The 125,871-nt window shown below is 38.9% G+C and overlaps 3 protein-coding genes across 4 annotated transcripts; 1 reads left to right on the forward strand and 2 right to left on the reverse strand.

Moving 5' to 3' along the window:
- Nucleotides 1-1,686: 1,686 nt before the first annotated feature.
- Nucleotides 1,687-44,829, forward strand: dennd1a (DENN/MADD domain containing 1A). Of its 2 annotated transcripts, XM_040048644.1 has the most exons (23): nucleotides 1,687-1,846; nucleotides 4,643-4,707; nucleotides 8,486-8,529; nucleotides 8,767-8,816; nucleotides 9,741-9,860; nucleotides 13,630-13,699; nucleotides 14,039-14,119; nucleotides 14,397-14,450; nucleotides 15,450-15,560; nucleotides 17,982-18,082; nucleotides 18,477-18,522; nucleotides 18,682-18,783; nucleotides 18,890-19,015; nucleotides 21,201-21,302; nucleotides 21,505-21,592; nucleotides 21,708-21,748; nucleotides 25,841-25,912; nucleotides 26,263-26,319; nucleotides 26,519-26,671; nucleotides 32,863-32,927; nucleotides 34,275-34,412; nucleotides 37,411-37,660; nucleotides 41,578-44,829. In XM_040048644.1, exons 1-23 carry the CDS (start codon nucleotides 1,830-1,832, stop codon nucleotides 42,607-42,609), a joined length of 2,985 nt encoding a protein of 994 aa, XP_039904578.1. In that variant the 5' UTR covers nucleotides 1,687-1,829; the 3' UTR covers nucleotides 42,610-44,829. The 2 variants fall into 2 exon arrangements, with proteins under 2 accessions (XP_039904578.1, XP_039904579.1); XM_040048645.1 differs by lacking the exon at nucleotides 34,275-34,412 and having other exon boundaries at nucleotides 1,688-1,846.
- Nucleotides 44,830-52,780: 7,951 nt separating this feature from the next.
- On the reverse strand, nucleotides 52,781-92,140 carry crb2a (crumbs cell polarity complex component 2a). The gene is made up of 13 exons (XM_040048711.1): nucleotides 91,792-92,140; nucleotides 79,016-79,708; nucleotides 76,831-77,026; nucleotides 72,111-72,250; nucleotides 71,660-71,830; nucleotides 71,404-71,517; nucleotides 69,784-70,737; nucleotides 63,740-64,302; nucleotides 58,469-58,634; nucleotides 54,745-55,615; nucleotides 53,873-53,989; nucleotides 53,549-53,675; nucleotides 52,781-53,300 (listed from the first exon to the last, which is right to left on the reverse strand). Exons 1-13 carry the CDS (start codon nucleotides 91,856-91,858, stop codon nucleotides 53,079-53,081), a joined length of 4,401 nt encoding a protein of 1,466 aa, XP_039904645.1. The 5' UTR covers nucleotides 91,859-92,140; the 3' UTR covers nucleotides 52,781-53,078.
- A 9,409-nt stretch (nucleotides 92,141-101,549) lies between these two features.
- On the reverse strand, nucleotides 101,550-117,738 carry fbxw2 (F-box and WD repeat domain containing 2). The gene is made up of 8 exons (XM_040048682.1): nucleotides 117,395-117,738; nucleotides 116,416-116,708; nucleotides 115,140-115,362; nucleotides 112,315-112,509; nucleotides 108,855-108,988; nucleotides 108,622-108,708; nucleotides 108,336-108,505; nucleotides 101,550-103,646 (listed from the first exon to the last, which is right to left on the reverse strand). The coding sequence occupies exons 2-8, from the start codon at nucleotides 116,680-116,682 to the stop codon at nucleotides 103,358-103,360; spliced, it is 1,365 nt and encodes a 454-aa protein (XP_039904616.1). The 5' UTR covers nucleotides 116,683-116,708; nucleotides 117,395-117,738; the 3' UTR covers nucleotides 101,550-103,357.
- Nucleotides 117,739-125,871: the final 8,133 nt, after the last annotated feature.

A 125,871-nucleotide genomic window follows, 5' to 3' on the forward strand; every position in this document is an offset into this window, starting at 1 on the left:
ATCAATCAAACGTCAATATGCGATTGAAGTGCAGCCTTTAATTACAGGGTTTTAACAAAAGAATTCAAGGAGGTGTTGTTGCAAATCTTATGGTCCAGGCTTGCAGGCTGATACAGAACTAAGAATAGGGACAGAGCCAGACTAGTTCAAGCTTCAACTTTTTTGTCTCTGCAGTGTGAACCACACCCAAAACATAATTAAACTAAAACAACCTGACCAACATTTATAACAAAAGTGCTGTAAACTGAGAAAATAAATATATATTTAAAGTATATATATATATGTGTGTGTGTGTGTGTGTGTGTGTGTGTGTGTGTGTGTGTGTGTGTATACGCACGAGTGCCCGATGCCATCTAGTAGGCTCTGTGCTTATTGTCCAGCTCCATGGAGCCCACTTGCCATAGAATTGGCAGGCCAACCACTGGCACCCTTTGCTTTTCACAGATGAGAGCAGATTCACCAAGAGCACATGTGACAGAAGTGAAAGGGTCTGGAGAAGCTGTGGAGAATGTCATGCTGCCTGTAAAAGCTTTGGTGTTTGGTGGTGTGTCAGTGATAGTCTGGTGAGGCATATCCATGGAGGGACGCACAGACCTCTACAGGTTAGGCTACGGCACCCTGACTGCCATTCAACATTGGGATGAAATCCTTGGAGCCATTGTCACAGCCAAAGCTTGTGCACTAGGTTCCTCCTGCCCCCAAACTCGCCTGAGCTATTTCTAATAGAAAGCCTCTTGGACATTATATTTTGGTTCAGTTTGTGGGGCAGTGATGACCTGGTCCAGATCTGGGAGGACATCCCCCATGATACTGTCTGTTATCATAGTAGGAGGATGCCCCAATGTTGTCAGTCATGCATACAAGCATGTAGAGGCTATATAAACTGCTGAATACCACTTTGAATTGCAGCAATGAAATTTCAGCAAAAACAGATTAGTCTGTTGCATCAGTTTTTTCCTCTTTGATTTTTGGACTGTCTTTGAATTTAGCCCTGTGTAGGTTGATAATTTTCATTTCCATCAAACAATGTGGCATCCTAACAGATTATCCAGTCCACATCAGCATAGACATCCAGTGTAATTTTTTTTTCCTATTGAGGTCTGATGTGTTTTCAGAAGGTTCATTTAAATATTTTTGAACAGTTTAGAGAATAGTAGAACAAAGATGTAAACTTTGTGGGAATTTTTGTTTTATCATTTTTCTATTTTGCTCTAGTGTTTTGGAAAAAACAGCTTCACTGTAAGAAAAAACACAGGACACACAAATCTGCTGTTTTTTGGAGCATCCGCCCCAATGTTTCCTCTTGTTAATCCACGTAGCTGTCATTTTCATTTATTTTCTTTTTACATTACATTACATTTAAAAACAAAATGTTTGTGACATAAATAATATAATTTATATTTTAGATTATTTCAAAATTAATATTGGTAGAAAATATTACTACTTTATATTAAACTATAAATTATCTCCAAAACTGTTTTTAATTATTAGCTATAAAACCTCAAAATGATGTAATAAACTGCACTGAAGCTACCGTTACAGTAAATGCTGAGTAACAGAAACTTTATCGGCTACAGCACCACGCGACCCAATCGTCTTGTACGTATTGTGGAAGCTGTAGTTTCTAATACTAGGTAGCTGTATGTTATTGACATTCACGTCTTCTATTTAGAAGACTACAAATCCCAGGAGCGGCACAAAGTGGAGCGTGACTTACGCATGGCGATTCACCATGGCGGTGTACTGTTGTGTGTGACGGGCAGGTTAGCTTGAGAAAAATACGGAGTGACGCGTCTGCTGCCAGCCACGGCGGGGAGACTAAATACAGGATGGGGTCTCGAATCAAGTAAGTATATTTCTCGGTGCGTTAGTTAAAACTGTTGTGTTAGCAGTGTTCCACAGAGTCATGGAGAAGATATCGTAGAGTATGAGGCCCTGGCTTGTTGTGACACAGGCTAAAAACACTGACGGGACCTGGAAAAAAAAACAAAAAAATAAGAACCTTTTATTTATATATTTTTAATGACACTGAGGTGTACTAGTAACTCAAAGCTTTCCGCGCGGTTAGTGGTGACTGACAGTGAGTGGATATGTAGCCACTTTAAGCATGGTAACTGCATTAGATGTTTTTTTCCCCCCAAAACCGGATGCTACTTTTCAGGACTGAGAAGTGCAGCAGAGACGATGACTGCAGGCTACTCTCGTGGCATGATAGAAAAGGACAACTGATCTATAGATTGGCTTTGGTATACAGATATGGTGTATTTATGAGATTTATATCACTATAAGGACAGATTTAGTAAGAAAAGTCCCGCACTGTGTTGAGACACTATGTTAGTAGGGTTATGTGGAGGCCCTACTTTGCCTGCTTTTTAAGAACAATCCTTACAGTTTGGGCTGGATATCATCACTGATTACTATAACTAATTCAATTTCAAGATTTCAATTCGATTCAATTTAACTCAGACAGTCAGACATATTATAATTATGATCATTTATCAGTATATATCCATATACTTTAAATTTTTTATGTCTATGTATAAAACCAAAGCTGACAGTTGTGAGACTGTATCAGAGGTGTAAGCATCATAACAGATGCCTTTGTGTCAAAGTAGCTGAGGATAAAACACAGAAAAACATAAAGGAGATTTTCCTGGCCTGGCTTTTTATAGCAGATAACCAGCTTAAAAATATTCTGCAGAATGTCAAAAACAGAAGAAATCCATGAATCAACAGATAAACATTACCTGATGCTGCTGAAGTGAAGCAGAGCTAAGTTACAGAGGTTTTATTAAAGACATAGCTCAGTGTTTTGCAATTTGGCATATTTTGTAAAAGTTTACACTTATTTGGTATTGAACAGCAGAAATTAGGCTTTCTGGTCGGAGGTCATTTAAAGAAAAAAAAAAAAAAGTCGACAGCACCACACACAACGGTAGTCTGGTGCCTAGTAAGCAAGTGAATAATGCAGAAACACAAATTTTTGGTGGTAAACTGGAAGTACCCTGTGGGAATTTATGACAATATTTTTCAAATGCGAAGCGTAGTTTGATCTTCATTTGCTGCTTTTTCAGTGAATTTTGGTCGGAGGGTGACAAACCCGCAGCTTCAGAATCTGCGAGATGTCGACTTTTAGCACCCGATGAGTTGTCTGTGTTCGTGCCGCCGGGTTGCGCTTTGCATTTACATCTTTCTGTGGAATGTGTTTACCTGCTCTTTAATCATTTGGTGTTATAACTCTTTGGTGGTTTTTTGAAATAGTTTTGTGAGCTTTAAGCTGAGATTCTGGTGTTTCTGGCTAAATAAATATATTTAAAAATCAATTCAGGATTTAATGAATCGATATTGCATTATTCAAACTAAAACTGATTTGAATAGGAAAATCAATTTTTTAAACCCACCCCTTGGAATCCCTGAACTTTGGGGCGATGTGTAAAATAAAAAGACAAAAAAAAACAAGACATAATGCATGGTCTACAACTAATTTCAACTCTATTTCATTGGATAAATAATGTCATCTGATAGAAAGATTTCCACTGCTTTGCCTTGTTGACCGTGTCTGGCGATATGGATGATGAGGAACTGTAGATCTTAGACATAATTCTCAAATGCGCCAAACCCCTGTGCCTGCCCACAGTCTGTTTCACAGCGGATGTTTGTCGACTAAAGGATTAAATAAACGATTGAAATCTCTTCCTGTCAAGACCTTTGTTGAGGATAGTTCTACAAATTTTGGAAATGTTTTGAGTATGAACTCTGAAGAATAATTTAGTGAACAGTAAATGTTCATAATGGTAATTTCCTCACCATGTAAGACTCCCTGAAAAATCAAAACCTGTCACATATTTATCTCTAGCTCACTTTACCAACCTTTACCATTTATGTATTAATACAGCTACACCTATGCTACTACTTGTTGTGAAAGAAGAAAAACATACTTGACCCACCCAACTAGGTTTTTAGCCTAAGATATTCACTGTCTTCTAGGTGAGTTTCTTGTAAAAAGGTATATATGCTGCGAGACCTGCTCTACCTCCTGGCTGTAGCTCAGCAGTCACTTAACCAAAGCAATCATTAGGCTGTTTTTGGTGGAGCACCTTCTTTGCAACCATTTTCTCCCAAAGCCAGTAACCTCCAGGAACCACTGCCAGTCAGTCTGGGAATATTTCTCCCTGTGGTATCACACCCAATATGGTGGACAGATCTCGACATGTGTGCACAGACACCATGAGAAACATTAATAGTACAGTACTTACCAGAAATTCCTGCAGCTCCTTCAATTTTCGTGTAGGCCACTTTGCAGTGTCCTTTACCAGTTTTCTTCCTTCATCTTTTTGATGGATGTCTAATTCTTGGTTATATGTTTCTTGTGTTATATTTTCTTTCATTTTTGTCTGCAACATAAGTAAACATAAAGCTTTTTTACAAATATATTTTTTGGCCTTTGTTTTTGGGTTTATTAGTTGGATGCAGTGAGAACTGACGGGAAAGAGAGAGGGGAGACATGCGGCAAAGGGCCGTGGGTCAGACTCAAACCTGGGGCCAGCCGCTCTCAGCCATGCTGCATATGGTCGCATGCTCATCCAACTGAACTAAACTGGCGCCCATAAAGCTATTTTTTTTTTTTTTTTATTTGTTGCAGGGAGAACCCTGAGTCTACCTTTGAGGTGTATATGGAGGTGGCCAACCCAGGCATCCACAGTTCTGGTAAGTCCTTAAAAATTACATTTTCTTTTACATATTGATCATGGAACTAGGTGTACATTAAACAAGTAATAATGAATGTAAAATCCAATATGTTTCAATACATAGAACCCCTTAGAATTACCAGAATTTTCGAAGGCATTAATCACAAAATGTTCTCTGGTTATAGTTATAAAAATACCCTGACCAAACCAGACGTACTTAAGTAACATGGAAAATAAATCGATTTATCATCTTTATCATATCTTTATAGTTCTTGTCATCATAGTATCCACTAGAAATGTTCTAACCAACTAATTTCTTAGCTGACTTAGCAAGGAAACAAAGTTTGACTAGCTGACTAGTCTAAGACTAAGAAACACTCAGATATCTTGTTACATTTGAGAACCATTTAGTGGACAATTCCAAAAGTTGTCCAAATAAAGGCATTTGAAACCAGTAATCACATTCTTCTTGAGTCGTCCTGGTGGATGATATTGTTTGTATTGATATTGTTTTGTTGTTTGTTTTATTCACTGAATTATGGTCTATCTGGTGGAAGACAGCTGTATAACACTTAGAACATAACAGTTTGCCGGGTTTGGGCGTCAATTAAAATGTGAACAATTAGATTAAATGACTATTACATCTGGTACTGCCTAGTCACATTATTAACAGTTAGTAGTCTAGTTGACTCTTTGCACACATCCTTAGTATCCACATCCACATCTGCTCATAATACAATTTTCACTGCTGGTTATCTACCTTCCATTCCCTAACACTAGAAAAAAAAACCTCAGTTGGAATCGAGTATTTTTCTTGGGACATTTTTTTTTACCCAACCTAATGCACTTTCCCCTCCAATGTTTTATGCAGTCTGATCCCCTGGGGAACCAAAGACCTCCTCAGTTTCTCTGTACACAACTGACTTTAAACTACACAGCATTCTCTGTTCTAACACTGCCACCACAGGGTCGAACAAACAAGCCTGCCTTCTTGATTATTTTATTCAGCCAGTGATTGTTCTTCTTCTTGGTACAGCTCTCCCAGCAGACCACAGCATAGGGAATTGCATTAGCAACTACCGACTGATACAACATCTGTAGCAGCTTTCAGAGGATGTTCAGCCTCCGCAGGAAAAATAAAGTCGAGCCTACCCTTTCCAAAAGAGAAGGTGGAATAAAGCTAGCTATTTAGGCCTCCTGTCTCTTTGTGCAATCTCATACTTATTCCAAAACGTTGAGAGAAGAGCCACACCATTTGTTGCATATTACTGTGGATAGTTCTCTGGTACACTTTTTACACGTTTTGCAGCAGACAACAAACTACACTGCTTTATCATGTCAATATCTCTGTCACTACCACTTCCCTTACACTACTTTTAATAGATTTCTGGTAATGTGGAAATGTGAAATTGCTCTTTTTTTTTCTTCTTCTGTCCTATCTGTTGATGAAGTGTGCCCACACATGGAGTGGAATGGCCCAAACTTTGGGGTGTTGGTTATAGTAATTATGAAATCTTGACAACAAGTCACGGATTAGTACATAAAGGGTCCTGCGCCAGTGTACTGTTTTGTAAACTAGAGCAGGGCGATATGACCAAAAATATTTATAGCGATATACATTTGAAAATTTGCGATAACGATATAACTGACAATATAATTGACACTAGACAAAATACTTTACAACTCCACAACTTTATAGTGCAAAGAAAACTCCATCAATGTATTTTCACTTAAACAAGCAGCTGTTTTTTATGTGCATTAAAGTAATATAAAAATTTAACAGTGCAAATCCAAATTCCTTGCTGACAGTTTAACCGAAAGGCATTTCCAGTGGAAATTGGCCGACATATCCTCAGCATAACCATGTATAATATCCACAAAACTTAAAAAGAGGTTATACACACACAATACAGTAATATTATGTTGAAGCATAGTACGTATCACTCCGCGAGGCTCCTGTCTACGATAGCCGTAATGCTCCGACAATTCATCAAGCGGTGCGGGTTCGTAGCTTAGCAAAGTCGTGCTGAAACATTTGACAGATTTTGACAGATGTGTACCACATAAAATAATTTAGAGGTCAGTAAACACAACCAGAATTCATACATAAGGCACACGGGATTATAAGGGGCATTGTCGATTTTCAGAAAAATCAAAGGATTGATTTTAAGTGTGCCGTATTTTCCAAAAAACACGGTAATAAAGACGGCCTGCTAGCATGCTCTACCAAAAATAGTACTTTGTTGTGTATCTGACGGACAAAAGCTAAACCAGTTCCACACTGAAGTTGCAGCATTTTTACAAACCAATTCTGGTTCATCTGTTTCATTCAACGATCCGCTTTCGCCCTTCTCATTCTCCGTCGCTGCCATGCTTTTTCCGCCATGTGTGTATGAAAACAAAGACACTGTGCATGCACGTTTTACCCATATTCTATCACGATATTTCATTTTCTTATCGTTGCCCAACATTATACCGGTATTACTGTGAACGGTATGATATGGCTCAGCCCTATTGTAAACTTTAATTTTATTTTGTGATTATTTCATAATTTTTGGCTAGCAAGAAAAAAGTTACGTCAGTAGGAACATTTCAAGAGGTTAAGATGATGGCACCAGCTGAGTTATGGTGATATATCTCAACTCTGTCTCTAAAGCTTTTTTATCTGCAGCAAGTGACTAATTTCCTGGATACCGAGGAGAGGTTGTTGGCTGTATTTCTAAGAATTTTATCCTGTTTGCAGAGGAAATGATGAAACTGCAGTCTTCAAGATGCAATATCCATTTGTTTTTTATTTACTGTTTTAAGCAGAATGCTTATATTAGAAGTGTCATTTGTAAGGGGGATTTATACCCTTGCTTACATTGTTTCTCCCTTGTCATATGAGGGAACAGTGCAACACTCAACATGTTGCAGTAAAGCTCAAGCTCACCTCCTGGGCAGAACATACAGTGATGATCAAACCTGCTGATGAGTGCAGACATGATTTTGGTGTAGCAACAAAATAAAAAATTCCTTTTCCAACATGACTGTGCACCAATGCACAAAGCAAGGTCCGTAAGACATGAATGGGGGGAATTTGGTATGGAACACCTTGACTGGTCTTCACAGAATCCTGACCTCAACTCGACAGAACACCTTTGGGATGAATTAGAGGGCAGACTGTGAGCCAGGCCTTCTTGTCCAACATCAGTGTTTGACCTCACAAATGCCCTTCTGGAAGATTGGTCAAAAATTCCCATAAACACCTAACCTAAAAATCGTGTAAAGCTTTGCCAAAAGAGCTGAAGCTGTTATCATAGTAAACCCATTAAGAATGGAATGTCACTCAAGTTCATGCATGTGAACTGCAAATTTTTGGGTCACTTGGATTTGTTCAATTTTTTTATTTTTTATTTGTACTTTTTCTGCTTTTTTTATGTTATGAGAATAACTGTTTAAATTCAAAGTCAGTCAGGTTTCTCTTTTACAAAAGGGATGAGTGATAACTCTCAGATAATTAATTTGCATATTTTGTCTAAACATAAAAAAAGATGATGAAAGAAGTTTTTTCATAGTTTTTTTTTTTTTTCTCTTAAGGTTTAATGTCACAGCACTGTGAGTTAAGGGTGCAGAAATTAACTAAGAGAACATGTGCGTACAAGACTGAATGTGTCTGCCAGCGACTCCTCATACATATACTGAAAGTGGGGAAACCCCTAAGCCTCATGGATTGGGTCATAGTCTTTAGGGTTGTCTTGTTGAAAGGAAGCTGGTGATTTCAGTGAAGTCATTTTCTGTCTGTATGCTTCTAACAGGGCCAGAGGTTCGTCGGCAGTTTCCAGACGACTACAGAGATCAGGTCTTTTTCTTTTTTATAGTATTGTACTTTTCCACAGTTGTACATACCATGCTTTCACTTTTTCTCTTTGACAAGCATTATTTTTATGTAATTTTAATTATTATGTAGTGTCAATAATGTAAATGCCTCTATGCACACTGTTCTCTATGGATAGCTTCACATTACATGTTCCATTTGAGCCCCTCTAAATTTGTTCATGGATTAATGTACTTTATAATCCCTTTCTTTGTAATACAGGAAACTCTTAAAACTGTGTCCAAGTTCTGCTTCCCTTTCAGCATGGACAGGTATACACACATACACATCTGCACCTACATAGGGTTGATTAAATCTAAGAGAATTGAATTAAAATCATTGCTGTGGGTATTCAATGAAGTTTTTGGTGCTGGTACACTATTATTTATGTTAATGACACTATTAAATGCTATAGTATTTTGGCTCGTTTGGGCTATTAGCAAAACTATATACAGTATTTAGCCACACTAAGAACAAGAGGGGAAAAAAAGTAATGTTAGATGTTGTTGTTATAAGCTAAAGATGGGTCATTTTGAGATGTTGGTTTGGGGAAATTAAAATAATACAATGCTTTTGTTAGGTGCTGTAGTATAAATGCTAAAACAGTCCATTTTTGCCTGTTTGATTTAAATAGGTGACGATGCTTGATTGCCTTTTTCAGTAAAACATGGATGTCATATCTTGACTTGGACATAAAAGTCTCAAAATGTCTCACTCGAAACATCAAGATGAAAGTCACCTAGGATTTTGAAATTGATACCATATGTTCATCTACTAAGAATCTTAGATGAGTTTCTCAGTGACCTTGACGTCAAGCTTAGTGGTCAAGGTTTCTGAAAATCTTGTGAATGCGATAACTTGAGAACAAGGCGAAGTAGGATTTCGAAATTTTATTCCATAGGTGTATCTCTAGGAGGCTGAGGAATACCACCAGTTGCCGCCAATATCTTTTTAAAACTATTCAGACCTGATGGGAGTTCAGGAGCTGGCCTAAAGACTGTCCACTAAACTAAGCTCAAATAAAACAGCATTCATTCATTGATTGTTCTGCTTTTATTAAGTTGTATTTGGCACCATTAACAGATGTCCGTTTTATTCTATATGAAGTCGGTTTGTCTATATATTCTGTTTATTTGTGTATCTGTATCTTATGGAAAGGACTTAGTCTTGTCTTCTCCTCCTCTCTCAACCAACAGTCTTTCTGTCAACCAAGTTGGCCAGAACTTTACGTTTGTGTTGACTGACATTGAGAGCAAACAGAGGTTTGGCTTTTGCCGCCTCTCGTCAGGTGCACACACTTGCTACTGTATTCTTAGGTAAGTATGTGTATAGGTGAGTGTGGGGTGTGCGTTCATTGTATTGTGGATTTTTTGTGAAAAGCTGATATAAAACTGTTTTATTGCCAAATAAAAGAAGGTCTAGAAAAACAAATAAGCCTGACTTTTGATGAGATGTTAAATTTGGCAGTAAGATACTGTACATATTTTGTTATCTCCACTAGTGATAACAAATTGACATCAGACTGAGAATCTCGCCCGTGCATCTTCTTTAGCTTTTGAATTTTCTGTGATTATACTTTATTTGCAGTCTTTAAAAATTAGTCATCCTAGTAAGTTCAATTCAATTCAAATCAGTTTAATTTATATAGTGAAAAACCAACAGCCGTCACATCAGGGACCTTTATATTCTAAGGTAAAGACCCTATAATCATAATGAAAAAAATCAGATGACACCTCATGAGCAAGCACTTGGTGACAGTAAGAAGGAAGAATCCCTTTTAACAGGAAGAAATCCCTGACAGAAACGGAGAGGGCCATTTAGGGCAACCAGTTGGGATTGTCTGTTAAATCTAAAAAAAAATATTGTTTAGATTTAACAGCGAGCCAAGGAAGAGCAGCCAGTACAGGAGTGAAACGTCAAGTCGAATGGACCTCAGACTTGACTAAAAGCAGCTGGAAATGGGTACGTCTATAGCTGATTTAAAAGTGTTCGTTTTTTCCAGTATGGGGTGTCCGACTATTCCAGAGTCTAGCAGCTGTAACTGCAAAGCCCTAGTTGCCTTTAGTTTTTGGGTGAGGCACTGACAGAAAACTAACAGGATGTTGATCTCAGTGACCTGGAGGCAAAAGACAGAATTAAAAGTTCTGTAATATATTGTGGCACTAATCTATGAAGACGTTAAAAAACAAGTACTAAACTTTTTTTCATGTATTTAAACCTTCATAGGTAGCCAGTGCAGCTGAGCTAAAACAGGAGTAATATACTGTCTTTCCTTTGAATCAGTTAAAATTAAAGCAGCTGTATTTTGAACCATTTGCAAATTAAAGGGTGTGGAAGTGCCTAATCCTGTGTACAGGGAATTGCAGTAGTTTTTTTATATTGCCATTAACCTTGTATAATGAGCCAGAGGTATGTAGGTTCAAAACTAATTCAGATTATCCTATCCTTCAGATCCTTCAGTTTCAGATATCAAATCCTGCAGTGATTGCTATAAATGTGTGTTGTTGTTGTTGTTGTTGTTGTTTTTTTTTTTTTTTTTTTTTTTAGCTAATGCTTTAGCTACCTAATTTCTGCAACTTGATCAAAGACTTTGCTATGTCTATGATAAGCTGGGCAATCACAGCTGTTGCCAGTTACAGATAACACTTTACTCAAATACTAGCTAGTTATAACAATCACTGAAAAGAAACATAAGCATGTACTTACAGTAAGTACATGCTAAATCCATTGTGATATGTCCATCTGAGCCTACCTAGCATGGGCCCAATCGCCACTACCAGGCAATTAATGTCACATTAGTTGGCTGGGAGTAGTGGTTGAGCTCTGTCTCCTGAACAAGAGCTTCTTTTGAGTGTGAGAGAAAGCTTGAACTGCTGAGCCTGAGTACGAGGTTAATGAACCCCTGATCTACAGAGAACTGTCCATTTGACCATTTTACTGGAACTAATATTCAAATGTATGATGATGAAACTGTAATAATGAAATTGAAGCTGATGCCAAAGATACAAATGTTCTCTTGAATGTTACCACATGGTTGAATCCATGTTGTCTTCACGTGTATTAAAACAATTTTAACTTTCCATTGTCTCTAAGTGCTTGCTCATAGGGGATGATCTGATTGTTGAGGTTTTCTCTGTATTATTGTAAGGTCTTTAGCTTAGAATATAAAGCATATTGAGGAACTGTTGTTGTGATTTGTTGCTATAAAATTTTTTTTTAAATTAATTACATTTAGCTAATACAGCTAACATGTATGTACACTACCAGTCAAAAGTTTGGACACACCTTCTCATTTAATGGTTTTTCTTTATTTTTTTTTTTTACTACTTTCTACATTGTAGATACATACTGAAGACATCAAATATATGAAGCAAGTTGTATGAAATTATACAGCAAAGAAAAAATTGATAAATAACTAAATATGTATTTTCTTTTAGATTGCTCAAAGTACCCACCCTTTGTTTTGTTGATGGCGCTGCAAACCGTTGGCCTTCTCTCATTGAGCTTCATAATGACAGGTGTGTCTTGTCAGAGTTTATTTGTGGAATTACTAGCTTTCTTAATAGGGTTGCGACCATTAGTTGTGTTGTGCAGAAGTCAGGTTGCTACACGGCTGACAGCCCTATTTGACAACTGTTGGAAATCATATTATAGCAAGAACCAAGCAGCTAAGTAAAGAGAAATGACACTCCATCACTACTTTAAGAACTGAAGGTCATTCAATACGGAAAATTGCTAAAACTTTGAATATGCCCCCAAGTGCAGTCACGAAAACCATCGAGTGATTTGAAAAAAAAAAAAAAACTGGCTCACATGAGCACTCCCCCAGGAAAGGAAGACCAAGAGTCACCTCTTCTGCTGATGATAAATTCAGTGGAGTCACCAGCCTCAGAAATTGCAAGTTAAAAGCATCTCAGATTAGAGCCCATATAAATGCCACACAGAGTTCCAGTAGCAGACACATCTCTACATCAACTGTTCAGAGGAGACTGGGGAATCAGGCCTTTATGGTCAAATAGCTGCTAAGAAACCACTACTAAGAAAAGCAACAAGTAGAAGAGATTTGTTTGGGCCATATTTGAGATCTTTGGTTCCACACTTTGTGTAAGATAGAAAAGGTGAGCAAATAGTCTCTATATGCATGGTTCCCACCATGAAGCATGGAGGAGGAGGTGTGATGGTGTGGGGCATGCTCTGCTGGTGACACTGTTGGGGATTTAATTTTTATGTACAAAACTGAAGGCACGCTGAACAAGCATGGCTACCACAGGATCCTGCAGCAACATGCCATCCCATCCGGTTTTGCGTTTAGTTGGACCACCATTTACTTTTCAACAGGGCAATGACCCCAAACACACCTCCAGACTGTATAAGGGCTATTTGACCAAGAAGAAGAGTGATGGAGTGCTGTGCCAGATGACTAAACCCAATCAAGATGGTTTAGGATGGACTGCAGAGTGAAGGGAAAAGGCCCAGCAAGCAAAGGGTGGCTATTTTGAAGAGTCTAAAATATATGTTTTGAGTTGTTTCACACTTTGTTTATTACATAATTCCATGTGTTTAATTCATAGTGTTGATGCCTTCAGTGAGAATCTACAATGTAAAGAGTCCTGAAAATAAAGAAAAACCATTAAATGAAAAAGTGTGTCGAAATGTTTGACTGGTAGCATATATTACTTGGTCTCTTCTCATATTCATTATTGTTTGATTACATGGTCTCAATGCTTTAAAACCATTGCAGGCTCTATATAACTATGAAAACCTTTGAATAAAACGCTTTTGTTGTAACATTATCACCATTGTTAATTTTTTTCAAAGGCACCTTATACTTCTTCTTTTTTTTTTTTTTGAGTACATGAATTACCACATTGTTTGGAATATTTTACCCAATATACCTTCTTTGGCACTTAGTCATTACTATTGTTTTTTTGTTTTATTTTTGGTCAGTCTACATTTTTGTGGTTTCCTGTGTTTCACTTTATTTCTGCCATTGCTGAATGAACTCCACTCTACCTTTTTTAAAAATAGATGATTTCCATCTTGTTTGAATTGTGCTAATTAAAAACTGGTTTTGTGACTTTGTAGCTACCTTCCCTGGTTCGAAGTCTTCTACAAGCTGCTTAATATCCTTGCAGATTACACTGTCAAAGGACAGGTGAGAAATGACACACAATTCATCTTGAAATTGGATTTCTTCACCTCAGTTAGGAATTCATTGGCCAGTCTCTTCATTAGCCAATGCATGCATGTCAGATCTTCTGTCCATTTTACTTTTAGCATCAGATATGATCATTGTTTATTGGCCCTGGCTTGCTGGGGCTTTCAAATGTAGCTGCAGTTTTGGGACTTTTTCTGAGACTCTAGCTACACCATAACAGGTTATCGGTTCAGGCTGTGCTATTTGTATTTATTCGCATGAGGACATGCTATCCATGCATTTAGCGTGTTCTGATTAATTTTTTTATTAATTATTTTCATTTATTTATTTTTTTAGGAAAGCCAGTGGCAAGAGCTCCTGTTGTTACTGTATACGCTGCCCATCCCTGAACCTTGTGTCCCCATTCACCTTGGTGTGGTGAGTCTGACTCAACACATCACATCTAACTAAACTCGTAATTACACTGGAAAACACATATTACCTTTCCTTCATACAGAGGAAGTAATGGAATAATGGAATCACCCATACAAAATCCTGAAACAAGTTTAATTTTTAGCTTTAAAGTGTGACGCTCTCCTGGATTACTACACTAGGTGTTATTATGAATCATCATGCAGGGAATGCTGCTTAGATTTTCTACATTCTTTATTCACACTGTGAAGCACTCAGACACTTGTTGTCTGTCTCTCTCTAGCATTCCTATTTCATTGTGCCTGACACAAAGGAACTTCCCAGCATACCTGAGAATGTGAGTGTTTACTTTTCCTTTATGCTGAAAACATTAAGTCAAATCTCAAAGCTGCTTTACATTTTGTCAAACAGAAGCCCACCGTTTTGACAGCTGACTCGTATCTCAACTATGACTTTGAAATGAGAGACTTTAGACAGGTTTTTGAGTGCACATGAATATGTGCTTATGTATTTTTTCTTATGGACATGAAAATCTTTTGACTTTTGAGGTCATCCCATGCTATGTGTGTAGATAGACCTACTGAATGGTAAAGTTCCACCCATAGACACAGTAATATCTGCTGTACATTAACAGGGTTACTGCAAATAAATAGTTGACGTACTCTTCTGTAAGAGCAGAAATATAGAAGTGCTCTAGGCTGTCAGGATCAAAAATTATAATGAATAAAAATAGCTTCAGATATTTGATCTCACCTCTTGACAGCTTATGTCAAAATAACTACCCAACATGAAAGAATTTGAATTTCATTGATCACTGGGACATAAAACTAAATGTATAGACTCAAAATGTTTTTGGGTTTTTTTGGGGTTTTTTTGAAGGCTGCTGACTTTGCACTAGATTAAGTTATTACTTGGCAGTTAACTGTTACACATTATTACTGTTACAAATTTCTCCCATAGGTCCTGAGTGTTGTGTTTCTGGGAAAGACAAGTTTTTGGTCACATCGAAGCAGTACCTTCTGTCTTCAAGCCAATTTAAAAAGTCATCAACTATGTCCCACTTGTAATGAAAATGACAAAAAAAAATCACTGGATTAGATTGTTTCTAGTCCAGATCAGCTACTGTAACTTCGATTGGGAGTGCTATAGGGAGTGCATAAATAATGTGCCAAAACATATGTACATTGTGCAGTTAACATGACTGCCATATTGCACTGCATTTATCAAATGAAATGCACAATATGGAGTTTCACAGGTTGACATTATGTGATTCTCACTGGTCTTTACTGTCACAACTAACTCTTGTTTTTTCTCTTATTTTGTTTGATCCTTGCAGAGAAACCTAACAGAGTACTTTGTAGCAGTAGATGTCAATAACATGCTTCATCTGTATGCTAGTATGCTTTATGAACGTCGAATCCTCATCTGCTGTAGCAAACTTAGCACTGTAAGTAGAGTCCACTTCCTCTTTCTTCTCTCTGTTAATGCTCTGCCAGTTTGATAAGATAAGATAACCTTTATTAGTCCCACACGTGGGAAATTTGAAATTTGTTGGGCCTTGAATATTTCAGTAATTTGTTAATGACCATGAAGAGATTTTCTTTAAACTGTCATTTTGAAACAATTCCCTTAAAGTGGCCACAGATATCATTTCACCCCATATTTAGAACACTGGTAGTAAACAGGCAAGTGTTGTTACTGAACGATGGAAAATAATGTGCTATATGATCAAATGCAAAAGCCAATGAAGATCTCTTTGGTTTTATTTTGTTTATTTCACTTTCAGTTTTGCTTTTTTGTTTCCCTTTGACATCCAGCCACCTTTAATGTAGCTGTAATATAGATTTTGACATTTTTCCATTTGTTTTCCTATTTTTAATTTTCAACCACATCCCTGTTGTTCCAACTACCTGAATGAAAGATATAGGTAGCTATCAAGGAAAACAAAATCACTGTTCTCCTTTGCTCCACCTCCGAAAATGTTTCCACCCAACCCAGTTCTTTGTTTGTTTTAAATTCTTTGTACAATAAATTGAACATATTTAAAGACCCTATACCAAATTTTAATCTCGTAGTTTTACAGTCCCTCAAAGTAGAGAGTGGTGGGTCACGTTTAAGTGAGTATTTGAGCATTTTTTTAATCCCTCAAATAGACAGAACAAGAACTTAATCTTTCTTGACTGTTTTTACAATTCAGAGATATCCTATTTGTCACTGGATAAAAAGTGTAGTAAACAGTGGACAGGTTGTGAATTCATCTTTATAAAAATAAACCTAATTGTCCATTGAGGACATATGAAACCACATTGACCAAAACAATTAACTTGGAGATTACAGCCTGAGTCATTAATATGTCTCTATATTATAGGTCTGAAAATTTCAAGGCTTCAGTCTGAAGTTCTGAAGACTTGAACTGTATTTTCACAGTTGCTGTCTGAATGTAAAACGGATTGATACTGTACCCTAGGGCAGTGGTTCCCAAACTTTTTTTTGCTAGGTCCCCCTTTGTTTTACAAGAAAAATGTTGCCCCCCCCCCCCCCCCTGCGCGCGCGCACATGCATGCACGCACGCACGCACGCACGCACACACGCGCACACACACACACACACCCATATTTTGCTCCATTGCGGTTTATTTTACACTTCAAACATTTAGTAAACAATTAAGCAAATACAAGTAATCTGCAATAAATTACAGGTAGTAAGAAAATAAACTACTAACTTTTTTACGCTGCGTCAGCACCTACACGGGTATTTTTGAAAACGCAGCTGTTTCGTCCACACGTAAACGGCGTTTCGAATCACCGAAAACTGAGATTTTTTTAAAACTCCTTTTTTGCGTTTACGTGTGGACGAGGAATACAGAGTTGGTCACGCAACGTCAAAGGTTTGTGCCTTTTTTCATGTCAGCTGTGCGCCACGTTATTGTTTACATGAGATGAATTGCAGAATGGCAGATAGAGACAAAATACTGTTAATCTGACTATCTGCAGGTTTTACACGCTTACATACACACACAGTTACTGTCCCTCCATTTAGAAAGGCAGAGGCATCACAATGTGCTTATTTTACGTGTAGTTGTTTTTTCCTGTGTAATAATATTCAACATTGCTGTCAACACATTTTTCAAAAAATGCCTCTCTGTGCAAAATGGGTTTAAAAACATCAAAAAATGTGGGATACTGTTTGTCCGTGATTTAGACAGGGGGAACAAATCGTGGCAGGATCAGCCTGATATTATTTGTATCCCGCTGTAACTTTTCTGTATAAAGAGCTAACCTCTCCAAAATGTCAGGAGTAGTTAGTCATTGCAAGAAGTGTTTGTGAACTAAAAATCAAGAATGTGGGATACTGTTTGTCTGTGATTTGGAGAGCCCAGCTCCCGACGCAGGGGAAACCAATTCTGCAGGGGAGACCTACCTCGGCACTTGTGCAGGTGAAACCAAAGAGAAGATATGCTTCACCATATTTTCTAGTCTTTGGGTCGGAAGGAAGTTGGTTTGCTTCACCTCCCGCTTTGCGTTTGTGTGGGAGCCCCGTGCTAGCAGTGTCCAAGCATTGTTTATTTTTTTTTGTTTATTTTTTTCCCTTTTCATACCCCCCCCCCCCCCCCCCCCCCCCCCCTGCAATGGCTCTGGGAAGGCCCCACACTTTGGGAAGGTCTGCCCTAGGGTATCGTCTTCACAGCGCACTCATCCTAGACCCTATTCTATCTTTCTGGAAGTTAATGGGACCATAGTTTAATTTTGTGTTGGTTACTTCCCATCTAGACCAGCACTTTGGTCTATATGGTCACTTTGGAACCAGTTTTTCTGGTGCAGTTTGCATATTGTCTAAAAAACAAAACATCTCTTTGGGTGTTTCACAGTTAACAGCTTGTGTCCATGGGTCTGCAGCCATGTTATTTCCAATGCACTGGCAACATGTTTACATCCCTGTCTTGCCTCAGCATCTGTTAGACTACTGTTGGTGAGTGTACTGGGCATCATCTACACTCCAGATTCTCTACATGGTAAAACACATGGTGCCAAGGCACACTCAAATGCGATCTGCAGAATATAATTTATATGTAAAGTATAGTTCATATTTCAATAAGACACCTTCATGTTTTTGGGCTGACTCCTTTTTTTAATCGATTAATTAATTTCCTCAATGTTTACCTTTTGTCTTGATAAATTTGAATGATCTTGCAATCAGCAAAATAATTGCAGCATCTCTTGCACATTGTTTCTGGAGTTGAATGAGAAAAAATATCTTAATAGGTTGTGGAAGTGCCTGCCAACTAGACTGAAAAGCAGTGTTAAGATTACACAACCAAGCTATTAGCTCATTTATAGCTATGTGTGGCTTTTTTCCCCCCCAGTGCCCCGATGCCTTACCTCATTGGAGTCCACTCCAGCCTAATGGAGGTAGGTGTGTTCAACTGGCATTTAGTAGAAAAAGTTAATTGTTTTCAGTCATTCTTTCTCTGGTACGGACTAGTTGTTTGAACGTTTGGCGTCTATACAGAAATCTTTGTGTATTTTGACACTTGATATTATGCCATGTCTTCTCTCTACTGCATGTAGAAAGTTCGAGGGATGGCTCTGGATGATGTGGTGGTCCTTAATGTAGATACAAACATGCTTGAAAGCCCCTATGATGACCTCCAAAGCCTTCCCAATGATGTGGTAAGGAACTATAGGACTGCTATCCTGTTGAGAAACAGTTTTATAAAAATTGAGCAACCATTCCAGGTTGAAAGTGTTTTCTAATAACTAAATTTTATACCTTAAGGTTTCTGCTTTGAAAAGTCGACTGAAGAAGGTTTCAGCAACAACAGGAGACTGTGTGGCTCGAGCCTTCCTCAAGAGTCAGGCAGCTCTGTTCGGCAGCTACAGGAGTGCGCTGCAGATTGAGTCGGTCAGTGCACGAACTAGATCACACCCATGAATGGAGCAAAGATATAATATGTGAAGCACTCAAACTGCTGCAATCTAAACTGTTAGTTTAAGTAACAGGACCATTCAAGTAAGGTCAACGTTCAAGGTATTTCTTGCACATATTAAATCAAATGAAAGCTGTTGCTTACCAAACTGGACGGTGCACTGCAAATTGCAGTCAGCATGTCTGCTTTGGTTGTGAGGCAGGAAGTGCTGATCTGTTGAAGCCATCATCTATTGTGCTCTATTACCACAATTCACTGTGGCTACAAGTAGATAAAGTGCAGTCTCCATTTTAACCCAGTGGACTGAGGAATATGAACATGTGGTACTCATGATAATTATTTAAAAAAAAAAAAATGAGGCGGAAGAACGAAAGTCCTCATCATCATAGACAGTATAGAAGTTTGATATAAAATATAATTGTTTTATAGTGTCTATGGTCATCATTTACCTAACTTTAACTTCAGATTTTATTTTTTTTCTTTTATTTTTTGTCAAGATGTTATACAAGCTTGTACACATTATATACATCTTATATGTGATTAGATTTCTCCAAGCATATTAAAATATGCAAAACGTCATACGAACACAAGAACAGAAAGCAAAAAAAAAAAGGGAGGGGTGCTGTGACTAAATCAAATAATAATAAATATCAAATCTTTTCAACTTAGTCACAGCATCTAGCAAGAAGGGAAAAGAAAACCAAGATCTCAGTTTGCTGGGGGATAGGTTAAGAGGTGTCATTGGAACTCCAAATATGGCAATTAGAGGGTCTCTTCTGATCTGGATTTCAAAAAGTCCTGAAAGTACAGAAAAGAAATCACTCCAGAATCTGTGCAAACTTGGATAGAAGAAAATCATATGACTTAGGTTACAATGTGAGGTTTGACATCTGTCACACTGATCTAGAACTGAAGGAAAGATTTTAGATAAATGGGAATTTGAAAAATTGGCTGTTTAAAACTTCAAACTGTACAAGCCATAACATAGCACATGGTGTACTTGAAAGTATGGCGAGAATCATGTTATCCCACCACGATTCAAACACTTCAGCACCTAATTGACGCTCCCACGCAGTTCGGATTTTACTTGATGAGTCAGATTCAGTCGCCATAAGTGTATGATATATATTAGATAGAGTTAATTTCTGATTAGGCCTAAGAACCAGAAGGTCAACACATGGTGGGTCAGCAGGGAGAATTTGGAAAATTTGGAAACAGTGATGAAATACAGTGTCTAATTTAAAAGCAGAGAAACAAGTGAGAAGGAGGCAGGTTAAATTTTGGGGACAGCTCTGAAAAGCTAAGAAAGACATTCTCTTTGTGAAGGGCTTGCATGGTTTTTATGCCTCTTTTATGCCAGATCAAATAAGCGGCATAGGTGGTGGCAAGGGGGAAATGATGATTTCTTAACAACAGTATTCTGCTAGAGGAAGATATGAATTTATAATGAGATCTAAACTGAGACCAAATCTTAAGTGTAGAGAGCACTATGGGATTTAAAGTAACAGAAGATTTAGAAGAAGTTTAATAATAGATAAGAGAGGTGGGTGAAAAAGGTGGAAAAATTGAATTTCAAGTTTACACCAAATCAGATCCGGTGAATTTAGGCAGTAAGTGAATTTACGTTTAAGTATGTGAAGACCAGTAATACATAAAAAATTTTGGTAGGGAAAGATCCCCATTAGAGGTGAACTTTTGCAATAGAGAGAGCCCTTCCACAGAAAAGAAGAAACCATCTGGTCTAAGGACTTAAAAAACTGTTTGGACAGAAATAGGGGAATATTATTTCCCCTGACATAAAAAGAGAAACCTGGGTAGCACATTCATTTTGATAACATTAGTCCTGCCTATTGGTGACAAAGGGATAGCAGGGGGCTCTAATTTTCAGAAAACTGTGAAGGCAAAGTACGTGTAATATTAATTCCAAGCACTTAAACCCTGAGGGGCTGAGCTCGAAAGGAATGTCAGATGTCAGTCACCATAGGATGGACTAAATTTGGTTTCTTTGCTCCTTTATGTAAGACACTACTTTATAAATGCAGTGATGTGAAAAAGAAAACAATGTGATTATGGCATGATGTGAAACTTTTTTTTCCACATCCCTGAGTTATGCACTATTATAAAGTACTGTGACAGTTGGTATTTTTTTCTGCATTTTAGGAAGAACGTATAACATTTAATGAAGAAACCTTTCTAAACCATCGGTCGAGTGCCATGAGACAGTTCCTTCAGAATGCCATTCAGCTGCAGTTCTTCAAACAGGTATTTATATGCTTACACCCCTCACTGTGTCTCTGTGCCTAACACTAAACATTAGCCTACTAACCTTTACCTGTACTGGCACAATGTCTTCACTGTGAAAGTGTAAAGATAAAATAAGAATAAATACATTTTACTATAAAAGGCCACACGCACACACACAAGCTTCCTTTTGCTGGCTCATGTGTTTTGGTTTGACCTGCAGTTCATTGACGGCCGCTTAGACCTGCTGAACTCAGGCGAAGGTTTTAGTGACATCTTTGAGGAGGAGATCAACATGAGTGAATATGCAGGTCAGTATTCACACTGGAATACTATTTATGCTCTGTAATAGGATATGAAATTTCCTCATCTAGTATCCAGTATTCCACCTGCTTGATGCTGTGTATTTTTGTTTCTCCCCCACAGGCAGTGACAAAACCTACCACCAGTGGTTGTTCACTGTAAAGGTAAGCACATCTGAATACTAAGATTAGTTTCTTAACCAAGTTGTATCCATAAAATCAAAGGGGTTAAGAGGGTAATCCCTCAACCTGCACTGCACTCTACAGCTGTAGATATTATTGAAACATGTAAACATATGTCATCTCAATTATCTTGTTTTGTTAGAAGGAAAAAGAAGCATTCAAGAAGTTTTTAAATTATATATTTTACTTATAGTCAAAAGCATATAAATCAAGAGTAAAATTTTACCCATCTGTTGACAACAGCTGTTTGCTAAGATAGAAATCATGGAAATTTTGAAAATTCAGCATCTAATGGAATTAATTTTAAAAAATAAATGGCTCTAGAGGGTTGAACATGTAGGTTTTTTGGCAATTGTATCAATTTTTGAAATATTGTTTCAGTTATCTGCTATGCTGTTAGGTCATGGTCTCACACACCAGCACAAATCTCTGTCGAAACGTGTGAAAAACACTGCATCAGGGGTGTCAAACTCAAATACACAGTGGGCCAAAATTCAAAACTGGAACAAAGTTGTGGGCTAACATTAACATTTATTGAAAAAAAAATCTTCCTCCAGATATAAGAATGAATCTTTTCTTATGGACTCAAATAAGTTTTGCTTGAAAACTGAATATGGAACAAGCAAAGCTTAATACTAAACAATATATATATATATTAGCTGTATAATACCAGTAGGCCAGCTCTAATAGTAATTTGGTATGGCTTCGCGGGCCAAATGTAATTAGGCTGCGGGCCAAATTTGGCCCGCGGGCCAGAGTTTGACACCTATGCACTACATATATCCCATGAGTCAATAACTTGCATAGCCACTTTTAGCAGTAACTTGAAATAATTGTTTTCTGTATAAAATTTTCAGCCTCTCTCTTTTGGAATTTGTGCCCATTTTTTTGTGCAACATTCCAGGTTTTATTTACACAGAGTGCTTTAGTCAGGTTGAGGCCTGGACTTTGACTAGTGCAGCAACTTCATTCTTTCCTTTTACAGTCATGCCGTTGTAGATTTGGTGGTGTACTTGGGATCATTGTCATATTGGATAACCAAGTCAGTTCACTTTTATTTATATAGCATCAATTCACGACACCAGTGGCATCAAGGTGTTTTATATTATAAGGCAAAGACCCTGCAATAATACAGAGAAAACTGAGAGAAACTCAACAATTAGAACCCTCCCCCTCGAGCAAGCACTTTGGTGACAGTGGGAAAGAAAAACTCCCCTTTAACAGGAAGAGATCTTCAGCAGAACCAGGCTCAGGGAGGGGTGGCCATCTGCCAAGACCACTTGGGGGTGAGATGATGAAGACAGGACAGAGACATGCTGTGGAAGAGAGCCGGAGATTAATAATATTTAATGATTAAATGCGGATGTGTATAAACACATCGTGTTGTCTGATTCTGCAAATAGACAATGTTATGTTGCATTCACTCCTTTATTCAACTCACTTTGTTCTATGTGTTTCAGTGCTTTATATAATTGTAGGTGCTAATATATAAAAATAAAAATACAACAGGTATAATAAGTATTGAACACATCACCAATTTTCTTTTCTTTTTTTTTTTTTTGCCTGTCCCGTTTGGCTCTTTTGCCATCAGAATTGTTGTCTAAAGGCAAAGAAAGATGCCCAACGGATTTACTTTACCAAATTGACCATCCCAGCCTTGCCGTAATGGTCCATTTGATTCACCTTTTATTGTTTATTTTATTTTCACTTACTGAATACGGGACAGACTTGACTGGGGGAAAGAAGGGGAGAAAGAAAGAGGGAAAGAGAAACAGCTGAGAAGAGGGACGGGGGAGAAGGGCAAAAGACAAAAACCAACAGAATGAGCAGAAAAAAAAAAAAAAAAAAGAAAAAAAAAATGCATATATCAATCACCTGGATCACCTGCTGAGAAAGAAAAAAGAAAACAAGCAGAAGAGAACAAGAGTAATAGAATAAACAACATCACAATGATATATGGGAATATGACAGTAAATACTAAATATTAAACATTATTGTGCAGCACATAAGATCAACATAACACAGTGTGCTTTGAGGTAGAAGCCAAAAAGGGTGTAGTTTGTGGGTGTGATCACCCGTGTGTACACCTGTGAGCATGGACGCGCTTGTTTTTTCAAAAGGTTCCTTCATGTAATGATCTGCTAGAGGGTGTGGGGGGGCCGCAGCCCCGTCCTCCAGGGCATGAAGCAGGTATGGAGGAGATCAAAACTCCAGACATCCAGAGGCCCCCAGAACACAAGAGACCAAGGAAGACCAACAGAGGGGCAGCCGCGCCACTGTCCCAGTAAGAGCTGAGGAGAGTCCCAGATGAGGGCTCACTCAGCAGCCGCGGAGCAGAAGCCAGGGGGAGTTGTAGTGACGCGCCCGTGAGCTCCGCCGGCAGCCAGCCGTGCCTGAGTGACCGAGCCCCAGGCCGAGAGGCTGGGGGCACCCCACCTCCGAAGTGGCCCGAGCGAGCCCCAGGCTCCAGGCCCCGATAAGCGGCCGCCAAGGAGTGAGCCGGTGTGTACCTGGACGCCCACCCCCGGACACAAAGAACCACCAACGCACCGATGTCTGAGGGAGTCCGCCACTGGCAGGGGAAGTGGTGGTAGGGGGAGATAGGCCTCCAAACCTTGGAGGGCCTAAGATGTCCCCAGAGAGGACATCACCAATTTTCTAAATAAATATATTTCTAAAGATGCTGTTGGCATAAAATTCTCACCAGATGTTGGTAGCTATTCATTCAATCCACACATGCAAAGAAATCAAATCATAGATTATTACACAATGTCCATAAATTGTGTAATAATATGAAATAACACAGGGAAAAAGGACCAAGCAGGTGACGAAAGGGAGGTGAAAACAAAATCATGACACCAGCTGAAATTCATCAGTAGTTAAAAAGCTGCCACTTAGTGCAAAATAATATCAGCTGTTTTTGTCCTAACTGATGGGTTATAAAAAAAGATGTCTCATTACCAAGGTGTCACACAAGAAACATCTCATATGAGAACAAAATTGAATGTTTTTGCCATAATACACACCATATTTTGAAGTCAAAAGGTTGATGATGGATGTGGGAACATCATGGCATGGGACTGTTTTTCATTATGGCACACTTCATATAATTTAAGGAAGGATAAATGAAACAAATGACTGGTTCATTCTTGATTAAAAATCAGCTGCATATACCAAGATAACCAAATACCAATATACCAATACCATATACCAAGATGAAATGAAGGTGGACGTTTCAGCAAGACAATGGTCCCAAACACAGCCAAGGAAATTCTCAGTTGGTTTCAGAGAAAGAAAACAAGGCTGCTAGAATGGCCCAACCAATTACCTGACCAATTGAAAATCTATGGAAAGAACTAAACCTCAGTTTCCTTATTAAATAAATTTCACTGACGAATTTCTTGTCAATTGCACTGTTAAAAGTATATTTACTTAGAAAATTGGTGATGTCTCAATAGTTATTTCATATCACCAGTTATTTCCATGAGTAACATTTTTAACAGGCTTTAACAGGTTTCTTGTATGTGAGGTATCACATAATGCAGAATGACACTGATAACACTCTGAATAAAAGATTAAAAATTGTTGCAAACTGGGAAAGACACCATTTCCCTTGTTTTTTCCATGTTGGTTAAATCACTGCTAACAAAATGGTAAATGGATTAGTACCTATATAGCACTTTTCTACTCTATTTGAGGAGTCAAAGTGCTTTCTTACCATAAGACTCATTCACCCGTACTTTCATATAAGCAAATTATTTTCTGTTCCTAAGTACTTTTAACCTAACATTCATACACTCAAGTGTGCATCAGAGGAGTCTGATTTTTTGGTATCTTGCCCAAGGATACTTCAACATGCAGACCACAGGTGCCTGGGATTGAACCATTGACCTTCAGATTAGTAGACACCCGCCTCTCCTTTTTGAGACAGAAACTTTGATGGGCTAATGTTAATTTAATGTTTCAACTGGTTTTAAGGATTTTGATTGGAGTTTGAGAACTTTGATGATACTGGTTCAACTAAAAATTAATCGTAATATATATAAATATATAACAATTTTGTTTGTTTTGCAGAAAGGTGGTGGAGCCATCTTCAACACAGTGAAGACCAAAGCAAACCCAGCCATGAAGACAGTTTATAAATTTGTGAGCACTTTAGTGACTTTTGAAATTTCTTCCATGTATCAGCTGTTAATATTAATCCCCTGTGTTACAATATGAGCTAACATGGTGATCAACCATATCAGCAACAAACCTTGTGTGTTACAAAGCTATATTGTTTCAAGGTTTAATTAACAGAGCTCCTCTGAAAAGTATAAAGGATCTGTGAGCATGAGGTGTTGACGTGGGTGATACTCTGCACCTTTATTCTTATTTACGTAGTTTCACTGTGTAGATGAGACTTGCCTCAACTTTCCTTTGAAATGTAAGAATCTTAAGAAGATGTAAATACATTCACAATGGCAATGACCTATGTGTGCTTATGTGCTCAACAGGCCAAGGACCATGCAAAAATGAGGATCAGAGAAGTCAAGAGTCGGTTGAAGCAAAAGGTATTGATTTGTTTTCCTGCTCTGAATCATTTGGGAGTTTTAATCATGAATTATAATGATGGCTTCCCTAATCTGTCATTTTTGACCCTATGGCCTTCCAGCCACAGCATGCAGCCTCTGTCCTTCTTTTCCTTCTCTGCCATCACTACTTTCACCTTTGTTAACTTTTCTTCTTCCTGTGTCCCCCCCACCATTGCAGGAGCAAGCAGAGAATGGACTCTCCACTGAGGGGTCAGCAGTGACTGATGATGACAGCACAGCAGGATTTGCCACCTCCACTGGTGCAGCTAGAAGCAACAGGTCACTGCAAAACTGGGAAGACAGTCGGCCAGTCACTATGCACTTGGGACAGGTGGGCAAAAAGGATGTGACAATGTAAAAACACTAAAAACGTTTCATATGAAACACTTATGTCATAGCACACCTGAAATGATATGTCAAAGGGGGATTTAAATGTGGTGTGTTAAAATAGCATTATTCTGTTTGTAGCATTATGTTTGATTGCATCTCCCAGTACAAAAATATGAGACTGATATTGTATATTGTAATTATTTAAATTTGGAAAAAAAAGATTAAAATGTGCTCGCAAAGCACTATCTATATATTTACGTTCCAGAGTAGATAAGCTGACGTGTGTAATTATTTTTTTTAAACTATATACAATCATGGGCTGTATTATTAGGTACACCTGTACAGCTATTCATTGCAAATATCTAAGAAACAGCTTATGGGTGGCAAAGTGGTTCATTTACAAATTGGAAGGTTGTTTGAATGATGGAATCAGGGATCTACTAAGGATTGCCTCTGATGGATCCATTAGTCTGAGTATGTGAATGTTTGAAAGCACTTGGGCACAGGAAAAAAAAGTCCTGTGAAGTATGGAGTTGTATAGAAGAGAGGGCAATGGACTAACCAGATTGATTAACTCAAAGTGAAAGGAAGTCTGAAGAGCAGAGAAGAAGTGTACTGGTCCCAGTTTTCAAGAATTCAGTTCAGTTTCAGTTTTATTTATATAGGGCAAAATCACAACAGCAGTTGCCTTAAGGTGCTTTACATTGTACCCTACAATAATACAGAGAAAAAACAGAAAATCCCAATAATCAGATGACCCCCCTGTGAGCAAGAACTTTGGTCAGTGAGGAAAAAATGTAAAGGGAGAAAGGTAGGACAAGGACACATTGTGGAAGATAGCCAGAGATTAATAGCAACTAATATTAAATACAGAGTGGTATATAAATACACAGTGACTGGAAAACATGACATAAAACAGAACAAAGGTAATGGGCAGAGCTGTAGTAACTATAGAGTGGAAAAGATAATGAGCTATGAGCTAAAGCTATTGGAAAGAGTTGTTCCGCGAAACAGCGAGGCTGCGAAAGGTGAACCGCGTTATAGCGAGGGACCACTGCATATATGCACACACATACATACATATATATTAGGGGTGCAACGATATTCGTATCGATATTGAACCGTTCGATACAGTGCTTTCGGTTCGGTACGCATATGTATCGAACAATACAACATTTGTAATTTATTTTATCAACTTTCCTTCTGACGATGCTGTCTGTGTTGAGGGCTCAGTGAATCTGCGTTCGACTACTCCGCCTAGGCTGCACTGTTGAGCGCAGATCCACTGAGCGCTCAACACAGACAGCATAGTCAGAAGGAAGAGCGCAGGGCAAGCTAGCAAGACAGAAGTTAAGCTCTCTTTGCAACATGGACCTCCCCCACCCTCATTCAGATCTGGCGTTTGGAATTATTTTGGTTTTCATGTGACGTATGACCCTGAAGGTAAGCGCGTCATGGACTAAAGTAAAACAGTATGTTGGATGTGCCATGCAATGCTCAATTACATGGGTGGGAACTAGTGTGTTAGCGCAGTTAGCTCGTTAACGTGTTGGCCGTCTAGCCCCACACACGGGGCGATCAGCGGTAGCTCGTTAACGGAGATTTGCCGTGTTGTGGCGTTAAGGTCATTTCAACGAGATTAACCTGAAAGCACTAGTGGGAACACAACGAATATGACTGCACATTTACGCCGACATCATCCTAGTGCAAAGACAAAAACAACAAGCATGCTACTAACTTTAGCCGAGTCATTTAGACAGCTGTTAGCACATGATTCTCCTTATGCTGCTGAGAATATAGCCCAGAAGAAGCAGATAGTATAGCTTTTATTTTGGAAAGAGACATTTCTCTGTAATAAACTCTCTTTTCCAAAGATGAGTGATTCCTCAATCAGATACAGGGCTTGCAATATCGCTAGCCCGACGTCCTGGGGCTAGCGATTTTTTTTCAGTCGGGCTACCAAAAATCTATCTCTTCCCTGCCCGTCGGGCTATTGTAGGAAGGAAAAATATATGTCAATGCTTTTGCATTCTTTCAGAAATGTAGCTGGGTAATTATGTCATTGGCATTGGTGAGCCACTGTCAATATGTGACATATTGAAGTCGCGTTTGAATTTGCGCTTGTTTTTTGCTTTCACTTTGCAATCGCGCAAACTGTGTATAGAGAGTGACAGCACTGATCTGTGAGTGATGATAATTTGCGCACCAATTCCTCTGACATCGTCTTATTAATCGTTAGCTTACTATGCAAACATGACAAGTGAAATCTCCCGCAGCAAGCTTAAACATGTGAGAGGTTGATCGCGCAGAGAATCGCTGAGCTTATGTGAGTGCGTGTGTAAAAGCAGCAGGATTTATACTTTAGTTCTGCTGAGCCAAATAAGACAGGTCAGGGTGAAGAAGTGACAGCCAAAGAAAAGCTTACCACAAAACGGAGAAGTTATGACAAATCAGACTATAAGGCAAAAAGAAAGTGCAGCTTTATGGTTTCATGGACAAAAGAATTTCTGTGGCTGCAATATGACGAGCTAAATAACCAGGGCTGCACATAAGTGGTCCGCAGGTGCGCATTCGCTGTCAAAATAAAAAACACGCACAAGGGTTAGGGTTAAATTTAAAAACTGTACTTTTGAGTTAAAATATATATTTATAATTTTAATAAATGACAAATTAAAAAGGCATGAACATTTTTTTTGTATCGAAAAAATATCGAACCGTGACACCAAAGTATCGAACCGAACCGAACCGTGAATTTTGTGTATCGTTGCACCCCTAATATATATATATATATATATATATATATATATATATATATATATATATATACACATACAGTGGGGCAAAAAAGTATTTGGTCAGCCACCGATTGTGCAAGTTCCCCCACCTAAAATGATGACAGAGGTCAGTAATTTGCACCAGAGGTACACTTCAACTGTGAGAGACAGAATGTGAAAAAAAAATCCATGAATTCACATGGTAGGATTTGTAAAGAATTTATTTGTAAATTAGGGTGGAAAATAAGTATTTGGTCACCTCAAACAAGGAAAATCTCTGGCTCTCACAGACCTGTAACGTCTCCTGTAAGAAGCTTTTCTGTCCCCCACTCGTGACCTGTATGAATGGCACCTGTTTGAACTCATCATCTGTATAAAAGACACCTGTCCACAGCCTCAAACAGTCAGACTCCAAACTCCGCCATGGCCAAGACCAAAGAGCTTTCGAAGGACACCAGGAAAAGTACTGTAGACCTGCACCAGACTGGGAAGAGTGAATCTACAATAGGCAAGCAGCTTGGTGTGAAAAAATCAACTGTGGGAGCAATCATCAGAAAATGGAAGACATACAAGACCATTGATAATCTCCCTCGATCTGGGGCTCCACGCAAGATCTCATCCCGTGGGGTCAAAATGATCATGAGAACGGTGAGCAAAGATCCCAGAACCACACGGGGGGACCTGGTGAATGACCTGCAGAGAGCTGGGACCAAAGTAACAAAGGTCACCATCAGTAACACAGGGAATCAAATCCCGCAGTGCCAGACGTGTTCCGCTGCTGAAGCCAGTGCATGTCCAGGCCCGTCTGAAGTTTGCCAGAGAGCACATGGATGATACAGCAGAGGATTGGGAGAATGTCATGTGGTCAGATGAAACCAAAGTAGAACTTTTTGGTATAAACTCAACTCGACGTGTTTGGAGGAAGAAGAATACTGAGTTGCATCCCAAGAACACCATACCTACTGTGAAGCATGGGGGTGGAAACATCATGCTATGGGGCTGTTTTTCTGCCAAGGGGACAGGACAACTGATCCGTGTTAAGGACAGAATGAATGGGGCCATGTATCGTGAGATTTTGAGCCAAAACCTCCTTCCATCAGTGAGAACTTTGAAGATGAAACGAGGCTGGGTCTTCCAACATGACAATGATCCAAAACACACCGCCCGGGCAACAAAGGAGTGGCTCCGTAAGAAGCATTTGAAAGTCCTGGAGTGGCCTAGCCAGTCTCCAGACCTCAACCCCATAGAAAATCTGTGGCGGGAGTTGAAAGTCCGTGTTGCTCAGCGACAGCCCCAAAACATCACTGCTCTCGAGAAGATCTGCATGGAGGAATGGGCCAAAATACCAGCTACTGTGTGTGCAAACCTGGTAAAGACCTATAGTAAACGTTTGACCTCTGTTATTGCCAACAAAGGTTATGTTACAAAGTATTGAGTTGTATTTTTGTTATTGACCAAATACTTATTTTCCACCCTGATTTACGTATAAATTCTTTACAAATCCTACCATGTGGATTCATGGATTTTTTTTTCACATTCTGTCTCTCACAGTTGAAGTGTACCTCTGGTGCAAATTACTGACCTCTGTCATCATTTTAAGTGGGGGAACTTGCACAATCGGTGGCTGACTAAATACTTTTTTGCCCCACTGTATATATATACATATACACAGTGGCTTGCAAAGTATTCGGCCCCCTTGAACTTTTCCACATTTTGTCACATTACAGCCACAAACATGAATCAATTTTATTGGAATTCCACGTTAAAGACCAACACAAAGTGGTGTACATGTGAGAAGTGGAACGAAAATCATACATGATTCCAAACATTTTTTACAAATAAATAACTGAAAAGTGGGGTGTGCGTATTTACTCAGCCCCCTGAGTCAATACTTTGTAGAACCACCTTTTGCTGCAATTACAGCTGCCAGTCTTTTAGGGTATGTCTCTACCAGCTTTGCACATCTAGCGACTGAAATTCTTGCCCATTTTTCTTTGCAAATCAGCTCCAGCTCAGTCAGATTAGATGGACATTGTTTGTGAACAGCAGTTTTCAGATCTTGCCACAGATTCTCGATTGGATTTAGACACCAGACAGGTCAGGGATAAAGTTATTGAGAAATTTAAAGCAGGCTTAGGCTACAAAAAGATTTCCCAAGCCTTGAACATCCCACGGAGCACTGTTCAAGCGATCATTCAGAAATGGAAGGAGTATGGCACAACTGTAAACCTACCAAGACAAGGCCGTCCACTTAAACTTACAGGCCGAACAAGGAGAGCGCTGATCAGAAATGCAGCCAAGAGGCCCATGGTGACTCTGGACGAGCTGCAGAGATCTACAGCTCAGGTGGGGGAATCTGTCCATAGGACAGCTATTAGTCGTGCACTGCACAAAGTTGGCCTTTATGGAAGAGTGGCAAGAAGAAAGCCATTGTTAACAGAAAACCATAAGAAGTCCCATTTGCAGTTCGCCACAAGCCATGTGGGGGACACAGCAAACATGTAGAAGAAGGTGCTCTGGTCAGATGAGACCAAAATGGAACTTTTTGGCCAAAATGCAAAACGCTATGTGTGGCGGAAAACTAACACTGCACATCACTCTGAACACACCATCCCCACTGTCAAATATGGTGGTGGCAGCATCATGCTCTGGGGGTGCTTCTCTTCAGCAGGGACAGGGAAGCTGGTCAGAGTTGATGGGAAGATGGATGGAGCCAAATACAGGGCAATCTTGGAAGAAAACCTCTTGGAGTCTGCAAAAGACTTGAGACTGTGGCGGAGGTTCACCTTCCAGCAGGACAACGACCCTAAACATAAAGCCAGGGCAACAATGGAATGGTTTAAAACAAAACACATCCATGTGTTAGAATGGCCCAGTCAGATCTAAATCCAATCGAGAATCTGTGGCAAGATCTGAAAACTGCTGTTCACAAACGCTGTCCATCTAATCTGACTGAGCTGGAGCTGTTTTGCAAAGAAGAATGGGCAAGGATTTCAGTCTCTAGATGTGCAAAGCTGGTAGAGACAGACCCTAAAAGACTGGCAGCTGTAACTGCAGCAAAAGGTGGTTCTACAAAGTATTTACTCAGGGGGCTGAGTAATTACGCACACCCCACTTTTCAGTTATTTATTTGTAAAAAAAATGTTTGGAATCATGTTTGATTTTCGTTCCACTTCTCACATGTTCACCACTTTGTGTTGGTCTTTCACGTGGAATTCCAATAAAATTGATTCATGTTTGTGGCTGTAATGTGACAAAATGTGGAAAAGTTCAAGGGGGCCGAATACTTTTGCAAGCCACTGTATATACACAATATATGTATAACAATCTATATCTATCTTTCTTTAGATAGTGGTACATTATTTGTATTTCTGACATTAAAATTTCTCCTTTCTCTCCTATTTCGTCATGTCCACAGGCTCGGCCACCAGTGCTGTTGAAAAGACCAAGCAGCAATCTGAGTCTGGAAAGCAGCATTGACCAGTAAGCATACTTTATTTATAAACAGCAAATTCCACTGTTTTTGAGTTTGTTCAGTCAAGAGATAATGTTAATAATGTTGTTGGAAAAGGCAGTGGATAAATTGTGGGCCTAAAGGATTCAAAAAACATGGGGGTTTCTTTAACCTTGTTAATATCTACAATCAACATACCTGGACACTTCTAAGTTCATCATATTAAAATGGGTCTCCATATATAATCCACATATAAACTGATAATATAATCTCAGCATCCACCTGCCATGACCGGTGGGGCTAAATGGAGATAGACGAGACAAAAGACATGCTGTGAAAGAGAGCCAGACATTAATAATAACTCATAACTAAGGGTGGGTTCAAGGCCTCCTGATCCAACCCTAACTATAAGCTTTGTCAAAACAGAAAAGTCTTAAATCTAATGTTAAAAGTAGAGAGTGTCTGTGTCCCTAATCCAAGCTGGGAGCTGGTTCCACAGAAGAAGGACCTGCAACCGGAAGGCTCTCCCTCCCATTCTACTTTTAAATATCCTAAGAACCACAGGTAAACCTTCAGCCTGAGAACGAAGCGCTCTATTGGGATAATAGGGTACCATGAGGTCTTTAAGTTAACAGGATATTTCTAATTTTAGAGAGATTACACAAATTGAAGAAAGCAGTCCTACATATTTGTCTAACATGGCGCATTGAACAACATATCCTGGTCAAAAGTGACTCGACTAAGAGTATAATTGGAATGTTTGTTTGGTACCACTGAAAGATATTGATGATGGTGAAACAGTTGTTCTGTACTGCTGTACTGAGTTAGACACAAATCAGACTCCCTTCAATTACCTCTTGGTGCATCACTCACAATTCAGAAAAATCAATACATTTTGTGATGGGCGTTGGTGCAGCCCTTTAGCCCCTATGTCTGAAATAAACTGTTTTAAACCACCTTTCTTCTGATTGGCTACACTGTGTAAACAGATATTTTGAACATTAGGTGGAAGGGACTTCTGTGATGCCTATATAAGTACATCCCCCCTTTTTGACATCATAAAGATGGAGCAATAGGACAGAAGCTGTGTGTACCATTACAGGAACAAGATTTGCATCATTGGAAATGAGAAAAAATTAAGGATTTACTTGAAGGAGTGCCAAAAATTTGGATTATTTTCTTTTTCAACAAAATCTTTGCCCATTCAAATCAATAATTGAATACTCTTATATAACTTAAATTGAGCAACAAAATAATAAGAAACTAGAAAACTTCTAATTCTAATTCTTCTAATCTCTTCTTAATGTGCCTCTTGCTTTCTGCCCCCTGTGTAATGAACTGTGTATTTTCTGTTGTCTTTCCTCTTGTCACCGTAGCCCTGTCCGTCCTACTCGTCACTACACAGTCTTTCTGTCTGAGGATTCATCTGGAGATGAGCTCCAATACGACAATGAGTCCATCTCTGGGTTTCCTGACAGCTTTTTCTTCTCGGTCCCTTTTGAGTGGTCGCCTCTGTATGCATTTCCCTGATTGACTTTGCACTGTTTGATTCATTAACAAGCCTTTCTTATTCCTTTTCTCTTTCAGTAATTGTGGGCATGTCTGTGCATAGCTACTTTTAAAGCTGTACATTTGGATAGGTTCTTGGATAGGGACATTTGTAGATTGGTTTACAATTAGTACGATTAGGGAAACAAAACGATGTTATGTTGTTGGTACGGGCTTATGAAACCTGGGATCTAAAGTAAGTTCAACATACCCAGGATATCTTTCAATTATTGGGGTGGAAAATTGGTGACAAGGATAAGTGGTCATATGTTGTTGAGGGTTGTTATCAACTCAAGGGTGAAAGGGGTGGTGTGGGAAGCATCTGACCAATCACAAATGGGTGTTCCACAGATCATATGACTTCTCTTCCATAGGAAATTATCCCTGTGAGTGCAACCTACTCCAGAGATGTTATCTAATGGTGGTTAAATATCTCTAAAGAAATTAAATGTATACCAGTAAAATGCATTACAGTTGTAAAAAACAAACAAACAAAAAAAAACCTGTAAGTATACAGATCTTCAGACTTGGGAGAAAGTCAGGGTAACAATATGGAAACTTCACAAACAAATTTCCCAACCAACTAGGAAAATAAATCCAAGAGCCTTCTTAATCTAAGGTGACGATGCTTATCACTGTACAGTGATAAGCACAGCTCTTCTTTTACTTCGATGTTAACATGTCTTTTTAGTACTGTAGATGCTTTTTTTAGTACTATTATACTCCATTGATCCATCTATCCATCCATCCATTTTGTAATGATTACCTGGATCAGCTGTTTAACCAGAGATGGCCTGACCTTCCTCTCCCCAATCCTCTACTCCAGGCTTTTTAGAGACAGTGAAGTGTTCAAAGCCATGCAAGTTTAAGCATCCAGGGACCAAAACAGGTTAAAATGAAAAAGCAGAAACGAAAAAAACAGCAGACCCCTATGGTTCCAGCCACAGATCAGTTGGTGGGCCTATGGTAGGACTGGCCTATGTGACTCATTCAGGCTGAGCCTGGGCAGGCTCCATAGGTTAAGGCATGACCACCAGGTGCTCTCAAGTGAGCCCCTCCCCTATGCCTGACTCTAGGGTGGGGTCCCCATAATTATGGTCTGGGTCAGGGGTCTGCAACCTTTAACACCCAAAGAGCCATTTGGACCCGGTTTCCACGCAAAAGAAAACACTGGGAGCCGCAAATACTTTTTGACATCTAAAATGAAGATAACACTGTATATATTGTTTTTTACCTTTATGCTTTGTGTGAACAACTAAGGTGTGTTGCTTATGAAATCCATGAAGTGCTACAGAGAAAATTACATTTTATTTATGTAATTAACACATTTTGAACTCTTAAAGCAATATAACAAAAGGAAAGACACCCAGCTGAACTAAAAGGATCCAGCAAACAAAAACTGTTGTGAGCCGCCACCCTTATATCGCCTTTGGGATTTTGGAGCCTTGACCTGACTTTAAAAAAATAATTGGAAAAAAGCACTATGCTGCTGAAGGATGAAAAATAGATATTTGCAAAATTCTGCCTAAATATGTATTTTACCTGGTTAATGTGTGTGGAGGGCGTGGTCTGCAGCGCCGCTGCAGGGGAGGCGGACGCACCTGAGCGGGACCCGCAATCACGCCACGCCGCCTTTACGTCTGTGCTATCTATGCTGTTGTTGGTATGTGTCGGGCTGTGAGCTGCAAAGCTACAGCCGGCTGTATGCGTACAGCAACCATGTGTGAAAAGTGGTCAATAAAGAGATGCTGAAAAGCGTGTTCATACAAACATCGTCGGGTCTGCCGTGGTATGTTTACAATGGAACTTCTGCTCCTGAACCTCTGCGCACAGCGTCTGCAGATCGGGGCTCTACGAAGTCACTTTCATCTTTACGCAGGACTGTAAGCTGTCGTCTGTGAGGCGTGAGCGGTGTTTGTTTTTAACATAGTTCACGGTGGCGAATAGCTGCTGACATAATGTGGATCCGAAGATCCATAACTGGCCTACCTGGGGTTGAAAGTCTCGATAAATGCACGGCGTTTCGGCGAGCATACCGGCTTCCACCAGTGTGACGCTTATTTTGAGCGATGAAAAAATAATAGAATACAATTTTATTTTTATATTTCAATATCACAATAATCTTCCAATTTAGAACTACAAGTTAAAAATGAACTAACATAAAGAAAATACACTTCAGCTAAATACTTCTAATTTATTTCCCCAAACCACGCGGAGCCGCACTAAAAGGACTAAAGAGCCGCATGCGGCTCCGGAGCCGCAGGTTGCCGACCCCTGGTCTGAGTAATATTTATGGATTTCATTGTTATAGGGGTTTATTATAGGGTTTGTTTGTTTGTTTGTTTTTTAAATCACACTTAGTCTGGCCCCTTACCCAGTGCTAATTTGCCTTGGGAGCCTTTACTAGGGGCAAATTGCCCCTGACAACATGGCTCCTGGGATCCCTCCAAAACAATGAGGTGGCCATTCATGGAGGGGCAATTTAAGAGTGGTGGCTGTGATAGAGGTAGAGCAGTTCATCTACTGAAATAAACAAAAAAAATATCTATATGATTAATTTCTATTAATATCTGACTTGTACCATGATTCTTTGAACCAGTATGATGAAGTTCTCCAACTCTGCCTGTCTAAGTCAAAAACATTGAAGGGCAAATGTTCCAAACTTAAATTATTTTAAAGTCATTGGCTGAAAAGGTAGAGCAGGTCATCTACTGATTTGAAGGTCTGTTGTTTTATCCCAGACTCCTGCTTGTATGCATGTCGAAGTATCCTTTGACAAGATATGTGTTCATCGGCATGTGAATAGAAAGCACTTAGATATAGAAAAAATGCTTGTATGAATGTGTATGTGAATGGTGAATGAGAAATGCTGTCATAAGCGCTAGAAAAATAGAGTAGAAAAGTGCATATAACATCCATTGTGAGGAAGAATTTATAATAACAGGTTTATCTCTTTTCCTGCAGGCCACAGCCGTACCACACACTAAAAGAGGTTGAGTTGATAGAAAGTCATGATACTGGTTTTGGGCCACCAGAAAGTCATACTGCCCCCCCTAGCCCAGTCAATGAGAAGTTCTCCAATCTCAACTTGCTTGGTGACTTTTTTGGGTGCCTGGACGAACCTGAGAGCCAACCAGTTGCCTTGGCTAAGAGTCTCGAGGATCTGAGGACTTCTAAAGACTCAGATGAGTTGCAGCCCAAGTTTACCTACCAGGTGAGATTTCTGTTCCAGACACTACCTGAATAGTTTGTATTATAATTAATTTTATTATATAAGATTAGTTTTTTTCTAAATTAAATCCAGATATTCCAGACTGTTTGTAAATTCCGCAATCTGTACATGGGGATTAATGGTCCTCAGATGATGATCTAAAAGCTTTTAGAAGACATGTAGTTGTGGATCACATATTTTGTTGTCTACCTATTGAACACTATGAAAACACTATTTAAAATTGTATTGGGGAGAAAAAAAAAAAAAAAATATATATATATATATATGTATATGTATATATGTATATATATATATATATATTTGTGTATATATGTTATATATATATGTAGTATCTATATTAATATGTCTATGTATATCTATATATATATCTAGTATATTTATATAATATTATATATATATTATATATATATCATACTATTATATGATATTATGTAGAGCATATTCTAGCTTATATGCTGTATATTATTGTCTACTATCTCATATAACTTATATCTATATTCTGTAGATATGTATGCTCAATCTGTCATGTTATACGGGGTGCAACGCATTCGTATCGTTTTGCCCGTTCGATCACAGTGCTTTCGGTTCGTACGCCTTGTATCGAACATACACATTTGGAATTTCTTTTATCACTTTCCTTCTGACGATGCTGTCTGTGTTGAGCGCTCAGTGCTCTGCGTTCGACTACTCCGCCTAGGCTTGCACTGTCGAGCGCAGATCCACTGAGCGCTCAACACAGACAGCATAGTCAGAAGGAAGAGCGCAGGGCAAGCTAGCAAGACAGAAGTTAAGCTCTCTTTGCACCATGGACCTCATTCAGATCTGGCGTTTGGAATTATTTTGGTTTTCATGTGACGTATGACCCTGAAGGTAAGCGAGTCATGGACTAAAGTAAAACAGTATGTTGGATGTGCCATGCAATGCTCAATTACATGGGTGGGAACTAGTGTGTTAGCGCAGTTAGCTCGTTAACATGTTGGCCGTCTAGCCCCATGCACGGGGCGATCGGCGGTAGCTCGTTAACGGAGATTTGCCGTGTTGTGGCATTAAGGTCATTTCAACGAGATCAACCTGAAAGCACTAGTGGGAACACAACAAATATGACTGCACATTTACGCCGACATCATCCTAGTGCAAAGACAAAAATAACAAGCATGCTACTAACTTTAGCCGAGTCATTTAGACAGCTGTTAGCACATGATTCTCCTTATGCTGCTGAGAATATAGCCCAGAAGAAGCGGATAGTATAGCTTTTATTTTGGAAAGAGACATTTCTCTGTAATAAACTCTCTTTTCCAAAGATGAGTGATTCCTCAATCAGATACAGGGCTTGCAATATCGCTAGCCCGACGTCCTGGAGCTAGCGATTTTTTCAGTCGGGCTACCAAAATCTATCTCTTCCCTGCCCGTCAGGCTATTGTAGGAATATATGTCAATGCTTTTGCATTCTTTCAGAAATGTAGCTGGGTAATTATGTCATTGGCATCGGTGAGCCACTGTCAATATGTGACATATTGAAATCGCGTTTGAATTTGCGCTTGTTTTTTGCTTTCACTTTGCAATCGTGTGAACTGTGTATAGAGAGCGACAGCACTGATCTGTGAGTGATGATAATTTGTGCACCAATTCCTCTGACATCGTCTTATTAATCGTTAGCTTACTATGCAAACATGACAAGTGAAATCTCCTGCAGCAAGCTTAAACATGTGAGAGGTTGATCGCGCAGAGAATTGCTGAGCTTATGTGAGTGCGTGTGTAAAACCAGCAGCATATATATTTTAGTTCTGCTGAGCCAAATAAGACAGGTCAGGGTGAAGAAGTGACAGCCAAAGAAAAGCTTACCACAAAACGGAGAAGTTATGACAAATCAGACTATAAGGCAAAAGAAAGTGCAGCTTTATGGTTTCATGGACAAAAGAATTTCTGTGGCTGCAATATGACGAGCTAAATAACCAGGGCTGCACATAAGTGGTCCGCAGGTGCGCATTCGCTGTCAAAATAAAAAACACGCACAAGGGTTAGGGTTAAATTTAAAAACTGTACCTTTGAGTTAAAATATATATTTATAATTTTAATAAATGACAAATTAAAAGGCATGAACATTTTTTTTTTGTATCGAAAAAATATCGAACCGTGACACCAAAGTATCGAACCGAACCGAACCGTGAATTTTGTGTATCGTAGCACCCCTAGTATATATGTATATATATGTATGTATATATATGTATGTATATATGTATATATATATGTATATGTGTATAATAGTTGTATATATGATGTATTGTAGTATATATATGTATGTTATTATGTAGTATAGTGTTTATGTAGATATATGTAGTATATTGTATGTATATATATGTATATCTATGTATGTATATATATATGTATATATATATCATATATAATGTATAGTGTATTATATGTATTTATATGTGTGTAGAATATATGTATGTGTATGTAGTATGATAATACATGTGTGTGTGTATAATATATGTATATATATCTTATATATATCTATATATATAATATATAAAAAACCCCAGCACGCCCCTGTGGGCGGTTTATCCTTCAAGCTCGGGTCCTACCAGAGGCCTGGGAGCTTGAGGGTCCTGCGCAGTATCTTAGCCGTTCCCAGGACTGCGCTCTTCTGGACAGAGATCTCCGATGTTATTCCCGGGATCTGCTGGAGCCACTCGCCTAGCTTGGGAGTCACCGCACCTAGTGCTCCGATTACCACATCCTCTCGAGCTCTTCTCTGAGCCCTTGGTATTTCTCCAGCTTCTCGTGTTCCTTCTTCCTGATATTGCTGTCATTCGGAACCGCTACATCGATCACTACGGCCGTCTTCTTCTGTTTGTCTACCACCACTATGTCCGGTTGGTTAGCCACCACCATTTTGTCCGTCTGTATCTGGAAGTCCCACAGGATCTTAGCTCGGTCATTCTCCACCACCCTTGGGGGCATCTCCCATTTTGACCTCGGGACTTCCAGGTTATACTCGGCACAGATGTTCCTGTACACTATGCCGGCCACTTGGTTATGGCGTTCCATGTATGCCTTGCCTGCTAGCATCTTGCACCCTGCTGTTATGTGCTGGATTGTCTCTGGGGCATCTTTACACAGCCTGCACCTGGGGTCTTGCCTGGTGTGATAGACCCCAGCCTCTAATGGTAACCGGCTACGGGGGATCCAGGTTTCAAGCTTGGCAGCTGGATAGCGTAGTGGTTAGACTACACGCCTTTGGAACCCAGGATCGCAAGTTCGATTCCTGCCTGGGGCGTCTGTATCCAGTAAGGGTCCTAAGGCTAGACCCCCTATGCTAAGCCAGCCTACCGCATACATGAGCGAGACAGATAAATATGAAGGCATGCCGGCTCGGACGTCGCCCGGATCAACAAGGTCCGCGTCAGGTGTTGAGGAACCAGGGCACCCTGACGAAAAGTGGGTTACTGGAACAAGAAGGCATCGGTGGGCAAGAGACGAAAACAGGGCGTTGTTGGAATGCTACTACGCAAGTAACCCCGGCGGAAGGGGCTACATGAATATATATATATATATAGATATATATATATATAGATATATATATATAATATATATATATATTGTATATACGTATATATATGTATATGTATATACGTATATATATATGTATATGTATATACGTATATATATATGTATATGTATATACGTATATATATATGTATATGTATATACGTATATGTGTGTGTGTGTGTGTGTGTGTGTGTAAATCTCATCTCAAAAACTCACATGGCATAATATATGTATATATATTATGCCATGTGAGTTAAGAAGCAGTAGTACTGTAGGATTTACTGAGCTAAATTGTGAAGAAAAACAACTCAAGTGGTTCTTTAAATTCTGATCTCTTGTGCTTGCAGCGGCTGGACGTAAACGTTGGTGACAATTCACGAACATTTCCAGGGCTCAAGCTCTCCAACTCTTACAACAAGCTGTGGAGTACAGGTCATGAAAAAATGCCTTTGCCTGGTCCCTCTACCTGTAATAGACCTCCATCTGTCCAACTTCCTGTGTACACAGGAACCCAATCCCCAGGGCTTGATAGCTCCAGCACGTGCCCTGAGCCTTTGGACCTTTCCTCTCTAGGTAATATCACTATTCCTCGTCCCCAGGGAAGGAAGACACCTGAGCTTGGTTCTGTCTTGACACCTCCCACAGCCCAGTCATGCTCCAAACCAGCAGGAACTGGTGAAGGAAGGACTATATCAGGGGGAGAAGAGTTTAGACAAGCTCTGAGCATGTCCACAGATGGAGATTTGCTGAAGACCCCCAAGAGTACTAAGGAAGGTATAGATCTCATAAGCCTTTTAGATCCTCTAAAGAACTCAGCACAGACCAGCTCCACTGCACCAACTGATGGGACAGATAGTAGTATCTCATCTTCCTACAAGCTAGTACTACAACCTGGATCCTACCCACAGGGCTTGCCTTCTTTCCCAAAATATCCAAACCTATCACTAAACCCTTTCACCCAGTCTTTGCAAAACCCTTCCCTTCAAATGCATTACTCACCAATTATAAGTGGAAACCCCTTTAATACAGTCTCCAGACCTCCGCCAGGCCCTTATATGCCTGCTCCAACGCAGCAGCAGTCATTTACAACACTACCGGGGCTTTACAGACAGCATTCGCCAGGCAGTTCCACTGCCCCACCCAGCTATTCACTGCTCCAATCAGCATTCCCGTCATCAGTCACCTCTCTGCCTCACTCCTCTGCCAGCAATCACACTTTTTCCACAGCTATAAATGCACTGGGAAAGCCACTTAATGTTGAACAGGACAGTCAGAAGCCTCAGGATCCTTTTGGGGACCTGTTGTCCTTGGCCAGACCAGCTTCATCCCAAAAACAGAAGGTGGAGGACCTCCGGAGGAAATGGGAAACATTTGACTAAAATCTTTATATGTGCATAGAGATTATTTTATGTCACTTCTACCACTGCTCTATCCAGGACCTTGGGTTGCTTTTAATAGTGGAATAATCTGATTTAGTCTGTTATACTTGTCTAGCTCAAAAAAAATACAGATTAAATGAAGATTAAAGACTGCTGAAAAATGCCATGTCAGAGTTCTAATAGAGTTGTCCTGATTGCCTAAGTGGAAAAACAAAGAGCAGGTACATTTTGTATGCGATCTGCAACCAGGCTGATGAGTGTGTAGGCGCTCCCAGTTTTTCCGTCGTAGAATATAGGTCAGAACTTATTTTTTTGAGGCAGGATTCTAAATTCCGAAGTAATAAATACAAGATACAATAAATAAAACGCACATTAATCAGCTGCACCATTAAAAACCACCTTCCTTGTGCTGGGTACATAAGTCATTCTGTTGTCATGTCATGAGTCTATCTGTGTAGATGCATTAGAAATGAAGTGATTTTCAAACCAGTTACTTTTTTGTAGTTCAAAGCCTCTAACACTGAACTACAGAAGTCAACATGACAACAGTTCTTACGCAGGTGTTCTAATTCTTTGAATATGCTGAGGTCCTCTTTATTCCAAGTATCCATGATTGTGTTCATAAGCAAGTATAATACAGACCGTTTTTTTGTTTTAATTCTTCTTTGGTGTAGTAGTCTTCAGGGCACAAGAGGAACTGTGAGTATACTGTTTTTGGTCAAATGCATGAATGTGAAATTGCAAAAGCGATTTAAAAAAAAATTAAAGGTCCCTAGAGTATTAGTTGTTTAGACAATAGCTCTGTGTTATCCTCAAAAAATAAACTAAAACAAGCAGTAAAATGGTTTGTTCAGAGGAAATGCAAATTGATGTTGGTTTGTAAATACCCAGCTGTAGCCATCATTTCAGAGTTGATGGAAGAAAAATAAAAGGTCTTTGTACCTATAAAGTCCTCTGTGGAGCTTCTCAGTAGGTTATTACCTTTTAGTGGGCTCCAGAGCAGTTTGCTCCAAAAGCACCAATTAACTGCAACAGAAGGTCCTGATATAGAAGGCAAAAATGGTCACATGATGACACCCTCACCCTCTGATTGATGACCAGTGACAAACTCTTTCTATTAAACAGATTGGGAAACGTGGATGCATTTCTACAAAATGTGAACTTGTGTTACGTCATGTGTGATTTTCCTGGGGAAAATGCCTTTCTGTAAAGGCATTTACCAAAACATTTGCTTGTACATTTCATTGCGCAGCTCTCTTGTGTCATTTGTCATTTGTCTTCAGTGCCATCCCATTATCTGTGTATAAACTTTAAGAATAGCACCCATTATTTCCTGAAAGCGCATAAATGTCACAATAGCACACGTTTTCATGAAGTCAGCTTCTATGATTAGCTCACATTATTATTTTTTAGCTAGTCTGCTATAGCAAAAGAACATCCTAATGGAATTAAGTGGCTGTCACTACAAAATATAGTGCACCTCACATGTGCATAGTTCTTCTATTGATGTTTTAGTAGCTTTGTACACAATGAATTCTTTGCTTGGGTGTGTTTTTTTTTTTTTTTTTTTTTTTGTTTTGTTTTGTTTGTTGCTTTCATGATAAATTCTGTTTAATGCTTCTCTCTCTGACCTGAAAAAATGTGTTGTCAATAATTTTTTAAGACCGTCTACAAGCATAAGATTACATTACATGTCCTGGAATATTTTAAAGTTGTTTGTCTGCTAAATATATGAATACTTTAAAACCCATTGTTGTATAGTATTGTTTTGCTGGATCTTTTGGACAAGCCTTTGCTGATATATTTTCCTTTTTTTGGTTTTTGCAACTGTGATTAGCTAATGAGGCTGCTTAAACATTGTGATGTAAGAGGAATAATAATAGCTTCTCACACTTTGGCCATCAGTTTCTAAATTATCTGCTCTGACCTCTCTACCATTACACAATTGTGTCAGTGTCTTTCTCAGCTTTTTACTGCGTTCCAGATATTTTTGATGCGTTCATGTGTGGTGAATACCAAAAAAATTAACAGCTTGAAAGTGCTGTGCAGATCAGCTGTAGCTGCTGTCTTGTGTGCCTATTTGTAAAGACAACACTATATTTGTTCTAAGAATGACTAAAGACTGCTGAATAGTATCCTACTGCATTTGCATATAATTTAAATCTACAAATATCAGTTTCATTAAAATTACATATTTCACAATGTTTTGTGTCAACCACACTGTCTGTGTGTGTGTGTTTTTTTTAACCTTATATATATATATATATATATATATATATATATATATATATATATATATATATATTACTTAGGTTTTTTTTTTTCAATCTGATGTTGCCATTAGATGTTTCTATGTGGTTAAAGCTGGATTTTGTTAGCTTGAACTGGTGTGATGTGGTGACCTTTATTTGTTTTTTGAACTGCTACTAAACATACAACATAAGTGAAAAATATTTGAAAAACACAGGTTTAATGACCATCAAAAAATGTAATGCTCCAAGAGACTGGGCCAAATTGAACCCCCTAAATGTATAACACCATTACACTGTGGTCTGGTTTATGCCATGGCTGTGTAAATTGAGGACAGCTGTGGCATTAACCACAGCTGTCCTAAAGCTACAGTACTTGTAATTACCAAAATCACTTTAGTCAAAATGATACTTTCATGCTTAGCAACAATTGTATATAAATTTTCAAAAAATGCTGAAATAATAGTAAAGCAACTTATTATTTTTGGATTAATATACTAAATTACAATTATTAATTAATGGATTAATGGTAGAATGTTATGCTTGATTAATATCTGTTTTCACAGACATGTCCAGTCTGCCTGCAAATCTAGGTATAAAATGTACATTTAGTTCAGTGAATTCAGTTAAAGTGTAACAAAGTAGTTGTGTTAACTAGGCCATGTGAAAATCACACAGTGGATGAGATGCTGAGATGCATGAAGGTTAATCTTATGCACAAAGATCACCAACCTTCTGCATGGTCAATAGCAACATGCCTCCATGTTCAACATACCAGTATTAAGCAAGTGAGCATAATTTAGCTGGTATAACCACATATTAAGTATGGAAACTGATACATATTTATGTTCAATATGTTAGGTTATATTTTGATCTCATGTTTACCACATATAAATCATGGTTCTGTGTTTAACAGTTATAACACATATCTTCCTACATTCCTCCAGATGGACACAAAACTGCCAAGATTGTAGCTGGCTCACGTGCACACACGCCACCAGAAAACTCAGACATTAGAGACATTCTACTACTCAAACTACATTTCCCATTTATATATTGATGAAATTTATATTTTGATTTCTCTTTGATTAAATATAAAAATGCTTTATCACTAGGAAATAGAGAAAAACTCTTGTTTTCGTCCCCTGGCCCTTTCTATCAGCTTAATCAATTCTCCCGCGGCACTGACTGCCCACACATACAAATCCACTCCTGCAGCAGTCTCATTGGCCTATTTTCCAGCTGGTTATTTCAGTCCATTTAAAACATACCTCCCGTCCATCAGATGTGTGGAGGTCACGTGGTACCTTCCAGAGGACTCCGAGAGCTTGACAACTGTTGGACAAAAGGCTCAATCTATACCCTGTCAGGTGTCTGGCTTGGCAAAGGAGTTGAGGTAAGCTGAATTTCTGACTTCAGTGCAGCAGATCTGGCTTTTCTGGCTTGCATGTCACAGTCCTGGGTTGGTGACTTAGTGTTTTGTGTTATTATTAAGCTTTGATTTCATCATGGTTTATCATTATTAGTCTTTTGGTTTATGGTTCTGTATTTCTAGCTTTCTAGTTCTTCTTTGTTTTGTGATTTCTAGTTCTTGTGTTTTGTTCCTGTGCCCCTCATTTTTAGTGTAGGTTCTGTCTTTATCTTTATTTTCTTGTTCAGTTGTCATTGTTCAGTAGACATGAGTCATTCAGTCTCATGTCGCAGTTTGTTATTCCTGTCCCTGTGCTCCGTGTTCCCTCTGTTCAGTGGCATGTTCGTGCCTCTGTACCTGTCGTGTATTTCCTGTTTTAATTTGTTAGTCCTTGTCCTGTGCATGTTTTTTTCTCCAGCAATAAAGCCATCCTTAGTTAATCATTCAGTCTCCAAGTCCTGCATTTGGGTCATACATCCTGCCTGCCACAGCGTACCATGACATTGCACCAGCCACTTTATCTCTCCAATAATTCCATACCTGACCTGGAATGGGTCTACAGAGATGCTCCTGTGTGAGACAATACCAGCTACTGCTTTCCTCTCGCTGTGCAGTAATCCTGTGTGATGATTGTTGGGTCCTGCTCATTCCCTTTAGTACTATGGAGGATTCAGGTGTCTCCTCAAAATCTTCTCTCTGTATTTCCTTCTTTTCATCAAGTTGAGCTGTTCTTAACCCCTAAGTCTTAACCCCTGATCCTATTAGTCTTACCCAGTAGATAATGCAGGGTTCTGGAGCTGATGCAGGCCAGGAGACTCGCCTTGTGCTAACTACGAAATCATCCAGATTAGAAAATCTCACCTATAATGTGCAAGTGGGGTGGTAAAATGCAGCTGAAGCGAGAGTACTGACAAGGAAAGAGAGAGCATATTTTGCCCATACTTGCTTTTCTTCATACACTACCTGTTAAATTCAGAATGGAATTTAAAATCCTCTCCTCTCGTACATGGTCTTGAATAATCAGGCCCCATCTTATCTTAAAGACTCCATAGTAGTGCATCACCCACTTCACTCTCAGATGACTGGTTTGCCTGTGGTTCCTAGGGTCTTTAAAAGTGGAAATGGAGGCAGCACCTTCAGCTTTCAGGCCCCTCTTCTCTGGAACCAGCTCCCAGTTTGGATTTTGGAGAAAGACACTATCTTTACTTTTAAGATTAGGCTTAAAACGTGCCTTTTTGCTATAGCGCATAGTTAAGGCTGGGTTAGTTGACCGTGAATTCTCTCTTAGTTAGTGGACTTACACTAGTGGGGGGCTTACCATAATAATTCTCACTATGTGGTCATACACCAATTTGTATTGGTCTTTAATTTACAATATAAAGCAGTGACTGTTAAGGTGACTGTTGTGATTTCACTCTATGTGAAGTGAATTAAACTGAACTAAATTAAATTGGGCAGCACTGTGGTACAATATAAAGTGGCCTTCTGAAATGACCTTAAGAGCCAGAAGGTTCTGTGTTCGACTCCACCATTTGGCTGGGCCCTTTCTGTGTGGAAGGTGCATATTTTCTCCGTGCCTGTGTGGGTTCTCTCCGGGTACTCCGACTTCCTCACAAAGACATGCAGTTATTGGTTAGGTTAACTGGTGATTGTAAATTGGCCATAGGTAAGTGTGAATGGTTGTCTGTCTCTCTGTGTTAGCCCTACAACAGACTGCTGTCTTGTTCAGGGTATACCCTGCTTCTCACCCTATAGCAGCTGTGGCCAACTTCCCCATAACCCTGAATTGGATAAGCAGAATAGAATGGAATTGAACTAAATTAAAATTAAAGTTTATAATTACACCAGTCATGCTTTTTTGTCATGTAAAAGCTGGCATCATCAATTTCTTAGCAGTCTTGTCAAGGCTTGCTGTGTGGCTGGCAGAATTTAACCCAACTGGACTCCGAAGCAGTTTTACTGCAGAGCATACAAAGTAAACACAACATAAGCCAGTTACAGATCATCCTGGAAAGGATCCTCTGTAGCCATGTGAAGAGGGACACACAGCTTGAGGGAGAACACAACAAAGGGCAAGGGAAGACTACCTCCTGAGCATCTACCAAGGTGGTTGCTGGCTATAACTCTACCCCCTGTGCTACAACTAACTACCCCAATAACCATCCTGCCCTGTCCATTCATGTCCATCCAGAATTTTTTATTTACCTTTACTCTGTAGCATGCAAGAATGAATGCAACACTCTTGGTTTGAAGCAACCTATTGAAAGAACCTTCTGGTTCTTCATAAAGAACACCTTCTGTGTGATAAGTTTGCTTGTAGTGATGATGAGGATAATTTGCATGGATAAAATTAAAGTCCAACCCACACAACCCACGTTTTTTTAAATTTCATCATTATAATGCATTGATAAAAAAATACTGACAAAAGTCTTGATGAATCCCTACTTCCCAGATGTTTTTTAAGTGCTACTGATCAATAGTTCTCCAGGCTTGCTGAAGATTTTGCTCAGGTTTTTCTTTGGACATATGCTGCTTTTTCATTTATTTTCCATGTAGTCCTTGTACCTAACTGTTTTCAGAATAATGTTTTATTCTGAAAACAGTACGATATGGATAATAGGGAAACTTTGTGGAGGGAACCTGGTCTTGTTAGGAGAGACGGCATCCATCCCACTTTGAATGGAGCAGCTCTTATTTCTAGAAATCTGGCCATATTTATTAACCCCCCCCCCCCCCCCCCAAAAAAAAAAACCCCCAAAACAAAACCCAAAACCCAAAACCCCCAAAAAACGTGACTATCCAGAGTTGGGACCAGGAAGCAAAGTTGCAGCTTCTCTCCTCCTGTTATCCCCTCAAAACCCTATCCCCTTAGAGACTGTGTCAGCTCTCAAACACACAAAAAACACAGCAAAAAAACCCGACTTAAACATAAAAAATCACAAAGAAAGAACAATACAGTATCCTCAACAGCACCAACGAGTAAAACAGTGAAATGTGGATTATTAAACATTAGGTCTCTCTCTTCCAAGTCTCTGTTAGTACATCAGTTAATAATTGATCAACAAATCGATTTACTCCTCCTTACAGAAACCTGGTTACAGTAGGATGATTATGTTAGTTTAAATGACACCCCCGAGTCATTCTAACTATCAGAAACCTCAAAGCACAGGCTGAGGGGGCGGTTTGGCAGCAATTTTTCACACCAGCCTATTAATCAACCAAAGACCAAGACAGACTTTTACTTTTTTGAAAAATTCAAAACCAGTGTTATTTGCTTTCATCTATTGTCCGTCGGGCCTTACACAGAGTTTCTGTCCGATTTCTCAGACTTCTTATATGATTTAGTGCTCAGTTTAGATAAAATAATTATTGTGGGTGATTTTAACATTCATGTAGATGCTAAAAATGACAGCCTCAACATGGCATTTAATCTGTTATTAGACATAATTGGCTTCTCTCAAAATCTAAAAGAACCCACCCACCACTTTAATCACACTTTAGATCTTGATCTAACATATGGCATAGAAACTGAACATTTAACAGTGTTTCCTGAAAACCTTCTCTTGTCTGATCATTTCCTGATAACACTTACATTTACACTAATTGATTACACAGCAGTGGGGAGTAGATTTCATCACAGTAAATGTCTTTCTGAAAGCGCTGTAACTAAGTTTAAGAATATAATTCATGTGGCGTTATCATCTTCAATGCCCTGTACCAACACAGAGCAGAGCAGCTATCTGAGCGCTACTCCAACAGAGGTCGATTATCTTGTTAATAATTTTACCTCCTCACTACGTACGACTCTGGATACTGTAGCTCCTGTGAAAACTAAGGCCTCAAATCAGAAGTACCTGACTCCGTGGTATAATTCTCAAACACGTAGCCTAAAGCAGATAACTCGTAAGATGGAGAGGAAATGGTGTGTCATGAATTTAGAAGATCATCATTTAGCCTGGAGAAATAGTTTGCTGCTTTATAAGAAAGCCCTCCACAAAGCCAGAACATCTTACTATTCATCACTGATTGAAGAAAATAAGAACAACCCCAGGTTTCTCTTCAGCACTGTAGCCAGGCTGACAAAAAGTCAGAGCTCTTTTGAGCCAACCATCCCTTTAACGTTAACTAGTAATGACTTCATGAACTTCTTCACAAGTAAATTTTAACCATTAGAGAAAAAATTACTCATAATTGTCTCACAGATGTAATATTATCTACAGCTACTCTTAGTACCATTGATATTTATTTAGAGTCTTTTTTTTCCAATTGATCTTTCTGAGTTAACTTCAGTAATTACTTCCTCCAAACTATGTCTTTTAGACACCATTCCTACAAGACTGTTTAAAGAAGTCCTGCTATTAATTAATGCTTCAGTCTTAAACATGATCAACCTATCTCTAATAATCGGCTATGTACCACAGGCCTTCAAGCTGGCTGTAGTTAAACCGTTACTTAAAAAGCCAGCTAATTATAGGCCAATCTCCTACCTTTTTTTATATCAAAAATTCTTGAAAGAGTAGTTGTCAAACAGCTCAGTGCTAGGACCAATTCTGTTTACATTATACATGCTTCCCTTAGGCAGTATCATTAGAAGGCATAGCATACACTTTCATTGCTATGCGGATGATACCGAAGGTTATCTATCCATGAAGACAGATAACACACAACAATTAGTTAAACTGCAGGACTGTCTTAAAGTCATAAAGACCTGGATCACCTCTAATTTTCTGCTTCTTAAATCTGATAAAACTGAGGTTATTTTACTCTGCCCTGAAAATCTTAGAAATATAGTATATAACCAGATTCTTACTCTGGATGGCATTACCTGCCCTCCAGTAACACTGCGAGGAACCTTGAAGTAATTTTTGACCAGGACATGTCCTTCAATGCACATGTTAAACAAATATGTAGGACTGCTTTCTTCTATTTGTGCAATATCTTTAAAATTAGAAATATCCTGTCTCAGAGTGATGCTGGAAAACTAGTTCATGCATTTATTACTTTCAGGCTGGACTACTGTAATTCATTATTATCAGGATGTCCTAAAAATTCCCAGAAAAGCCTTCAGTTAATCCAAAATGCTGCAGCAAGAGTCCTGACAGGGACTAGAAAGAGAGAGCATATTTCTCCTGTTTTGGCTTCCCTTCATTGGCTTCCTGTTAAATACAGAATTGAAGTCAAAATCCTGCTCCTCACATACAAGGTCTTAAATAATCAGGCCCCATCTTATCTTAATGGCCTTTTAGTACCATATCACCCCATTAGAGCACTTCACTCTCGCACTGCAGGCCTACTTGTTGTTCCTAGAGTATTTAAAATAGAATGGGAGGGAGAGCCTTCAGTTTTCAGGCCCTCCCATATGGAAAAGAAATAGAAAAAACTTATAAAAGACTTGCATAAGATGTGGCCTGCTTCATATAGTGAATCATATAACATCATATACTTTCTCATTACTTTCATATATTGTTTTAGTAAGTATCCAAAACATACAAGTTTCATTCATATAATTTTTTATGGGATCTTATATCTGTTTTTATTCTTGTATGCTTTTCATACAAGTTTCACATAAGACAGATACAAACTTTATAAGATTTATATATATCTTTTCCATATGGGCTTCTTCTATGGAACCAGCTTCTATCTTGGATTCGGAAGACAGACACTATCTTTACTTTTAAGATTAAGCTTAAAACTTTCCCGTTTTGCTAAAGCATACAGTTAGGGCTGGACCAGCTGATCCTGAATCCTGACTTAGTTATGATGCAATAGGTGTAGGCTGCTGGGGGATTCCCATGATGCATTGAGTATTTCTTCTTCACTCACCTTCCTCACTCACTATGAGTTAATAGACCATAGCTTCATATATGAAAGATATACCAAATGATCAAATTTTCTCAAATTTGTATGCAAATCAGAGACAGTTGAGCAGAACCCATGGTTGATTTGAGACCGAATGACCCTAATATCAAAAATGGGATGTCGTTTTTGTTTGTTTGTTTGCTTTTTTTTGAAAAAAACAAACAAAAAAGAAAGAAAAAAAAAACCTAGGAAAAAAACCTTGACAGAAAGAAAATCTGAGCACAAGAGACAATGAAAATCTAGACTAGAATTAAAAATAACAGCAAACAATTTAACTTTATCTCTACTGTCTAAATTCTTTATAACAAGCATTTTTCCTGGCCAAGCAGTAAAAACCTCTAGTTGGCCTTTATTACATTTATAGATTTAATTAATGTGCATACAAGTGGACACAAATGTAAATAAATGTAATCTTTTACAAGAAAAAGCATTTCTAAAAATTGCTACAAAGTCCCATATTACCAGGAAAACTGAAAAATAAGTCATGTTGCCAAACATGTCTATCAGAAAAGAAAGAACAGTAAAGAGTTTTCTCAGAGCCATACTGTCTCCACTGGAGCAAAGTTTCCAGCAGCAGCACCACTGGTGTGCCATGAACCTGTTGGACATTTTCCAAAGGTGACCATGTAGTGGAGAGCTTATTTGTCCTCTGTTTAGCAGTTTTGAGCATAAAAAACTGGCATGATTTCTGATAAGAGGGGGTCATCAGAGGATAAATTGATGGCTATGAGTTCCTGAAGTTCATAGGGCTTATTTCCTCAGATGATGAAATATGCACAATTTACATTGTCAATATATTTTTGTAGCACAAGTCTATAAGGAAGGGGCTATAACATCAGATGAGCCTGGACATTCAGAGGATCTAACAGTTTGACAGTGACAGCCCTGTGCACCTCCCCACAGCATCAGATCACCTCTAGCTCCCTTTATCGATTTGTGTTCCTGTCAGATCAGATAAGCCTCTCCTCCGGTGGTACTTTGAGCATGCTGTCCATCTCTAGCCGGGCTCCAGCTAGTTCCTGAGCACTGGGGCTATAAGCGCCCTCTGACTGGCGCTTCTTCCTTGCTGTGAGCACTACAAAGGTCAAGCCAATAATCATTAGGAGAATGCACAGGCAGAGCAACGGGATCACAATTAGCAGCCAGGGGATTCCCTGTATACGGGCTTCTTTCTGCAAAGACAAAAAGTGTAGAGGTTTGGTCTTACTGATGGATGTTTCCATTACATAGTTTGATTTTCAGTCATTTCAAAATTAGAAAGATGTGAATCTAAATCAAGTTTATACTGCTGTTGTGAAACTTCATGTAAAATATGAAAAGTAATTTAGTTTGGGAAACACATATATCATTCGTTAAATGTTGCAACTAAGTTATTGATCTCGTCTATCTAGCTCTGAAGAAGAAATTGAAGCGAACATACGTTACTGTCACAGACTGGACCACTGTAACCGGGCGGGCATTCACATACAAACATGTTAAAGCGATCCAAACAGGAACCTCCATTTCTACAGGGGTTAGACCCACACTCATTGATCTCCATTTCACATCTGCAAGACAAAAATTACCTGAATTACCAGAAATTACCTGAAGTCAACATTAACTGTTACATTAACAACTCTGAAGCTAAGTCATATTTATGGTTATATATTTATATATATCCCCTCTACCATGATATACATACACACATGTGGTATTACTTAAATTTAGTAACAGTTAGAGTAAAATGACTCAGATGTGAGCTTACCTGGTGCCTGTGAAACCTGGCATGCATGTACAGTTAGCCCCCCACAGTCCATCATTGCAGACACCATCGTTTGCACACATAACATCTTTACCACACTGTATAGGAGGATAGACCCACCTGGAGGAAATAGTATTAGTGTTTATCTTGGCAAGATGTGCAGGAATTCTTAAGTGCATGTGTAGTGTGTGCTAAATCTACAATGTTATTGTCTTTTCAAACTAATAAACAAAAAATTGTAAACAAAGACAGAAAAACAATAACGCTTCCTTGCATTTTTTTTAAATTGTGAAGACAAATATGGTTTAAAATAGGGCAGATTAGTTGTGCTCTTAACTCACTCAGCACAAGCTGCTGGCAGCATGCATATCTTACATACACCATAGGAACAAAAGTATTGGGCAAAACATTTGAATCTTTCAATTTGAGTGTTTTCAGTATCATGGCCACATGTTTAATATCAAGCACCTAGTCATACAATCTGCCTTTACAAATATTCGTGAAAGAATGGGTCATTCTAAAGAGCTCACTGAATTTGAGCATAGTATTGTAATAGGATGCCAGTGCTGCAACAAGTCATTTCAGGAAATTTCTTCAAGATCAGTGATCCATAATCACTCATAACTACTAATATTGCAAAGTGGTTTTAATTCAGCCATAAAGTGGATGACCATATAAAACAGAGTAGGATTGGCATTAACATCAGCAAAAAACATCAGTCTGCAGGGAGTTTTATGGAATGAATTTCTATGGCCGAGCAATTCCTCTAGGGGTAATGCACAGGTGGCCCAATACTTTTGTGTAGTTTGGCTTCACTACAGCAGTTCACCTTTAACTACAGGGAATAAACAAATGATCAATTAGTGAGAACTCACTGGCAGTGTGGGCCCCTGTACTCCTTAGGGCATATGCAGGTGTACATGTTGGGTCCATCCTGACAGATTCCTCCATGTTCACAATTATGATGCTCACACTCATCAATATCTTCATCACAGAGAGTGCCAGCATATCCCAGGTGGCAATTGCACTGAAAACCAGCCAAGTAGTCCTTACAGCTTCCATGAACACAGGGCTGAGATGCACAGTCATCAGTGTCCATCTCACACTGGTCTCCCTCCCAACCAGAGTTGCAGATACATCCAAATTTATTAAAGAGGTCTTCACACGTGCCTCCGTTTAGACATGGATCTGAATCACAAACAGGGGTACCAGTGCAGCCCAAATAAATCTTTGGTTTTCCAATTAAATGGAACTGAGAAGGTTGTGGGGCCTTATAATCATCCACAAAAGGAAGGTAAACTCCTCCGAGCCTCACTGCACCCATGCAACCATTGAAGCTCTCTGCAAGGGCTAGTAACGCCCCCTTCTGATTGAGAAAGCGAATACTACCTGTGCGCTCTGGCACACTGTTAGCATCTGTGATTCCATCCACAGTGATGATCCAGGGGGAGGCTTTGCGGTCCTTTTCAGTCATGGAAATGTTCACGCGGTGCCAGCTCCCGTCTGCAACCTGACGGACGCCTGTAAAGGTCAGAGGCTCAAAGCTGTTGCTTAGCTGGATCTCCACCCGGACTGATGAGTCCAACAGACCCACCATTAGGAGATCAGAGCCCCAGGAGGCCCTCAGGAGCACAGCATTTTCTGACCGGGTCCTCAACTCCATATATATGTTAGTGACAGGCTCAACCAGGGAGCCTCCAGAACTGTACTGCACAGCGTTGTTCTCAAATGTGGCATTATAAACACCTAGGAGTCAAAATGAACAAAATGAACAATTTTTCCTTATTATTTCAAAATATGGATGTCATGTAGAAGATATTTAATGGGAAACTGGTTAATTGGAAACTCCAAATTGCCCGTAGATTTGAAAGTGAGAGTGAATGGTTGTCTGTGTCTATGTGTTTGCCCTGCGACAGACTGGTGACCTGTCCAGGGTGAACCCTCCCTCTCGCCCTAAGACAGCTGGGATAGGCTACAGCCCCCCCCCCCCCACCCCAATACATTGAAAAAAACAAAACAGTTTAGGAGTGATTTTTTGGATGTGCCACTGCTCTCTGTTGAGTGTGGGAGAAACGTGCTTGCACATAGACACATGGACTGAGATGGACCTTATATGTTTACCTCCCTAACTCACCTCCAGTAACATTACAGGTTGTGTGAACACTGTGCAAACTACCCAGAGAGTGTTCTTCCTGTATCTGAGCTAGTTACCCTGGACACTGATCTTCTTTTGCCCAGGCTTACTGCTGAAGATCTTCTCCCTGTGGCTGAATCAGTTACCCCTGAGTCTGGTGATATACTGACCTCTGCAATACTTGATTCAGAGGGTAAGCTCCTCCTAAACCATTCCTCTTAGCTTTATTTTTTTAGCCAGTACCATTGATCCATATGTGCATTTGCTAATAGTAAATCATCTTTAATTCTTAATCAAAAAATATAATCAAAGTATAAGTCTAATCGATATATTGAATTACAAATGTAGTTTGAGTAATGACAATGATTCTAATGTCTGAATTTTGTGTGTGTAGACATGATCCAGCTTTCATCGTGGCAGATTAATGCCTTTGTGTGTCTGAGACTGGCTGCAGGAATGTGAAAGATAGGAAATGTGTGTCTGACACATCATTATACATAATTCTGAACATAGAGTCATAATTAAATGTGATATTGCTGATAGTTAATCGTACTTAACTACTTAATACTGATCAGAATATAATCAGGTATAAGATTAAGCAGTAAAATGAATACAAAAATCTAATCTATGAAATTAATAACAGGCCTCTCACTTAGGTTTTGTGTAGAGTGGCCTTTTTATTCCGTCATAGCCTTCGAGGCTGCATGTGTATGTGTGCACAAGAAGGATTGGGAGACTTTAACATATATGATTTAAAAAATAAATTATGCTGAGCATATTGTAATTCACAAACACAAGTGTTTTCAAGATAAAAAGTGTGATTGAGCTAATGAAAAATCTAGTTGAAGTTAAATAGCATAAACTAAATGAAACATGAGTGAAAGTATATTGACATGTGATGGAATTAATGATAAATCTTGTTAAAATACAACACAGAAAATTAAAAAAAATGTAATGAAGGGATTTCAATTGTGTTTTAAATCATATTGAAGTAAGAAAGAGAGAAGGAAAAAGGATGATAAGGTGTGGCAATAATATTGGCAACAACAGTGATAGGATGTCACAATGTGTGAAGCAAGAGGTAATCTCAGAAGACGTGATATCCAAAAAAGATTTTTTCTTAGATGATTATACTTTCATAGGCAAGTATTAGTTAGCTTTTTATTCGCACTTTGAGAACTATAGTCATATAGGAAAACATATTGCAGTATTTGTGACTTATATGGCTTGTTCATATAAGTACTGAAAGTAATAGACAATTTTTATTGTCTTCTCACTGAAAGTGTTTCATAATCAGAAACCTTGATTTTTATAACTGGGGGAAAAAAAGTAATTGTGAAGAACTGTTTTTGTTTTACTGTTGTATTTTATCAAATGACTTCAGTTTAACGAGTTATTACACAAAGAAGACCTACAGGCAAGATCATTTTATTAAATCCACTTTGAAGCACTTTGGGCTGTTCCTTAACCGATTCAGTGTTAAGTGTGAAATGTCAAAAAATAATGAAATACAATGTATTGCCAAAAGTATCCACTCACCGATCTAAATAATTGGAAAGTAAAGTGTCGGACACACACCACCACACAGTGTAGAACCACTTGACTCTGGAGTCTATCTGGCAATCCAATGGGCGAGGCTGGGTATGGTGGTTGCCAAGAGAACAGTACTTGTTCTCTTGCACAGGGCTGAGTGTAAAGTTTGGTGGAGAGGGATTATGGTGTGGGGTTGTTTTTCAGGAGTTAGGCTCAGCCCCTTAGTATCAATGAAAAAACTCTTAATGATTCATGATACCAGGATATTTTGGACAATTTCATGCTCCCAACTTTGTGGGAACAGTTTGGGAACAGTCTGTTCCTGTTCCAACATGGCCGCACACCAATGCACAAAGCAAGGTCCATAAAGACATGAAGACCTTGACTGGCCTACACAGAGTACTGACCACAACTCGACAGAACCCCTTGGGATTAATTAGAGCAGAGACTACAAAGCCGGGCCTTCTCGTCCAACATGAGTGTCTGACCTCACAAATGTGCTTCTCAAAGAATGGTCAAAAATTCCTATAAACACACTCCTAAACATTAAGGAAAGCCTTCCCAAAAGAGTTGAAGCTGTTGTAACTGCAACAGGTGGGACAGCATTATATTTAATGTCACTTGAGATGTCACTCAAATTTCATATAGGTAGATAAACAAATACTTTTGGTAATATAGTGTATCTAAGAATCTGGTTTCGGATTTTGTGCTAAAACAGTTACTATTATTACTATTTATTATTTTGCAATAATATTTTATCTTTTTTGTTAATTATCTGTTGGACAAATAAACTAATTATATTTATTCTTTACTTTCAGCCCTTGGTTTTTGTGTGTCTAGGGAAACAAGAGAATCTGCCTGGGTGGTAGGCGAACAGAAATATATATTTTTTGCTCCATGGCATAATAGGAGTTGAAGTTTTATAAACTTACATTCATATCCATCAGGTAGATCCACACAATGGCCACCATTGACACATGGGTGGCTGACACACCACACACGTTCTTTGCAGGTCTTCCCAGTGTATTCCTCAGGACAAGAACATGTAAAATCGTTGAATGTGATGGTACACCATCCTCCATTTTGGCAAGGCTTCATCTATAAAAGGAAGCATGCAGATTACATTTTTGTAGAACAATGAACTGATATGGAAATAATCAATTACATTTTATTATTTTATTCAAATAATTTTATTTATATAGTGCAAAATCACACCAACATTTGGTTTGATTAATTACGGCCCTACAATAATACAGAGAAAAGACAGAAAATCTAAACAATAAGATGACCTCCTATAAACAAGGGCCTTGGTGACACTGGGAAAGAAAAACTCCCTTTTAGCAGGAAAAACCTCTGGCAGAACCAGGCTTAGGGAGGGGCAGCGATCTGCTGTGACTGGTTGGGAGTAAAGGGAAGAAAACAGGACAAAGGCAGTGGAAGAGAGACAGAGATTAATAATAAGTAATAATTAAATGCAGAGTTGTGTAAAAACACAAGGGGTGAGAGAAGGAGAAACACTTCAGCCCCAGCTAGGCCTATTGCAATGTAACTAAGGGAGGATTTGGGGTTACCTGATCCAGCCCTAGCTATATGTTTTATCAAAAAAAAAAAAGCCGAATTTTAAAAGCAGAGAGGGTATCTGTCTTCTGAATCCAAACTGGAAGCTGGCTCCACAGAAGAGTGGCCTGAAAGCTGGAGATCTGCCTCCCTCTACCTTTACATACCTCAGGAACCACAAGAAAACCAGCAGTCTAAGAGTGAAGTGGTCTTTTTGGGTGATATGTTACTTGGATGTCTTTAAGATAGGATATTTTATTATTATTATCTGTTTATTCAAGACCTTGTAAGTGAGCAGAGTGTCACAGGCTGGGTGAGCTGCGGAAAAATTCCACTGGGTTCCTGATTCACCTGTGTCCACATTACTTAAGACCTGCGTTGACGTCTCTTCACCATCAGTTTGTCAACTAATCCATGTTGGTAACAGGCTCTCACACTCTCTCACTGCTATTGTTTCTAGTCCTTGCACTTCCCTTGTTATCTTGTGCTGCAGTTTTCTGGTCACATCTCAGCTCCGTTCTTCAGCTTCGCTCACTCCTCGGATTCCCAGTCATACTCATTGTTACTGGGAAAACTTCCTGCTCAACACCCGCCTGCCCTCCTGCCACCATTGCTCACAGGATTTCTTGGAACCCAGGGTAGTCATTTCTCTCTGTTCAGCTCACCTGGAATTTCACCTCCTCCTCTTAAAGTACCTCTGACTCCACCTGCAGCACAAGCTATTCCCTCTTTTAAGATCCACATTCACCTGGAGAAGTTCTATGATCACTCTAACCTCCTTTTCCCTTTCCGTTCAGTGCAATAACTTGTATTACCTGCCACGACTCAGTCCTCCTCACTAGTCCTCCCAGGCCCAAACCCCTCATCCATCAAAGTTAAATGTTGTGTTCACTTTAAGTTTGCTACTTTTCTATGCCAAGTTATTATTCTGTTTGTTGCAAAGATAATAAAGTCTATTAAAACTACTTCAGCTGACTCCGCACTTGGTTCTGCACTTCGGTCCAGCTTCAGTACAGGCCTTTGGCCCCCTTTGACACAGAGGGATTTAAAATTTGATTCTGGATTTAACAGGGAGCCAATGATGTGAAGCCAGTATGTGTGAAATATGCTCTTTCTTTCTAGTCCCTGTCAGTACTTTTGCTGCAGCAATTTTGGTTCAAATGGAGGCTTTTCATGGAGTTTTGGGGAAATCCTGAAAATAATGAATTACAGTAGTCCAGAAGTAATAAAGTAATATTACTAGTAGTAATAAATGCATGGAAAAGCTTTTCAACATCACTCGGAGAAATTTTAGGTCAATTTTAAGACTTTCCTGCAGTTTAAACTAATTGGTGTGTGTTATCTGTCTTCATGGATAGATAAAGTTGGGTGTCATCGACATAGCAATGGAAACGTATGCTATCCCTTCTAATGATACTGCCGAAGGGAAGCATGTATAATGTAAGGACAACTGGTCCTAGCACAGAACCCTGTGGAACTCCATAATTGACCTTAGTGTGTGAAGAAGACTCTCTAAGCCTCTAAATGGATTTACAAATGAACAAATTGGAATCTATTACATAGACATGATTCAAATCACTGCAGTGCAGTGCTTTAATACCTACAGCATGCTCTTATTGCTGTAATAAAATATTTTGGTCAACAGTATGGAACGCTGAGGTCTTGCAGGACAAGCATGGAGATGGATAAAAATGATCCTAGAAGGATCATTTTTAACCTTCACTAGCACTATTTCAGGACAGTGATGAGCTCTAAAACATGACTAAAACTCTTTAAATAAAACATTTCTCTGTAGCTGTTTTGTAATTATTCTTTCAAGAATTTTAGAGATAAAAAGAAGTTAGATTGGCTTGCAGATATCCAGTTTATACATGTAAATGGATAGTCCTCTTCACACAGCTACTTTCTTCAGTCACTTTTTTTCAATCTCTGTGTTTATACACCTCTCTGCATTTAATTATTAGTTATTATTCATTTCTGGCTCTCTTCCACAGTGTCAGTGTCCTGTCTTCCTCCCCTAACCCCAGCTAGACGTTGCAAATTGCTGCCCCTCTCTGAGCATGGTTCTGCTCGAGGTTTCTTCCTGTTAAAAAGGAGTTTTTCCTTCCCAATGCAAAGTGCTTGCTCCAAGGGGGTCATATCATTGTTGGAATTTTCTGTTTTCTCTATATTATTGTAGTTTTTTTTTTAACTAAAGTGTAAAGTACCTTGAAACTTGTGATTTGGCGAAATATAAACAGAATTTAATTAAATTGAATGCTAAGCTTATTTATGGAGTTCCACAGAATTAGGTGCTATGACATTATACATGCTTCCGTTAGCAGTGTCATTAGAAGGCATAGCATGTATTTTCAATACTATGCAAATGATAGCGAAGATTATCTATCCATGAAGCCAGATAACATACCATACAGTTTAACAAGTAGTTAAACTGCAGGAATGTCTTAAAGGTTTAAAGACCTAAATTCAGATAAAAATAACCTCAAATTTTCTGGTTCTAAACTCAGGTTATTGTATTCACCCCTAGAAATCTTAGGAATATGATGTCTAACTAGTTGTCTACTCTGTATGGCATTACTTTGACATCCAGTAACCCTGTGAAGAATCCTGAAGTCATTTTTGGCCAGGATATGTCCAATGCGTATATTAAACAAATATGCAGGACTGCTTTCCTTTTATTTGTGCAATATCTTGAAAATGAGAAACATCAACCAAGGCAGCCCTACAACATCCAGTGCCTTTGGGAACTCAGGGCGAACCTCATGCATCCCAGCCTGAAGGCCTGGCAGAGAGAGCCTTGTTCAGCTTGCAGGTCCTTCTTCTGGGAACCAGCTTCCAGCTTGGATTGGGGAGACAGACACCCTCTCTACTTTTAAGATTAGGCTTAAAACTTTCCTTTTTCATAAAGCAAATATTTAGGGCTGGATTAGATGACCCTGAATTTTCCCTTAGTTACACTGCAATTGGTCAAGGCTGCAGGAAGCTTCCCATGATGCACTGTTTCTTCTTAACTCACCATGTGTTTATACCCCACTCTGCATTTAATCATTAATTATTATTAATCTCTCACTCTTCTCCATAGTACGTCTTTTTCCTCCCCTTACCCCCAACTGTTTGCTGCAGATGGCTGCCCCTAACTCAGCATGGTTCTGAGGTGGTTCTTTCTTCCTGTTAAAAGCTTTTCCCTTCCCATTGTTGCCAAAGCACTTGCGCAAAAGGCCTCATCTGATTGCTACCACTTTTCCTTTTTTTCCTTTGTTTTAGGGTCATTACAATAATACATTTTTTGAAGCAACTTTTGTTGTGATTTGATGCTAAATAAATAAAACTGAATAGAACTGAATTGAATAATTGGCTACTGTGGGAGTAGAATTCAGATAACTGCTCTGCACTGTGTTGGCAAGTGGCATTGAAAAAGGAAACAGAAGAGGAGTTGTATACTTAAAAGACATCTATTGTGATAAAATGTATTCCCCAATTCTCTAGTGTGTTATTGTAAATTTAAATGTTTTTGGGGAATGATCACATAAAAGAGGGATCTGGGGTAATATTGTTAAATGTTTGTTTTTATGCCATATGTCAGAACAAAATCCAGTGTGATTAAAATAATGTGTGGTTTCTTTTACATTTTGAGAGAAGCCAGTTGAGTCTAATGATTGATAATTGACTTAATGCTGTGTTGAGTCTGTCATTTTCAGTATCTACACAGATCTTAAAATCAATAATTACATAACATAATAACAATAATTATTTCATATCACATGAGCACTAAATCAGGGGTGTTGATTCATATAAACTAACGTAATCATCTTACTGTAACCAGTTTTCTGTAAGGCAGAATAAATCAAAGAAAGGTTTGTTGGTCGATTAATAATTGATGTACTAAGAGAGACCTAATCTTTAATAATAATGGGGTTTCGGGGGGATAACAGGAAGTGATGAGCTACAGAGAGAATTGCAAGACTGCAATTCTGCTTTCTCGTCCTGATTCTGCATAGACACATTTTTGAGGGTTTAATAAATTTGGCCAGATTTCTAGGGTGCGGACTGGGGGACTAATTATTACTTATTATATTCAAATTACTGTGAATATAATTAGCAGGTGATTCAACACAGAGTGTGCTTTGGATAAAAGATGTGAAGACTGATCTATGAAATAAGAAATTATATAAACAATTTGAATTAAATGGGCTACACAGATATGCTACACAAAGACACCACTGTGTGATGTAACAAGAACAGGACGTGAAACTGTAACGCAGAGAAAGCCAACATGAAGTGAGAGCCGCCCAGAACTGTTGGCTTCGGACTAGTATCAAAATGGTCTGTGTTTCATTTATAACACTTTCCCCTTTGGGTCATATTTTAACAAAGTGGGTACCATTTTGGCCTAAATATCACCTCATTAGTTTAGAGATGGTTTAAGGAAAAGTGTAACCTGTCTTTTTATGATAGCAGTTTACTGATGTCCATTAAATACACCATAAGCAGACAGTTAAGTTACTTTTTCAAAAAGACAATAGTTATACACTCACTGAGAACTACACATCCAAACAACATGAAGGTGAACAACATACCTAAAGGTATTTTTCACAAGAACACAAAGACACAAAAGAATATAAAAAGATTTAGGAGGTTTGTCCTACCTTGCAGGTATTGTCACTGACACATCCCTTCTTTACGTTCTCAGAATAGGTTAATGAATAAATGTCCACTTTATTCAAGGTGTTCCAACCATCCACATCCAAATGCACGGAGTCTAAACGAAGATCCTGAAGGCAACCTTTGAAACGTCCCCCCCAGGTATCAGAGGGCCATTCCTTTGGAAGTCCTCCCACATAGGCCTGATCTCCACTGTTAACACTAACTTCAGGGATCTCTCCCATTCTGTAGCGAATTCCCGCATGTTCAAAGATGACCTGTCTGTGTTGCACTTCCACCTGCAGAAGCTGCTTCTCACCATTAGTCACAAATATTGGAGCTGTAAGTGGAGCACTACTTGGCAGAGAGCTAACAAAAACCCTCCCCATGCCCAGGTAAACTGAGAAGTAGGCCTCCTCTGTGGGCCTCCTCAGCTGGAAAAGCAACCCATCTGGCTTTAAAGAGCGCAGGATGAAAGACACACTGAAGCTGCTCCCGTGGCTTTTAACAATATCATATCCACTGGAACTCACTGTGTCTTCATGGTTGTAGGTCCACCAAGAAAATTCTGTCAGGGAACAATAATTGAACTACATTAAAAACATCATGTACACCTCTGCAACAATGCCCCAGGGTGTTCCATTAATAAAGTCCAGTTATATTTTATGTTTAGCACACATCTAAGTTAAAATGTTCTGTAAAAAATATGTACACCTGGATGTCTGTAGTAAAAGTAGTAAAGTCTACATTAGGTGATAGCAAGGTAACTGGACATGTATTTGTGTTGTAATTTCTGTTTTTCCTGACCATTCAAAGCACTTTTACACTAAAAACCATATTCACTCATTCATACAGATAGTTTATACATAGCTTTCAATTTCACTGTAGTATTATTGGTAAAAAAAAAACCTGGACCCCAAAACACGAACAGACAACCCCCTATGAGCAAGCACTTAGCAACAACTGGAAGGAAGAAATCCCTTGCAACATGAAAAGCCCTTCAGCAGAACAAGGCTCAGTGAGTGAAACTATAAGCTTTACCAAAAAGGAGTCTTAAGCCTAATCTTAAAATTAGGCAGGGAAGCTGGTAACTGGTTCCACAGGTGAGGGATCTGATAGCTGAAGGTTCTGCCTTCTATTCTGCTTTTTGAAATGGCAAGTAACCCTGCACTCTGAAAGCAAAGTTCTCTATTGGCATAATATGCTACTAAGAGGTCTTTAGGATAGGGTCTGATTGTTTACTTTGTATGTGAAGAGAAGGAATTTAAATTCAATTGTTTATTTAAGAGGAAGCCAATGAATAGCAGCCAGTATAGGGAGAAATAGGACATCTTTCTAGTCCTTCTATTCTTACGGTGACATTTCAGGGAGAGTTGAGCTAAACCTAAACCTCCAAGTTGTTTGTTGGACTTCTGTACTAATCACAGTTTGTCCATAACAAACACCATGGGGAGGATGGTGGATAGGTCTGGTGTAACCAAACATAGAGTGAGGGTACATTGAGAGTGTCTGACAGAAGCCCCATGAGATTTTTGAATCACACCACCAACACAACTTTATGATGGAGAATAGAGAGATTGAGCCTGAATGGCTTGTGTTAAATGCCGAGACAGCAGTACAAAGCTGGGGCCTGTCGTGGCAGTAATCCCCTGAACAAATGATGGACACCAGAGGTGGGAGGGACCTATCAAGCGGAAGTAGGAATCAAGTGTGGTGAGTTTGTGGGTCTCCAGAGTTGGAGGCGAGTTCTGCAGATGATCAGATAACATTTACTCTTTCAAAAAATGTTGAGATAAAAGGAAGATTGGAGATTGGCCTATAATTAGCTGAGACAACTGGGTTAAGCAATGGCTTTTTAAGTAATGGTTTAATTACCTCCACTCGAAGGCTATAGTATGTTGCCCATTTATAAACAGATTAATCATGGCAAACATTTAATAGACACATTGATGGCTTTGAAGAAGATATTACTGAAGTTAGCTCAGAAAGTTTAAATGGAAAGAAAAAGTCTAAATAAACATTAGTAGTATTGAAAGTAAATGTACGTAATGATACATCTAATTCAATTCAATCCAATTTTATTTATAGGGCACCAAATCACAACAACCAAATCTCAAGCCACTTTATATTCTAGAATAAAACATACAGAGAGAAACCTAACAATCATATGACCCCCTATTAGCAACCACTTTGGCGACAGTGGGAAGGAAAAACTTCCTTTTAACAGGAAGAAACCTCTAGCAGAACCAGACTCAGGGAGGGGCGGGGGCATCTGCTGCGACTGGTTAGGGTGAGAGAAGGAAGAAAAGACAAAATACACGCTGTGGAAGAGTGCCAGAGATTAATAACAAGTAGAGTTCAATGCAGAGAGGTCTATTAACACATAGTGAGCGAAAAAGGTGAGTGAAGAAGAAATACTCAATGCATCGTGGGAATCACCCAGCAGCCTACGCACATAACTAAGGGACGATTCAGGGTCATCTGATCCAGCCTTAACTATATGCTATAGCCAAAAGGAAAGTTTTAAGCCTAATCTTAAAAGTAGAGATTAGGCCCAATCCAAAGTGAAAGATGGTTTCATAGAAGAGGGGCCTGAAAACTGAAGTCTCTCCCTCCCGTTCTACTTTTAAATACTCTAGGATCAACAAGTAGGCCCGCAGGTCGAGAGTGAAGTGCTCTAATGGGGTGATATGGTACTATAAGGTCATTAAGATAAGATGGGGGCTGATTATTTAAGACCTTGTATGTGAGGAGCAGGATTTTGACTTCAATTCTGTATTTAACAGGGAGCCAATGAAAGGAAGCAAATACAGGAGAAATATGCTCTCTCTTTCTAGTCCCTATCAGTACTCTTGCTGCAACATTTTGGATTAACTGAAAGCTTTTCAGGGAGTTTTTAGGACATCCTGAATGAAATGAATTACAGTAGTCCATTACAGTAGTAATAAACGCATTAACTAGTTTTTTTAGTGTCACTCAGAGACACTCAGAGACAGGATGTTTCTAATTTTAGAGATATTGCACAAATGGATAAAAGCAGTCCTACATATTTGTTTAATATACACATTGAAGGACATATCTTGGTCAATAAAATGACCAAGGTTCCCCAAAGTGTTACTGGAGGCCAAGCTAATGCCATCCAGAGTAAGCATCTGGTTAGATACCATATTTCTGAGATTTTTAGCGCCGAATACAATAACCTCAGTTTTATTTGAATTAAGAGGCAGGAAATTAAAGCCTGTAGTTTAACTGATTGGTGTGTATTATCTGGCTCGATGGATCGATGTTGGGTATTATCTGCATAGCAGTGAAAATGTATGTTATGCGTAATAAATGGCCCTAGCACAGAACCCTGTGGAAGTCTATTATTAACCTTAATGTATAAAGAGGACTCAATTTACATGAACAACTTGGAGTCTATTAGAAAGATATGATACAAACCAAAGACCTTATAATTTCTGATGAATTCATCTCGCTGTTGTTGGGATTACCCCCTCCTGAGCAGCTCCCCAGCTTGGTCCTACTATCCATCCCTGCTAGTCTTGATTCACGGCCATGTAGACTCCACAATTATTTGGGACTCTAGTGCCCTTTTTTCTTTGGGGTGGTTCATGTTTTGGGGGTTTAATAAATTTGGCCAGATTTCTTGAAACAAGAAGGTGGGATGTATGCCATCTTTTCTAACAAGACCAGGGTTTCCCCAGAAGGTTTCCCAATTATCAGTAAAGCCCACATCATATTTTGGACACCACTCCGAGAGCCAGGAATTTGAATGTCACTACTGGTCCGATTGGGGAGGGGACCAGAAAAGAAGAGTCTGACAATATATTGTATTATTTAATTTAGTTCAGTTAATTACTGTTCTTACTGTCTTGGAGCAACTGTAACCACGTAATTTCCTCAGGGATGAATAAAGTCTGATTCTAAATGTTTTGGCAAAGTTACACAACAAATAAACATTCATTTTAAATGTCTTGATTGATTTAACAGGATTTCATTATTATGGGAATTACTGTTTCATGAAATATCCGTTTATCCTTAGCTAACAGTTTCAGCATTTCTTCAGCGCCTGCTCTGGCGCCTGTATGACAATTAGCAATGGTTGCTGGTGTCTCTAGTGTCATATTTCTTAAAACTGAATTGCCAATAACCAGAGTTTGTTCCTTGGTGGGTGTGCAGGAGTTCTGTTTACGGCTGCAGCTCCAGAGAAAGAGAAATGCTGTCTATGACCCACAGAACACCATCCACAGTCAAGCACAGAGTTACATTATGCTTTAGGACTATTTTTCTGGTAAGGGTAAGGATCTGATGAGGATGATTTTACCACAGTGAGAGGACAATAGTTGGGGCCGTGTATCATGAAATCTTGCATAAGAAACTCCTTTCCTCAGCCAGAACACGGAATGGATTGTGAATTGGTCTTCCAGCATGATAGTGATCACTTACCATTAAGGCAATAATGCAGTGGCTAAACAAGAAGCATATTAACCTCTTAAGCCCCAACGCCCCCTGATACGGGGGCAAAAGACAGGAGATCATTTAGGCTTGGGGCTTAAGAGGTTAAGGAATGGAGTGACCTAGAAATTCTCCAAACCTTAAACCTATAGAAAATCTGTGGTGGGAGCAAAAGCTTCAAGTTGCCTTCAAGTAGAGTAAAGGGGAGTAGATCAAAAAGGTTTTCTCCACCTGGTCATGTTTTGCTTGTGATTCAAATACGTATTTCACTCAATAATGTCTGTTGAATGTGTTTTTTCTTGATATTTTCTTTCTTGATATTGGTTGATATTTTGACTCTCTCCATGAAAATAAAAGGCCCATAAAAATTTGAGACTGTTCTTTATAAGTGAGGAAACTTAAAAATTCAGTAGGGAATCAAATTATTATTATTCATTAACATTTTCATGGACACCAATTGGAATGTTATTATTATTTAAATGTAATATAAAAGTAAAGTGCCCAACAATAATTATTTTGTCTATTTTGGTCAAAAGATGATAAGTGTCTATGTCGCCACTGGTTACATTTCAGCATTACATTTATAGATCTGTCATTGATTCGACTGGATATCACTTGAATATCACTCCAGTAATTCTTCCCCAGCTGTTTTAAATTGGTTTCAACATCTCCTGCTGGAGCCCATGCAGCTGTAAGAGCTAGAGTGTACTTTAGCTTCGTATTTCTGAGTATGGCGTACATAGATATGCTTAAATTAAGTATTTTAAGGAGAAATGACACAGGGAAAAAGTATTGAACACACAAAGAAAGTTGGGTACAAAAAGGCATGGAAAGTCATGACATCATCTGAAATCTATTGCTATTAAATCTATTACTAATCTAATTACTATCAGTAAGTAGAACCTCTCACCAACAAAAGCTTTTGTACCAAGTGTTTCAGTAATTTTAAAAATTTCAGTTAGCATGTTTAATATTTTTCCCTGTGTTATTTCTCTCACATACACTATGTATATATACCTTTTACATTCATATCTCTTTGAAACTAAAATCAAATGTGAATCTCAGGCCAGCAAAATTAGCATTTAAAAAATAAAATGGAGACTGGTACTTTTCAAAGGAATACCATATAATCAATATAAAGTGATGTCTCTGTGTGTGTGGTTTACAAAGAGCTGGTCTAGTTGTCAGCTGGTCTAATTTCCTTTGAATTCACATTCCTTCTTCAGTAATATGAATTTGAGTTCCTTTAAACTGACTTTTATTTGCTTATTATTTTAACTGGACTATCTCAGGTTTTAGTTTTAATCATTATTGTCTGTGAAGGTTCTCAGTCATCCAGATCATCGTAGTCTAAGGAAATTTAATCATTATTCTTTACATAATCATTATTATTCTTTATAAAATCAATGAATTTGATTTCTTTTTTTTAGAAGGTAAAGCAAAGTAATAGGTAAGGGGAATGGATAAATCCCTTCAATTACCCCCCCAATGGTTCCCCATATATATTATTACAGGCTTTAGTTTCTGGGAAATTGGGATTACAACATATAACAAGCTTGACAAGGAAAGATTTGCCTGTGGTAAACATTTTTACCTTCAGAACAGTTTTCACTGTGGAAGGGACGGTAGCAGTCACACTGGTAACTGGTCCACAGGTCCACACACCGTCCATGGCCATTGCAGGGTTCAGTATTACACCATTCAGTCTTAGTACATCCCAGTTCATGGCCTTGGTCCTCTGGAAGTGTTTGTGGAAGAATAGGCTTAGAGTCAATCATCAGGTCTTCCATACACCCAATGAATCCTGCACCACTTTTAGAGTACTCTAAAAGGTCCTCTGGTGCTCCGCCTATATAAATATGAGTAAAGGCTTCAGAGAGCTCGAAAGGTGGTTCACCTGCACCACTATCTATAACTGTGCATCCATCATTGTCACAGTCAGGACCTTTCAGATTTAAGACTAGACCTTCCTGAGCCATAAACACGTGAGCGTCCCTCCATTTTCCATCACTAACCAAGCCAGGAAATATTACATCCAACTCCGATTCCTCAGAAGAGGCTTTTGCATGAAGACTACCATTCACAATCTCTAGAAAGAGGTGGTTGTCCACATCCCCTCTGAAGAAGACCAACATATTAGATATAGTTGTCCGGAAGCGAAGCTGTATCCCGAGACCTTTGTGAACATGGTGGTCAACTTCCCGGCGAATTCTTTCTTCTACAACAACTTGAATGTGAATAAATCCAGGAGTGGAGAAGGAGAAAGTTGTTCTGGTGGAGCATTTCTCATCTAGGAATCCATGAGGGCACAAGCATGTGTGACCATGTTCTCCATCCTCTAGCCATGGATGGCAGGTGGCTCCATTCTGACATTTATGGTCAACGCAACCAAGGAGTTTCAAATTACAGTGACGACCTCCCCAAGGAAGGTCACCTGCAGCTGCCTCAGGACAGTGACAGGTGTAGGTGGCCCTGCCATCTTCACACCAGCCACCGTTCTGGCAGGGCTGGCTCTCACATTCATCAATGTTCACTTCACACAACTCACCTGGAAGGAGAAAATTGGTGGTTAGATATGGTGGAGGTAGATGACCACCTGATACTGTGCTGTATTAGAAAAAACAGAGATGGTAAATGGACTGGTTCTTATATTGCGCTTTTCTGTTTTATCTGAAGACTCAAAGCGTATTACACAACTTGTACATTCACCCATTCACACCAGCACTTTCTTTCTAAGTTCTTCCTATCTAACATTCACACACATTCATACATGCATTGGAGAGCAGCATGAGTTCAGTATCTTGACCAAGGGTACTTCTGGTAACCCAGAAAGTGACCTAGATGAGTAGTCCAGACTTATATAAACAGGTTTAAAAAAATGAATAATAAAGATTAATCGTAAAAAAATATATATAGTAAAAAATAGAAAGTCGTGTAAAGGTCACACACAGGAGTATATTCCTCATCTTCAAGGTGAAAATCCCAGGAGACAAAGACTTTTTTTCATTTGTTTGTTTTTAACAGAATTGAAATCCAATGTTACTTAATTGTGTGCATGTATTACGAATTTATTTTTATAAGAGAGAATGGATTGCAAGATTCACCTTTTGTTTAATTCACTATAAACTAGGAAACACAGACACACTAATACAGAATTTAAATTTTGAGTGTGACAGGGAATTCTGTCTCTGTATTACAAGATTATAAGACCCACCTAAAAATCCAGCAGGACATGTGCAGGTATATCCATTGATCTTGTCTTTACAAATGCCTCCATTTTGACAGGGTTCAGATTCACACTCATCAATGTTGACAGAGCAGTTCTCTCCTGTTATACCAAACAAAATATAACATTATCAGTAGTTTTAATATCTATCTATCTATCTATCTATCTATCTATCTAGATAGATAGATAGATAGATAGATAGATAGATAATTCTTTGCTCACTGATTCCTTTACTTTTATTGACCTGCAAATCCCGACTGACACTGGCAAATATATCCAGCTGCATCTGCAAAGCTCAGCTCCCAGTCTAGCTCCCAGTGAGATGCATCAGAGCGTTCAAAACACTCCCCATTGTTCTCACAGGGCTGATCAGCACACTCATCTATATCAGCTTCGCAGTTTGGTCCTTCATAACCTAGAGAGAAAAAAAGGTGTGCGTCACACACTGAAAATATTTAAAAAACAAACACACACAAAAAAACATGACTCTGATTTAGTGAAGTGCAACTCTGATTTCTTCTGTAGGCAATTCCAGTATCTCATTGTGGTTTGGTTAAAAAACACACAAAAACAACAACAACAACAAAAACAGATGGGGGTGTTATTAGAGAGAGTCGTGAACATCAGAGGCATTCACAGTTTGTACTCTTGTGTCTGGGACAGAAATGTTTGGATTGGAGCTTGTAGATCAGTACCTTGCCAGCAGAGACAGGTGTATTCTTTAACTCCTTCTTGACAGGTACCACCATGCTGGCAGGGATCAGACAGACACTCAAGAATATCTATCTCACAGTGATTGCCCTCATATCCTGTATCAGAGCAGTCACATGCATAGCTGTAAAAGACACAAGGATATCAACATTCAGAGAACGTGGAACAAAGAAACAAAAAAATTTGTTATGTATAAACACATATTTGATAGTGAATTATATAGGCAGATTGATGGCATTTTTGTCTTAAGAGAATAACAATATTATTGAGCTTAAAGAGCTAAGTGGAAGTTAATGACATAAAAAAGTAATTTGAGATCATGGAAATTCATTATCTGATCTGAAGCAACTTAAGCAGAAATTATTAAAGTTTTAATTGTGTTACATTTAAGATTCATTACATTTAGTTACATCACATTAAGTTGCATCACACAAGTATTATAATGTTTATAGCTAACTTGCAATAGATGAATGCTGAATATCTTTGACAGCTATAATGTAACAATTTCTATCGTGAGGTAGCCCAGCATTTAAAATAAATATATAAAATAAGCATATGAGCATGGTGAATGTGGTTAAAAGGGTATTCTATACATTAGTGCAGTAGCTATGATAATAGAAACAATGATAATGACATCACTAACATGACAAAATGAAATGAGCCTTACAAGGACTAAAATGTTAAATACTGCACATTGGAAGCCCAGATTTTTACATCATTTTATAATGTAAGCCCGCAATCTGAGGGCAAAGTGCGCTCATAGGGTGATACGGGAGTATAAACTCATAAAGATAAGAGGGGTCTGATTATTGAAGACCTTATATTTGAGGATCAGGATTGTAAGTTTGATTCTGGATTTGACAGGGAGCCAATGAAGAGTAGCCAATATAGGAGGAATATACTCTCTCTTTCTAGTCCCTGATATACACACTGAAGGACATATCCTGGTCAAAAACAACTCCAAGATTCCTCACAGTGTTACTGGAGGCCAAGCAAATGCCACCCACAGTAAGCATCTGGTTAGATACCATATTCTAAGATTTTAGCGCTGAATACAATAAATGGTAAATGGCCTGCATTTGTATAGCGCTTTACTCAGTCCCTAAGGACCCCAAAGCGCTTTACACTACATTCAGTCATTCACACACTGGCAATGGCAAGCTACGTTGTAGCCACAGCTGCCCTGGGGCACACTGACAGAGGCAAGGCTGCCGGACACTGGCGCCACCGGGCCCTCTGACCACCACCAGTAGGCAAACATGGGGTTAGTATCTTGCCCAAGGATACTTGGCATGCAGCCAGGAGGCAGCCTGGGATCAAACCACTGACCTTCTGATTAGTGGCTGACCTGCTCTGCCACCTGAGCTACAGCCACCACAATAACCTCAATTTTATTTGAATTAAGAGGCAGGAAATTAGAGCCTGTAGTTTAACTGATTGGTGTGTATTATCTGGCTTCATGGATCGATAAAGTTGGGTATTATCTGCATAGCAGTGAAAATATATGTTATGCATTCTAAATGATACTGCCTAAGGGAAGCATGTATAAATGGTCCACAGAACCCTGTGGAATCCCATAATTAACCTTAGTGTGTAAAGAGTACTCTCCATTTACATGAAGAAATTGGAGTCTATTAGATAGATATGATTCAAACCACTGCAGCACAGCAGCTTACAAGACCTACTGTATACTCAAATAGCTGCCATAAAATATTACAGCCAACAGTATCGAACTGAGCACTGACGCTTAGCAGGAGAAGCCCAGAGATTCAATTCAATTCAATTCAATTTTATTTTATTTTATTCATATAGCACCAAATTACAACAACAGTTGTCTCAAGGCGCTTTATATTGTAAGGTAGACCCTACAATAATACATACAGGGAAAACCCCAACAATCATATGACCCCCTATGAGCAGCACTTTGGCGACAGTGGGAAGGAAAAACTCCCTTTTAACAGGCAGAAACCTCTGGCAGAACCAGGCTCAGGGAGGGGCTGCCATCTGCTGCGACCGGTTAGGGTGAGAGAAGGAAGACAGGATAAAAGACATGCTGTGGAAGAGAGCCACACAGATGAGTCCACTGTCAGAGGCAACTAGTACTGTTTCTGTACTGTGATGAGCTCTGAAACCTGAATGAAACTCTTCAGCTCTTCTTAGATGTGTTCACTATGTTCATTATCCATTTTGGATAATCCATAACACTGGATAGAGATCATACAAAGCCAGGCTGCATCAGGCTATCCACAGACCGCCCATTCCCAGTTTACTCCTCATTAGTTTGTGTGGCTTTCACCACACAAACCTGAAGTCTGTTTTACCAAAACAAAAAACAACACAAAAACATCCACATGGGAACATGGAATGGAAAAACACTGGACCAGGTCTACACTGAAGTCTACCCAGCCCCCATCTCAGAGAGTCATGGACTAGGTTTTTTTTTTGATTCCCTCCCCTCTAGCAGGCTCGGGGTCAATAAAGCACACACAGAAAGACTGAAAAAGAGCTTCTTTCCAAGGGCTGTGAAAGCTCTGATTGAAGATTGAGCTGGACTGGCAAATTACACCTTACACCCAACACGTCACATTCATTGGACATTCACATGAGCCATAATTTGTCTGATATTTATTATTATTTTTCTTTTCATAATTGCACTATTGAACTCAAACTACTTAGTAATAGTCAATTTAGTACCTCCTATTTCTTGTTTTCTTTTTATATCATTTATTCTACAGGGAGTGCAGAATTATTAGGCAAATGAGTATTTTGTCCACATCATCCTCTTCATGCATGTTGTCTTACTCCAAGCTGTATAGGCTCGAAAGCCTACTACCAATTAAGCATATTAGGTGATGTGCAACTCTGTAATGAGAAGGGGTGTGGTCTAATGACATCAACACCCTATATCAGGTGTGCATAATTATTAGGCAACGTCCTTTCTTTCGGCAAAATGGGTCAAAAGAAGGACTTGACAGGCTCAGAAAAGTCAAAAATAGTGAGATATCTTGCAGAGGGATGCAGCAGTCTCAAAATTGCAAAGCTTCTGAAGCGTGATCATCGAACAATCAAGCGTTTCATTCAAAATAGTCAACAGGGTCGCAAGAAGCGTGTGGAAAAACCAAGGTGCAAAATAACTGCCCATGAACTGAGAAAAGTCAAGCGTGCAGCTGCCAAGATGCCACTTGCCACCAGTTTGGCCATATTTCAGAGCTGCAACATCACTGGAGTGCCCAAAAGCACAAGGTGTGCAATACTCAGAGACATGGCCAAGGTAAGAAAGGCTGAAAGACGACCACCACTGAACAAGACACACAAGCTGAAACGTCAAGACTGGGCCAAGAAACATCTCAAGACTGGTTTTTCTAAGGTTTTATGGACTGATGAAATGAGAGTGAGTCTTGATGGGCCAGATGGATGGGCCCGTGGCTGGATTGGTAAAGGGCAGAGAGCTCCAGTCCGACTCAGACGCCAGCAAGGTGGAGGTGGAGTACTGGTTTGGGCTGGTATCATCAAAGATGAGCTTGTGGGGTCTTTTTGGGTTGAGGATGGAGTCAAGCTCAACTCCCAGTCCTACTGCCAGTTTCTGGAAGACACCTTCTTCAAGCAGTGGTACAGGAAGAAGTCTGCATCCTTCAAGAAAAACATGATTTTCATGCAGGACAATGCTCCATCACACGCGTCCAAGTACTCCACAGCGTGGCTGGCAAGAAAGGGTATAAAAGAAGAAAAACTAATGATATGGCCTCCTTGTTCACCTGATCTGAACCCCATTGAGAACCTGTGGTCCATCATCAAATGTGAGATTTACAAGGAGGGAAAACAGTACACCTCTCTGAACAGTGTCTGGGAGGCTGTGGTTGCTGCTGCACGCAATGTTGATGGTGAACAGATCAAAACACTGACAGAATCCATGGATGGCAGGCTTTTGAGTGTCCTTGCAAAGAAAGGTGGCTATATTGGTCGCTGATTTGTTTTTGTTTTGTTTTTGAATGTCAGAAATGTATATTTGTGAATGTGGAGATGTTATATTGGTTTCACTGGTAAAAATAAATAATTGAAATGGGTATATATTTGTTTTTTGTTAAGTTGCCTAATAATTATGCACAGTAATAGTCACCTGCACACACAGATATCCCCCTAAAATAGCTAAAACTAAAAACAAACTAAAAATTACTTCCAAAAACATTCAGCTTTGATATTAATGAGTTTTTTGGGTTCATTGAGAACATGGTTGTTGTTCAATAATAAAATTATCCCTCAAAAATACAACTTGCCTAATAATTCTGCACTCCCTGTATATGCTGCTTTGAAAAAGACTGCCATCAAAGAGTTTTGCTGAACAAAATTGCACAATGGCAATAAAGAGCCTATCTAAAATAAGGTACAAGGATTTTTTTTTAAATATGTTAAGTTATTATGATTATTATGTCTATTTTTCATGTTCAAAAAAGCACACATTATAGTATATGATATTACTGCTTTCCTCATGTTTAAACTGTATGTTGTGTATTAACAGCCTCCTGCACAAATCAAACTCTTGCACAAATTATTAGTGCTGACTGACAGAATTAGTGTGACGACTTGACTACTGCCTTTAGTGGGTGTGATCAGCTCCTTAAAACAGTAACCTGGTAGCTTTCTAGTATCTGTTTTTAGTATTTCATGGTCTATGCTATTGGGGCAGCTACAGATGGACTGGCCTACCTGTTAATCATATCATGACAGACTGCACTGTTCTGACAGGGCATACTGGCACACTCATCAACATCAACTTCACAGTGGATGCCACCAAATCCAGGTAGACACTCACAAGAGTACATTCCTATGAGGTCATGACAATCGGCTCCGTTGCGACAGGGATTTGACTCACATTCATCTATTTCAGTCTCACAGTTGACTCCTGGAAGAGAAGGGGGGAGTCAAGCAAAGGAGATAAATCAAAGCAATGAAAGAATAATAAGTTGTCATGTCAAGAAAACAAAGCACAATCAACTACCCATTGAGATCAGCGACCATCAACATTAGTGTGCCTATTCTCGTCTTCAGATACCCTTGATGATTAAAAGCTTCTGGTAAAATCCTTAAACAAACTAATTGAATGAGAGATGAATCTAACCTAAATGCTTAAAATACTCTCTGTGCAGCTGTGCCCAGTTTATCAACGACAAACAAAACAACAGAATTAGCAGAAGCAGAAATGGCTCTATGATGTGAGCGAGCACCGGTCTTCCTACTCATGCATTCTTAGTGAAAATGAGTGTGTGATATGAAACAAAAATTTTCTAAGCAAATAATCAAATCAACCAGTTTCTGTTCAGACCACAATTAGTGGTAACATATACTGTTGAAATACATATTTTGGAAGTTTATTTGTCAGCGCATTAACAATGTGGAGGTTCTTTCATTTTTCCACTTTTTCACAATACATTGTGTAATTAAAAAGGTAATCCCCGTGGTCCATTGATTTAAGGTAGCACCTTGCTGCAGTTATGTACAAAACATAAAGACTCTTTAGCTTCTGCACAACTGAAGAGTTAATATATTTATAAAGACCCTGAAAACTTTCTGTGAAATTGGGAGCAAATATACAATGAACCAGTGCAAAAATCTCAGAAGAAATTTGGAAAGCAGGTTAACTTCCTACTTCTAAATTCAAATAACCCTGAGATTTTTGTACTCAGTCCTAAAAATCTTGGTTAAACATACCGGTAGTATTTAACCAGATACTTACTCTGGATGGCATTACCTTGGCCTCCAGTAACACTCTTGGAGTTGTATTGGACCAGGATATGTCTTTTAATGCACATATTAAACAAATATGTAGGACTGCTTTCTTCCACTTGCACAATATCTCTAAAATTAGAAATGTTGTGTCTCAGAGTGATACTGAAAAAGTAGTTCATGCATTTATCACTTCATGTCTGGAATGTTTTCATCATTATCAAGCTGTCCTAAAAGCCTTGAGTTGATTAGACTCGATGGAGAGCATATTCCTCCCAAACTGGCTTTGCTTCATTGGCTCCCAGTTAAATCCAGAATCAAATTCAAAATCCTCCTCATCACATACAAGGTCTTAAATAATCAGGCCCCATCATCTCAGACTGCTGGCTGTTGGCTTTTTACTTCCACCTGTCACCAACTGCTTGTTCATCTGTTTTTTGTTTGTTTATTTTTATTTTTTATTTTTTTTACTGTTGTTGCTTTCTCTGTATTATTACTACTATGGAAGTCTTGCCTATGTGAGACTTTGGTTCACATTGCCTAAAAGTGGTAGGAATACAAAGTAAATGACATCCCAACCTGTAACTGGAAGCACATAATACATTTCAGTTTGATGAATAATTTCTAAAAATGAACGTCTGTTTTATGTGAGAGAGCACTCCTTGGGAACTCCTAGCGTAGATGTTGCCTCTGCCTATACTTGGAGTAACTTTGGTTAAGTTGGGCTCATGAATTTAAGTCTGTTTGGTGATTATCTTTTAACAATTCCATATCTCAGTTTGCTGAGTGCGTTTTCAGATATTCTGGTCATATTCTTTGTTACAAATTGCCTGCTCATTTGAGAGCCATTACAACTCTGTGTACGTTCAAAAACACGCTCAAAACCTTTCATGCATACACTTAATTGCTACTGTTTTGTTTTGTGGTGCTTTGTTGTTTTGCTGTTTTCATTGCATCAAGGCACTGTAAACCTTTCTTATGTCTTTATTTTCTCTGTTAACCACATTGAGTTTTCATATCATGAAATGTGCCATTTAAATAAATTGTAATTGGCCTTAGCCACTTTAGTATTAGTATAGTTTTAGGCCTTTTTAGAAATATATGCCTATAACGTAATATGGACACAGTTTTCCTCTTTGATGTGTGTGTATGCAACTTTTGAATGTACCTTTAAAGCCCATCAGGCACTCACACTTATAGTGGTCCTTCTCATTAATGCAAGTGGCGTTGTTCTCACAGGGTCTTGAAGCACACTCATTGATATCAATTTCACAGTTATAGCCCTGAAAACCTGGGACACAGAAGCAGTGAAATTCTCCCACTCCATCTATACAGATGGCACCATTCTGACAGGGCTCTGATGAACACTCATTTATATCTTCCTCACAGGTCTTTCCCTCAAACCCAGGTGCACAATGGCATTCGAACCCTTCGGGTTGTAATAAACATGTTCCATTGTTCTTGCAGGGTTCATCAATGCAGTCGGTTACAGGTGTCCTGCAGTCTTGTCCTCCATACCCAGATGGACACCTGCAGAAGTAGCCATTCAGTTGGTCTACACACAGAGAACGAGGCTCGAAACAAGGATTGCTCTGACACTCATCCACCTCCTCTGTGCAGTTATCTCCTGTCAGTCCGTCTGGACAGATGCAGTGGTACTCTGTGGTGCCAGGAACACTACTGCAGTCCTCACACGGAGCAAAAGAGCAGGCGTCATAGAGTTCATCACAGTTTTTGCCCATGTACCTCACCCCATCTCTGGCACAAATACAGGCATAATCATCCATTGTGTCCACACAGGTAGCACCATTTTGGCAGGGTGCAGACAAGCATCTGTCTGCTGTGGCTGTGCAGAATGTTCCTGTGAGAAAAAAAGGAAATACATTGAGTTAATGTCTCTGTTTAAACATTTAATATGTCTTCTATGTTCTATTGCAGCGGTCCCCAACCTTTTTTGCGCCACGGACCGGTTTATGCCCGACAATATTTGCATGGACCGGCCTTTAAGGTGTCGCGGATAAATACAACAAAATAAAACTAGTACCGGTACCGAAAAAAGAAAATTTATTCATAACACACGTGAAAAGACCAAGGAAAACCGAGTAAACGATAAAAACGATAACAAAATAACGCTGAAAACCGATGAAAACCCTGAAAACTATACATTTCACACCTGAGCCTCAACTCTCACAGCCCGGTACCAAACGACTCACGGACCGGTACCGGTCCGAGGCCTGGGGGTTGGGGACCGCTGTTCTATTGGGTATAAAACATGGATTTATGAGATTTGAAAGTCATTGTATTCTCTTTTACATTTTACATAGCTTCCCAACTTCTTTGGAATTGGGTTTATTTCCAGGCTGGCTGTGTAGAGCAGATCATTTTCTAGGTTTCTGTGTTAAAGGTTGGTGGGTCGATCCCTCGCTGCTCCAGTCTACATGTGAAAGGACTCTTGAACAAAATACTGAACCCCAAGTTGCTCCGGATGTGTTCATTGGAGCATGAATATTAGTAAAGAAGAAGTGAGTGAAAAAGAAGTGGAAGAATATGCTGTATCTAATTGCTAAAAAGACTCTCAATATCTTTTACTTTATTCCAGGCTAATATATCCGATTTTATTATCCTATTAGAATACTGATGCATTAGTATTTAGTATTTTAGTACTTATTTGTGTTTTTTCATCCATTATAATAGATATAAACTTGGACAGCCTTTATAAAATCTGTCAGATTGTCTCTTTTCAGTTTAAACCTTTCCGAGCATACATATAGCTCCGTGGTCAAATCACTCCCTTACCTAGTCGCTTTCATTCAGCATATTACTGCCACCTCCTCTGTAATCTCAAAGTCTTGTTACAAAGATGACCTATACAAAGATGAGTAACTGGAGTGTGTGGCAGACATGACAGCTCTCGATCAGAGCGTAGGAGAAAAACTATATGCTTGTCCACTGTACAGATTTACGTGTTACGTTTTGTTAAGTCTTGGTTTTTTTGATAAACTCCTCATCATTTACTGTTTTTTTTTTTTTTTTGTTCTTTTAATTTTATGATGACAAAGTTGTTCTTGAACTGGTCTTTAAATGTGTAAATCTTGATTCAAATTTCTTTTTGCTTTTAAGTTCAAATGACCCCTACCACTCCACATCAGTCAAGACCTTGTGTTTCTCTGCATGTTTAGTCTCAAAATGGCAATTTTAATTGTAATCTAGACAGACTTGACAATTTTTACAAAGTCACAAGCAAAGGAAGATCAAAAAATGGCCCATGTCTAAACAAGGATGGTTTATTCATCAAAATTATTAAATTAAATAACTTTTTTTTTGTTAAAAAAAACATGTTCACATGAGCAGAACGGTAGCCCAATATCACAAAGAATCGTCACATGATATCAAACAGAAGCTGTCAAATCAGTTCTCTTGAGCAGGCAATCATGATGAAGCAGTTCATTTTGATTCAGGCTGGTCTTAATATTTCTGGCCACCAGATGCCACCAAAGAGGGCTGTGTTGAAAAGCTTCAAGTAGCACCTCTACTAGTAGATCTAGTAGATCCTTCTTCAATACAATCTTCAGTGAGCTTCATTTGGCCATTGACCATAACTAATGGGAACTAAAACCTACACTGGAAAAACACTTTAAGCCAATTTAAGGCAGATATGCAGTATATCAGTCCATATTTCACATTTGTGGGTATCTAGGGAAAATGGCTGGGCAAGTACAGTGAATTCTTTCAATACATATTAATGTGTGCCCTCATCAGCCAGTGCTACTAGGTTTCAGTAGAATCAGTTCACATTCCTTTTAAATAGGCCACTCTCAACACACTATCCAAAATACCCAAGTCTACCTCCCGGTCCCCAGTTCTTTGATCAGTGTTATGGTTCCAAATTCTCACTGGAGTGGAAGATATTAAAAGTGACTGAGTTGCAGAGGAGAGGAATGTGGGAGCAGAGTGACAGTGTAAAAGAAAAGAGAGATAAATAATAAAAGTAAAGAAACATGGTTATGATTACAAATTGTCTGCATTTTTTCTGTTACAAAATTCTGTTACAAAATAGAAAGTAATCAAGCCAAAAGATTATATGTGTTATTCTTTCTTTTTGCTCTTATATGCAGTTTATGTTCCCAGTTTTCATCATAGTGAAAAGTGGCATACACAAGTTGCAATTGTGTATAAATTGATTAGACCACCACCCAATGTAATGTTTATGCCACAGGTACCCTAAGCTAACAATACTGGTAATTAACGAAATCATTTTTGGTTATTCAACATTAATTTGTGATTTATCAAACATTTAAAATTTGTTTCATGTCTAAAACATGGAAGTGTGACAAATGTGCAAAAATATAAGAAATAAGGATCAATGACTGTAAATATACTATGCCACAAATCTTAACTTCCATCATTATAAAATCATAGACCACAAAACCTCAACCTGGGATTACATCACCTACAGTGCTGTTTTGTTTTCTTCTTTACACCATGTCAAATCATACTGTGAACTTTTTAGAACTAGAGCATTTAGTCTGCACATCTTTATTTTTTAAAAGCCTACTGAGTTCTCTATTCTATATCTGTGTCTGACTTCTTGTCTTCCATAACTGCTCTGTGCAAAGCTTGAGATTTAGAATCTCAAATGCTGTTATCTTCAGTGACAGCAGGTGTAGCAAAGTTAGAAAGTGATGCAGTCAGATCAGGTAAATTTTTAAAGTCCAAGGAACAGATTAAACATGTACAAAGGAGAATTGTAGATTTATACAAGTTGGAGAGGTCTCTTGGAGGCATTCCTGAACAACCACAAATTCCAAGTTCAAACATCACATAAATCAGTTCAAATAGTTTTTCTGGATGTATGACTTTGAGATAGGTCTGGGGAAGGATGAGGAGAAAATGGTTTGGAAATTCAAGAATAACCTAGGAACCACCAAGCTCAAGCCTACCGTGAATTGGAAACCGCCAGAACACCAGTATCACTGACACTGTGCCCACTAACTGAAATCATAGTAGAACAGTGATATTAAATGATTGCTCACAGCCAGAGACACTACCTTTAAATAAGAAGACATCTCAGCTTATGGGACTACCAGAGCAGACTTGAGAAAAGCTAAAAGAAATTAAATAAAAATAATAATAACTACATGCTAGGATTGGAGAGGACTTTTGTAGTACTGGCAGCAGACAGCAGATGTAGCAGGGCACTCAGTCCATCACAGATCATACCAAGAAAATGTAACATGTACAAACCAACAACTTTGTCAGCATCCTAGATTACCTTAACTTACCTTATTTGTACAATTTGATAGCTGCAATAACCCAATATTTGGGGTCCTCTTTTCTATTGACTCATCAGGAATGATGGTTTCTCCATTGGATCAACAGAAGGAGTAGCTTCTCCTAATGGTGTACATGGATACCCACTACAGTCCTGTGCTGACCAACTGGCAGAGGTACTCACACACATCTTTATCTGGAAATCTTGAGAGATGAAGACAAAACTGCCCACCATTCCTCGTGTATGTAAAAAAAACAACCCCCCCCCCCCCCCACTACTTGGAGGTAGTGTGGAAGTTTGGACACCAATCACTCGCACATATTTTCGTCATGCCCCCCCCCCCCCCCCCCAAAATCTAATATCAATCTGATACTGTGGAAAAAAACTGCAATACGAGCTCCCCAATACTATTGAGGTCTTTTATTTGTGTCTTGAGAATGGACTTTAGACACATCCATCCATCCATTCAGCCATATCATGGGGATGATGATCTAAGAAGAGAGATCGTAACTCCCAAACCCAGACAGAGCTAAAAATTCATATTTTTAAATTGATTTTTTAGAATTAAATTATAATTTTAATAATTAGAATGATTTTGAACTCTGACTAATTATTCCTATTATTTAATGTATTATTACCCTGCCTCTACAATTAATTAGTATGTTGTAATTTGTCTTATTTATAGAATAACCATGCAAAAAAAAGTAAACTCCTCAAGTGTGGCCTCAAGGCAGGCATTATCCACAGTCACTCTGTTAAAGTAGAAGGGTGTTACCATTTCCAGTTCTGGTTAAGGTGCCTTCTGCCCTCAATCCAAACATTAGACACTAACTGCGTTTGATCTTTCCAGATTACAGTGACTCCAGAGGAGTGTTAGCCACCTGTAGGCTGGATGTGCTCCAGGATGCTGTAAGGATTCAAGATTAGCTTCAAGTCTTCTTGATGTAAGATGGAGTATAGGATAAACATAGTAATTAAGTGACATAGACATGTAGCAATAAATCTTATCAAATTACACATCGTAGGGGGACATCGCCCTTTCACTGACTCCCCCAACCCACTTGCACACAAACTCTTGCCCACAAACACTCGGTTTGTGTTGGACATTGCTGTTTATATAAGATTGTATTGTGTTGTATATAAGACTTTTATTTTATTTTTATCTTTTTATCTTTATGTTGTTTAGTGTACCCTGCGGGTCGTGGGACCATTGTACTTTCAAATTCCTGTGTATGATCTGTAAATATGGTTTTTAATAATAAAGCTGACTTTGACTTTGACATGAACAGTAAGTATTTTAACAAATGTATTGCATTATCTTTTCTCTGTACCACTACATCAAGGAGAGGTGAAATAGCCAATAATACTAAATGTCTGTCTTTTTTTTAAATTTGTATCTCATACATTGCATATGTATTTTGGTATATTTGAATATAATATAGCAACGCTTCTATATCCTTTTGTTTCTTATGCAGAAAAATTGCTGTGATGTAGTCCATTTTTACTACTAACAAATAAAGAAGCAGTTGGATAAATATAGAAATAAATAAGTAGCTACATTAGCTGCTCCCATCACAGATTGTCACAGCTGGTAGCTCTACTTATTTGATTTGGGAGATTTATTACGCCTGGATATCCATTCTGAAACAAAGTCCAAAGGATTTGCATCTCTTCCCAGGCTCATGGCTATATTAAGTAGCATAGCTATTTGACGCTTAATATAAGGACTTTGCTAAGTCCTTAGTTAACGAGTAATAAAATTTATAAATATTTACAATATGGTTTATTTTTAAATAAGTGAACAGAGTGTTGAATTTTAGAATTAGAAACAGATTTAGAATTCATTTGTAGGATATTCTTGAAGGGAAACTTCTAATTCAACAATATTAATAAGTTCAACTAATTTACTTAGTATTTCATTATTAAACATTTACTTATGCATTGTGTGTTGCTTTATAGGATAACATATAAACACACAAAACATTTAACATATGTTTATTTTTTCAGTTCTTATTAACATATTAATTTTTATTAAGCACCTTATAAAGACTTAATTAAAAGGGCTTTTTAATTTAACACGTATTATAGTGTTATTACATGTTGCGCCTGAAAAGGTTGAACAATTGGAAGGTTGGTCATTTGAATCTTTGGCTATTCCATAACCAAAATAACCTTGGGGAAGACTGAAAACAGAGTCATCAAAGTGTGAATGTGTGTGTGTGACCATTAGATAGAAAGCACTTAGATACGCGAAGCTTGTATGAATTTATGTGTGAATGGGACATGTTGTACAAAGTACTTTGAGTGCTTAAGTACAGTAGAAAAATTACTGTATAAGAAAGCGCCCATTTACCTTTCCCTGGCCTTTTCAGTTTATTTTTTATTAGTTTTTATTAGTTGACTCTGTGTTGTTTTATGTTGTTTTTTAATATGGGGCTGTTTTAATTGTCATTTTATGTATTATGTGTTTTATTTTTTTCTGTTTTGTTTTATTCTATTGTTCTTAACTTATTTACTGTACAGCACTTTGGTCCTGTGCTGGCTATTTTAAAGTGTTTTATAAATAAAGTTGGATTGGATTACTAACCTTTTCATATTTTACACATTTTCTCACTCATTTGATGTATACCTGAGATTAATTAGACAGCGTTACTGTCCCTCTCTTTCACCAGAAAGCCTCCAGAGCCTTTCCATGTTGTAATCCCTCTGGCCTCTTTGGGTCAATCCCCTTGCTCTTGTAATCTCCAGGTGGCGAAGAGCTTATAGCTTACAGCTTCAACCTCTAGCTTGTTTCCACTCAAGTAACCTACCAAAGTTCAGATTTGCCACCATAGGTTGTGTTACAATTGCAGTAAAACAAAGAAACGATCCATAATGTTTCATACTAATTTAGAAAACCAGTAGCACTTTACAATACAGCTCATTAGTAATATGGTAATAGTTGGAGCGGACCTTTCTACTCTCCCAGAGTACTCAAAGCACTCTATACAACATTCACTTTCCTCTAAACTAAACTGAGTGCTTCCTAGCTACATTCACGCTGAAATGGATGTATTGGAGAGCAACTTGGGGTCAGTATCTTGCCCAAGGATACTTGGCATACTGACTGGAGGAGCCAGGGATCGAACACCAACCTTCTGATCAGTAGGTGACCTGCTCTACCTGCTGAGCTAGTCACCCTTTTGGTCTGACGTGTCACAGATGGATGAGTGCGGGCTTAGTGGTTGCTAGGAGAACGACACATGTCTGACTGCATTGTGCCAAGAGAAGATTTTTTTTTAATTTTTTCTAACCGGTTCTGTTCGGCAGTTTTAGTCAGCAGAATCATGGTCTGAATGCTTTTTTGCCCCAAACAGATTTTCTTTTGCCAAGATGAACTCTGTAGAGGCTCCTCTTGTCACTCTTTTTATTTTATTTTATTATCTGAGTGGAGCCGTTGCTGAAAAGAGGTGAGGGCCATTTTGATGAAAGAGAAGAGATAATAACATAAAGATAAAAGGACGTGGAACAGAAAAAGAAAATGAGACAGAAAGAGAGAAAAAGGGGGTGGAGAAGTGAAAAGTTGCTGCATCTTTAACAAACCAGAGGTGGTTACACAAACAGACATACATATGTGTATGTGTGTGTGAGTGTGTGTGTGAGTGAGAGAAAAAGAATATGAGTGTCTCTGTATGAGCGCTTGTCATAAAAAGTACTTGATAATGAGAGTGAGAGACTCCAACAATGCCCCCCGGGAGCCAGAGGTGGACAGAGAAATACCAAGGAGACCCAGGCTGTCCACAATGACCAGTGGCGAGCAGCAGGGAGAAGAACACACCAAAACTAGCAATGACCTTGATACGCAGTTAGCCTAGCACCAAACCACTAGCCAACTGAGGCCCCAGATATAGTACAGGAAATGGGTGCAGGAAGTCTTGCAATTCCTATCTCTACTGACAAGCCAGTCAGTAGAGATAGGAATTGCAATTTGGATTCCATTACTGATATTTGATTCCTTATCAATTCTCCCATTGGTTCTTATTGAATTCCCATTGGCTCCGCTTTGAAAGTCACCACCATGGGCAAGCAGCATATCAAGGATATCACATGTGAGCAAATGAATTGTATAGTGTGTGGTCAAATGTTTATGTATATTGTCATCAATGTTGAGGTTGTTACTCAAACAAAGCATTGTATTACACATATTACACAGAACACGTTTTCTAAAAGTAATGCAGGGGATTGCTCTCCTTGCTGTCACCACTGGTCGCCACTGCCCCTCTCCTCCCCTTGGGATTTGACAGGGCATTTTGGTATGGTTGCTGGCCTGCACCCTTAGGGTTTGTATTTTGGAGTGCCTTGGGATTCTTCGTTGTTTGGTGGGGACTCCACGAGGGTTTGTGCAGTTCTCGAGGGTCTGGGGTCTGTGGCCATGTCCTCGACTTTTGCTTGGGGAGCTGGCCTCAACTGCATGCTGCCTCTGATCCCCTGACACCAACACCCTTGGCTTTTGGAGCTGTGTCCAGTGCCCATTTCTCTGCTTTCTTCATATCTTTCACGAATCTGGTCTTTAAGTGCTCTAGCATGTTATCCACTAGACATATGAATAATAAAATAATGTAAATAAATAAAACAAAAACATTAGCAAAAGGAACTTAGAGAGAGGTCCTTCTCTTGGCAAAGCAAATATGTCTGTCACTAGAAAGCATTCAGATCATAATTCTGCTAACACATTTAAAAAAAAGAAAAAGTAATGCAGTGCGTTACTTAATTATTCCCAGGCGAAGGTCATTTGTTACAGTGCTTACTACAAACGTTTCTCTGTAAAATGGACTGTCTCATAATTACCATTTAACTACATAAACCTATAGGCCACACTCCCACACACCAGCACAATCCCTATTCTAATATGATCACACCTATGATCTTTCTCTTTGATTTATGTATCAACACAAAGCTGATAGCAAAAACCAAAGTCTGTCCTGGACACAGTTTAATCTTTACCATTGTCCTGTGAAGGTTCTCAGTCATCCAGGTCATCGTAGTCTAAGGAGCTTGGAAAGAAAAGCGTCTGGACTTCTTTAAGTAAGAAGTCCAGACGCTTTTCTTTCCAAGCTCCTTGGTCTTTACCATTGTTCTCTTGTCCTTTTGTACAATAAAAATAAAAGTAATGTCCATATCCATGCTGTGGATGCTACTATTTTTCTCTTTAGGGACATGCACTATAATCAACTGACTGTAGCACAAAGCGGAACTAATAAGCAGAATTGGCAGCCAAGCAGGCTAATAATTCCAAGGAATTGAACCAGTTTTCTACTAAATTTCCATCCCTACTTGTCAGACTTAAAGGTGACCCTTTGGGTGCATACAAGACATTTTGGAAAATTTCATATTTCCAGTTTTTTTGGGAATAGCTTGACACATCCTATTCTAACAGGACTGTGCACCAGCGTGCAAAGTAAGGTCCATAAGGACATGGATGAGCGAGTTTGGTGTGAAAGCACTTGGCTGGCCTGGACAGAGTCTTGATCTCAACCGATAGAACATGTTTGGGATGAATTCGAGCGGAGGGTTTTATCCAGTATTGGTGTCGACCTCTTAATTGTGTTTTTGGAATAATGGTTGAAAATTCCAATTAATAAACTCCTAAATTTGTGGAAAGCCTTTCCAAAAGAGTTGACGCAATAATAGCTGCAAATGCATTCAGACAGACAAGTGAATACTGACTCTTTAACATGTCCACTTTTTATGATAACCCACAGAACACACACACACACACACACACGCACACGCACACACACAAGGTTGATGCTTATTGTGCAGATAGCTGGACCTGTCAGACGTGATGCAGAGGAAAAGGTCAAAAATTCAACAAAGCTGAAAATGCCCAGTGCACATTAAAGAAAAGTTGCTGGGTCGCTCCTCCTTTGCATACAGAGCTCTCAAAGTCTACAGCTTAGCTGTCAAACTCCCTATGGCACAAATATAAGCAATCACAAAAAATTTTCTCTTCCTAGACACACACACTATTTTGTCTCCATTTTCTGTGAGACAACTCTGATTATTAATTAACTACTAATGACAAAATAAAAATGACAACTTAACCTACAGCAACTTTAGTAACTGCTCATATTTATTTAGACTTCATCTCTCCTATTGAGTTCTCTGAGCTAGCTTCTATATTTGTTTAGTTAAAAACATCAATATGTCAGTTTTATCCAATCTTGACTAAAGGCATTTGACTACATTTCTGCCTGATGACACGAGAGCAAACAGGTTAATATATAGGTCCAAATCACAACAACAGTTGCCTTGAGGTACTTTAAATTGTAAGGTAAAGACCCTACAATAATACAAAGAAACAGAGAAAAACCCAACAATCATATGATCCCATATGAGCAACAGTGGGAAGGAAAAATCCCCTGTTCACAAGAAGAAACCTCCAGCATAACCAGGTTTAGGGAGGGGCAACCACCTGCACCAACTGACTGGGGTTAGGGGAGTAACACAGGACAAGACTTGCTGTGCTAGAGGGCCAGAGATGAATAATAATTAATAACTGAATGCATCGTTACTATGGTAGGATTCAAGGTCACCTGATCCAGCCCTAACTATAAGCTTGATTTTAAAAGAAAGTTTTAAGCCTAATTTTTTAAAAGTAGAGAGGGTGTTTGTCTCCCAAATTCAAACTGGAAGCTGGTTCCACAGAAGAGGGGTCTGAAGGCTAAAGGCTCTGCCTCCCATTCTTATTTTGTCTGAGAGCAATGTGTTCTTATGGAGTGATATGGGTCTCATTATTGAAGACCATTTATGTGAGAAGCAGGATTTTAAGTGATACTGGATTTGACAGGGAACCAATGAAGGCAAGGCAATATAGGAGAAATATGTTCTCTCTTTTTTAGTTCCTATCAATACTCTTGCTGCAGTATTTTAGGTCAACTGAATGCTTTTCATGGAGTTTTTAGGACAATAACGGAAAATAACGAATTACAGAAGTCCAGGATAGAGGTAATACACACATGAACCAGTTTTTCAGCATCACGCTGACAAAGTGTGTTTCAGTTTGTCACAGTGTTACTGCATGCCAAAGTAATGCCATTCAGAGTAAGCATCTGGTTAGATACCATATTTCTTAGATTTTAAGGAGTACAGTAACCTCAGTTTTATCTGAGTCATTTGCCTGTCCTGGTTTCATGGATAGGCAAAGTTGCGTGTCATCTGCATAGCAGTGAAAATGTATGCAATGCCTTCAAATGCTACTGCTTAAGGGAAGCATGTGTGGAACTATGAGGAACTCAATAATTAATCTGGCAGTAGCTCAGGTGGTACGGCGGGTCACCTACTCACTGGAAGGTTGGTGGTTTGATCCCAGGCTCCTCCAGTCTACATGCCAAATATCCTTGGGCAAGATACTAACCCCATGTTGCCCTCCGATGCATCCATCGGAGTGTGAATGCGAGTGAATGTTAGATAGAAGCACTAAAAACCTTAGATAATGCAGATGAATGCACGAGTTGTATAAGGACTTTGAGTGCTCAGTGAGAGTAGAAAAGCTCTACATAACAACCAGTCCATTTACCATTTAATCTTAGTGTGTGAAAAGGATTCTCCATTTAATTGGAGTATATTAGATAGATACCACTGGAGGCAGTACCTTTAATACACTAAAAAAAGAGCATGTTGGATTTATTTAATTCAATAGTTGACATTGGTTGCACACAATTGTTTTGCTTTGGCAGAAGCTTAAATCTGTAATCAACACAACGTATTCATATTCAATAAACCTTTTTGTTTTGATAAAACGTGATTGAAACATGTTTAGATGAAGTAAGTTGAGCTCTTGGAATATTTTAATCCTTCACAATTTTGTCATTTTATTCCAATACTATTCTATAACTTTTACCTCAGTACTACTTGGTCACTTAAATACTACTTGTTGTCTCTGGCTCTCTTCGGTGTTCAGGAAGTGCCTGCATTTGCTGGGCCTTTGTTTTTGTTAAAAGGGAGATTTTAAAAAGCTGAAAACATGGTTTGTGCTTTAAATCTTTGTGACCAAGATGTGACCTTGTTTTTGCCCTCCTTTCATGCACATATAGGTGTGAATGAGCTTCTCTCCAGTCAACTGGTTGCACTGATTAGGAATGCATGACTAAGGAGCACAATCTCTCATTCAGATCCAATCATGTGTAAAATCTGACAGATAGAGCTTTCAAAAACTAGAAGCAAATGAGGAATTCTGTCTCTAACAAATCAACTTTTCTATTGAATGATCTAGCCACATATTAACTACTAATATTTAAAAATCTGCTAAATATATTTGTCTGACAACAGCCTAGTAATTAAAGTAATGGTTATGGACATGTCTATGTTTTCTCAATATTCTCACTTATTGTTTTCAGTCCTGTCACTGTTGAGAACACAATATAGCACCTCCCTGAAACTTCTTTTCACTCATGGCATTTCTAGGACCTGCTCCTCTTATTGGTTTGTAAAAGTGAGAATCCTCAGGACTCCTCAGGACTATCAAATAAATAAACAAATAAATGTTGAGAAAAAGAAATATCTTAAATAATATTTTAAATATATGTATTTTTAAAATAGTTCTCCGTTTTTTTTTATATCCCTGTGATTACTCTTGCAATGTAATCTGTTACCTTCTCTAAAACAAAAGTGTTAAGTGTGTTTGTACTCACCCCATTTGAACATCATCATTGTCAGCAGCACCGTCTTTAAATTCACATGAACTTTCCCCAACTCCATAGCACAATCACAGACTGGGGTATGTAAAACCACAAGGAAATATCAATTTGTTTTTCAGTAGAAAAAAAACAAACAAGTGAAGAAGTCCTACAGTAATGGCATGTTGCTGTGCAATGTAAAGGCTCCTCGCTGTGTTGCGGTTGCCCCAATACTCATGCTTGGATACAGACCGAAAGCCCTCCCTGCTTTAGACTGGAGCATAATCAGCCACGTGAAAGAAAACAGGAAAACATGAACTGGATTAGCACCTGCTAATACTGTTTTTCATTCAGAGACCCTCAAACCGTTTAACTGTCCCACCTAGAAACAGAAAAAAGTAAGAAAATATTATCATCTGTAAATAGTTTTTCCTTCAACAAAAGCAAATGGTAAATGGAATGGTTCTTAGAAGCGCTTTAGGGCAAATCTTCGAATTCTGCAACTTTTTGTGAAAAAGTGCAATGTGTAAAACCTGTTCAATTCACTTCAGATAAAGAACTTCAAATACTAAAGTGGAAAAGCCAACCATTCCCATTCAGCAGAACTTGGAAACAGTTTGAAGAAAAACAGAAATAATCTTCAAAATAAGGAAGGCTGGCCATCATCTTCAACCATTTGAGGTGAGGTGACAGTCCACCCAATTGACAGACAGAAGAAATATATGAGAGAAATCCACCACAGTAAAGATAATTCGGAAAGTTCTTAAACATTTATCTATTTTTCTTAAATTTTGTAGTCCCATTTGACTAATGATTCTAGTTTATGCAGCTTTTATCCCTGGTGACTATTGAAGTAAAAGTCAAACTCTTCAAAAATAACAGCACAAATAGGAGTCTACAGTTATTTCAAGATGGCTGCCAAGTGGAAAAGCATTCTTGTGCAAGGTCTATGACAAGTTCAATAACATAACAAATAAGGTAAAATTATCACTCTGAAATCAGTAAAAACTGAATGTAGAAGCTTCAAAAACAGAGTTTCGGTATTGTTTTGTAATAGTACATCTCTCAAAGGTACATCTCTTTGAATGTAGCCCTTTTTCTGCATGAGACACCACAATACCCGGGGGTTTTTCAATACATTTGTATCTACACTCAACTCTAAACTAAAGGCAAAAATGCACCCACAATAAATAAAAAAGATATATATATATATACTTGTTTGGTTTTGACAGTGGGTGCATTATATGGATGGATTTTCTAATTTACATCAGTTCCAACATCTACCAGTTACGTTTACACCTTAAAGAAATAAACTAACTGTGTATTATGTAAAACTTGTAAAAATAAATAAATAAATGTGTTTTTTTTTTTCAAAAAAACAAAACAAAAGAAATAAACCACCGTCTGAGCCTTGGTTGCAAAAACACATTGACAAATTAGCACTCAATGACTTTCAGGCGAGGTCATGTTGGTGTGTATGTGTAGCCTGAATGATGTAAACCATTCAGCCTATTGCACTGTGTTAACTTGTACAGTCCAGTGAATCCAGGCCAGGGTTTAGTCCCTGGTCGATTAATGTCGTTATCAGCTTTAGTGGCTCCTTTGTAGTGTGGAGCTTAGCAGTCAGACATCCACCAATTAGCCAGTTAGAGACTTGTCACTTCACTTGTTACAGCCTTAATGCCACACTCCACCTTAAACATTGGCTGCCCCCAATACCTTACCCTCTAATGGACAGATTTGGATCAGTGAACTTTATGTCACTAGCACATGATCTAGATATTGTGTACTGTAACAATGAGTGCACTGGAGGAATGAATAAGATCAGGATTTAAACAACAGACTTGCCTGAAAACAAAACTTTGTTTTAAAAAAAAATAATTAAAAATTCAAGCGTATGCGTTGTTTAATGCACTGCTGAGAAGATTCGTACAGATTTTTAAAGCAATATTTGTAATACTGTAAATGAAGACTCCTTGGTTTCAAGAATACTCAGCAGACTTCATGTTTTTGTTGTAATACCTATTAGGGCTGTTCGATATAACGATATATATCGGATGACGATATAAAAACGTCTATCGTTTCATTTTACGCTATCGTTTGTTTCGTGCTGTCGCAAAATAAACTGTTTACGGCAATATTTTTTCATCGTTTTGATGGTCACTTTAGTGGCTATATCAATTTCTTAAAGTTCTCTCTTTCTCTTATATTTTATATAACCACACTACGGACGGACAAGTGCCTGTTTTTATGCGTTGTGGTTAGCAACAACGACGGTAACAGCATCGCGTGTCCGCTTGTTTATATTCCACATAAACCTTCCACAATAAAGCTCAAGATCCTGTTGAGACTTTTCAGAATCAAATATGGTCGTGGCAGCATCATGCTCTGGGGGTGCTTCTCTTCAGCAGGGACAGGGAAGCTGGTCAGAGTTGATGGGAAGATGGATGGAGCCAAATACAGGGCAATCTTGGAAGAAAACCTCTTGGAGTCTGCAAAAGACTTGAGACTGGGGTGGAGGTTCACCTTCCAGCAGGACAACGACCCTAAACATAAAGCCAGGGCAACAATGGAATGGTTTAAAATAAAACATATCCATGTGTTAGAATGGCCCAGTCAAAGTCCAGAACTAAATCCAATCGAGAATCTGTGGCAAGATCTGAAAACTGCTGTTCACAGACGCTGTCCATCTAATCTGACTGAGCTGGAGCTGTTTTGCAAAGAAGAATGGGCAAGGATTTCAGTCTCTAGATGTGCAAAGCTGGTAGAGACATACCCTAAAAGACTGGCAGCTGTAATTGCAGCAAAAGGTGGTTCTACAAAGTATTGACTCAGGGGTCTGAATAATTACGCACACCCCACTTTTCAGTTATTTATTTGTAAAAAATGTTTGGAATCATGTATGATTTTCGTTCCACTTCTCACATGTACACCACTTTGTATTGGTCTTTCACGTGGAATTCCAATTAAAATTGATTCATGTTTGTGGCTGTAATGTGGAAATGTGGAAAAGTTAAAGGGGGCCAAATACTTTTGCAAGCCACTGTATAAAAGCTGAATGGTAATCTTTCTACAATAGAAATCAAATATTCTCCAGAAAGTTCTTCCCATATCTGTTGCAGAAGTTCCCATAAATGTGTGGTACTTGCAGGTTGCTTTGCTTTCACTCTTCTGTCTAGTTCATCCCAAACCAGCTCAATGGGGTTTAGAGACTGTGCTGGCCACTCCATGTTTTCAAGCTTTTTTCCTGAGGTAGTTCTGGTATAGCTTTGACTTGTGTTTTGGGTCATAATCTTGCTGTAGGATGAACCATTGACCAACTAGGGACATGTCAGAGGGTATTGCATGGTGCTGCAGAATGCTGCGGTAGCCGTTCAGGGGATCTCTCAACTCTGTACAAGTCACCGACCCTGGATCCAGCAAAACAGCCCTAGACCATCACAATTCCTCCTCCATGTTTGACAGTTGATGCCACACAGTGTGGAACCATCCTTTCGTCTACTTGACGGCATACAAAGATCCTACGTGATGAACCGAAGATCTGAAATTTTGATTCATCAGTCCATAATACCTTCTTCAAGTCTTCAGTAGTTCAATTGTGGTTTTACATGGCCCAGGCAAGCCTCTTTGTCTTATTCAGACATCTGACTTTCTTGCTGCAACTCGTCCTGTCAAACCTCCAGCTCCTGGGTCTGGTAACCCAGTGCTTATGTTTTGATTAATGATATTCTGTGATTTAGTGGTTTTTCTAGTGGTTTATTCTTTTGTATTTCTAGCTCCCTTAGTTATTCTTTCATATTTTGTGATTTCTAGTCTTTAGGTTTTGTTACTACCTCCCCTGTGTTCCTTGTGTTCCTCGTCATTCCTGTCTCTATGTTCCTGTAGTTCCTGTTTTACTTTGACAGTCCCGTGTCCTGTGTTAGAGTATTCTGTTTTGCTTCCTCCCTGTCTCATGTGCGTGATTAGTCCCAGCTGTTTCCCTCCTGGTCCTCATTCCCTCGTTATCCCTTTGTGTATTTAGTATGGGTGCAATGATACACAAAATTCATGGTTTGGTTTGGTTCGATACTTTGGTGTCACGGTTCGATATTTTTTCGATACAAAAAAATGTTCATGCCTTTTTAATTTGTCATTTATTAAAATTATAAATATATATTTTAACTCAGAAGTACAGTTTTTAAATTTAATGTTGCTGAAACAACAAAATAATGGGGAAAAAAAATCTGATCGAGAAATCACCCATCTTTGGAGAAGAGAGTTTATTACAGAGAAATGGCTCTTTCCAAAATAAAAGCTATACTATATGCTTCTTCTGGGGTATACTCTCAGCAGCACATTAAACATATCAGGTCCCCATAAGGAGAATCATGTGCTAACGGCTGTCTAAATGACTCGGGTAAAGTTTGTAGCATGCGTGCTTGTTGTTTTTGTCTGCTTCCACTTGTCTTTGCACTAGGATGATGTCGGCGTAAATGTGCAGTCATATTCATTTTGTTCCCACTAGTGCTGTCAGGGGCGGAGCGTGGGGGTGGCTTACTGGGCTTAAGCCCGGGTTGTTTTGTCAGAAGCCCGGGGTCTTTTGGAGTGTAATTTTTTCATAGTTAGATGCCTGGCTGACAACTGTATAAAACAAAAAGTACACACAATATTCGAAGAACATAGTGCACACTGTGGGAATTTACGACTGTGCGTGAATCCCCCCTGATATTGGTATGATCCGAGCTCAGGCACTAAGCGACGGAGCGAGGGGGCGGGGCAGCTGCTGCCTGTGAGTGCGCTGTTGGAGGTTGGAGAGACGGAGCCAGCCATACTAAGGAGAGCTTAAGTTTGACTAGGTACCAAAGCAAATCATTCATACCGTACAAAATAAATAATGTAAATATGACGGTGAATCACGAAAGATTGATATCAAACTGATCACTTGACCAATATTACGTTACTTGCTCTTCAAGTGAATCAACAAATGGCGAAATGAAAAGCCGAACAAATGCTATTTTTTTAGAGAGTCTTAGCTTACGTGTGTTTATTTCATATTTTCAGTTCTTACCCTCCCCGACTAAATGGGTTTCAGTTATGTACTGAAATATAAGAATGGACATTAGAGGGTTCTTTCAAAGAAAAAACTCAGGTAAATGTTATTTTATATATTATGCTTTGTATGTTGTTCAGTATATTTCTATGCAAAACAAGAGGAACTTCAGTACACAGCAGGATATTCACATTTGTAACCAGATATTTACATACACTTTAGGGATAAAACATAGAACATTTTTACTGTACAACATCAATTTAGAGTAAACTTTTGTTTTAGATAAATATTGAAATATCTTTTGAATTAGTTAAATGTCAGAATAAAGAGAGACAGAGCTGTCTATTTTTTATCACTTTCATCAAATTTAGGAGTACATGTACACTAAGTTTATTGTTAATTAATAAGAAAATTCCAGACGATTCCATTCTGAGCTGTAGAAGCTTCTGATAGGTTAGTAGAGTCCATGTGAGTAAACTGGTGGCACAGCTGTGGATGCATATAAGGCAAAACACAGAGCCTGTTTCTTTGAAATGGGAAAATCAAGAGATGTCAACCAAAACACCAGGAAAAGAACTGTGGAGCTCCATAAGTGTGGCTCAATTTTGAATACAATTTGGTGCCATTTGCAATTAAGAAACACAGATAGTTTCTCTCTTTACTCTTAAAGTTAACAAATATGTTTTTTATATTTATCAATCTAAAAAAGTAAACATTTAGTCTGATTTGATGTTACAATTAAAAAAGTGTTTGTGTTTTGATCTGAAGAGTACATAAATATGTGGTTTCAACTGTATATTTGTATATATGATTGTCAGCACAAAGAAGGAGAGAGAGGAACAGAGAGGGAGATGGAGAATGAGGACAGAACAGAGATGGAACAAGAGCAGGTGAGACAGACATGTTAGTCAAATGGTTGTTTACCAAAAGTATCACCGTATCACAGGTCCTCATGTATCTCGTACCTAGTGTTTCTTTTTAGGTTTGCTATTTTTCAAATTCTATATTTATTAAGTTATGCAGGCTTGTTTGCACAAAAAGGATAAATAATTATATAAACTTTTCTCAATCTAAATAGTGGACTTTGGTAGAATTAAAAAATAAGTGTAGTGCAGGTCTATGATGATTTTTAGTGCTACTATCATCTAGTTCTGATTCTGGTTCTGTCTTGGTTAAGTCCTCAGTAGTCCTGATTTTGAACTGTTGTAGTCCTGTTTTAATTCCGGATCAGTTCTGGGTCTGGTTGAATTGGGGTTTAGTCCTCGTGTCTTGATACAGCCCCGACTTTGTTCTGCCTTGCTGCTTAATTAAAAAACTAGTTTAAGGTGTCCTGCATATGTGATATATATTTTTCCCTATATGAAGTCATTCTTTTTTGAACAAAACTGAAAACAGAGCCAATTAATCTTTCAGTCATTTCTAACCCCCCCCCCCCCCCCCCAAAAAAAAAAAAAATCCCACATGCATACTACCCTTTAGGGCTAAGCCCCGGGTATTTCAAATGTCTGGCTCCGCCTCTGAGTGCTGTCAGCGTTAATCTCGTTGAAATGATGTTAACGCCACAACACGGCAAATCTCCGCTAACGAGTTACTGCGGATCGCTCCGTGCGTGGGGCTGGACGGCGTCAACACCTTAACAAGCTAACTGCGCTAACGCACTAGTTCCCACCAATTGAGCATTGCGTGGCACATCCGACATACTGTTTTACTTTTGTCCATGACGCGCTTACCATCAGGGTTATACTTCACATGAAAACCAAGATAGTTCCAAAGGCCAGATCTGAATGAGGGTGGGGGAGGTTCATTTTCGGGTAGCGTTGAGGCAGTTGCCATGTTGCAACGAGCTTAGCTTCTGTCTTGCTAGCTTGCACTGCGCTTAGTGGATCTGCGCTCGACAGTGCAGCCTAGGCGGAGTAGTCGAACGCTGATCCACTGAGCGCTCAACACAGACAGCATCGTCAGAAGAAAAGTTGATAAAATAAATAAAAAAATTTGTATTGTTCGATACATATGCATACCGAACCGAAAGCACTGTATCGAACGGTTCAATATCGATACGAGTATTGTTGCACCCCAGTATTTAGTCCTCTGTTCTCCACTGTCTATTGTTAGTTTGTCTGCTTTTCTGCCCTGTGTTTCCAGGTATTATGTAATATTTTATGTTTAGCTTCCCTAGTTTAGGTTTTTTTAATTCCCTTGCTGCCTATTGTTTGTAGTTTCTTCAGCCAAAATAAAGGCTAGCTTTACTCTGTCTCTGTCATCTGCATTTGGGTCCATGCTAGCAGACCTAATATTTCCTTGAAAAAGTCCTTTTTGTACAATTCTGAAATGTACATTATTTTTCAGTTTTTGGCTAACCCTACCTCTGGCAGTTCAGCACTTAACTTAACGTAACTGTAGCAATTCAAGCTATTCATTGGGCTTGAATGACTTGAATTGCAGTAAATAACTGAAAAAAATTGGGTCGTTCTAAAGCTTTTGACTGGTAGTGTAAGTGAGGATGATGCATCATGTTAATGAGGAGAGCTAAACAGTAGTGAGGTGTGCAGTTGAAGAGACAGATGGGTACAAAGTGGGGCTAGGATTACGTCATTGATTGGTGCCAAGCCCGATCTTGTCTGACATGGTGATAGATAGTTTGATAGATGAGATCAGGAAGGTGTCCATGTTAACAGACATTGTGATCTGTTATGAGTGTAAGGAGCAAGTGCAAAGACAGAATCGAGAGTCTGTAGAAGCAAGATGGAATACACATTTGTGAATGAGAAAGAGGCAGGTAAAACAGTGAAGTTGCAAGGAACAGCAGTAGAGAAGGTAGACAAGTTTAAACAGATGGGGTCAATAATACAAAGCAATGGACAGTGCACAAGAGAGGTGAAGAAGAGATTACGGACAGGGTCAAGCAGGCAGAGATGAGTTTCAGGAGTGATTTGTGACAGGTAGATAGCAGCAAGAGTGAAAGGAAGATATTAAGACCTGCTATGATGCATAATTTGGAGGTGGGGACATCAGCAAAATGACAGGAGGTGGAGCTGGAGATACCAGAGTTGAAGAAGTTAAGATTTTAATTAGGAATGACCTGAATAGTATATAAGTATATTAGTAAGTATATACAAGTATATTAGTATATAAGCTCAAGTGTTTTGGAGACGGGATTAGAGTTACAAGGCTGGTGGTGCGGAGAAAAGATGGTGGAGAAATTAGACAAATTATACCAAATATGGCACAAAAAAGCAGAAGGAAACCACGACTATGGTTGGTTCATGAATATGGTGAAGGAGGTCTTGTAGAGAGTCTGTGTGAAAGAAGATGTGGCTAGGGATACGATGAGATGGAGCCTGATGATCTGCAGTGGCAATCATATTTTTCTGATTGATTTCAATTTATTCATACAAACACAAAGTTTTCATCAGACAAAAAAGGCAGTCATAGATTTCCACGGGGTTCTGTGCCAGCACTTTTGCATGTGTCCTTTATGCAATGTTATTAGAAATCACTGAAAACATTTCTGTTGCTATGAAGTTAAATTTACCTAAAAAGTCAGCTGACACAGTCAGCTGAGAGCCAGATATTAATAATAACTAATGATTAAATACAGTGGTATATAAATACAATGAGTAAAAAAGGCGAGTGAACACTCAAAGGAAGTCTCCAACAGCCTAAGTGAGGATTCAGGGTCAACTTATCCAGCCCCAACGATATGTTTTTTTCTTTATTTTTTAGTTTTAAAACTAATATTAAAAGTAGAGAGGGTTTCTGTCACCCAAATTAAAACTGGGAGCTGGTTCCACAGAAGAAATCTGAGAATCTGAAGGCTCTGCCTCCCATTCTATGTTTAAATACCCTAGGAACCACAAACCTGCAATGTGTGAGCTTAGTGCTCTATTGGGGTAATACCGTACTATGAGGTCTTTGAGGTAAGATAAGGGCCTGGATATTCAGGACCTCATATTTAATGAGAAGGCTTTAAAATTCAGTTCTGGATTTAACAAGGAGCCAATGAAGAAAAGCCAGTATATGAGAAATATGTTTTTTCTTTCTAGTTCTAGAAAGCAGGTTTAGCAACCATGATGATGATGTTGATTGAACCAACTTGCATCTGCCTTTTTGGGACAGAAAACCTGAAAAAAAAAAAACTTCACAATGTTATGTTGATGTCAGTAAAGCTAATTTAACATTTAAACTGGCAAACAGTGAAAAAACAAATTTATCTAAAAGTTGGAACTGAATCTAAATGTTGCAGTTTGCAATCAGAGTTTTATTTTAATATTTCCAGGGAACCCTTTCGCCCAGTGTTAGGAAGATGTAACCTATAGATTTTATAGATCTCCTGTGCCTTTAAAAAAAAATCCACAAAAAAAAAATCCATGTCCACTGAGTGATGTCAGCCTTTCAATTCAATAACTAATTATAAATTACCTCATGGTAAACACATAACGCAACTCTAATATCTAAATAGGACTACAAGTTTACAAAGTTGTAAACTTTGGCAAATTAATTGTAAACCGCCATTTCCTTTGATATCTGTATGAACGCAAAAGTTAAACCAAGAGTCAATTAGTTCAGGTGCAGAAGAAGGGGAGGAGTCAGAGCTTGCTGAAGAAAACTTGCCTGCAAGCAGGTTAGATGTGCAGAATTAGTGAGTCAAATACAGGTTAAGTTAGCGCTCTTTCTGGGTTAACAAACTCAGCTTTCAGGAAAAAAGCCTGGATACACCATTTTGGCACGATAAAACACAAACAGATGCATCTGCTACATTATTTATTTGAAGGACTGCAGAACTGAAGCAGATTATAGATAGGTGCAAGTAACCAAAGAATGATTACAGATGAGCAAAATAATTTGTGATCTAAGGAACTTTGCAGTGCTTAAATGCAATGAAACCAACTCTGAAAGGTACATGAACATAGAAATTTTCTTATTTCACATTTTTCACTTTATTTACAAGTCATGTTACTGGGTTTTAAATGTGTTGTAACGGTCAAGACAACAGTCAGAATACAGTATAGCGGTATTGTTTTAATTGGACTGGAAGTGTTAATCTAAAAGCAGTCTGTAAGTGTGCTGTGTACATTCATCCATGTGAGGATACAAGAAAAAGATCATTAATAATGAATTAAATCTCATAAATCAAGTCTGGTGAATGCACTCTGATCCATGGTCATATAAGGCCTGCCAGTGCCAAAAAAAGACAATGAAAAGTGGGGGATAATAAAAAGGTGACATAGAATGAGGCACGTTTAACAGAATTTACATTATGGAAAAACTGGTCAAAACTCCTTTTGAAATTTAAAATAGTCAGTTTGGCAGAAGTCACTATCTCAGCTGTGTGAAATATTGAGACCTTTCACAAAAATAAAATTGATGTTGAATAGTCAATTTCTCATTTGTTCCCCAAGAAATTTATGCCAGGCAGTAGCAATAAAAATCCAGACATCTGAGACTGAGAGCATATCAAGTACAAAAATGTCAAAAGAAAAGAACAATGTAACAACACTGCAATGTGCCAAAGTTACCAGGACTTCTAGTTTTTAACATCAAATGAACTGAAAAGGCACCCCAACTCACTCAAGCTGACACTGAAACCTCTTATCATATAATCTTCAGTGGAATTTAGTGAAAACGCCCAATATTGTACATTGTATACATATACACCAATTCAGCAAAAATGTCACTTAAACACGCAGTTAAGTGGTGTTAATCTTTATATTCCCATCTTATTTCAAAACAGTTGCTGTGTTTACTGCAGTGGCTCTCATAATCCGAGGTGTGGACAACCAGCGGAAAATATGGTGTCAAACCAAGTTAAATGACAAAATTTATGCAAAGAAAATAAACTAAAGTCTGACACATATATACATATATACACATATATACATATATATATGTGTCAGACTTTAGTTTATTTTCTTGCAGGGTGAGACAGACTTGAGTGTCAACTTTCTGCAAATTCTGAAAGGAGGAATACCAGAGGAAGTTCAAAAACCACTGGTTTAAGGCAACCCTGCTTTTCCTGATGGAGACCAATATTTAAGCAGGTCAGTGTGGAGACTGGCTTGACAATGGATGTGCTCTTGGTGCATGCAACATGACCTAATAGTGTTTATAAAAGTTCACCCAGAAATAACACCCAATCACACACTGCAAAACTGCCTAACACATTTCCTCTTTCACAGCTGAGGCCATCACAGGAGAATTTCTATGATGGTATTTATTCTGGGGGCCAACTATTAGCAATTACTGGTCTTCACACCAAGTCTGTTTTTCTTCTTTGTCCAAGATAAGAAAACCAGTGAAAGGTTTTCAGGCTTCTGTAGAAATCAGGAACGATTGTACAAGGTCAAAAAAAATGATTTCTTCATCTTCCATTTCCAACTGTGAGTGCTCATGTGGGTTTCTAGAGGATGACTGTATGCTGAAGAAAAAATGGCTAAAAAGAAAATGCTTTGGTCCATGTATGATCTATCTTGGCAGTTAGGGTTGATATATTCCAGAGCATGCATGACGCAGCTCATATTCTAGCAGTCTCAGGTACACTAACCCTGTCTGTGTTTATCCGTTCTCCTTCCACAGTACTAAGTGAATGCTATGGTCTGGCATGCTGGTGGCAAACACCAGTCCAGAGTCATTGCCCCCATCCAAACCGTTAAGCCAAGAGGTCACGCCGGCCAGAAAGCTGGATCCTCGCTTGGATTTTCTATACGCTGGTAGAGGCCAACGGCCTGAGATAGCCTCTGTCCTCAGGTCCATCACATACAAGAAGTGGTTGTCAAAAAGAAGCGCAAACACTTCACCAAAGCTGAGCAGGGACAGGTTGGCTGGATCTTGCATTTTTATCACCCTGGGAAAATAAAGATAAGCTGCATTTAAAGTTGCCAAAATATAATCGGTTACTCATGAGTTTGCTCTGATTGTACATGCAAAGAGTTTAAACAACAACAACAACAACTAAATGGCTAGATGCTCTATAGCAGTGCTTCCCAAACTTTTTCCAGCCACGTACCCCTTGAGACATGTCACCCTCAGCCGCATACCCCCTACTACGAACGACTCTTAGTGTCTATAAATACATTGCAATATCGCATGCATAAAAATAAATACTGCACAGTCGATTATTTCTCACCACCAAATGAATTTATCAATATTTTTTAGTAATGACAGAGTTTTAATAACAAACTTTACTACTTAATACTAGCAGTGTATCAAAGGATTTATTAGAATTCACTTTTTTGTCGAGAGCATAAAGGCCATGAACTTTCATTAAACAGAACTTTATTTAATGTGATGGATGTGCTTGAGCAGAGGCACACAGCTCTTCAATGTTTGGCTCAATTTGGGAAAGGCTGAGTCTTAAATCGTTTTCCACACAAAGTCTTGCTCTGTATTTTGTTTTCATGTTTGTTAAAGCAGAAAATCCCCTTTCGCATAAGTATGTGGTGGCGAAAGGCATCAGAGTCTTGACAGCGCGCTTAGCCAGCGCGGGCTGTTCAGTGCGCAGCCCTATCCAGAAATCCGCCAGGTTCTTTTGAGCGTGTTCAACTTTTAGAGATCCATCTGTGGCAATTTCAATTAGGCTCTCCTGGTCAGACGGTGATAACGAAGTAGGCACAGCAGTGAACGGGTGACGTATCCAATCATTTGAGCCGTCCGTCTCTGGGAAGTATCGGCGTAACTGCACCGCCAGCTCCTCAAGGTGCACGTTACATTCGCGCTTTACACTTTTAGATAGTGTGAGATCATTAGAGCACAGAAAATCATGCAGCACAGGAAAGACTTCAGTGTTGTTTGTATCCAAGCAGTTCTTCCAAAGGTTTAATTTCTTTATCATGGCCTCAACTTTATCTTGAACATTGAATATAGTTGCAGAAACGCCTTGTAATCCGAGATTGAGCTCGTTCAGACGAGAAAATATATCACACAGATAAGCCAGGCAGGTAGGGTACTCTTCATCATGCAAATGTTCAGACAGCTCAAAGGGATGGTTACTGAAGAAAACTTTAAGTTCATCCCTCAACTCAAAGAAACGGGTCAGCACTTTCCCTCTAGATAGCCAGCGAACCTCTGTGTGGAGTAATAATGTCTCATGCTCGCTGCCCATCTCATTGCACAACGCAGCAAATAAGCGGGAGTTCAGCGGCCTGGCTTTCACAAAGTTAACCATTTTTACACTCGTGTCCAAAACATGTTTCAAACGGACAGGTATTCCCTTTGCAGCAAGAGCCTCTCGGTGGATGCTGCAGTGTACCCAGGAGGCATCTGGCGCGACTGCTTGCACACGTGAAACCACACCTCCGTGTCTCCCAGTCATGGCCCGTGCGCCATCAGTACAGATGCCAACACATCTGTCCCACACGAGTCCATGTGTGTTCATGAATGTGTCCAGCTTTTGAAAAATATCTGCGGCAGTTGTCCTTTGTTCCAGTGGTTTACAGAACAGCATGTCCTCCTTGATGGTTCCTTCATGAATGTAGCGCACATATACGAGAAGATGCGCCAGGCCAGCCACATCCGTGGACTCATCTAGCTGTATTGCATAACATTCACTGTGGCGTATGCGCAGAAGTAGCTGCTGTAAAACATTTTCTGACATTGCATTGATGCGCCGTGAGACAGTATTGTTTGATGATGGAATGGACTGTATCGTCTTTTTTGCCTTTTCCCCCAACATTGTCCCTACCATATCTAAAGCAGCAGGGAGAATGAGGTCCTCCACAATAGTGTGGGGTTTGTTGTTTTTAGCCACTCTGTAACTGACCATGTACGATGCTTGTAGTCTGTTTTTATTCATAAGATCTGGCACCTGAATGCAGGTTTTACTTGTTGAAAGTGATTTTAGCTGTCGCTCAAAATATTCCCTTGGTTTATTTTTCAAATGGGGATGATTTGTCTCTAAATGTCTGCGCAAAAGTGAAGGTTTCATTGAGTTCTGAGACAATACTTTTGCACAAATAACACACTGTGGCCGGGGAAATCCACCAATATTTATACACGTAAACCCCAGCGAAATATAATTGTCATCATATTTGCGCTTCTTTGATGAGGTTGTGTTACAGTCCGAGCTGTCATGCTTTCTCCCACTTTGACGCTCTGCATCAGACACTTCATCACTTTCCACATGGCTGGCTCCAGCTATGTTAGCCACTTGGCTAGTAACCACAGATACATCCCTGCTAGCACTGCTAGCATCCAAATCTGACGAACACATTGTTGTTGAACAATCACCTGTGCGGTCACTGGAAAATGCATCTTCAGATATGAGCTTATTGGTTGTTGTGGCCGGTGTCTCTGTGGTAGGGCCTTTTTTTCTTGTTAACCACTTGTCCATTTTCGCGCTGCACTGAATGCTTGGAGGCAACTTCAACTGTTAGGTGTCAGTCATTTGGGCAAATCACGCCCATGTATTTTGTCAGAGCTATTTTTTTGCTGAACACCAGAGGGTGGTATATAGTCATGTATTTGACAGGCAAATAAAACTGCATTAGCGCAAATTTCGGCTTTTAAAACTTTTGATCCCCACTCCAACCCCAACCCACGCGTACCCCCTACAGCCACTTGCGTACCCCCGAGGGTACGCGTACGGTAGTTTGGGAACTACTGCTCTATAGCATAATGGTCTACACATTTGTTTAAGTATAATCATAAAATTAGAGAGGCCGTCTGTCGCCCAAATCCAAATTGGAACTGAATCCACAGAAAAGGGGCCTGAAAGCTAAAGGCTCTACCTCCCATGCTACTTTTAAATGCCCTTGGAACTACAACTAAGTCAGGAATCTGAGATTAAAGGGGTGGTGATATGAGCTTTGGATAGCTTTAGCCACTTTGACTTAGCTCCTTTAAAATATACACGTTCTGTTGGTTGAGGGCGATTTAAGTGTATAATTAGGTTTGTTTTTGTGGTGTGAGGTATTTAACTTTGACAAACTATGAGCCTCTACTCAGAGTAAAGAGTTTCCATGCTATCAACATGTTAGTGTTTAACTGTGAGAGCGCATGGAACTATTTGCCTGTGCCGCTGTGTGCATGTTTATATGTATGAAATGGATGAGCTCATAATGAGTATGTGAAGCCAGTCAGCTGGTCACCAAGAAATTACCTGACTCCGGTCCATAGCCGGTCAATCGGTGTATCTCTAGTGGAAATCACTCAGACTCGACTTGGATCGACTGGCTTTCCATTACAATCACTACCACCTAATGTGGTAGGTACTATTTTAGTACCTAGTACCAGGTACAATGGCCTAATGGAAAACCCTGAAAACTGTGGTGAGTTGATCCGAGTAGATACTAATGGAAAGGGGGTTTTAGATTTTCGAAGATTTTTTTCAGTGTTTACTGTAACCACGTTGATTAGTATTGGGTTTTTTTTCCCCCAGACCAGAAATAAAACGTTTAGAACGCTCATGGGCCTTCATATTTATATCTACAGTCTATATCAAAATGTATTTTCCAACCTGTTCTTGCAATGATGACAACTTGTAATTTCATTAAGGTTTCATATTATTTATTTAAATCCGAAATGATAGCCAAGTCACCTCTCATTCACTCCATTACATTTCGTAAACTGTCTGTCTCCCCTGCATATAATAGATTAATTATAGAGATTATAGAGCCAGGTGGAACTAGAATACGGTATGTTATCAAATTTCCCCTTACACGCCATAATTGCTGATAGAGAACTGGCAGTTAAATCTAGAACAAAAGCAAACTGATGGATAAACCACACTAAAATATGTCAGTGGTCAATTTGGGTCGGTTTTACATGTTGCATTTTTTTCAGATGTTGTGCTTATGACACAAAGTTTTTCCTAACCAGTCTCTATGTGTTAGCCCTGTGACAAACTAGCGACCTTTCCAGAGTGTACCCTGCCTCTCGCCATAAGACAGCAGGGATAGACTCCAGTCCCCCTGCGACCCTGAAAATGTTAAACTGAAGAGAATGGATGAATGGATATTATAATCTGAATTTCAGGGTTACAGCCTTGTCATCAATACAAATTTAACAGGTGATCAAATAATTATTTCCTCCACTTTAGTACAACCCTCATGATCTTACAACTTTAAAATCCCAAAAGAATGTCATATGGACATCTTGGGAAGGAAATGTGAACAAGGTGATCGACGGACACTTTCCTTGGTTACTTAAGTTTTTAACTAGCTTTTTGTATGCTGTAGTTTTATTTGATTTTCTCTATCCATCCATCCTCTTGTGCATATCCTTATGAGGGTTGCAGAAGAGCTGGAGCCTATCCCAGCTATCACAGGGCGAGATGCAGGGTACACCCTGGACAGATTGCCAGTTTGTCACAGGGCTAACACAGAGAGATAGACAACCACTCACGGAGGAACTGCAGGAGGAAACCGGATTACCTGGAGAAAACAAAACGCAAACACAGGGAGAACATGCAAACTCCACACAAAAAGGGCCCGGTCTGATGGGGGAGTGAAACTCAACAGTACTAACCACTGCATTTTCTGTTCCTACTTCATACTAGGCACCTGCATGTTTTCTAAAATTATGCAACCTATTTTACCTGAGAATCTCAAAACTGGCAAAATCCCACTGATAGACTCCGAGGTCAGAGCTGCATACGATGTAGCGTCCATCAAACTGCAGGCGAGGTTGGAGGCTGATGCTGCGGTCCTCTGACACAGACAGTGTCTTTAAACACTTGCAGTTGATCTCTCGGCCTAAAGGCCATACCTGTACACAAAACACAGGACTGGCTCCATCTTATGGACTCTTTAGATATAGCAGGTCATGTATGATGACCAAGTCGTTTTCCTTTAAAACACATTAACTATGAAAGGGAACATTACCTTAATCTCATACTTGTCAGCACTGAGGAGAATGTAATCACCAGGACTGTGCACCATTGATTCCACTTCACTCTTCTGTAGTATCACCTGATAACAGAAAATCAACAAAAGTTTCACATCTTTAAAACAACAACAAACAAAAAACATTAAGATTGGTTATTTCCTGCCAGTAATTGAAGTAATGGAAATAAGTTTCACACAAACTCAGACAAAAAAACCCATAAAATTCTGACCTTTGTTACCCACTCAGTGTGTCCAGTCAGCGTGTTGAGACAGGCACCAGCAGATAAAGCCCAGACCTTCACTGAGAAGTCTGCAGAGCCGCTGACAAGTACATCCAGCTCATCATTGTAGTCGACACTGAAAACTGCACACGTGCACATACACATGCGCACACACACACACAGTTAGGAGCTGTAGCACACATTAAACATGTAGCTATTCTTGTTGGCAGATAATACCAAGCTTTGCCTAGGAGAAGTTCCACTAGTATAACAAAAATGGAACTGTCCCATTCTTGATAACCCTCATCTTTACACCAGCTCTTGAATCCACCAGTGACTGTTTCAGTGTACTCCATCTCTCTACTCTGGCATATGGCATAGAAACTGAACATTTAACAGTGTTTCCTGAAAACCCTCTCCTGTCTGATCATTTCCTGATAACATTTACATTTACAATAATTGATTACACAGCGGTGAAGAGTAGACTTTATCAAAGTAGATGTCTTTCTGAAAGCGCTGTAACTAAGTTTAAGAATATAATCCACCCACTGTTATCATCTTCAATGCCCTGTACCAACACAGAGCAGAGCAGCTATCTGAACGCTACCCCAACAGAGGTCGATTATCTTGTTAATAATTTCACCTCCTCACTACGTACGACTCTGGATACTGTAGCTCCAGTGAAAACTAAGGTCTCTAATCAGAAGTACCTGACTCCGTGGTATAATTCTCAAACAAGTAGCCTAAAGCAGATGACTCGTAAGCTGGAGAGGAAATGGCGTGTCACAAATTTAGAGGATCATCATTTAGCCTGGAGAAATAGTTTTCTGCTTTATAAGAAAGCCCTCCGCAAAGCCAGAACATCTTACTATTCATCACTGATTGAAGTAAATAAGAACAACCCCAGGTTTCTCTTCAGCACTGTAGCCAGGCTGACAAAAAGTCAGAGCTCTGTTGAGCCAACCATCCCTTTAACGTTAACTAGTAATGACTTCATGAACTTCTTCACAAATAAAATTTTTATCATTAGAGAAAAAATTACCAATAATCATCCCACAGATGTAATATTATCTACAGCTACTCTTAGTACCATTGATGTTAAGTTAGACTCTTTTTCTCCAATTGATCTTTCTGAGTTAACTTCAATAATTACTTCCTCCAAACCATCAACGTGTCTTTTAGACCCCATTCCTACAAAACTGCTCAAAGAAGTCCTGCCATTAATTAATTCTTCGATCTTAAATATGATCAACCTATCTCTAATAATCGGCTATGTACCACAGGCCTTCAAGCTGGCTGTAGTTAAACCTTTACTCAAAAAGCCATCTCTAGACCCAGCAGTCTTAGCTAATTATAGGCCCATCTCCAACCTTCCTTTCATATCAAACATCCTTGAAAGAGTAGTTGTCAAACAGCTAACAGATCATCTGCAGAGGAATGGTTTATTTGAAGAGTTTCAGTCAGGTTTCAGAGCTCATCACAGCACAGAAACCGCTTTAGTGAAGGTTACAAATGATCTTCTTATGGCCTCTGACAGTGGACTCATCTCTGTGCTTGTCCTGCTAGACCTTAGTGCAGCATTCGATACTGTTGAGCATAATATCCTATTAGAGCGATTAGAACATGCTGTAGGTATTACAGGTACTGCGCTGCAGTGGTTTATATCATATCTATCTAATAGACTCCAGTTTGTGCGTGTAAATGGAGAGTCCTCTTCACACACTGAGGTTAATTATGGAGTTCCACAGGGTTCAGTGCTAGGACCAATTCTGTTTACATTATACATGCTTCCCTTAGGCAGCATCATTAGAAGACATAGCATACATTTTCACTGCTATGCAGATGACACCCAGCTCTATCTGTCCATGAAGCCAGATAACACACACCAATTAGTTAAACTGCAGGAATGTCTTAAAGACATAAAGACCTGGATGGCCGCTAACTTTCTGCTTCTTAATTCAGATAAAACTGAGGTTATTGTACTCGGCCCTGAAAATCTTAGAATTATGGTATCTAACCAGATTCTTACTCTGGATGGCATTACCTTGGCCTCCAGTAACGCTGTGAGGAACCTTGGAGTCATTTTTGACCAGGACATGTCCTTCAATGCACATATTAAACAAATATGTAAGACTGCGTTCTTCCATTTGCGCAACATCTCTAAAATTAGAAATATCCTGTCTCAGAGTGACGCTGAAAAACTAGTTCATGCATTTATTACTTCCAGGCTGGACTACTGTAATTCATTATTATCAGGATGTCCAAAAAACTCACTGAAAAGCCCTCAGCTAATCCAAAATGCTGCAGCAAGAGTCCTGACAGGGACTAGAAAGAGAGAGCATATTTCTCCTGTTTTGGCTTCCCTTCATTGGCTTCCTGTTAAATCCAGAATTGAATTCAAAATCCTGCTCCTCACATACAAGGTCTTAAATAATCAGGCCCCATCTTATCTTAATGACCTTGTAGTACCATATCACCCTATTAGAGCGCTTCGCTCTCGCTCTGCAGGCCTACTTGTTGTTCCTAGAGTATTTAAAAGTAGAATGGGAGGGAGAGCCTTCAGTTTTCAGGCCCCTCTTCTGTGGAACCAGCTTCCAGTTTGGATTCGGGAGACAGACACTATCTCTACTTTTAAGATTAGGCTTAAAACTTTCCTTTTTGCTAAAGCATATAGTTAGGGCTGGACCAGGTGACCCTGAATCCTCCCTTAGTTATGCTGCAATAGACGTAGGCTGCCGGGGGATTCCCATGATGCATTGAGTTTTTCCTTTCCAGTCACCTTTCTCACTCACTATGTATTAATAGACCTCTCTGCATTGAATCATATCTGTTATTAACCTCTGTCTCTCTTCCACAGCATGTCTTTTATCCTGTCTTCCTTCTCTCACCCCAACCGGTCGCAGCAGATGGCCGCCCCTCCCTGAGCCTGGTTCTGCCGGAGGTTTCTTCCTGTTAAAAGGGAGTTTTTCCTTCCCACTGTCGCCAAAGTGCTTGCTCATAGGGGGTCATATGATTGTTGGGTTTTTCTCTGTATCTATGAAGCGCCTTGAGACGACTTTTGTTGTGATTTGGCGCTATATAAATAAAATTGAATTGAATTAAATTTCTCTTTTTAATCCCCAAACTTGGTGGCAGATGACTGCTAAATATTCCACAGTGTACAGAAATGTGCACAGACAGTTGGGTTATATTTTTTGCCATTTCCTTTTAGGTTTGTTTCAAAACTGTCTGTGGACTTGTGTTTCTTGCCTAATCAGACTTTTTGTAATGCCTTTGTTTTGACAGATTTTAAAGTTCCCTTGCCATATAAAGCACTGTCACAAAGAGATAACATAAAATACTAAAAATAACACTTCTTCCATGCAAAGTTGACCGTTTCGCTATTGACCACATGTTATCTGCCTCTCCTCTAGCATTAATATGCTTCCTATTCTAGATAAGGACATAATTGCTCAACACTGAAACCAACCTGCTCCTGTGTGGCCACGGAATTGCTGGATTTTAGCCCCTGTACTCCACTCCCAGCATGCAATAGTGTTGTCAAAGGACCCAGTCACCAGCTTCTGTTCATCAAATTTTACTGTGGCACAGGTGTGTGTCTGAATTCCATAAATGCACTGTCCAGTACGCACATCCCATAATTTGGCAGAGAGATCGTCAGATCCTGAAAAACAAGTAAAAACCATCAGTGTTACTGCTGTAGTGACAGGTTCAACCTACATGAGTGTATATAGAAGGCTCAACATGTACAAGCCCTCAGGACCACACACTGAGAATGAAACAAACATTACAAACAATGCTTCCACACCTATTCCAGACATGGTCTGCATGAAAGAAGACAAAACTGGGTATACTCAAAACAACCCTTATGAGTGTGCTACTGGTAGAAACTACTGTGCCATAATGTGATACAGATGAAAAAACAACAACAACAGCAACCTATACAGTACCATTAACAAGTATATGTCTTAGTTTTTATTTTTTGCATGTTTGTCATACTTTGGGCCCTGAAGCAAGAGCACTCAAGTTATGCGGCAGGACAATGATCTGAAACGCACGAGCAAGTCCACTACCAATTGTGTGGGTTTTTTATTTTATTTTTAAATACAACAAGACAAAAAACAGTTATCCCAAATACTTTAGTGCAGTTTTTGCTGGCAACAACGGCACAAACAGTTGTTAGGGTTAAGGTGCAATTTCTGTTTCACACACGGCCAGGTAGGTTTGGATTAGGGCTGCCCTAGTTATCATTTATATATCACTTTAAGCAAGGCATAAATGTAGATACAAGACAAGAGAGGATAACTCACACGCCTATCTTTTTTCCTAGTAACACTCTCTTCTCTATTTTATCTATCAAACTTCCAAAGAAGAACCAACAGTAGCTAAAACAGACTCAAAGAAAAAGTGTTTTTATGATAACTATGAACCTGAGTGAAAGTCAGCCTCTTCCTACAAGGGTGCAGAGAATGAAAAACTGTGTTGGAATATGAAATGTAAAATAAAAAGCATATGAAACCATCAATGCGGTGTGTGTGTGTGTGTTGTTTGGGGTGTAAGAAGTTGGCAAAGTATTTCAGGTAGCAGCTTCCTAAGTTGTAAAGTTTCCGTTAACTACCATTTCCTATAGGAAATGGTAGTTAATGGAAACAGTAGAGGACAAATTAAGGTGTGGTTTTAGATCTTAAGGCCAGGAACCCGTCAGAGAAACTTGCTGATGATAGAAAAGAAATATCATGTTGTATGCTTAATATTCCTAGTAATGAAATCCCAGAAAGTTAATTCTGTTTATCTGCACTACGAATTTCCAGTAGGTGAAACCTCTGATCACTCATTCAAGTGACTTCTGTTTTCTGTATAAGGTTTCCCCAAGATTATATAGATTGTACAGGTGCATAACAAATATCAACCATGAACTAGCATCATTACCTAACATTGAGCCACAAGTGCAGTTTCATGATCATTAATATGATCATGAAATTTGCATGATCATTAATATGCAAATTGATCAAACTGATCAAAGTCCAATTTGAGTACTATTAAAAATTCTGCAATAAAAGCATAGTCCAGACATCCTCTCATATGCATATATTTAAATTTTGAATAAATCTATAATCATTAAAAGCAAACTTTTTTTTTCATTTACCCATTATTGGGTATGGTGTATAGAGTTTAAATATAAATCCATTTCGGAACAAGAGAAGTACTGTGAATACTTTCTGGACGCATTGCATGTGAATGACTCCTGGGTGAAAATCAAATTTCAAGACGTACAACAATTTACTGATCACATTAACACATCACCATGAACAACAGGGAACATTTGAAAGTTGTAAACTGACACATACCAATCAGTTTTTAAGGTTTTGACTATCATCATCCACTCAAACACAAATTGTGTGACATCAGGACTCTACAACACAGAGTGAACACCATCCCCATAGACAATGGATATCATATCAAAGAGGCCCTGAGTAAATGTGGTTATCGCAACTGTGCATTTGTCAAAGCTCAGAAGACAGCTAAAGAATGTTCCAGGCGAGAGAGAGATCAACTACTTCCTAAACGAAAACCAATGGTAAGATCTTATGTGTCCGGAGTATAAGAAATGTGCTTTGTCTATGCCAAAAGCACCATGCCAAAAGCTGGACCTTATACTACGTAATTTATGAATTCAGCAGGGGATCAAACAATTAATTCCCCTGCTGTACGTGAAAAGTGAACTGTCACCTCTGAACTAAGGAGTGTGCTAAGATTGAAGACATTTCCCAACTCTTGTTAATAGTACTCATGGACGTTAATCCATGGTCATGACAATTTCCAAATCAAATTCCTTTTTAAATAGAAACAAAAAACAAAAAAAACCAAACCATAGGCCTGGTGACAGATCTATTTTATAAGCACTCTTTAAATGACTATAACTCTCTTACCATTGCGCTTAAGAGAAAATTGAAATGGTTTTAACCCTTTGAAACACATCATATATCAGTATTGTCAGTGTATTCAGTGAATAGTTTTATATTTACTTTTTGTCTATACAGATGTCAGATGATAGACTTGTTTAAACGCTATTTTCAAACTGCAGTTTTTCATGTGTGTATGGGTACATTTCTCAGGACATGATGTGAAGTTAATCTAAAAGGAGTGTTAGTATTATGAGGTTGACAGAAATATCTCTGGATAAAACTGATGAGCTGTAAAGCACTGTGTCATGACTCTATCATAGACGTTTGAGAGCTACCAATTTGATATTTTGCTACTCTAATAAAGACAGAACACACAGTCATGGGGTACCTGTACAGAGGAGGCCGTCCTTGTAATAAAGAGCATATACTCGAGCACTGTGACCAATAAGTGATGACGTCTCAAAGGCTTCTTGATCCTTTAACTGCATCATACGCAGCTTAGCCTTCAGGTAGACCCCCTTCCAATGTGATGCATCCTGAATGGTCTCATCAGTCTTCCAGCCTAGCTCCCGACACACACCCTGCCACACCTCAGTGCAAGAGTTTATCACCTACCAAAAAAAAAGAAAAAAAGAAAAAAAAGAAAGAAAGTAAGAATATTTGATATGTGAAACAAGTTTTGTCAGGCTCTGTGGATCAATAATAAACATCCTTAAAAACTTGATTATCCATCTGTGTCACAAAAATTAAGCTGTATGACGGATTTAATCAATTAAATTTCCACCTGTAATTCACTTTGCTCATGCTTCATATAATCATTATCTATACATTTCAACAAACATATCAGAAAGTCCATACAAACAACAATATATATAACGTATATGCCACTTGGCGGAGAGGTTCATATTCATCTAACTATGAGAATGTATACAGTCTTGGTAATCTAAATATGTGTTCACTTTTCATGCAAGGAAACAAAAGTCATCCCAAAACACAGATGTCACAAGCATTTTACATCACTGGCCCCACATACAGCCCACTTTGATGTTAAGTGGGCTGGACCAGTAACACTACATGATAAATGTGTAAAATTAGTGCATAAAACGCAGTCTTGTATGCTTTTGCTCCCACATGTTATACTTTTAATGTGACAGTATTACAGATTCATCAACAGATCAATCCAGAGTGCTGACATGATGTCCATCTCAAGCGTATTCCACAAGAGCACTGAACAAACACTATTCTTTTTCACAGATACAGTAAACCAAGAAAAACAATGTTGAAAATACAACATGAATATATCACAATTGGAACTGTCAGTGAAGCTCATATGTGGGCATACATCAGTGCAACAACATCACTGTCTGTATATGTCTGTCAGTTTAGCTATTGACTGTATCTTTGGGCCTGGACAACCGTCATATCTGCATTTTTGGATTTAGGTTGTTATTGAGGATTAAATGGATACCTATAGACAGCATAATAACAGATAAGTACCTTCTACAAACCAAACAATTCTTTCAGAAGCTAATAGCTGCACTTTTATCAAAAACTGAAAGAAGGCATTAGATTTCACTGTTTATGTTTGTAATCATTATTTTCTTTTACAGTTCATTCCTTGAGGAAAGTCAGATAAACAAGGAGTCTGGAAATTTTAGAATTACCTTGTTCCATTGTTTGCAGACTAGGCAGCAGGTGAGCAAGGTCTGAGGATCCAGCCAGCGCAGCAAGTAGAAGGCCAACTCCAAGGGAAGAAGGCGCAAAAAGTCACGTTTCAGCAGTGTCTCTAGTCCATTCGAGAGGTGGCGGAGCTGAGCAGCACCACTTAAAGATATGAGGTGGTCCAAAGACTGGTTGCGCTGCTGGTCATTTAGAGTAAGGAAAGTAGCAGAGACTGACTCCAGCCACCCCTCAAATGCTGCCTTCTCCATGGGCACATGAGAGCGACCTGCAAGAGCTATAAGAATAATGCAGGGTCCGACCTCATCAATTTGGTCAGGAGAAAACTACCAAACTCATCATACACAGAGACAGATTCAACATCTGGGATAAAAGGTGATGCCCTCCAGTCATTGCAATAATCTTTTTTTTTTTTTTTTTTAAAGAGTACGTTTGAGCCCCTCCAACCCCTTAACATTTAAATCTCTTGAAGAATGAATGACGCCAATTCTGAATCCCTGAAAGGTCATGAACAATAACAGTACAAAATGTATGATTTAAGAAGTGTCCCTGGTTCAGACATTTAACCTGGATCAACCAGCATCATCTCCTCACTCATACAGCGTTTAAGATCCGGCCATAGCAGGGTAGCTAATAACCAAAGCTGCAGAAGGCTTTCCGTCAGGCTTCATAAAGCCTTCCGAGCCTGAAAATGACACATGAATGTAAAATAAAGTACATATGTTTCACTTATTTAAAATTGAAATTTAAAGGAAGACACTTTTATGGGCTCCCGTGTCTGCTTGTGCATTCGTTTTAAGTTAGCCTGACTAGCTAGCAACTTTTGTAGCTAACGTTAGCTCTGTAGCAGTGTTATTGTTTAGAGCAAACTAGCTACAAGTGGAAACACTCAAATACTTAGAGAACAGTATATGCTATTAAATGATTTATAACTGTAATTGGAAATTCAAATTGCCCACCAACCAGAGTTGCAGGGAGTTTCCGGATCAACACTTTCCCGGTTTAGGTCACATCGCTAAGTTAGCTGTCGAAAGCTAATCTGGCAACCACCAAGTTAAACGGATTCCAAAGAAAGCTAGTTTTGTAGTTGAGGTTAGCTAACAACCACGATAGTGCTTGTTTTTGTTAATTTTGAATTACACGTAAAACACGTAACGGTAGTCTTCGTTACAGCTCTATGGTGTAGATATTTCATGCAGCAGGGGAAAATGATAGCACCTTCTGACAGCATGAAACTATAATATAATGGAAACGCTACCCCTTCATAAGAGGTTGTTGTCACCCTCAGTATAATCTTACAGGAGGCAAAGTAAGAGTTTTATCGCAAAACAACGGGCAACATTTAACAATATACAACCGCATATTTAGTAGCTTTGCCAGCATATTCAGTATACTTATACTTTATAACATTTTTGCATTTTTATTTTCAGCGTTCCCTCTTTTGACGCAACTTGCCTGCAAGACAATGCTGCTGGCACTAAAACAAATAGATTAACTAACTTCCGGTTTTCGCGCGAGTAGGTGTGTCCAGAGTCAGAACCCTTTTTTTAAAAGAAAAAAATTCTCTTTAATTCTCGAATACATAAAGGAGTATTAGTACGACGGAGTAATAGCGCCACGTTAAGAAAACAAAATATTATTGATCATTTTGAGAATAAAGTCGAAATTTCGAGATTAAAGCTCTATTTCGAGGAAAATAGTACAAATACTATTTTGAGAAGAAAGTCGAATAAAAAAAGTGAAAAAAGTTCAATTTTGCTGCAGGCTTTGAATGGTAAAAAGTAGCACCACTTGGTGGACAAATATAAAATTAAAAATTGAACCGAGTAGTCCAAAAGAAAATCTTAGCATAAAGGAATGCATTAGTTATGTATGGAAGCTTCATTCCGCCACTAAAAAAACGCTATCCATAACTCGAAATAAGTCAAAATTTCGAGTTATTATGGATAGCATTTATTTATTTTTAGTGGTGGAAACAAGCTTCCATAGGATAGCAAGGAATGGTATAAGGTCTACCCCAGTACTCCTCACCTCTAATGAAGGATATGCTACTAAGGAAAATAATGTGGGATGAATTAGTTACACTTTGATGGGGTAGAGCCCTCCAGTGAGATGTTTCAAGTGTCCGAGTTATGGACATGTGGCAGCTAGGCTGCTAGGATTCAAGGAAATTAATTTGGAAGAAATATGTCAAATTACCTATCCTCAGGACAGTGAAGCACAAAGAACAAAACAAAGTCAGCACTTAGGATGGGATGACACAGACACAGAGGACTTGTTCTAAAGAGGTTATGATCATGGCAACTAGTAGCATTTGCATACTGCTGTTTGTTATGCAGTGGAATGCTAGGAGCCTCATGGCAAATGAATAGGAATTCAAACATTTTCTAAGCGGTCATAATTAAAAGCCTAATATTATTTGCATTGTTAATATTACAAGAAAGTTGGTTTAAACCAAGGCTAGGTTTTGTGATTCCAAGATCTAAATGTGAGAGGAAAAATAAGGAGATAACCTTTTAGTGCTGGAACCTGTAAAACCTTTATTAGAAAAGGACTAGAAATGAATGCAATAATTGAGTGCATAATAACAGAAGTGTGGACAGACAGGGGAAAATTTACTGTTGTAAGTACATATAATTTCTGCATTACATTAGAGGAAGACTATTTCGTAGAAATTACAGATAAAATCGGTGTCCCTCTAATGTGGGTTGAAGACCTAAATGCACATAATGAGCTGTTGGGAAGCAAGAAGAAGGACAGAAATGGTATAGTAGTGGAGGAATTTATAGACAAATACAACTTGGTTGTTTCAAGTGACGGATAACCAACATGGTTTAGGACAAATCAAACAATATCATCATCTATTGACATTACATTTGTATCAGCTGATTGGCATTAGTTAGCAAATGTGGATTGTGGATTGCAAAATGTTTACTGGAGCGAAGTACAATGGGAAGTGGCCATACCCCCTAAATCAGTAGCAAATAATCAGTTGCTTAGTTGGAATGAGGAGTCAACAATACCCTCCCATAAGATTCAGTCTACAGCATTATATAATATTTTATTAGTGTCCTGTTAGACCCATTTATTTAAAAAAAAGAAAAAGAAAAAAGAAGACGAAACAAACAAATAAAAAACAGTCTCTTTACAGCTCCGAGATAGTCGTCATTTATTTCCGATATTTATGATATGGCATTATTTTTGTCAGTTAATAAAGACATATTTTAATATACCAGTTTAACCTTTGTTTTTGTTTTGTTTTTCTTGCTAACATTAGGGGGTATTGCCCTAAATATGAGTAACTAAAATGTTTTAAACAAATGTTGTGGTTGCAATATATTAAAGGGAAAAGTGTTTAAAATCTCACGAGGGGACATCAGTAGATCACACTATTTTCTTATCCCTCCCAAGTCAAGTGAATGGTCTTAGCTAAGGGGACTGATGTAGGACAAACAACTTTGGCTGCTGTTTATTTGTTGCTTGCTGATGTTACATGTTCTGAATAAGAAACATTTTATTGTCATTAAATATCAGATGTTAAATTAAATGATAAGTTTTTACATTAACTTACATATTCCACTCTCCGTGTTCCTTTCATGCACCTTTGAAATGCAGCTGGTGCATTTGATAATGCAAATGGCATCCTGCCCATCTAATATAGCTCCCAAGGAGTTGTGAAAGCTGTCAGGTACATTGATCCTTCTGCTATGAAACATTGGTGGTAGGCTTTTCCCGGGTCCAGTATGGAAAACCAGCTGGATCCCTCCAGTGAGTCAGTGAGATCCTGGTTCTGGGTGGCTGTAGCTCAGGTGGCAGAGCAGGTCAGCCACTAATCAGAAGGTCGGTGGTTCGATCCCAGGCTGCCTCCTGGCTGCATGCCAAATATCCTTGGGCAAGATACTAACCCCATGTTTGCCTACTTGTGGTAGTCAGAGGGCGCCAGTGTCCGGCAGCCTCACCTCTGTCAGTGCGCCCCAGGGCAGCTGTGGCAACAATGTAGCTTGCCATCACCAGTGTGTGAATGGGTGAATGACTGAATGTAGCGTAAAGCGCTTTGGGGTCCTTAAGGACTAGAAAAGCGCTATACAAATGCAGGCCATTCTGAGTAAACTGGGGTTGGTCTGGCACTGTTTTGTTATTCAAGAGCTTATAATAAAGCTCTTGGCGTATGGAGCCATCCTTTTTCCTCACACACGACTGGAGCACCATAGGGTGACTAAGATTTAACAAACCATCTTTTTACCAATAACTCTGGAATTTGTTCTTTTACCTCCCTATCGACCGGCACATCATCCTTAAGTCTGATTTCTATTTACAGGGCTGAAACACGGCCTCTTCACAGAACATTTCTTCCACCACTTGTTGCTTTTCGGGGATCAGATGGCTAATGTCAGCTGGTGGAAAAGCAAGAGTTCTGTTTGGGGTTTACTGGGAAAAAGTTAATCTAAAAAGATTAACTGTTCTCTCATGCCAGAGACAGTGTCTCTGGCATGTCCGATCTCAGTCACCTTGGTGACCTGCTAAACTGTACCAAAAAATTTTCTCTTTGGTAGCATGATCTCATGTTTTAAGTGCTTAGAGATTAGTACCATGATATAGGGGTGGTGAGGGTTATCGAACTCCAGAAGGCCTTCCCTCAAACTCAGCTGTCCTCGGATATCGTCCTGCTCCACAGGTTCACACAAAAACAGTAGTCTGTACCAAACCTGGAATGACAGCACTCCCACTCTTACTGTAGCTGTGTCACAGTATTTTCTTGGTGGTACCTGGATGAAACTGACCATGGGAATCACTTGTTCACCATTCCAAAGACATCGCATCGGAGGCTAACAGCTGTGGGAATGGCATCACCTGAGAGTTCTTGTCTCTTGATAATCGCTTCAAGCACATGCGCTGCTAGTAGGTGCTGTTGCAGTGACAGCTGACTGACCAGGAAGGGGGCTTGAATGGTGAAACTGGAATTGTGATTCCCTCCTAAGGTGAAGGTGATCTCTACCCAGCCATCTTAGGGGATGGTTTGGCAATTAACTGCATAAAGATCAAGGCTTAAATACCTGATCAGTGGCTACCCAGTGAAAGTTCAATTCTATTCATCTCATAGGTGAACATCATCAAAAATGGGCTGACACCCACATTCCCAATTATACAGTCAGATCCCTGCAGGAGCTTTTCAGTGAAGGCAAGGCAAGTTTATTTGTATAGCACAATTCAACAACAAGGTGATTCAAAGTGATTTACAGAGACATTAGAAACAAAAACAAATAAAAAGCATGATTTAAAATTGATTAAAACAAGCAAACAAACAAACCAACTAATTAACAAACGAACAAACAAAACAGTATATAAAATCAAAACAGATTAAATTAGTAGTTAAATGTAAGTTTTGAAATTTAAGCTTAAAAGTGTGGATTTGGTGCTTTATTCAAATGCAGCTGAGAATAGGTGAGTCTTCAACCTGGATTTAAATAAACTGAGTGTTTCAGCTGATCTGAGGCTTTCTGGGAGTTTGTTCCAGATATAAGGAGCATAAAAGCTGAATGCAGCTTCTCCGTGTCTGGTTCTGACTCTGGGAACTGATAAAAGACCGGATCCAGATGACCTGAGGGATCTGGAAGGTTCATACTGGGTCAGGAGGTCACTGATGTATTTTGGTCCTAAACCATTCAGAGCTTTATAGACCAGCATCAGAACTTTAAAGTCTATCCTCTGACGGACAGGCAGCCAGTGTAAAGACCTCAGAGCTGGACTGATGTGGTCCACTTTTTTGGTCTTAGTGAGGACTCGAGCAGCAGAGTTCTGAATGAGCTGTAGTTGTCTGACTGATTTTTTAGGTAGACCTGTAAAGATGCTGTTACAGTAATCAAGCCTACTAAAGATGAATGCATGGACTAGTTTTTCCAGGTCCTGTTGAGACATCAGATCTTTTATCCTTGAAATATTCTTGAGGTGATAGTAAGCTGATTTTGTTATTGTCTTAATGTGTTTTTCTAAGTTTAGGTCTGCATCCATCACTACACCCAAATTTCTCGCCTGGTTTGTGGTTTTTAGGTGTATAGATTGAAGTTCTCTGGTGACCTGTAATCGTTTTTCTTTGGCGCCAAAGACTATTACCTCAGTTTTGTTTTTGTTTAGCTGGAGAAAATTGTGGCACAACCAGTCATTAATTTCCTCGATGCATTTACCAAGAGCCTGTACAGGGCCTTGGTCTCCTGGTGACATTGTGATATATATTTGTGTGTCATCTGCATAGCTATGATAGTTTATTTTGTTGTTCTTTATAATCTGTGCCAGTGGGAGCATGTAAATGTTAAACAGAAAGGGTCCCAAGATGGAACCTTGGGGAACTCCACATGTGATACTTGTCTGCTCAGATGTGAAGTTACCTATTGATACAAAGTATTTCCTGTTTTCTAAGTATGTTTTGAACCAGTTTAGTACAGTTCCTGAAAGACCTGTCCAGTTCTCCAGTCGTTTGAGTAATATGTTGTGGTCAACTGTATCAAATGCTGCACTGAGATCCAGTAAAACTAAGACTGACATTTTTCCACTGTCTGTATTCAGACATATGTCATTAAACACTTTGGTCAGAGTGGTTTCAGTGCTGTGGTTCTGTCTAAAACCTGACTGGAAGGCATCATAGCAGTTATTCTGTTTTAAGAAGTAATTGAGCTGTTGAGAAACTGCTTTTTCAATGATCTTACTTAAAAATGGGAGATTTGAGATCGGCCTGTAGTTGTTCATTTGTCAAGATTGTCCTTTTTCAGTATAGGTTTTATTACAGCAGTTTTTGGTGATTCTGGAAACACACCTGACATTAAAGAAAAGTTGACGATCTGTAACAGGTCTGACTCCAAAGTCTTTGAGACCTTTTTGAAAAAACATGTTGGCAGGACATCTAAACAGCAGGAGGAGGAGTTCAGCTGACTGAAGACTGTCTTCACTTTTTAGGTAGGGGTACCTTGCATTCATGGTGCTCTGACAAGCAACTTTGTGTGACTGTTGCTTGTTTTTCTGTCCACAGACAGATCAGTATGGTGATAGACATTAAAATAACATAAATATTAATAATACTTTTAGGCAATTTTATTATCACCATGGTAAATCACCAGGGCCTGATGGCTTGAGCTGTTAATTCAATTTTTTAATAAGGGTTCCAGCATCATGTGGTATGATCATTTCATTAGATGCAGAAAAGGCCTTTGATCGTGTCAACTGGCTGTATTATGTTTTGCATACATTTGGTCTGGGAGACATATATATTAAAACTCTTGTACACTACCCTTTCATCATCACTAATGGCCTAAGATCAAGCAGCTTTCAACTTCACTGCTCAACACGAAGATGTCCTTTTATACATTTCAGAAATTCTAATCGCTAGATTTAAGAAATATCAATAACTAAGATGAGTGACATGCTAAGATTGCTATACCCCCTTCAAATAATTCTTTCACTTATATCAAACAAGGCTCAAAAATTACTTAATAATTTGTTAAGTGACTTTATATGGAACAAAAGAAAAGCAAGGTTAAAGATATCAAAACTTCAACTTCGTAGTTCAAATGGAGGTCTGGCAACCATCTCAGTTTTATAACAGAATGGATCAAAAATGACCCTCCTTTTGTATAGCTGGGCCTGGAGAAGTCTGAAAACGTCAAAAAGGTCTCAAAAAGCCAAGTCTGGGAAAAAGAACTTGATTTAAACATCAGTGAAGAGGAATGCTCAATTAACTGGTCAAAATCTACAGTCCTACCGATTAATTGCTCCCTCCATAATTCCTCTTCTACACCACTGCAATCGGGAAATATAAAATATTTAGGTATTAATGTTTCTCCCAAGCTTGCAGATCTAACTAAGTTAAACCATATCCCACTTTTAAAGAAGGTAGAAGATGATCTGGTTAGGTGGAAATGTCTACCCATATCACTCATGGGAAGGGTTGCCGCTATAAAAATGATGGTCTTACCAAAAATAAATTATTTATTCTCAATGATCCCAACTAAACCGCCACAAGATTGGTTCAGATCTCTAGATTCATGTATGTCCAAATTCCTTTGGAAAAATAAACCCCCACGTATAAGCTTAAAAACACTACAAAAGACCAAGGATAAAGGAGGATTAGAACTACCTAACTTTCAGCACTACTTCTTAGCCAACAGGCTTCAGTTTATCTCAGGATGGCTAAAACATACCCTCTTAGATGAACCTTGGCTAGATGTAGAACAAGCACTTTGCAATAATTTAGAGATCTCAGACCTACCATTTATCAGCTCAAACATCCAACGACATGAATGCTTTAAAAGCATCAACATCAGCTCTTCTCTGACAGCATGGTGGGAGTTTCTAAAATTGATGGAGTCTTCATTAATCCCATGCAAACGTACACCTATCTGGAACAACCCTGACATATTACAAAACAATAATATGATAAACTTTTCAGATTGGAGTGGTAAAGGAATCAAATATTTAGAACATATACTAGAAGGAACAGAATTTATTTCATTTGACGGAATAGTTACACAATATGGGATCAACAAGAAAAGATTTTTAGAATATCAACAAATTAAATCCATAGTAAAAAAGAAATTTAAACCGGGTCAAGTTGAACTACAAACACCACCAAGTGTGGTTCAATTTCTTACTCTTAAAACCCCCAAATTACTATCCAAAATATACAGAATGCTTTCTAAAACAGATGAATCAATATCACTTCCTATTGCAAAATGGGAAGCGGATTTATCAGTTAACTTAGACCTAAACTTTTGGTCTCAGATTTGCTTAAAAACCTTTCATCTAATCAGAAATCCCAGTCTTCAATTAATTCAATACAAAATATTACATAGAGTGCACTATACAGGTCATCGGATGTTCAAGATGGGCTTTACGTCTACCAACAACTGCTCACACTGCCAAACCAATTCACCGGACAATTATATCCACGCTCTTTGGTTCTGTCCACCAGTTCAGAAGTTTTGGCGCGAGATATGTGAAGACTTATCAAAGTGTCTGAAATGTAACATTCCAACTTCCCCCTTAGTGTGTTTGTTGGGCAGCTTAGATAATGTCACTTCAGAAAAGAATATAGCCCATATGGTTTTCACTGCCCTATGCATAGCCAAGAAAACAGTCCTCATGAACTGGAAAAATAAAAATAATCTTAATTCTAACCAATATAGAAATTATCTATTAGATTACATTAGTCTTGATACAGCCTCTGCCACCACATCAGATCAATTGCTCTGGGCTCCTTTGATCAGCTCCATCACCTAGTGGGGGTGGGGGGTCATAGTTTGGTCCCGCCTTCACTGTTGTGATTGGTGTGGGGGTAGGGACAAGCTTAGGGCGTTGGGGGGTTCCCCGGAGGCATCTTCCTTGGGGGGCTCAACCCGGGGTAGCGGTCATGTCCAGTTAGGGGCTCTGTTGGCTCTCAGGTGACTGTTTCC

This window comes from Simochromis diagramma, unplaced genomic scaffold (assembly GCF_900408965.1).
Source record: "Simochromis diagramma unplaced genomic scaffold, fSimDia1.1 OVJJ01000683.1, whole genome shotgun sequence".
Classification (NCBI taxonomy): Eukaryota; Metazoa; Chordata; class Actinopteri; order Cichliformes; family Cichlidae; genus Simochromis; species Simochromis diagramma.

What these genes read in the sequence shown, in the direction of transcription:
- dennd1a (XM_040048644.1), top strand. An exon ending in TCACTATGCACTTGGGACAG is followed by an intron (nt 26,672 to 32,862) that starts GTGGGCAAAAAG and finishes TCATGTCCACAG; the next exon opens with GCTCGGCCACCAGTGCTGTT. An exon ending in CCTTTTGAGTGGTCGCCTCT is followed by an intron (nt 34,413 to 37,410) that starts GTATGCATTTCC and finishes CTTTTCCTGCAG; the next exon opens with GCCACAGCCGTACCACACAC.
- crb2a (XM_040048711.1), bottom strand. Translation starts at nt 91,858, where the DNA reads ATGGAGTTGGGGAAAGTTCATGTGAATTTAAAGACGGTGCTGCTGACA. An exon ending in AATGATGATGTTCAAATGGG is followed by an intron (nt 79,709 to 91,791) that starts GTGAGTACAAAC and finishes TTTTTCTCACAG; the next exon opens with GAACATTCTGCACAGCCACA. An exon ending in CAGTGAAAACTGTTCTGAAG is followed by an intron (nt 64,303 to 69,783) that starts GTAAAAATGTTT and finishes GTTCCCTGACAG; the next exon opens with AATTTTCTTGGTGGACCTAC.
- fbxw2 (XM_040048682.1), bottom strand. Translation starts at nt 116,682, where the DNA reads ATGGAGAAGGCAGCATTTGAGGGGTGGCTGGAGTCAGTCTCTGCTACT. An exon ending in GGACGGCCTCCTCTGTACAG is followed by an intron (nt 112,510 to 115,139) that starts GTACCCCATGAC and finishes CTTGTTTTTCAG; the next exon opens with GATCTGACGATCTCTCTGCC. An exon ending in CCGTGGCCACACAGGAGCAG is followed by an intron (nt 108,989 to 112,314) that starts GTTGGTTTCAGT and finishes GCACGTGTGCAG; the next exon opens with TTTTCAGTGTCGACTACAAT.